Source organism: Mauremys mutica, chromosome 6 (genome assembly GCF_020497125.1).
Source record: "Mauremys mutica isolate MM-2020 ecotype Southern chromosome 6, ASM2049712v1, whole genome shotgun sequence".
Classification (NCBI taxonomy): Eukaryota; Metazoa; Chordata; order Testudines; family Geoemydidae; genus Mauremys; species Mauremys mutica.
This window is the reverse complement of record NC_059077.1, coordinates 5,120,188-5,252,918: the sequence shown is the minus strand read 5'-3', so window position 1 is coordinate 5,252,918 and position 132,731 is coordinate 5,120,188. Positions and strand designations below refer to the sequence as shown.

General features: G+C 49.7%; 1 protein-coding gene and 1 long non-coding RNA gene across 4 annotated transcripts; both read right to left on the bottom strand.

Annotated features, from left to right (window-relative positions):
- Positions 1-17,676: 17,676 nt before the first annotated feature.
- LOC123372121 lies at positions 17,677-26,126 on the bottom strand. The gene is made up of 3 exons (XR_006580110.1): positions 26,028-26,126; positions 18,289-18,524; positions 17,677-17,856 (listed from the first exon to the last, which is right to left on the bottom strand). It is a non-coding gene; the product is annotated as an uncharacterized LOC123372121 (long non-coding RNA).
- A 24,041-nt stretch (positions 26,127-50,167) lies between these two features.
- Positions 50,168-123,040, bottom strand: NOL6 (nucleolar protein 6). 3 transcript variants are annotated; one of them, XM_045021984.1, is made up of 26 exons: positions 122,919-123,040; positions 119,317-119,538; positions 117,595-117,711; positions 116,922-117,101; positions 115,831-115,999; positions 114,650-114,784; positions 113,928-114,091; positions 113,148-113,268; positions 112,616-112,674; positions 108,838-108,939; positions 105,598-105,713; positions 104,882-105,059; positions 104,227-104,349; positions 102,916-103,064; positions 101,905-101,980; positions 99,626-99,766; positions 98,940-99,057; positions 98,554-98,708; positions 92,597-92,760; positions 90,802-90,954; positions 89,136-89,233; positions 82,516-82,640; positions 81,992-82,081; positions 64,414-64,614; positions 52,099-52,200; positions 50,168-50,669 (listed from the first exon to the last, which is right to left on the bottom strand). In XM_045021984.1, the coding sequence occupies exons 1-26, from the start codon at positions 122,922-122,924 to the stop codon at positions 50,517-50,519; spliced, it is 3,417 nt and encodes a 1,138-aa protein (XP_044877919.1). In that variant the 5' UTR covers positions 122,925-123,040; the 3' UTR covers positions 50,168-50,516. The 3 variants fall into 3 exon arrangements, with proteins under 3 accessions (XP_044877919.1, XP_044877918.1, XP_044877917.1); XM_045021983.1 differs by having other exon boundaries at positions 122,883-123,039; XM_045021982.1 differs by lacking the exon at positions 122,919-123,040 and adding an exon at positions 121,397-121,478.
- Between the last annotated feature and the right edge of the window lie 9,691 nt (positions 123,041-132,731).

Here is a 132,731-nt window from a genome sequence, read left to right as displayed (position 1 = left end):
ATATGGGCCCGGCAGGCAGCAGAGCTCCCAGGATAACAGGTCAGGCCAGCAGATGGATGCCTCTGTCTCCCTTAAAAGTGAGCCACCAACCACCGCCACCCTTCTTTTCTTCTTGGACGTGGTGGCTGTGACCGTCCCAGCCTTGGGGGTACATGGCTTCTCCTCCTCCACCACTGGGGGAGATTTCTCAGCCCTCGTTGCCAGGACAGCCATCTTCCTCCCGGCGAAGGAGACATTTCCTCTGCTGCTGCAGTCCCCTCTGGCTGGATTGCTTCCTCAGCCTTGGAGGTCTCCTTGGGCATGTTTTCAAGAACCTTGACCTTGATGTGGCAGAAAATGGGGAACCAGCTGAAGGGTTCACAGAGAGCGGCAATGTGATCAGCTGCCCGGGGCAGGGCAATGTAAGTATGGGGGAGTCCAGAGAGAGAAGAAGGAGGCTGCAGGCATTGAGAGGAGAGGTGATGCTGTTGTGTGGGTGAAAAGCGAAGGCTGGATTGTGGAAATGTTACAGAGGAAGAAGTGCTTCAGCCAATACAGAACCTGGCTAAAAATGAAAGCCGTGTATCTTTTATGCTACCTGAATATCAGAAAAATTCATTGCACTCATAGTCTTATTCCTCCTATACCACGGGGACGATATTAGGGGAATAACATTCATAGAGCCTTGGGATTTATACTCACAATGGTCCCAAGCCACAACGTTTGGGTCCCAATATTCCGAAAGTGCAGAAGCATTTGAATCTGAGGTGTTGGTTCAGAGCTACCATGAGGTTAGACACAGGCTGTAGTTTATTATTCCAGAGGTATTTACCTAGGTCTGAATGATAGGGCAGCTGATAAACCAAATGCCGACCTGATTCCAAGATGGCAGAATGCATAGCTGGTACCAAGCCACCACTCCTCACCATGTGGAGAAGAGCCAAAGGCCTCAAGATCCTCCAGGTTCCTGGTAAGTTGCCTGTGTGGCCCTTGGGCAAAGTTTGGGTCCCTGTGCTTAATCCCACCACGACGTGCCCAGGAGCGTTCTAAGTAGCGTGTGGCTCAGTCTGGTGACCCTACAGTCCTGCCGGCAGAGAAGGGTGTTAGAGATATGCAGGACGCAGAGTTCATTTGTTACAGCCCGAGCAGCTTGCAGCGTCACTGCACCTCTGTTCACTCTAATGGTTCATAAATCATTAGCAATGGTGGAGGACCCCAGCCTCAGCATTAGCGTTTTACACCACTGTCGTGAGGGTGTGTGGCTCCTGACCTGCGTGCCACCCGGGATTGCCTTAGAACTCCCCAAGAGGAGAGGCCCATCTGTTAAGAGCACAGATCCCATTGGGAAACCATGGCTGTTCTCCAGTAGTAATGCAGGGACTCAGGCCTCCTGTTTCAAAGCTTTGGTGGCAGGAGGGAGTTTGGCCTAGGGATTCCTGGGTTTTGCTCCCAGCTCTGACACTGACGTGCTGTCTGGCCTAGGGAAAGCCACTTCACTAATTACTTCCTTGGTTTCCTCTGTATCCCAGGAGGATTGTGAAATCTGATTAAGCCTCAGACCCATGTGTAAGGTGGGAAAGTTTCCTCCTTCCTGTTTTAGAGATGGGGAAATGGAGGTGCAGAAGTTAAATGACTTGCCCGAGGCTAGTCAGTGAGTCAGTGTCAGAATTCAGATGTTCCTTGTCCTGCATTCTGACCAACAGGCGTATATCTTTCCCTTGCACTGTGCACATATTTCTCTTTATAAACTGCTGTTCTGGGAGACAGAATGAGCTTGTGCAGAAGCTGGAATTTAGCACTGATTATGCAGGGCTGCCCGAAAATGCCATGTGCATAGCAGCACTAGTTCCAGGACCGGAATGATTTAGCAACGCTCTCCTCCCGTGTTCAGAGGCTGTTGTACCTCCACCTTTCCAAAAACCAGTCCCACTGAGCTGCACTGAGCCCCAGGTTGTCACCTTGTCATGGCCCGTCAGGGTCGGGCTCCATCATTCCGGGAGAACCAGGACCTCTAAGCAAGGTGAGATTATATCATACTCTCTGGCACGTCTACACCCCTTTTGTTCCGTGCCTCTCAAAGACCAAGGGGGCAGATTTTCCAAAAGATCTCCGGGGGCAGATTTTCAAGTGATCAGCACCCAATGGTTGAGTTCTTCTGAGACTCCCGCCTCTTCTTTCAGTGCCTCATTGGGAACCGAGCTCTTCTGAATATCTGGCCGCAGTTACGTAGTGTAGATGGCCCCGTACCTGGGTCAACTCTTGGGTGCTCAGCACTTATCATCCGGTCCTAACTGTGGAATTCGATTCTCTTCTACCTCTGCCTGAAGTTCCCCGGTGCTGAAGCTTGGAACTGGGGCATTTGCAAACATCCAGAGCCAATAGAAAGGCCCGAGTGTTGCTCTCACTCGAGGCTGCTGAGGGGTCAGTAGGGGAGGAGAGCCACAGATATGCTGATGACAGCCGCCTCAGAAGGTAGCTGTGCACAAACCACTGTTGTCATCTCTGAGACTGGCCAACGGGGAAAAAGCCAATGAGTCGCAGCGTCTTCAGCTGTCGCACTCCGAGGAGCTCACAGACCCTGTAGTGAAGGAGTGGTCTTAGGCCAGCTCTTGCCCAGCATCACAAAAACCACCAGCCAATCAGCAGGCCGAGGGCTGAATGAGCCCTAAAGGTGACACTCCTGTGTGGGCACAGGTTGAAGCACACTGGTGCAGGGTGTAGTGAGGGAAGCTGTCACCACCACTGCCCCTGCTGCGCTTTTCCCAGCCTGGAGCTCATCCTTAGAGATCAGACCTTCGCCAGCAGCCTCTCAGGATGGCAAGGGTGCTTCTGAAACCCTTGTTGCCTTAGGCTTTCTTTAGGGTCTAGGATAATGGACACACCGTGGGCAGCCTGGGCTCTCACTAATGCTCCCACTTCCATTGATCTAGCCAAGGGCCTGTCTTCACTGCAGAGTGCACTCGGGTGCCACCCCTGCCTCCCGTCCACACACAAACCTCTCACCTGAGTTTGGTGGTGGCCTCAACTCAGGCTAGTGCTCAGTTGTGGGTGAGGCTTTCACTGGGGCTGACAACACATCTGATGAGGCTACTGGGTGCACAGCTCCAGTGCTGATAGTCCTCCAGTGCCTTTCCACCTGGCAGAACAGATCAGTTCGCCCACAGTTCACTGGGAAAGGATTGTAGCCGCTCTGCTTGCTGCAAGGGATGTCCTGCCTAGCGACGCACCCAGGTGAGTGCCGCTGCACCAGTGAGGACTCAAGACTGGGGATAGGACTCAGGCAAAGCTAAACCAGGTGCTCAACCTTGCACACCACTCACCCGCGTTAACTCTGCAAGGAATTCATACCCCAGGGTGCTTAGCATCCCCTCTGTCAGCCACTGGGCCAGTGCTTGGAGGAATTAATACCACTGCCTGCTTAGGCCTGTCCAAAATATTGCTGCCAGGGGACATGGATGTTCAACCCCTGCTCGGTTTTCCATGTCTGTTGACTCGAGTTCAATAGCTTAAGGCGAGCAGCATCAGAGGGTCCATATCTAGGGACCTTCATCCAACTTGCAGAACCAAACCCACAGTCTGGGAGAATTCAGGCGAGTGCAGACACAATCCGGGGGTGCTCGGGGCAGGCTGGTGTTTGCAGAGCTCTGGGGAGCCTGCAACTGGAATAGCAGGAGCAGGGGGGCTGCAGGTCAGGACTGGGGTGCATTGGCAGAGCTGTGGGGAGGCAGGCACTGGACAGACACGGGGGGCTGCAGGTCAGGACTGAGGGGCGCTGGCAGGACTGGGTTGGGGGACCTTTGCAGAGCACCTGCCTGTGCACCACACCTGGCTCTGGTGAGTGCTGTTACTAATCCGACTCTTTCCCAAGCACTCCAGCAGGCCCAGAGATTAGCAGCTGCTGCTGTATTGCTGGAAGCCAGCCTTGTGCACTCAGGGGTGTATGCGTGGGAAAGACCTTCCAGCTACTTGGGTGGGTTTAGCGCTGAAGCCATGATCGGGAGCAAGTTCCCTTCTTTTAAACAGGCCCAGCCTGCTGCTTCACCCACAGGGTCTTTTCTCCTGGCGCCTTCCCAACAGTAACCCCCAGGGGCCAGTCCTGAGTCATGGCCCCCAGGGGTTCACTCAGTCCACGCCAGCCAGCCCAGGTTGACGCCAAACTTCCTGCTGGAAGATGCCAGAGCAGATAAACGATGGGCTGCGAGACAGCAGAAGAGGGTGAGGGAAGCAGGATAAAGGGAACCTGGGTCAGTTTCACACCTTGCTCAATTGCCTGACTAATCCCCGTGGTTACAATGCCTCATGCACCCAACAGATGAGTCAGTGGAACAGAAAGGCTCCTGCAAGGAGGGAAGAATGCAGCTCTCTGCTCAAGCTGCTGCGTCTCCAGGCCCCGCACGGCAGCCAGCTCCCACCTCACCTCCTCCCTCCCTCACACTTTGCTGCCATGTTCCAACGCTTCGGCCCGCCCGCCCCGGGTTTGCTGGCGCTCACAGAGTGCCCCCAGGGTACAGAATTGGCCACAGGGCGCTGCATAGGACCACAGAAATGGAGGGCCTTGAAGCAGGACCAGGTAAATCTAGACCATCCCAGACAGGTGTCTGTCCAGCCTGTTCTTAACAACCTCCAATAACGGGGATTCCACAACCTCTCTTGGAAATCCATTCCAGAGCTTAGCTCCACTTAGAGTTAGGGCATGTCTACACTTACAATGCTGCGCCGCTGTAGCGCTCAAGTGGAGATGCTCCTTCACCCAAGGGAGAGCTTCTCCCGTTGGCGTAGTTAATCCACCTCCCGGAGAGGCAGTAGCTATGTTGCAGGAGAAACTCGCCCGTCGACACAGCAGGGATGTGGATTTTTCACACGTCTGAGCGATGCAGTTACACCGATATAGGTCTGCAGAGTAGACCTGCCCTTAGAACGTTTTTCCTAATATCTAACCTACATCTCCCCTGTTGCAAACTGAACTGATTACGTCTTGGCCTCCCCTGGATGGCTGTGGAGAAGACCTGATCACATTAACAATAACAGCGCACAAGACGGGGAGCCAGGAGAGCTGGGATCTCTTCCCACCTCTGACACATTGTGTGAACTTGGGCCAGACCCTTCCCTTCTCCAGGTCGTCAACCGTAGGGTTTTATCCTCCCCGCATCACCGTAGTGTAAATCAACAGCAGCAGGGCCATCCCCAGCAGACGCCACTGAGTCTTTGCTGTTTCTCCCATTTCCGAGTGAAAACTCTGCTTGGGTTTTCGGTATGGGGGTGTTTAAAATGCTACTTTAATTTTACTGGGGGTTTTTTAAGTGGCTTGCATTCAGGGGTTCTGGTAGGTTGGGGTTTGGGGTTTGTGGAGGGTCATTCTTAGGGTGGGACTCATTTTCAAAGAAGAAGCTTTTGCAGCATTCCTAAAGTCTTGGTCTATGTCCTTGCTGCAAAACAGATGTGTTTTTACATGGCGATCGCTGGCTCAGGGTGAATCCTAGTGCAGACAAGGCACAGGTCGATTTTACCTCGACGTAGCTAGTCAGGGTCAGCCCTATCCCTCCCACCTGGGGTGGATCCTAATTAGCTACATCGAGGTGGAAGTTACCAGGCCTGGTCTCCACTGGGATTTCACATTAAGATAGTGATCTCCATGTAAAAACACCCCTTGTTTTTACAGTGATGGAGCCTCAGTTACCCTGTCTGTAAAATGGAGATAATGCCTGAGCCACCTTTTTAAAGCACTTGGAGATCTCCTGATGAAAAGAGCTCTCGAGTCCATCTCCATTTCCCTTAGCCTTCATGCGTGCTCCAGCCTGTCTGTTCTGCTCACTGAGCTCTGACCCCCTGGGGAAGTTAGAGGTGTGGCAGTGACTTTCCTACTAGAACACCCTCCCAGTTCTACTGCAAGGCAAGTTGTAGGACAAGGTGGGGGCCTTGAGCCATTGCTTGTAAAGCTCATGCCTAAAGCCAGCCCTGACCAGGGCCAACGTACCAGCGCTAGCTCTGCTTGAGCTAGCGCACTAAAAACAGAAGTGCAGCCCCAGCGGTGAGGGGAGCTATCCACCTAAGTACGATCCCCTCCGAGACGCTAAGTATGGATTTGGGTGGCCCACGCCATGGCCTCCCTTCTGTTCTTAGCACAGTAGCTCAGCCTGGATTCATGTGACCATGTCTCCTCAGCCTGGAAATTCCACCTCCAGCTCAAAGTGGAGACATCCCCTTAGAATGGGGGCCAAGCAGTGACGCCTTCCACTCCCATTGCCGGAGCGGTGAAACAGCGGCTCCTCCTTCAGCCTCTTAGCCAAAGCAGGGGAAATCAGCTCTTTTAGTGATTTCAGCTCTTAGCGATTTCAGCTCGTAGTAAGGGAGCCCTGGTGCTGGCAAATTGTCTCCCTCTCCACTCCCACTGCTTGTGAGTGAGGGTTGAGGAATGAATCACTGACGCTATCAAAGAGCTGTTGGAAGCCTAGGGTCCAAGCAGTCTCTAGTCTTGCTTGTGTTTTAAAATAACCTCTTTGCCTCCTTCATGATGCATGAGGAAGGCCTGGAAGGTTTGTGTGTTTTGTAAGAAGTGTGGGTGGGTGGGGGAACATCTGCTTGATTAGCTCTCCTCTGCCCTGGAAGCGGGGGAATTAGTGAAATGACGTCACAAGAGAGGGAATGTTTAGCAGTTGAGAAGGGAAAGGAATTTGCTTCTTGAAAACATTGGGTTTTGTTTGCTCTTGTTAACATCTCCTTGATCCAGTGCTTGATGAACACTAGGGAGAAATGACATCTTTGGTAAAGACTCACTACCTGGCGGCATACACACACTTGGGAGAAAGGACAAGGTCTCAAAAATTCACACATACTCATGCCCAGACACACACTGCCTTTTTAGTTAAGTTTCAAGCACATACAATACACATCCCTGAGACCTCCAAGGAGTTCTCCAACAAGGACCAGACTGGATAGTCCTACGGTGAAAAAAAACCAACCAGAAAATCAACCAACTTGTTTTTTTAACCTTTCTGACCTTCTTTATCCATCACAATAAAAAAACTGCACAACCCATTTTTTTTTAAATCCTTGTAGGTCACGTTTGAGGCCACCCCAGCTTCCTTCAGTGAGTTTCAGCACCGGCAGCTCCCTCTCCACCAACTTAGGTCCTTACATGACCCCTGGCATCACCGACACTTTTGTTATTCCATTTCCTCCTTTTCTAGTCTGAATTTTGCAAAAGGGCACTCGCTTCAAGCAAAACCCAACTCTCTGCTCACAGTTCTGCAGGCTGGGAACTTGCTGCATCACATGGCGGGGGGGGGAGGGGATGATTCCAGGAACAAAGGGAGCGAGGGAAGATAGATCCATCCCATAATGCTCTGGGTAACCCAGTTAACCCTATCAGGACCACTTTACCCTGAGCAAAGAATTTCCCAGCCAGCCCAGGACTCTCTGTCTCCTCATATTGCTTGATTCATACACATCTCTCTGTCCAATTAGCTGCTCGTCAGCACTTCATTATCTTTAATGTATTTATCCTTGCAACACCGCTGTGCTATTTATTAGCCCCACTGCACAGAGGGGGAACTAAGGCACAGAGAGTCTGGTGTGAAAAAACCCCACCCCCAATTGACAAAAGTTTTACTGACGAAAAGTGCCGGTGCAGCCAGCGCTTTGTCGGCGGGAGGACACTGTCCTGTGCTGCTGTAAGGTGTGCAATGTAGACATGACCTGAGTGACTTGCCCGGGGTGACACAGGAAGCCTGTGACAAAGCTGGGAATTGCATCTGGATCCTCTGAGCCGTGGTGCAGTGCTTTAACCACCAGACCATCCTGGCCAGCCATAGGGCTGGTGCTGCGGGTATGTGGACCATATGCTGTGTAATAATGTGAAAAGGCTCCATTCTTATTAAACAAAGCTGGATCTTAAAGCAATTACTTATAGAGCCACTCTGACGGCAGCTTCGTGCTTAGCCATCTGACTCAGGCTGGCTTCCCACCTCCTTCTCCCGACTCGTCCCTTCGGGAACCCAAAGTTCCAGGCAGGGTGCTAGACATGTGTACTCCCCCCGCTCCAGCATCACATTCTTGTCCCGTCTTCCCTCGCTGGCAGGCAGCCCTCTCAGCTGGGGACAGTACAACCATTACAGCGCAGAAAAGCAAACCAGCTGGTAAATTAGGTCCTAGCCCAGTGGTTCTCAAACTTGTGTACTGGTGACTCCTTTCACCTAGCAAGCCACTGAATGCGACCCCCCCCCTTAAATATATAAAAAGTGTTTTTAATTTATAACACCATTAAAAATGCTGGAGGCAAAGTGGGGTTTGGGGTGGAGGCTGACAGCTCATGACCTCCCCCCCCCTGTGGGGTCCCGACCCCTAGTTTGAGAGCCCCTGGACTAGTGGCATGACATTTCCCCATGCAGGGAGATGGGGCCATTAACCAGCGAGTGACCTTTGTCTGGATTCTCCCTCTTGATTGAGTCGTATCCTACTTTTCAAAATTATTTTCCTTGAAGGTCTCCATTTTGTGTTAATAGGAAATGTCACCTGAAAGTGTCCTGCCTGAGGCACAGGAGAACACGGTCTCTGCTCCAAAGATCTCACAAGTGCAGGTTCAGAGATGGTCCAGCAAACACAGGTGACTATCCAGCCATTCTCCCTTCCATCCAGGTACTTATACTGCCACCATCCCCACTGTACTTGAGCATCCTACCTCACCCGGGCTACCTTATTATTTATCTCCCTTTTTTTTTAATTAATAAAGAAAGAATGCCTGGTTTCAAAACAATAGTGACTTTATTTCCTTTGCCAGCAGTGATCAAAGGGGGGAGGGTGGTTGGCTTACAGGGAATTAAAATCAACAAAGGGGGCGGGTTTGCATCAAGGAGAAACACACACAACTGTCACACCGTAGCCTGGCCAGTCATGAAACTGGTTTTCAAAGCCTCTCTGATGCACAGCACACCTACGTGTGCTCTTCTAATCACCCTGGTGTCTGGCTGTTCAAAATTGGCAGCCAGGTGATTTGCCTCAACCTCCCACCCTGCCATAAATGCCTCCCCCATACTCTCACAGATATTATGGAGCACACAGAAAGCAGTAATGACAATGGGAATATTGGTTTTGCTGAGGTCTAACCTAGTCAGCAAACAGCGCCAGCGAGCTTTTAAATATCCAAAGGCAAATTCTACCTCCATTCTGCACTTGCTCAGCCTATAGTTGAACTGCTCCTTGCTACTGTCCAGGCTGCCTGTGTACGGCTTCATGAGCCATGGGAGCAAGGGGTGCGTCTCCAAGGATAACTATTGGCATTTCAACATCCCCAACAGTCATTTTCTGGTCTGGGAAGTAAGTCCCTTCCTGCAGCTGCTCAAACAGCCCAGAGTTCCTAAAGATGCAAGCGTCATGCACCTTTCCCAGCCATCCCACGTTGATGTCGGTGAAACATCCCTTGTGATCCACCACCAGTGCTTGCAGCACCATTGAGAAGTACCCCTTGCAGTTTATGTACTGGTTGGGAAGGTGGTCTGGTGCCAAGATAGGGATATGTGTTCCGTCTATCGCTCCACCACAGTTAGGGAACCCCATTGCAGCAAAGCCATCCACTAGGACCTGCACATTTCCCAGAGTCACTACCCTTGATAGCAGAACGTCAGTGATTGCATAGGCTACTTGAATCACAGCAGTCCCCACAATAGATTTGCCCACTCCAAATTGATTTCCGACTGACCGGGAGCAGTCAGGCATTGCAAGCTTCCACAGGGCTATCGCCACTCGCTTCTCAACAGTCAGGGCAGCTCTCACCTTGGTATTCCTGCGCTTCACGGTGGGGGAAGCAACTCACAGAGTTCCAGGAAAGTGGCCTTATGCATGCAAAAGTTTCACAGCCACTGGGAATCATCTCATACCCGCAACACTTTTGGTTTGAGCATTGGCCTGCTAAACCCAGGGTTGTGAGTTCAATCCTTGAGGGGGCCACTTAGGGATCTGGGGCAAAAATTGGTCCTGCTAATGAAGGCAGGGGGCTGGACTCAATGACCTTTCAAGGTCCCTTCCAGTTCTAGGAGATTGGTATATCTCCAATTATTACCTTTATTACCACTATGCGGTCCCACCAATCTGTGCTTGTTTGCCGGGCCAGAATCAGCGTTCCACTGTATCAACCAGCCCCACTGCTGCCAGGATGTCCCAATTACCACATCCCGTGCTTTCAAGAATGTCTGTGTCCATGTCCTCCTCACAGTCGTCCTCGTGCTGCCGTCTCTCAGCCAGGTTCTGCACATACTGCAGTATAATGCGTGAGGTGTTTACAATGCTTGCAACAGCAGCAGTGAGCTGAGCGGGCTCCATGCTTGCCGTGCTGTGGCGTCTGCATGAATAACCCAGAAAAAAAGGCACAAAATGATTGTCTGCAGTTGCTTTCATGGAGAGAGAGAGGGAGGGAGGAAGGGGAGACTGACGACTTGTACCTAAAACCACCCGCAACAATGTTTTTGCCCCATCAGGCATTGGGAGCTTAACCCAGAATTCCAATGGGCAGCGGAGACTGCGGGAACTGTGGGATAGGTTCCCACAGTGCACTGCTCCATGGGTCGATGCTAGGCACGGTAGTGAGGACGCACTCTGCTGACTTCATGCACTTTGTGGGGACATACACAATCAACTGCATAAAATCGATTTCTAAAAATAGACTTCTATAAAATCGACCTAATTTCGTAATGTAGACATACCCTCAGAGGTCAAATGTCCTTCTGAACTGTGTGGAACAGGTCCTGGCCTAGCTAGTTCCAGTTCAGCTCAACTTGAAGATATTTCTCTTTCCAATCTCTCTTTGAATTGCTCCATCAGTACTGGATGTCCCTTCCAGTTCCTTCACCGACTGAAGGCTAGCTTCACAACTGGGTGTCCCCTTCTTTTCCTCTCTTGACAAAGTTCTCTTCTCCTCAACAGAGCAGTCCTTCGTGACAGCTCTCACTTCAACGAGTCCTGTATAAATCTGGTTCTCTGTCAGCTATCTGTGATCCAGAGTGTGGCTAGCAATAATTCTGCCAACAACTTTGTAAAAGAGGATTCAAACAAAAAAATCTGTCTCCACCCCACTGCTTCAGTCCCTTTCTTTGCACTTAAAAATGTAATCAGATGCTGCAATATAAAGTAGATAGGTTATATTAGCACTTACTGAGATGTGTGGGGCAGTTCACACCTCGCAGAGCTATTGTTTCAGGCTCTGCAAAATTAAGCAGATGCACTGCTTCTGTTACACAGTCGTGTTTTTAAGGTTTTCTTTGCAACCATAAAGCACTTTTTTTTTTTCAAATGAAAGCTGAGATTCGGGAGAACAAGCAGGGAGGGTGAGAGAGGTGCTACTTCATCCTAGCCCGGTCGGAGCCCCAATCATCTCCCTCGCTCACCTGGAAGAGGCATGTACCCAGGGGACATGGTAGCACTAGCCGTGTTGATCAGCTTGATGGCTGTGAAGAATGTTCTCTAGAATGTCATTTGCTGTGCCTGAGGGCCCCATGGCTATTTTTGGCAGCCATCGGTATTTGCTGGCTATTTCTAATCCAGTGTTTGTTCTGCTACAATCTGGGCATGTTTGTTTCCACTCCTTGAGCAATGACGAGGTGGGGTTCACACCTGGAATGACTCGTCGGGCAATATGAATAATTAATACGCTTCGTTAGTTTGGATTATGCCCGCTAGATGCACAAACCCTTGAAGATAAATTGGATTTCTGTCCCATTCTGCAGAGGTCACATGTTCAACCCAGGACTGTCGCAGTCACACTCCAGCTCAGAGCCACTTCCACCATGATCCTGTCCACCTCCTTGAAAACATACACATAAAGGACCCAATTTGCCCCTCGCCTTTGCTCCAGTTTCACAACAGCGTAACTCAGCTTAAATGGCATGACTCCTGAGTCACACCAGTGTAAGTGAAGCTGAGAGCAGAATCAGAACGAAAGCCTTTTTCCTTCTTTAACTTGCTGAGGGATTTAGTGAAGGTGGCAGCTGATGGCCCTGGAGACTGAAATCTACTGATCCCCAGAAAAAGGTAGGGCACATTCCATGACTGTGCAAGCTTCCCCCGGCCCTGGAGACCACACCGAATGTGGCGTCCAGTCTCCGAGCCCCTTCACTCCTTGACCTGTCTGAGTCATAGGATTTAAGGCCAGAAGGGACCATTGTGATAAGTCTGATTTCCTGCATATCACAGGCCATGGGACTTCCCTGTATTAATTCCGGCTTCAAGTCTATTAAACTGTGGTTGAATCTGAGCACATGATGAGACTGTGACAGCTGCAATAATGGTTTTCATACCATCGGCCAGCCAGGGACTGAGAACACACCGAGCTCGCCTGGCGCTGCATTGCTTTGGAGGGAGATTCACTCAGGCGGATTTGATGCTGTTCACTGAGAACTTTCGGGGGCAGATCCTCAGCTATTGCAAACCAGGATGACTCCGCTGAAGCCAATGGCAGAATTACACTGAATTACACCAGCCGAGGCTTTGACCGTTTAACTCTACCCCTGCGGCTCTCTGAGCACCCTTGCACAGCAGGTTGCTTTGGCGCGGAGCCACCTGCACGCCTTCACCCCGCCCTCCACCATGCGGAGGAATCAACCTGACATTAAACTGGCTAATGCACTGCAGAGACGTTACATAATAAACCCCGAATTACCTAAAGCGCATTACCCAACAATCTGTTACATAAGGCGCCAGTACCAGCCCATCCGGAGAGCACTCGGACCCGCCACAGAGGGAAAAAAGACAAAACAAGACACAGTGAGGAAGAAAAAAAGGAAAAACAAGTCACTGACTTCAGGGCAGCTTCATGCCCCTGCTCCCAGAACAGTCAGGTAGCCAAGGGGATGCAGCCGCATGAGGACAGCTTGAGGAGGGGGTATGGTGCTCTTTGCACCCATTGGTTACACACTGGTTCATTACACTCAGTTACAGTAAAACCCATCCCTAGCTGCCATTGGAGCTGCTGCCCAGATGGCGTCTGGCCGCTAGAATTTCTTTGGGCATGTTTACCGGGGCAATGGACCTGCATAGCCGCAGTGGAATGGTTATTCTGCTATGGCCATGCTGGTATAGCGCCTCCCGGTGGACTCTGTTCCAGAGGTCACTTGCATAACGAGGCCGGTCAGTTTCCCTACGGAGACAAGCCTTTTCCGTCATGAATCAGTTTGCGGGGTCTTTGCTGTGGAACAAAGGAGTGTTTTAAAAGAGACGAATAGGCCGGCTCGCTAACGGTGTCTCTCTAACACAAATGCTGCACACTACGTAACACACATGCCTGCGTGGCCAGTATGCCAGCACAGGGCTCAAGGAATAAGAGGCTAGTTCAGCCTCCATTCCTAAAGCAATCCTGGGTTTCTCTGAGGCTGCCAGCAAGGTGCCAGTCCCAGGTATGGTTTGTACGCAGGCACGTGTCCACCAGGAGGCAGACCAAGCCCCACAGCTTACAGGCCATTGACCACACCATAATAAGGTTCAGCCACCACTTACCTGGGCTGGATTTAATGTGGTGATGTAGAGGTAAAAGGGGCCGTATTCCATTAACTTGGGCTTAACTTGCAGCAAGGAAGGTTTAGGTTGGACATCAGGAAAAAATTCCTAACTCTCAGGGTGGTTAAGCACTGGACTAAATTGCCTTGGGACGCTATGGCATCTCCATCGTTGGCGATTTTGAAGAGCAGGTTGGACAAACACCTGTCAGGGCTGGTCTAGATAATACTTAGTCCTGCCTTGAGTGCAGGGGACTGGACTAGATGACCTCTCGAGGCCCCTTCCAGTCCTATGATTCTGTGATTTCCAAACCTCTGAGCCATCAAGTCTTCAAGGTTAAAAAAAACTCCACGTGAATAATGTTGTTATCCAAACAAGTTTCCCCAACCCCGATTCCTCGTCCATTTGAAAGTGGCAGGGAATAGCCATAGGGGACATTTTAACACACATTCAAATATCAGACTTCAGGGTGACATCCATACTGTGCGGCTCATGGGGCTGGGACAGACTGTTAACCTCTGTACTGGAGATAGATACAGACATTCAGGTCCAGATCTCAAATCCTCTGCCTCAAAGTTCACAGATTCATACATTTTAAGGCCAAAGGGAACTTTTCAATCAGCTCTGGGAGTTTGACCGATGCCATCACAGAGCTCTCTACTCCTTTGTAGAAACACAGGACCATGTTAGACTTGGGTGAACTAAGGTTTGAAATTGAGTCGGGATATTAACAGAGGCAACAGGCCCTCAGCATGTAACCAAAAAGAATGAGCTCATGAGACAGAAGAGTAGTTCTGTTCAACTTAAAGTGACCCTTGGAAATACCGGTGTTATCCTATTTAAGATTTGGGCCAAAGTAATAAAATAAAACACAGTTAATTGGGGACCAGGTTCAGTAAATAATTGGCTGTATAAGTCTTTTTTGTGTATTATAAAAAAACCTTCTTCATCTGACCTTAGCTAAGGTTTGACATTTGGCAGTGACATCACTTATATGTTAAACGGTATAAAAAAGGTAAACTCTTAAAGGTTTCATTGCTAATATCTGCCTGACCACGTTGGAGCTGACCAGTATGGGTTTAAGCACCCCTGGGGTTATAAGTATTTCTAATCAAATGCTTATAAATGTTTTATTACTGTTTGGATGTAGTAAATTGCTTATTAGTTAGGCTTTTTAGACATGTTTAGAACAATCATAGAAATACCATTTGGCCTCTAGATTTAATAAAGGGATTTCGGGTTAAATTGGTGTCCTGGTAGTATCCTATGTTAATAATAATAACTCCAATATCTTTGAATGTTATATGTCATCACAGTGCCTATGGCTGGTCTTTCTACTGACTTCAGTGGGCGCTGGATTGGACCTGTAGATTGTAAATTCTTCAGGGCAGAAACCATGTGTTTGTAACAGTTTCCACAATGCCGGATGGAAGACTGTGAAAGCATTGACCAAGGAATGCCACTATGCAGCCAGTGATCATGTGGTTGGCAAAAGTTTTGATGGAGCAATAAGAACGCCAGTGGAGGAGACAGACTGAACACCCTGACAGACTATCTTAAGGACCTAATAGAGACTGGTTGAGTGGCGCTCAATCTGCCAGGAGGCTACGACTCTTTGGGATTTGCCTTGATGATGATGAGATTCTAGAGAGGTGCCAGTGTGGCGTACAGATGTGCACCAGCCATTTCTGAGCCTTGAGGCCTGGCCAGTATTAATAACTCCTCCTGCATTAGACAGATAGGACCATTGGTTCCTGCAACACGCTCATTAGCCTTCCATCTAGCAAACAACCTCAGCCCGAAGCATGGGACCTGGGAAGAAAGAGATGTTGCCCAAACAGCAGTGTCTGGCTGTTATAAACCCACAGCTGTTCTCTGCTTCACAACTAGCTGGCAGCAGATCCTGGGGCGGAAAGGCCAGAGAGATCGTTGTGCCCTTTACCAGCATTGTGTCTCAGAGGCTCAGATCCCAGAGAGTAAAACCTCAGAGGACATTTGGAGCTGATTAAGGAGCAGGGGAGGGTGGGGAGAATATGAAAGGAATCCAGAAAATATGGAACTGTTGGTCCCCAAACTGATCCTTTAAAAACAGAATATACTGAGAGTGATGAGGAAAAAATCAGACTGTGATAGAAACAGAACAAAAGTGAGTCATGGGCATAAAGGTAGAGCAGTGAGCTCTGCTGAGACCTCCCTACTTGGCTGGCACCACCCAGCTGCTGAAGTGAGATGGAGGAGAAGCCCAAGGAGGCCCCAAGAAACCCATTTACTGGAAGTGTCTCCGTGGCATATTCGTGCCCTCTGACTAGTGTAGTGTGCCCAGTGCAGTGGACAGAGCCACCAGTGCAAGGGTGAAACTGGCATGGATACTAGGTAAAGATCATACTGTCTCCAACTGTCTGCCCCCCCCCTGCATCGAGCAGCCTCCATTGCAACCCTGGTTTTTAATAGCTATGGCCTGCGTCTTCATCCTTTTCCCCCAAAAGCAGTTTCTGTTGCAGCTGTGGGTGGCTTAGCTTGCGTTGGCTTTTCTGTGTTAAAGTTTATTTTCTGACTTGTTCAGCAAGTAGGATCTGATTGCAAGGGGAGATAATGTGAGGTGGTACGTGTAACACAATAGTGAGAGAACTATTGCACAAGGCTAACGTTAAACTAGATGACTAGCTGCACACCTAGCACCAAAGGTGGCTGTAGGCTTTTGTATTCGAAGTAAAATTTCCTGGGAAGAAGACGGACGCCCAGCTGTAGGTTTTCCCCTGCTAGTCCGGTTTGGAAACTGATTCCAAGGTGCAGGTGGAGAAAGTGTCTCAAGTAATATTAGCATCAGTATCAGTCTGACTCTGTGTGGCATAGACCGAAATTGCCACTTCCATTTACACTTCCCTCCTCTGCCTCTATGCATCACCGGAGTCATCCATTCAGTGGCTCCTCACTAGCTCGAAATGCAAGCAGGCTTGCTATTGGCAGTTACACAAGTGAAGATAATGACAGGGGTAATTTTATGATCATTAATTATGGGCTTGAAGCCCTTCCTCACCCAAAGCTCCCATCAATGTCTCTAGCCAAATGAAAGTCAATAGAAATGAGTAAAAGGGGTTTGGGACTATGGAAGAGGATTAAACTGAATCAGAAAAGGGCACCCACAGAATGAGTGTGTCCACATAGGGAGTTATTGCAGAATAGCTATTGTGGAACAGTTTATTCCACAGTAGCTGTTCCGGTCAATTTCCCTGTGTGGACAGACCCTTAGCTTGCATAACTACAAACGCCAGTAGCAACCCTGAAGCCCTGGTATCCTTCATACTGATTTGACTGCAGAGAGAGAACATGCTCCCTTCCAATGACCGAGTGTAGAGAAGAGCAACACACAAATTATCAGAATGCTCGAGGGACTTGCTTATGGGAAGCAACGACAAGAGCGCATTGTGGATAGCTTGGCTAAGCTGGGGAGCAGAGTAACGGACTCCACGTGGCCGAAGAAAGGCACCTTCAGGTGAGACAAGGAGGTGTAACTAGAAGCCACTGGATGAAACTCAGACAGAAAACGGAGGCCATCGGGGGTAACTTCATGACAGTGAGACCTATCACGTGGTGGAACAGTCTCCTGAAGAAATGCCAGGCAGGTAAACTAGACAGCACACCGAAACCCCATATCATGGTGATCAATGCTGTGCAGGTTCCAGAAGATGGACTAAATCCATCCCTTACGCATGCGATCCATAAAGCTACTACCTTCGCCTTTACGTCCCTCCAGAAGGCTCATTTCTACCATGATACCTACAAGTAATTAAGATAATACATTTTGGGGGGTAGTTTGTTTCCTCTTCTAATACGTGTTGGTACAGCACATAATAGAATGGAGCCCTACCAAGACGGGTGGTTTAATGTTATGGTACTAGCCTGCAACTCATGTAAACTGGGTCCCTGCTCTGCCACAGACACCCTGGGCCCAGACCCACTGAAACCAATAGGAGTTAGGCACCTAAATACCTTTGAGGATCTGGGCCTTTGTCTCTCTGTGCCTCTGTTCCTCATCTGTAGCATGGTGTTTATAGCCCTGCCATACCTCACAGAGATTGTGAGGTGCTCAGATACTACAGGGCTGGGGACCATACAAGTACCCAAGACAGATAGACCTGGCTGAGGCCTCCCCAGGCTGCTGTGATGCAAATCCGTCATAACTAATGACAGCTGACCAAGGGGCATTTCTGGGGAGTTCTTCCTGAAAACAGCAAAAGGCAACGTTAGAGAGTGGGTCTTAGACTGTATACTCTTCGGGGCAGGGATTGGGTCCAGACGTGAGCGTGTGTCTCATCAGAGCCTTGTGCATTGCAGATGCCACCAGGATGCAACCAATAGAGAATACATATCTTCCGTCCCATTTTCAGGAATAACGGCCTGCAAAGGGGATAAGAATGGGAAGAGATGTGGGTTTATGGTGACAATTAACAATTACTTTCACATTAGTTGTTACTTCCCACTAAATTATTTTGACATAAATGTATTTGAAGCTCCCACTTGTTGACATAAAACAGGCCACTGTCTGTATTGCGTGCCAGAAATTAAAAGGCATTTTGCAAGCTCAGAACCACACCAAAGGTCAGCTGTGTAAACAGCTCCCCTTCCAATGGAGCTGCTGATTTACAGCAGCTGAAGATCTGATGCACAGCTCCTACTGGGGCCCCCAGTTTTGTGCCACTCCTTGGCCTGAGAACCGAAGCCTTCCAGGAGATCTGCAGTAGCACAGTGGAAATTCTTAATAAAACTGATTGGCAAGTCTGGTCTTAAATCTTGGCAGGAGCATCAGCACTCTGGTAATTATCTACTCACTGTCTTGCCAGGGCATGTTTAGGACTTGGACAGAGTAAGAAGGGTGTGGAGAAGAGAAGGCTGCCATGCAGGCTGAACAACCGAGCTGATCTCCTTCGTTCACTGGAGAAAGCCTGGATTTTTTTAGGCACTGGTCCTGAGTTTCCCCCCAGGCCTTCACCTTTAATGTCCTCTCTTCATCCCTTTGATCATAGATCCCAGGAACAGAAGGGACCACTCTGATCATCTAGCCTGACCTGCAGAACACAGACCAGAGAAGTTTCTTTGTTTAATTCCTGTTTGAACCAGAGCATAACTTTTAGAAGAAGATCCAACCTTGATTTAAAAATGGCCAATGATAAAGAACCCAGTACAACCCTTGGTAAATTGTTCCTATGGTTAATCACCCTCACCGTTAAAAATGTATGCCTTATTTCCAGTCTGAATTTGTCTAGCTTCAGGTTCCAGCCATTGGATCTCGTTAGACCTTCCTCTGCTAGACTGAGGAGCCCATTATCAAATATTTGTTCCCCATGTAGGTACTTACATTGCACAGCTGGTTAGGCATAAGGAGAAGTGAAGGTAACACCTCCCTGTGAGACATCAGGTAGTGGTAGCCCTGGTCATACTAGACAGACCATTGGTTTGATTGTAGAATGTTACACGTCCAATCCCTTCACAGGGTGAGCCAGCAGGGCCGCTTGGGGTGGGGGAAGTGGAGCAATTTGCCCCAGGCCCTGTGCCCCACAGGGGCCCCGTGAGCCCTGGCCAAGAATCCCTTTCCTCACCCGGCGACGGTCCGGGTCTTCGGCGGCACTGCAGCAGCGGGGGGCCCTTCAGCACTGCCGAAGACGCGGAGCGAGTGAAGGACCCGCCGCCGCAGACTCGGAGCGCCGCCTGGTGAGTACAAGCTCCCCCCTTTGCCCCAGGCCCCCTGAATCCTCTTGGCGGACCTGTGAGCCAGGGGTTCTTCACACCCCTCTCCACCATTTGCACCAGTTTAAGAGCTTGATTCTACTCCCGCAGAAGTCAGAGCCCAAATATATAAAAGATGTGAGAGGCAGATCCAAAGAGCGTGTCCCAAGGAAGTGGGACATGCAAAGCTCAGAATATTGTGCACTAGGGGGGAGTTTTACAAAGGCAGAAATGGGGACTCAGCCAGATTTTGTGCCTTTGAAAAGCTCCCCCTTTATCTTTACCCCAGTAACCAGTCTGGTAAAAAAAAATTGCAAAGAACTTTGTGGAACTGGTCTGACACACTGACAAAGTTTATGTTCTATCTCCTTCTAGAGGCTGGTCCAACAGAGAACAATCACCTACTTCTGTGCCCAGCTAACCAAATTATTCCTATAGCTCAAATGATAGAGGCTGGGGCAGCAGTGTTGAAGGTCTTGGAGTATGAGCTGGCAGGGAATGTCCACTGGGAAAATCTAAATAAAATATTTAATTTCATGTCAGGCCAACACAAATCAAAACATTTAATTTCAGGTCAGTTTTGCATTAATCTGGGGACCCTATGCTGCCACAGTGTCTCATGGTAGTTATAATTTGACTGTCACATACCCTCATTCTCTTCTATTGGCTGGACTCTGACCGGACTATAACTTCCATAATGCACTGCTTCATGAGAGTTCCACAACCACAGTGCATCATGGGAAATGTAGTCCATCCAAAGAGCTTGGCCCATCAAGGAAAACGGGAGCACAAGGCATACAAATTACAACTCCCAGGAGGCACCGCAGCAGCTGAGGCAACAACAATTCACTCTCGAACTAGCTCAGGATGAAATATTTCGACATTTCTGAATCAAAATTTTGGGCAACTTTCCATTCTGCAAAACCACAAAACTATATTTTGGCTTTTCGTCCTGACTTGGAATGAAAACAAATATCAAAATAGCAGAATTTCCCCACAGGACGGGAAGCTTTAGCTATGGCTCATGTAGGGGGTGGTTATGCTGTTGGTTACATGGTTGGTGTGGATCCTTCCCTCCCCAAATAGAATTACAGAGCCCAGATAGATTAACATTTTGCAGAATGACCTGGCTTAGCTGCCAGCTTTCCCATTTTGTACCTTCACAGACCATGTTTCTGGAAATGCAACTGCCTGCCGTCTCCCAGGCTAATATTTGCTGTGCATAAGACAAATCCTGTACCTGGCCTCCCCACCACCCTAAAGGTCAGGCCGCACTGCTCTCCACTTTGCCATTTTATGAGTCACAAAAGGTTTGATTTTAGAATCGCGCCACCATTTAGGTGTAGCCACCTCTGCATTGCCGCCAGCGTTCTGGGAGGAGAGTTGTCATAGCACATAGGTTGCATGTAACTTAGTAGGAGGTGCAGCCACCTGTTGGAGCTCTACCGCAGTGGGTCATAGTAACATATTCAGGTTTTAGGGCAACTTAACAAGTAAACCCCGTAGGGATGCTGATGTAATCCAGCTTGGCTTTCTTCTCGGCCACTGGTTCCTGTCTGTGTAGCAGAGTCAGAAAGAAACACGGTGACGCTTCATGTCCTACAGGATGGGTGGCCTCTCTGAACTTTCTGCAGAGGTTAAACATTTAAGGCACAACTATTATAGAGCTTTGTTATGCCTCCGATTCGGCTCCATTCTCTTGTGGCGCAGGAACGACGGCTGCTGTACATCTTCCCAGGCTGCCCTGTCTTTAGCCTTGGAAGGTTTTAGGTCGTAGGGCCTGAACCTAGGAGGAACTCAGCCTCCTGCAAGACTTGACCTGCTCCTTTGGGGCAAGGCCTGTCTTTTTGTTCTGTGTTCCTGCAGCGCTTAGCACACGTGGGAGGCTGGGACGAGGCTCCCGAGGTACAAATTGTTATTAATAATGTCAATAATGGCCGATTTCACCTTCTGCCCCAGAACTGGTGCTACAGGTTTTTAAAGGGTGTTGCGAATTGTTTGAGTTAAGAAGAGCTCTGTGTGGGAGACGAGCGAGATCGGTGGTGCTAGTAAAGAATACTGAATCCAACTGATAAAGATTTAACCTTCACCGGCTTGGGAACGAAACAGTCAGCCACCCCCAGCTCTGTTTCACCCTTCTACACGCGCTTTTTTAGTCTTCTACCACACGATCACAAGTAATATGGAAAAGTGACGGGCCTGGCCTGGCACTGCAGGGCCCGCTACCCCAGTTGCTCAAGGATCACAGCCTCCCACCCCCACTTTGGTGTCCCACTGCAGGCCCTACCTGCCCTATTACAGCCTTCTGCTTCTGCCCAGGGAAGTATTCAACTCTCCTGCCATACCCTCACCCCTTCATATCTTCCAGAGCCAATCATTAACTGCTGCTTAGCTGGATCAGCTGGTTCTCCTGAGGCCAGGGCTTGCTGCTGCCTGGCTCCACAAGCCCTTAAAGGAGCAGACTGTCCTGCTACTTTTCCATATTTACACATCACAGCAAACTGCTCCCCCACGATTTAAGCTCTGAACCTGTTGGGAACCTTGACTATTTCAGCTGTCAACCTTTGGAATAAATACTGAGTGATTACCCCCCCCCCACACACACACACACACACACACACAATGTTATGTTAGTGCAAAGATTTTAACTCAAGTAAAAAAATGTAGAAAGTAACTTCAACATTTATCAGTCAAAAAGCATTAAAACCCCTGTTCCTTCCAAGCAGCCATGCAGTTCTTTACTACTGAAGAATCGAGAAGTGAGAAATCTTAGGTCTTAAGAGGGATTTTTTTACTCCGACACTCTCACAAGAATCTTGCCCGGGGCTAGTCAGGGTTGCCCGGAGGGATGCCGGATTTCTAAGCGCTCTTAGTTGTAAATAGAGATATATCTACAGCCTAGAAGGGACAGTTGTAAGGGCTGATGGACACTTAGTCTGCAGATTCTCTGGGGTGATAATTCCACTCTCCTTTTAAATAACTGGCTGTGAATTTTGCTTCCTCGTCTTTCCCAGATTCCAGTGGCTGGATCCCTCATATGCTGAAGGGAATTACAATTTTTCTGAAATTAGAGTTAATGGTAAAGCTAAGGATTCTTTTTGGTCTTGTTAGTCCAGTGTAGGGTGACCAGATGTCCCGATTTTATAGGGTCAGTACCGATTTGGGGGGCTTTTTCTTATATAGGTACCTATTACCCCCCACCCTGTGTCCTGATTTTTTACACTTGCTATCTGGTCACCCTAGTCCAGTGTTTCAAGGAGTCATTCACAAAGGGGAGGGGTTGGTCTGATGAGGTTGCCTACAATGGCCAAACCGCAACAGCTAGTAGCAAATATCCCCAATGGCCAGAGATGAGACTAGATGGGGAGGGCTCTGAGTTGATACAGAGGATTCTTTCCCAGCTGTCTGGCTGGTGGGTCTGGCCCACATGCTCAAGGTCCACCTGATCACCATATTTGGGGTTGGGAAGGAATTTTCCCCCAAGTCAGATTGGCAGAGGCCCTGTGGGTTTTTCACCTCTCTCTGCAGCACGGGGCAGGGGTCACTTGCTGGTTTAAACTAGTGTCATTGGTGGAGTCTCTGTAATTGGAAGTCTTTAAGTCATGATTTGAGGACTTCAGTAACTCAGCCAGAGGCTATGGGTCTGTTACAGGAGGGGACGGGTGAGCTTCTGTGGCCTGCAATGTGCAGGAGGTCAGACTAGATGAGCATGATGGTCCCTTCTGGCCGTAAAGTCTATGAGTTGCATTTTTATCTTGTCAAATTATTGCATACTGAAGAGAAAAAGCCTCTGGAAAGCTAAAGCCTTGCTAATTATACAGGACCATTGTCTAGCAGTTAAATTAGAGACAAGGGAACATGCACGAGATCCAAGTTCTGTGACCTTGGGAAAACCTTTTAACCTCCCTGTGCTTCAGTTTTCCCTTCTTTAAACTGAGGATAGTCCTTACATATCCCACATAGGGGTTTGAAGAGTAATTAATATTTTTAAATATCAAGTGGCGGGCCCATATCTGAGATGTTTAAAGGTTTTACAAAGCCCGATATGAATGGAAATATTTTCATTACAATTAAAAAAATGCAATGAAAACAGAGGCTGGAAGGAGTGGGAATTTAAAAAAGACCTCCCAGCCATGACAGAGACCCAAACTCAACAGCATTGACTAAGGCATGAGAACCAGAAAGCGAAACTGACATGTCTAATGTAATCAGCTGATAGGAGCTAGGTGCACGCATTGAATGAGAAGCAGAAATGGTGAGAAGTAAGTGGCATTGTTTTGTTTTTAAAATGCTTGTGTGTGTTTGTTCAGTGCTAGGTTTTGACCACTCTGCAGCCTGAAGTCTTATTGATCCAAAGAACAGATGCTGTAACAATTCAAGCTTCCCCTCTCTCCTGGCAGCACGCCTCCACCCTCACCTGGAAGAAATCACTGGGACAGGTGTGACAGTAGCTCCTATTCCATGTCTGTTCAGTCCTTGACAGCTTTGCCAAGGCTGCCTGTAAAAGGGACAGATATCACCACTCACGGCTGCTGCGATCTGGGCAGTGTTTAGCGGGAGCTAGATGGATACTCACCAACTTGCCTTACCATCAAACAGTTATTACATGGTGGCAGTTTTCAGTCACTAAGTGATCTGGATTCAGACAGGTGACCTAGAGGTAACAGACTTTGTCTGCCTATTAGCAATCCCCTGGGCTAAGCAGACCCATCACATTCTTCTGCTTTGAATAATGAAAGAGGGTCTGACCATCAACAATCCGAGAGGTTTCAGAGTGGTGGCCATGTTAGTCGGTATCAGCAAAAAGAACAGGAGTACTTGTGGCACCTTAGAGACAAACACATTTATTTGGGCATAAGCTTTCGTGGGCTAAAACCCACTTATGCCCAAATAAAGCTGTTAATCCAAGAGGTGACAGTGACTGGACAGTGGGGTTATAGGTCTTTAGATCTGAGTTTGAATTGTACAGCTCACTCGTACAGTCAGATTGCTGGTCTCAGCCTCACGCCTCAGTAACACCACCCACTTTGTCTCACGTGCATTATCATTAAATCGTCTCCTCTGACCTCCCGCATAATAACACAGACCTGAGCCTCTTGCCTGTGGATTGAGGCCGCTAACTTGTGTATGGCTAAAGCATCACTTCCAGAAATGCAGCCAGCTTTGATCTGGAGACATCAAGAAATGGAGACTCCACCACTTCCCCATGGCAGTTTGTGAAATCACCCTCACTGTTAAAATGTTGCCCCTTATCTCTTATTTGGAGTGGTCTGGCTTTATCTTCCAGCTATCGGTTCTTGCGATGCCTTTCTCCCCTAGGTTCAATTGACCCTCGGTACCTGTTGTTTTCTTTCCATGAAGTTACTTATACTTGTTAAATCATCCCTTGCTCTTCTGATAAGAAAGGTAAAGATGGATCATTTCCAAGGTTGGTGGTTTTTTCTTATCAGTTTTCAAAAACAAAAGCGAGATTTGGGATTGAGGACCTGAGCAGAGTGTGAGGTGAAGGATGGTCCACTGTTTACAGCACCAGCCTAAGATTTGGGAGGCAGGGAGCAATCCCCTGCTCTGCCACAGATCTTGTTGTGTGACCTTGGGCAAGTCACCTAGCCTGTCTGTGCCTCAGGTCCTCGTGTGTAACATGGAAGTCACAGCATTGCCCTACCTTACTGGGGTGATGTGCTCAGAGCCTGCAGGAATGGGGGCCATATAAGCACTGTAGATAGATGCTTCAGTGTTGCCATTTATAACTGTGCAAACTGCCTGGAGAACCCTATTGGATGTGGTAGCATCTTAATCCTCCTTAATGCCTGCACAAGGTCCAAAGTCAGCCCTGTAGACTTTGGCTTTTGAGAGCCGGGAAGCGGGAAATCACTTCTGTAGCTGTTCCCGTGATCAGTCTGTAACGTGCAGACTTTTTGCAAATGTGCAGCGAATACAAAAAGCCATTGTAACTGCGTAGGCAGCACTGGCTCCAAACCCCTAACTCCTGAATAGCCCCGGGGCTGAAACGCAGCCACACTGCACGTCAGTTGATAGTGCCTTTCATCCGGCGCTGCCAAAGGGCATTGCAAGCACTAAACGAACTCCAGGCCACAGCACCCTGGTGGGGGAGGCAAGGGATATTAGATAAGGGATCCCTTTAGCCACCACTCAGTTGCAGCCGCCTCCAGGATGGGACACACCAGGTGTTTACCAGCACGCAGCCACGTTAAACAAGAATTTGGAGCGCCTGATATCGGTGCAAAGCTGACCCCCAAGCCTGGCCTGAGACATAACTGGCTTTTCTAGAATGGCACAGAATTGGGAAGCAGTCAGAGTGGCTAGGAAGGCCGCCAAGGTTTGTAAGAGCCACAAGTGCTGTGGACAGGGCCAGAGCTCATGAGTCAAAAGCAAAACAAACAAAAAAACAACCCAGCAACAACAATGAAATGAGCATTGATCTTTGGAAGCGTAATAAATTCCAGGGCAGTGGCTGACAGCCTGGCTGCCGCGATGCAGTGTGTGGCACAGGCTGGGTCGCCTCATCGTTCTTTTGGCAACAACCAGGTCAGATCTTTCCTGAGAGTCAGTTACACAGAGCTCTGCCTCTTGTAGGTCCCGGGCAAATGGGGGGCTTATGGGGGCAACCTTGTCATTGGGCACCCAGAGAACATCTGCACCTGCTCGCGCTTCACTTCCTCGCCCGCGTGTCCCGACCGGACACCGAGTGGCAGGACCTGCTGCCACCTGAGCAGGGCTAGGAGCCCTGGTGGGCCAGTCTGTGCCCCCCCCCCCCGGTCCCACAGCCTGCCAGGGATCTCGGTGGGTGGCTCCTTCACGCAGCTGTGAGCACGGGTGTGTACCTGGCAGGGCTCACTGATTCCACTGACACCCGGCCTGTCTGTGCTGAGAGGGAGACCCTGGCGCACCTCTGTGTCGAGTGCATCAGGTTGCAGCCCCTCTTCCGGCCCCTCCAGAAGCTCTGACTGAGGGTCTGGCTGCACTTTTCCCTGCACCTCCTCATCCACTCCCACCCCATCCATGACCTCACAAAGAACCGGGACTATCTCATCAGCCTCCTCTTGGCGCTGGCCAAGGCGGCCAGCAGGAAGCTGGATGTCGGGTAGTCTGAGACTGTGGGGCGTATCTCCATTCTTTTGTCCGGTCACGCCTCCTTGGGCCATGTCCACTGACTCCCGGGTGGGCTCTGTCAGGGGCTCGCTGCTCTGTGTCTCTTTCTAGCCACCTGATTTTTGGCCTTATGACCTTCACTCCCATCCCTGGTTTGTCATTTGTTGTCTCCAAGAACTGGTGGTAGCCTGGGTCCACCAACCCCTCGCCCTGGGCCATGGAGTTGCAGCGCTGCTCAGGTATTGGTCTGGCCACCCCTCCATCATGGCGATGTGGCGTCCCGGCCAAATTTGAGGTAGTGGTGATGCGACCCCATGCGCCAGGTCGGGATGCCACTCATTCAGATTTTTGCTACTGTAACAGATTGGCCACCCTGGTTACATTTGTGAGCATCCTCAGAGACAGCCGCACCAAATCCAGGGGCATGATGGAAAGCAGAATCTGGCCCGCGGTACCCAAAGCATTCTGGCTTCTCAGACCCCCCCCCCCGCTGAAGTTTTAAATGGACAAGTTAGACACAGCTCCAGAAATGCTGAGCTGAGTCCCTGATCCGGGGGGCTGCGACATTCCACCCCAGAGATGGAGCCATTTTAGCAGTGATTGAGCAGCACCATGGGTGGTGAGTATCACAGGCCAGGGGAGGCTGAGCCTCCCCAAACAGCCAGGCATCGCCCTGCCCATACCCCGCCCCGAGGCCCCCTCCTGCTTCCTCCGGGGCTGGAGGCGCTGGGACCAGGCCGCCCAGTGCTCCAGGGCTGGGGGCGCTGGGGGTGCTGGGACCATGCCGCCCGGTGCTCCGGGGCTGGGGGCGCTGGGACCATGCCGCCCGGTGCTCCGGGGCTGGGGACGCTGGGACCAGGCCGCCCGGTGCTCCGGGGCTGGGGGCGCTGGGACCAGGCCGCCCGGTGCTCCGGGGCTGGGGGCGCTGGGACCAGGCCGCCCGGTGCTCCGGGGCTGGGGGCGCTGGGACCAGGCCGCCCGGTGCTCCGGGGCTGGGGGTGCTGGGACCAGGCCGCCCGGTGCTCCGGGGCTGAGGGCGCTGGGGTTGCTGGGATCATGCCACCCAGTGCTCCGGGGCTGGGGGGGGCTGGGGTTGCTGGGACCAGGCCACCCAGTGCTCCGGGGCCGGGGGCGCTGGGACCAGGCCGCCCGGTGCTCTGGGGCCGGGGGCGCTGGGACCAGGCCGCCCGGTGCTCCGGGGCCGGGGGCGCTGGGACCAGGCCGCCCGGTGCTCCGGGGCTGGGGGCGCTGGGACCATGCCGCCCGGTGCTCCGGGGCTGGGGGCGCTGGGACCAGGCCGCCCGGTGCTCCGGGGCTGGGAGCACTCAGGTGGCCCAGGGCTGGCGGGGGGCAGCAGCCATGGTGGTGGGTTCGGGGCTCCAGCGGAGCGGGGAGTAAAGGCAGAAGGGGCTGGGCTGCGGGCTGGCCTCCCGAAATGGGCAGTTCACGCACCACCCATGAGCAGTACCTGGATATACACTGAAGTTACTGGAACATCACCACTGATCTCCGTGCTTGCAAGGTCACTCTCGCTGTCTGATCTTTGAGATCCTTCAGGATGAAAGGTGACTATAAATAAAAGTGTTTTTTAATTTGTCTCCCTCTCTTAGCTTATGAGTAGATGTGATTGCTTTTCCCTTCTGGTATTTGTGTAATTCGTTGCATCTTCTACTTCTCGGCACTGGGCAGCTTCTTCCCAGAACACATGGTTCAATATTACCACAGGTATCACGCGAAAGCCAGTCAAATATTGATACTGTGAAAAGAGCCAGGATAATGACTTGAGGCAACTCAAGATGTAACATGACACAGCAGAGCACAGAAAGGGGGAGCTGATTTCTCAGACTCTGTTTGCTTTAGGTTAGAGCTGGTCAAAATAACATTTCAAAGGAGAAGGATGTTAGAAACCATTAGGAAAGGGAGAGAGAATGAGACAGTAAATATCATAATGCAACCATACAAGTCCATGGTACACCCACACTTTGAATACTGCAGGCAGTTCTGGTCGCCCTACCTAAAAAAAGATATATTGAAATTGGAAAAGGTACAGAGAAGGGCAACACAAATGATTAGGGGTACGGAACAGCTTCCATATGAGAGAGATTAAAAAGACTGAGACTTTTCAGCTTGGAAGAGAGACGGCTAAGACGGGATATGATAGAGGTCTGTAAAATCTTGACTGGTGTGGAGAAAGTGAGTAAGGAAATGTTATTTACCCCTTCACATAACACAAGAACTAGGGGTCACCCAATGAAGTTAATAGGCAACAGGTTTAAACAACCACAAAGCAGTATTTCTTCACACAACGCACAGTCAACCTGTGGAACTCCTTGCCATGTTGTGAAGGCCAAAACTATAACTGGGTTCCGAAAACAACTAGATAAGTCCATGGCGGATAGGTCCATCAGTGGCTATTAACCAAGATGCTAAGCCTCTGTCTGCCAGAAGCTGGAGTGGATGATGGGATGAATCACTCAATAATTGCCCTGTTCTGTTCATTCCCCCTGAAACATCTGGCATTGGCCCCTGTCAGAGACAGGATACTGGGCAAGATGGACCTTTGGTCTGACCCAGGATGGCCTTTCTTGTGTTTCTTAAGTTCTCGTCAAAAGATTGATTTTTTTTTCCTAAAATTAAAATTGACATGAAAAATCATGTATTACCACAGCATCTCAGCACCCGTGTCAGTCACAGACCGGGACCCCATGGTCCTAGGCTTTATACAAACACAGAACAAAAAGACAGCTGCTGCCCCAAAGAGCTTAATTGTGCCTCTGATTTTTAAATCAAAAATATTATGGAAAGATTTTTGGTAAATAAAAAATATTTGAAGATATTTTCAATTAAAATAGTCCCAATATTTTGCTTAGCGATGGGCCTGGCAGTAGAAGAAAGCACGAAAACAATTGTGGGAGCATCCGAAAATGGGGGTGAGGGGCATCACTGGCAGAGCTGAGGGGGCAGCCAGCAATCCCCTAAAGTCACTGAAAACAGGCACTAACCGCAGATGGGAGGTTACTGCCTCCCTGTCGCTCCCGTGTAATCTGAGACTACACTCTCCTGTTGCATTAATTTCTCCAGCAGCATAGAGTGTGCTGCTGTTCTACACCTGCATTCCCCCACCTACGTCTCTTGGCTTAAGCTGTTTTTACTGGTGGCACGTGCTGCCTGGGATCATGTGTTCTTAGAGAAGTCAGATTCCCTCCCACCGGTGTGTTGCAACACCTTTGTTATCGTGCAGTGAACAGAGCAGGACAGGACATGCTCCAGTGCCAAGCAGAAGATGTTTGTCTGCCTGCCCAAAGAGAACTGGACAGCAGTGGGAAACCCAGCAATCCTGGCTCATGGGGACTCATGCAAAATATTTTGCTATTCTCAGAAGCCACGAAGTGTAGAGCTGGCTCTGAACTTGCCCATCACTGGCTGGGCAGAGAGTTCAGATTTCAGGTTCCATTTCATTCCCTTTAGTTTGTTTCCTTGGAGCGGGGTTCATGCCCCTGTGAGTTTTCCTCTTGATTTTCAGCTTTGAAGGAACCCTTGAGCCTCAAAGTGAATCTCTGCTCGTGTCCCTGGTTTTACCCCAGATCGGGTCGCAACTTCCATGTTCCTCGGGGGTCCCAGATGGAGCTTTAAATCTCAGATTAACTCATCCCAGAATGACTGAAAAAGGTTCAGAAACTTCAGCGTGCATGGCAGAGCCAAGCCTAGAAAACCCAGATCACCCAACTCACGTGCCAGCACTTAAATCACAAGAAAATTTGGTTTCGGGGGTCCTGTGGGCTACCTCATGCACCAGCCCCTGTGGGATGGATTCTGCTGCAACGCTGCTCTTTGCAATCACATCTGCTTCACTTTGCCCCGGGACTTGGTCAGCTGCATAAAGGGAACATATCTTGTCTGGGGACACGTTTGCTTCCCAGGGTGCTGTTAGGGCACCTTCTGTTCTTCTTCATACTCTAGAGAGGTTGACGCTGCTGGGATATTTCAAGCTGCCACTATTAACTGTCTGGGAGCTGCCCCCAGACTCTTTGTAAGATGCTTGCTGATCTGGGGAGGGGTTTCCTTCCTAGCGCAGTTGGGATTGATGAGCAGAGGAGCTGGTGAGGGAGGATCTGACCTATACCCGGAGCTGTCCCCCGGCAGATGTGACCCTACAAAAAGGGCCGTGGGAATTTGTAGGGCACTGGGGAGACAGATCAGGTGAGCTGATCCTGAAGGTGATGGTGCAGCTAAAAGGGGACAGAGGGTGACATCTTCAGAGAGCTTAAGTGACTTAGGAGCCTAAGTCCTATTTTCAAAAGTGACTTAGGCATGTAACAGCTTATGGCTTGTATGATGCCAAAGGAACTTAGGCGACAAAGTAGCTGAGCTGCTTTTGAAAATGGGACTTAGGCACTTTTGAAAATGTTACCAGAAGCTTCCGCTCAAGCCTTGCAAGCCTAGAGCGAATCACAGCTTTGGGCTGTCTGGTGAGCCCCTGTGAGGCTGGTACAGCATGAGGGCTTGAGCATGGTGGCTGGCCCTTCTCTGTACCTGTTATAAGGAGCTGGGCCCACAGCTCAAATCCAAGCACAACCCGATCCAACCACCACTGGTCCAGCAGGACCCAGATGCTCCTGTCACTATACTGCTTGGTGCCCTGCCTGCCAGGCGAGCAGTGTTCCATTAATAGGCCTCAGGGCTTCCGAGGCCCATAGCCACCAAAGGATTTAGGGGAGTTAGGTGCCCTAAGTCACCATCTTCTCTAACAAATATTTTTTCTTCTTCTCTTTTCTCACTTCGTTTGACATCGGTCTGCTCACCGAACTGCTCTCTCCACCCAGGTTCTCAATCAGGATCTCCCCCCTCGGGTCCCTGGTGGGCCTGGTCTCTTGCCGCTGGAACCTGGCACTGGCTGGCTGCATTCAAGTCATGGAGAAACGCCATCACCCTGAAGGTGGTGCCGGCCCACCCTGCTGGTGGGGATACCCTACAATTATCGGCTTTACAGCTCTGAGCTGTTACAGTTTACGGAGTCGGCTCTGCTTCCTGCTGAAGGGCCAGTCCTCTGCTTCTCCTGTGATGTGGAGATCGGCTGCATTAGACACGTTTAAAAACAGAAGCAGCCCAGTCCGGGATGCCAGTCGCATTTGCCCAGTGTATTTACCCTGCCACGCCAGGCCAGCAGCTGCTTTGCCGAGCTTTAGCTCCTATGGTGAAGACACCCTCCAAGCCTTCCTCGGGTTCTCCTCCTCATGCTGAGGTTTTCGTGGTGCTCTCCCTCCCCTCCCTGCTGCTTGGCTCTTTCACAGAACTGCTAATAATTTTCCGCCACCAATGAGCAGTAGGCAAGCCATCTGCCGGTTCCTAGGGAGGCCACACTGCAGGAAGCACCCAGCATCTAATGCCATTCAAGCATGGCACTATTTAGCCGTCAGCGCCTGGGAAAACGGTTAGCTTGGAGCTCATCAATTTCCACCCTGCCCGCGGCAGCTGAACCAGCTGCTGTGCTAACACCTGCTGAAATGCATTAGCCGCTTATTGGAGCTGAAAAAAGATCAAGTACGTTACTGCCTGGTTGTCTGTAATGGATTTTCCCTGAAACTCTGCAGTACATGGAACGGGTCAGTTAGACAGGAAAACACCCACCTGGAATAAACAGAAACAGGCTGCTCGTGCTTATTTTAATTTTATTCTTTGGACAAAAGCACTTGCCCATTAGAATATTCATAAGCAGCCCGGAATAGAATGCAGGCTTGTTAGGAGAATGGTATCGGTTTGAGTCTGTAGTTCCCTCCCCTCCTGCCCCTCTCCCCCCAAAAACCAAGGAAGCATTACCTATTAGTTAGAGCCACCTGGCTTCTAATCCCAGTTCTGCTACTGACTCACTCTATGACCTTGGCCAAGTCACTCGGCCTCTGTGTCTCTGTTTACCCATCTGTAAAATGAGGCCACTGAACTGGCCATAAAGGTTATTTCATGAAGAGAGCTGATATTTGGAGATGACAGTGGTATAGCTGGGAAAGTATTGTCATTATAACACACAGTCATGCAGTAAAATCACAGGGCTTTTTATAGACTTTGATCTGCCTGGCGAGAAGGCAACAAACAGCAGGCACGAAATCCCTTGGGGAGGAGTAACCATGAGCATGTCAGAGCGAAGAGGAGAGAAAATCATTCAGCACGTCCACATTGATTCAATCTGTGACGCCCCAGCAAAACTGGACACGCCCGGCCTGCAGCCAGATAGTGGAGTGCGCTGATACCCTTGCACGGGGTGCTGTATCATGCCCTGGGCACAGGGACCGGTTTAAACGCTGCCCTCTGCAAGAGTGCTCAGTGGACATCCAAGAGGCGGAGCAGCAATGAGCACAGTAGAAAACCAGTACACGGGATCTCTGACGGGGGAGCTGTGCGGGTGCTGACGCCAGCTGAATAGCCTGGCAGTGAGCGCCTTGGGAGGTGCGCTCTAGAGAGAAGAGGGAAGAACAGGCAGGTGGGGAGCGCTGTATTGTGTGACTGCTTGAACGAAGTGCCCAGTGTCATCCTCGTGACTTGCTTACTCCAAATCAAAACACAACAAGCAGCCATAAGAGGAGGCTGCTCCTGTGCCTTCTAGACATCCAGCCCTCACGTGGCTTCACTAGGTACGTGGTGCTCTGGCTGGAAGAGTGTCCCACTTCGAGCTCATCAGTGTCCCTGCCCTACTCTCCTTAAGAGCCCCCTTCTTCCAAGCACCCTCCTGGCCTTGTTTTCATCACCAGCAATCACACCGCGCTTTCTCAGCGGCACCGCCGCACTCTGCCTCAGCTTGTCCGTCTGTCTTCAACCGTGAGCACTTCAGGGCAGGGAAAGTATCTTACTCCGTGTTTGCCAAGTGCTGGGTAAATATGTAGTGCTAGATAAAGGACACTTACTCATGAAAAATAACAGTAGTGACCAGGGCTTACTGAGTGTTACTTACTGGGAACATTATTTTAAGAACATAAGAATGGCCATACTGGGGCAGACCAAAGGTCCATCCAGCCCAGTATCCTGTCTGCCGACACTGGCCAGTGCCAGGTGCCCCAGAGGGAATGAACAGAACAGGGCAATTATTGAATGATCCAGCCCCTGTCATCTTGTCCCAGCATATGGCAATCAGAGGCGTAGGGAAACCTAGAGCATGGGGTTGCATCCCCGGCTATCCTGGCTAATAGCCATGGATGGACCTGTCATCCAGGAACTTTTCTAGTTCTTTTTTGAACCCTGTTATAGTCTTGGCCTTCACAACATCCTCCGGCAAAGAGTTCCACAGGTCGACTGTGTGTTGTGAAGCAAGTGCAGCCTCTTGTCTGTTTTAAACCTGCTGCCTGGTAATTTTCCTTGGGGGACCTCTGGTGCTTGTGTTATGTGAAAGGGTAAATAACACTTCCTTAGTCACTTTCTCCACCCCAGTCATGGTTTTATAGACCTCTATCATATCCCCCCTTAGTCGTCTCTTTTCCAAGCTGAACAGTCCCAGTCTTTTTAATCTCTCCTCATATGGAAGCTGTTCCATACCCCTAAGCCTAATTGTTGCCCTTCTCTGCACCTTTTCCAATTCCAATTGATCTTTTTTGAGATGGGACAACCACAACTGCACACACCGTTCAAGATGTGGATGTACCATGGTTTAATGTAGTGGCATTAGAATATATTCTGTTTTATTATCTATCCCTTTCCTAATGATTCCCAAGAGTCTGTTTGCTTTTATGACTGTGGCTGCACATTGAGCGGATGTTTTCAGAGAATTATTCACAACTCCACGATCTCTTGCTTGAGTGGTAACAGCTAATTTAGACTCCATCACTTTCTATGTATAGCTGGGATTATGTTTTCCAATGTGCATTCCTTTGCAGTTATCCTCATTGTATTTCATCTGCCATTTTGTTGCCCAGTCACCCAGTTTTGTCAGATCCCTTTGTAACTCTTTGCAGTCTGCTTTGGACTTAACTATCTTGAACAATCTAGTATCATCTGCAAACTTGGCCACCTCATTGTGGCAACCCCTTTTCCCACATCATTTATGAATGTGTTGAACAGCACTGGTCCCAGTACATATCCTGGGGAGGCCCAGTTATTTACCTCTCTCCATTCTGAAAACTGACCGTTTATTCCTACCCCTTGTTTCCTGTCTTTTAACCAGTTACTGATCCATGAGAGGACCTTCCCTCTTAACACATGGCTGATTACTTTAAGAGCCTGTGGTGACGGACCTTGTTAAAAGTTTTCTGAAAGTCCAAATACACTATATCCACTGGATCCCCCTTGTGCACATGTTTGTTGACCCCCTCAAAGAATTCTAGCAGATTGGTGAGGCATGATTTCCCCTTACAAAAACCATGTTAACTCTTCCCCACCAAATCATAGAATCATAGAAGATTAGCGCTGGAAGAGACCTCAGGAGGTATCTAGTCCAACCCCCTGCTCAAAGCAGCACCAACGCCAACTAAATCATCCCAGCCAGGGCTTTGTCAAGCCAGGCCTTAAAAACCTCTAAGGAAGGAGATTCCATCACCTCCCTAGGTAACCCATTCCAGTGCTTCACCACCCTCCTGGTGAAATAGATTTTCCTAATATCTAACCTCGACCACCCCCACTGCAACTTGAGACCATTGCTCCTTGTTCTGTCATCTGCCACCACTAAGAACAGCCAAGCTCCATCCTCTTTGGAAACCCCCTTCAGCTAGTTGAAGGCTGCTATCAAATCCTGCCTCACTCTTCTCTTCTGCAAACTAAATAACCCCAGTTCCCTCAGCCTCTCCTCATAAGTCATGTGCCCCAGCCCCCTAATCATTATCATTGCTCTCCGCTGGACTCTCTCCAATTTGTCCACATCCATTCTGTAGTGGGAGGCCCCAAAACTGGACGCAATACTCTAGATGTGGCCTCACCAGTGCTGAATAGAGGGGAATAATCACTTCCCTCAATCTGCTGGCAATGCTCCTACTAATTCAGTCCAATATGCTGTTAGCCTTCTTTGCAAGAAGAGTACACTGCTGACTCAAATCCAGCTTCTCGTCCACTGTAATCCCCAGGTCCTTTTCTGCAGAACTGCCACCATTCATTTAGCTTCTCCACAATGGCCTTGTCTTCCTTGAGTGTTCCATTAGCACCTTGATCATCCTTGATCTAAAGTGGTAGTCCAGTACTTAAGGTGCTAGCCAGAGACCTGGGCTCAGTTCCCTGCTTCCTGTGTGCTATTGAGCAAGTCACTTAGCCAACATGCGCATTGGTTACCTCACTCAGGCTTTAGCCCGTAGCCCCATCAGGCCCAGCTAGCCTGGGTTAAAAGCACCAACACACCCAAGTAAGAGGGGTTTGTGTGTGGACCGGAGAGGGGGGACAGGGGCAACACCCAAGTAAAAGCCCAAGTTAACTTCAGGGAACACAGATCCTTAGAGGAGGTCTCACAAGGTCAGAGGCAGGACTTTGCATGACTTCACCCTGCCCCAGCATAGAGAGACACCACCACAGGACTGCCTTACAGCCAGCGAGGTCACCGCGCTGCTCTCTGAGAGCCGAGATCCCAACGAGACTGCCACCACCGAGCGTGGAGCCCAGCAGAGCCTGCCCCGTTTGGTACTGGATCAGTGCCGCCGGTCTGGATCTCCCAGGGTAAGGTTCAGTGCAGCTCCTCCACAGCAAAAGAGCTTTCTCCAGCCAGCTTGGGAGCGGCTCTGAATTGATCTGATTTCGCAGTGGGTCACAAGTGGACAAAAACAAGGGCCAGCCAGCCAGGCCAGGGCCATGTCCCTTACACAAGACAGCGCTGGGTCTATTCTGAAGGAGTGGGAGGCAGAGACTCATGCTGCTACAGGCTATCAGGCAGTTTTATTTCCCTACAGCGCCGGTACAACATAGAAGCGTCTCCTTTCACATTGCCTTGGTGGGAGCAACTGCGAAGATCAGAGGGTAGTTCAAGCCCAGTGGCTTCATCCTGAGATTGCCAGCAAAGGGCTGACTAGTGCCAGCTCCAGTGCTCTGCGCACCTTTCCGCCAGGAACTGGACCAAGCTCCACCAAGCCCATCTGACAGCAAAGCAATGACCTGGATTTGAACCTGTGACCAGCCTCGCAAGGTATCAACGTATTCCCTTCCCATCTGCCCAGAGTGGGGACCCTAGACATTTCTGGTGCGGTGCCGACTCTTTGTGGGATGTTTTTAGCTACTTCTTGATGGTCAGGGACCGTCCCCAGCACCGTGTTTTGTGCTCACAGCGAAACCAAATGTCTCCATGTATCACCTGCCTCATTCCACACAGCGCAGCGAGCCCATTAGCAACACTGCGCGCGTTCACACAGCACATCGCGTGTTCAGAGCTCTCGAAGGGGACCCAGGGCCCATTCCCAGCTCTGCCCCGGACATGTTGGGGAAACTCAGACAAGTCCTTGCTCCTCTCTGTTTTCCCAAATGTAAAAAGGGGATGATGCTATTTGCCTACTGCACAGGGTTCATGAGTTAATCTTTCTAAGGTGTTTGTAATTTTGACACCCTTTTCAATACGCCGCATCTCCATGCGGGGATGGATGGTCAGTTGGTTTGAACCACACGTATCCCAGCAGGCATTGGAAATGGTTTTCCTGCTGCTGTGAACTGGTGGAGTTAAGCAAAAGTTACAGGCTCTGGCTCCAGGTTGCTCTCACGCCGCCTGTCGTCCTGGCGTGCTCCTGTTTGCAGGAGCAGAGGCCGCACCCATGGAATCATTCTGCAGCGCCATTTCTCATCCCCCATTGTGTTCTTGTGCGCGTGCCCTACAATGTGCTGCCTCCTAACACCCTCACCCTGACTCGGAGAGAGGATCATTCAGGAGCAGGACACCGGGGGAACAGGAGGGACCCTGGTGCTAAATTGCTGATTAGTCCACCTGGGCAAGCCTTTAGACGAGCTCGTTAATCTGTCTCCAAGGCATAACTAAGCGATTTGGATCAGCCTCTAAGCCAGTTTGTTGGACAGCTGTTGTATAAGCCTCACCCTGCTCCTCCTGTTCTGACACTACCCGGGGTGGAGGAGATGCAACGTCATCCACCACTGTCTGAGCAGCTCCACCGGCGCGGGGGGGAATCCACCCCTCTGGTGCAGGGGTTGTAACTTCACTGGGCCCAGCTGATACTGTGTCCCAACATTAATTAATTCACCAGCTGGAGCCACTAGACGTGACTGTAACACAAATAATAACGAGCCGTATCTAGAGAGGAAGGTGAATTCAGCCAGAGGCCGGGAAATCCCCACAATCAGAGCAGCGCTTCAGAGCTGCACGCAAACCACCCTGAACTCAGGGCGCAACCCAGCAGGATGAGAATGGCGAGGCAGAGGGATGAGCCAGAATAGGAGGGCAACCGCCAGCCTCTTCGTGTCCGGAGATTTTAATCCTTTCTGGGGCTTGATACAAGCTTAAGGCACCTTGACTTGCTCCAATCTAAAACACACACACCCCACACTTACCAGCTGACAGAGCACCTCACCTAGGCCAGAAACCTGTCCAGGCAGTTTCAGAGCAGGCAAGGAAAATGTGCCGAAGCTCCAGTCTGGTTTTTAGCAGAGCTGATCAGGAAACAAAATTATGGGGCCACGGAAAATTTTGAATTGTTGGCAAATTTTTCATCCCAATTTGGGAAAAGAGCCAAAAACGACACCCCCCACCACCCTCTCCAAACTGTTATTGCACAATATTGTATTTTGGAACCTTTCATTGTTTCCAACACGAAATACATGCCCAGGCAGTGTGGGATGCCCAGCTCCATGGCAGTCTGCCATGCGGGTTACTGAAGAGCCAGGCTACCAAGGAGCCAGGCAGGCTGCCAAGATGTCATGTCACTGGGCAAGTGTGTCTAGTGGTTAGAGCAGGAGTCAGTAGCCAGGAATTGGAGCCAAGGGTCAGAACTGGGGCAAGGGCAAGGCTGGGCCCAAGCCAGGCTGGGCACAAGCAGGCACAGGAGCTATCATGTCTACAGGCAAATGCTTTGATCAGTCGCTGAACTGCTGCTGGGTTTACGAGCGGGCCTGCTGACTCTTGTCACCAGTCAGGGCACGTAGCCAATTAGGCAGCCGCCTACTACAGGCCAGCCATGCTCGTTAGGTTGCCTGAAGACTGGCTCTGCTACAGGCCCTGATTCCTGACACCCGGAGCCAGGGACCCAGGGCGCTGAGGAACAGGGCAGGAGGACTACCGGGGATCTGGGCAGCTCGCCGGCCAGCCTGCACCTCAGCCTGGCTTCCATTGACACTTTTAACACATTCCCATGGAATGTTGTGGTTTCACCCAATCGGTGTTTCCTGGTGGAACACGGTCCCGTCAGACCATTTTCAACCACGTCTAGTTTTTAGCTCTAGAGCTCAGCAGGGCTGCAGAGTCCTCACTTCTTCCTGATCAGCTCTGAGGGGAAGAGGAGTGAGGGATGGGGCCTGAAACAAACCCCTGGTCCAGACACCCCCCATCTTAGGTAAAGTTTGGATCTGGCGGCTTCATTTGCTCCATTCTTGGCCCGAGTTAGGACCCTATCCTCAGCTGATGTGGATCAGCATTGCTCCACTGGCTTCAACTGGAGCTACACCACTAGATTCAACGTGGGCCCTCCTGAATTTACTTCTGATACCACCTAGCAAAAGCATGACATGCAGAAGTGCTGGTGGGAGGCTGCGATTTATGTCCTAGCCCTCATCACACGGCATCCATCAGGGTTACAGGGGGCCAATACCCATGTCACGTGCTTCTTTGCAGGTACAAGCCCATGAGTAGCCTATGCTACTTCAGAATTGGGACAGCCCAAGATACCTAACTGAAGTCCCTGGCAGCCCTCAGAGGGGCACTAAATAAGGTGGCCCTTGTCCACTGCCTTGTGATATTGCTAGTGTCTCTTAGTAGAACTGCTGGAGTTATTAGCATGAAGCCTGACTACACAGAAGGCAGGAGAACCTGCCTCTGCCCAGCCTGAAATACCCCATCCCAGGCCATAAGAGCTCTGTAGTCTATCTAGTCCAGTAGCTGGTCGGCAGCAGTGGCACATGTTCAGAAGAACATTCAGCAGGCAGTTATTAAATGACTTGCCCATCAGCGAGGTTTCCGATTAACATCCATGAGTCAGGGACTGGCTTATGCCCAGAAGCAGGAGGAACTCTGGGAGCAGGAAGGTTTATTATATCTCTTCCAAACACTACGGTTTGAATCCCAGCTATCGGAATTCGGCCTGTGCTCACAGTCCATGGAACGGATATGCACTTCGCAAGCAACTTAGCCAGCACCGATAGAACCCATGAGTCCCTACTGCTTCCAATCTGTTTTGTCCTCTCTGGCTGAAGACCTCCCTGCTGCCCTTCCTGACAGACGAAGGATCTCTTGGACAAAATAAGTAGTGAATTTAAATGGTCAGTTACTGGCTTATCCGGGAATGGACCAGCCAATATAAGGCACTTTGGATGCAAATGGCCTTAGCTGGACATTTTTATTCAACCTTCTCTCAGGCAAAAACCTTACTAACTTCGCCACAAGGAGCTGGCCACAAATGAAAACCCAAGGGGCTTGGCTCTCCTCTCACTTATACTGATGTAAACACCTCTGAAATCAATAGAATTACACATCAACATTGGTGAGAGGGAGAGGAGAATCAGACCCAAGCCCTGTACGCCCACTGAATGTCAGAGACCCTTGACACAAGGCGAGTAATCACACGGGGACTGTTCAGCTTGGAAAAGAGTCGACTACGGGGGGATATGATAGAGGTCTATAAAATCATGACTGGTGTGGAGAAAATAACTAAGGAAGTGTGATTTACTCCTTCTCAACACAAGAACTAGGGGTCACCAAATGAAATTAATAGGCAGCAGGTTTAAAACACACAAAAGGAAGTATTTCTTCACACAACGCACAGTCAACCTGTGGAACTCCTTGCCAGAGGATGTTGTGAAGGCCAAGACTATAACAGGGTTCAAAAAAGAATTAGATAAGTTCATGGAGGATAGACCCATCAATTGCTATTAGCCAGGAATGGTGTCCCTAGTCTCTGCCAGAAGCTGGGAATGGGTGACAGGGGCTGGATCACTTGATCATTACCTGTTCAGTTATTCCCTCTGGGACACCTGGCATTGGCCACTGTCGGTAGACAGGATACTGGGCTAGATGGACCTTTGGTCTGACCCAGCATGGCCCAGTTATGTTCTGTAAGGGAGCAGCAGCAGTCGCAGAACTGCCAGTGCTCCCTAAAGTGTTACAATCAAACGTGCAAATGAGTGTGGCGTTCAGTTTCACAGGTGCTGAGATAACATTACCAGTGATCTCCCTGTACTGTGACTGACATTTTCTTGGCCTGCTCTTTTCCCTATTAGTTGCATTTCTTTTAGAAAGGCATCCCATTTCGATGTGAAAACTTCAAGGGATGGAGGCTCTACCACGTCCCTGGGTAAATTGTGCCAGTGGTTACTGGCTTTCACTGTTAAAAAATTGCACCTTATTTCCAGTCTGAATTTGTGTGGTTTCAGGTTCCAGCCACTGCCTGATCAATGGAAGAGCCCTCTGCCATCAGAAACCTTCTCCACAGGTGGGCTGCAATAACTGAGCGTTGGAACGACCATCATTAAGCATTTGAACAGGGGAGTGTTAACATTCACTCAGAACAAAAGAACAGCTTTGATCACTACAACGCTAACATCAATTTCAGAGAGTTTAAGGCCACTAGATCGCCTACTCCAACCTTCTATACAACACGGGACATAGAATCTCACCCCTTCCTCCCGCAGTGACTTTAGTTAAACTGAAGCATTTCAGGCCCCAGGAGACTAAGCTGTTGTGAGCCCTAGGCAGAAGACAGGAGAGACCTGAGGCCCCTGCAATGGGAGGGGATCGATGAGATGAGATATGCCCAGATGATCCCAGCAGGTGATCCATGCACCATGCTGAAGAGGAAGGTGACAAACCTCCAAGGTCCCTGCCAATCTGACCGAGGGTGAAAATCTTTCCCAACCTCACATCTGGAGCTCAGCTGGACCCTGAGCATGTGAACAAGACACACCAGCCAGGCATCTAAGAGGGTTCTCAGTACCACTGCAGAGCACAGGTCCACCCCGGCTGGTGTCTTGTGGCCAATCTCTGAAGCTTCAGAGGAAGGTGTTGGAGGAATGGTGGGGGAGGTGGAACAGAATATATCTGGCCAATGGTGCATTGGGACGGGGGGGAGGCAGGAGGCTTCCTGACCCCTGCAGAAGACCAGCTGAAGCCCTGAAGCATGAGCTGTGTCTTACTCCAGAGCTGCAAGTGCTGTGAGCATTTTGAGGGCGATAGTTTCCTGCTGCTCCATGGCCTAGGAAGGAAGTGGAGGAACAGCGGGGTTCACATATTCCAAGGCCAGAAGGGGCCACCATGGCCATCCAGAAGAGGCAGGATGGAAGAGAGAGAAGAGGCCAGAAGGCCTGAATCCCTGTGCACACAGGCTGTAGAATTTCTCCCAGCAACTGGATTAAAGCCGCCCTTTGAGAAAGATATCTGATCTCATTTTAAAGAGTCCAAGCAATGGTGATTGCACCATGCCCCTGGAAAGCCGTCCCCACATTTAACCACCCCCTCTGCTAGGAAACTGTATCTTATTTCAAGGATAAATTTGCCTAACTTCAACTTCCAGCCATTGGATCTGGTTATGCCTTTATCAGCAAGACTGTTTACCAGATATCTTTTCCTTTACGTCTCCCTTCGCAGTAACACCATCCATTACTCTGATTGATCATTCCCCTGCACTGTTTGTTCCTGGTAAATACGGAGCCAATTCTACTCAGTGCAGCCGCCTGTCTTGAACAAACATTCTGAATTGATTAAACAAAAAACGAAGACGTCTCATGTGCTCCTGGAGAAATCATAGGAAAAACTGGGACTGTCAAAGCAGAACCAGAGATACAAGGTGGATGAGGTCTGGACCTGAGGAAGAGCTTTGCATGGCTTGAAAACTTGTCTCGCTCACCAACAGAAGCTGGACCAATAAAACCATATAACTTGTCTCTTTAATATCCTGGGACTGACACAGCTACAACACCACTGTATAAAGTAGAACCAGGACATATGGTCACTTTAATGTTACCTCCCTAATTCTAATGGAGACTCCACAGACACTTGGGTGCAAACAGCGCACTGCAATACGGCTTTGTTTTGTACGGCATTTTTTATACAAACTGTACCCTCTGAAGCCTTTACAAGGAGGTGATCCCAAGAGGTGCTGATCACCTGCAACTCTGCACACTGCTGGTGCACAGAAATAATGACCCAATAGTAGCACGCTCCCATTCAAGCCAGTGGGAGTTGCAGGTGCACAACTTCAGGCCCTATAATGATAAGCAGAGGAGAGCAAAGGGAGAGAAAAGTGAGGCCTAGGCTAGGGGAGAAAGACAGTGTTAGGTGTTGGGTGTAACCCTCTTTCATTCATGATAAAAGGAAGTGTCTGAAACAAGAGCCCTAGCATCCAAAACACAGGCGCACAGAAAAGCTTGAGTAGATGCTGAACCATGTGATCCAAAGGGTCTCAAATGCAGGGACTAGGGCTTTGATTGGGAGAACTGTTTTTGTCTATGTGTGAGAGAGAAGGGGCCAGAAGGCCAAGCAGACAGTAACAGAAGTGGTGATAATGTGACCCTAAGAGAAAGCTTTTTGGGCACAGAGTGCTGGCTGGAAAAGTAGGCTTGAAACAGCAAGCAAAAGAACTGTCACCTGCTGTTTGGTTCCTACTGTTTCAGGGAAACAGGACTTTGGTCCATTTAATTTAATAATTGGAGATACACCAATCTCCTAGAACTGGAAGGGACCTTGAAAGGTCATTGAGTCCAGCCCCCTGCCTTCACTAGGAGGACCAATTTTTGCCTCAGCTCCCTAAGTGGCCTCCTCAAGGATTGAGCTCACAACCCTGGGCTTAGCAAGCCAATGCTCAAACCACTGAGCTATCCTTCCCCCCCATGCACCAGGGTAATACAAATAATAAATAAATAATAATGTACAAATCTTTGTAAATAAACAAGATTGCATCAAAGAAAGTACCTATCAATTTTCTCCTCCTAGTGGAAACAACCCACAGAGCCTCGCACTTGGGCTAGCCACTCGAGTCCAAAGGGGTTACAATAGGAATTGACGATGTAGAGATACGGGATGGCTATTCCAGACGATAGAAACTGCATAGAAGACTCTGGCGCCAACTGTGATCAGAGGAGGGGGCGGTGCAGAGAAATGTGAATGTCAGATAAGCAGTGTTTTATAGTAGAAAGAGACAAGGTCTATTTTAAAAGGAAGGTCATTGTGGAACACTACAATATTTTGTAGGAAACGGTCCTGCATTGGCATTCAGCCTAGTAGGTATTTTCTCTCTCTAATTCCTGTGATCCTACAGTTTTTTATTGGGTCTTAAAACATACAGGCAGGCAGTTGTCTGAAGAGGGAGGTGAGATGGTCTTATTCCTTTGTACCCAGGAGAAGGCAGGCAGCAGCCTTTTGCAGACCCTGGCATCTGAAGAGTTTTTCCAATTTCCGTAATGTCTCAAAAAGATTGAGAATCCACAGCAGTGGCAGCATAACCCGGATTTCCATGAACCTGTGCATTTCAAATGGGAGCACGCTTATCACAAATTGGTATCTCATCACAAGAGCTAGCCCAGCTGATTCCTATCTGCTTTTTGAATGCCACGCAAAAGCCACTGGCTATTGGCTACATCTACATTGGATAAAAATAATGATGCAGCTCGGAATGTTTGCATGTTGTGTCCAGTGGACACCCTCGTCATCTGGACAGTTCATATACAAATAATAACCTGAACAGCGAGAGGCAATCCCACTGTTTTCACCGCCCTCACAGGCCTGCAAAGTAGGTATCCATTTCCCAGAGGCTGTGTTCTCCTGATCTTTCTTGAAGATGAATCATCGGGAGGTTATCTGTAAATTGTAATTAGATAAAGGATTCCCGCACTTTGTCATGCCAGGCAAAGCTTGTCAGCAATGAAATGATCCCGCTGAGTTTGTTTACCAAGAGCTCCAACAATAGAATTGTGACAATCTTCCACCTCATTTCTGACTTTAGGTGATCTCTGAATGCAATCTCCTTTAACAGACTTAACAGAGTTGATTAGACATGAATGACGGGGGATGCTGCTAGGGGAGCTGGAGATAAATAGCTGATCCTGCAATATATAGCATCTACAGAGATCTAGAAAGTGCCACCCAGACTGTTTCTCTGTCAGGGCAGGTTTGCTCCTATTGTATCATTCACCAATGTTCCGACCAGCCTAGCTGGGACGGTGCCAAGCAATGCAGCTTGCATCACCTCTGAAAGACAGTTCCACAAGCTAAGAGCACACACCTGATGCTCACACATGGTTTATGTTTTTGCTACAAGGGGGCTGCCCAAAGCATCCCTGATTTTGATTTTTCAACCAAGTTTTGTTTTGCTTTTATCCGTTTTGATTCCCCCACCCCTTTGTACTTCCCTTTTCAATTGCTAAGAAGTCTGCTGTTGGCAATCGTGCGAGAGGCAGAGCGGCGCACACACAGTTCAGTGAGCTGCCATTTATCAACACTAATGCCTAGCCATCAAAACTTCCCAGCTGAGACACCTGTCACTGTCTGGGAAAATCGCTTCCCTTCCGGGGCATTTCACCAGAATTTTCTTGGGAACGAGGAGATGATGATGCAAACAGAGCTACCAGAATGATTCAGGGTTAACTCCTCTCCAGGAATGGTGAGAGACAGGCCCCTCCATGTGCTAAAAACACATTGTAATGGGACAATCCTCAACCAGCTCAGCATGGGGCCTAGGACCGATTTTCCTGACATGCAAAGAAAGCTGCTCAGACATGGAAATTCATGCCAAGGTTTCCAAGTGACTAGTGATTTTAGGTGTCCTAAAGCAGCCAGATTTTTAAAGTGCGGGTGCTCAGCACTTCTAAAAGTCAGGCCTCTTTAAGGAGTCTCAAACTGGGTAGCCAAAAATACGAGGCATCCAAGAATCTCCTTCAAAAATCTAGGCCTCTAAGCTTAGCTCAATAAAGAGCTACTGCTGGACGATTTAAAGGGATGGAAGACCCTAAAACATTCAAGTAGCCCTGAGTGTGTCTTCATGGCTGTGCCATCTCATAGATGCTTCACTCTTGTTCTGTCTAGTTTGGGTTCCCTTTATCTCAGTGGTTCCCAAACTGGGGTTCGTGAACCCCTGGGGGTTTGCAAAATGTTACAGGGGGTTCCCAGGAAAAAAATTCCCTAATGGCGGACAGAGCTTGTCCCTACAGACTCCGGGCAGCATGGGGCCAGCAGCATGGAGCCCCTGGACTTCCAAGAGCTAAGCAGATCAAAGCAAGCAGATCTAGCACAGTGAGGAGATTTAAACTTCAAAACTGCTTATAAGAAATGGAAAGGGAGGTGGATATTTTTTGCTATTTTAAAAATTGAATAGGCAGATAGTATTGTTTTTAGAATTATTCTGAACAAGTTTAAGCTTTGTTGTAATGTGCATTGTTTGCCTGGACTGCTCAAGACCTGAATGCTTGTGTAGGAGGAACTCTGAGTTGGCTTCTTAAATACCTTCCTGCTGTTTCACATCTGATACTCCTTGATGAAACATAGGAGCCTTGTCTTATAACAGGCTTATTCAAAGTGATACAAGCTACGAAAGTGAGATCTTGGAAGAGTGTTGCCATTTTCATAGTGTAATAAAAATACAGTAATGATTAATAATAAATAGTGTGTAATAAGCATGTCATAAAAACTAATTTTATATTTCCAAGATCACTGCTTTTATCATTTATACTCAGGTAAAGGAGAAAATCCCTGGAAATATTCATTTTGAGGAGGGGGTTCGTGAGACTTGACATTTTAGTGAAAGGGGTTCACAGGTTGTTAAAGTTTGGGAACCACTGACTTACCGTAAATAAAAAGTCAGTCCAGTGAAGGTCTAGGGCTGCTCATTGTGTACAGAAAACAATGGAACAGGCCGGGGGTCCAGATCAAGACCTGAACTTCCCTGCAGTTTGCAGTACAAGATGTATCCATTTGATCTGACTTTGCCAGGATCTGAGTGGCTTCTTATTGTCAATGTGGGGAGGCAGCAGGGGAGAGCTAATGATCTCTTTAGCACTCAACAGACTAGTTATCTTGTGTAAGATAGAGGATAATGATACTTACCCGCCTCCTGGGGCGGTGTGAGAATTCAATGTTGTTGCAGTTATTTGAAAAGCAAAAAGCACTGACACTGTCTCAGGTGGGAGAGCACCCACTGGTGAGTCACCAGCACAGCAAGCTGCACCGTAGGAAGAAGATTGTCAGTCTCCAAGGTCCCTGCAATTATTTGACTTTTTTCTGGGCCTTCAGCTCTGCTAAGCAGCGGTAGCGGCTTTTGGACCTGTCCCAATAGGAACTGGACTGAGATGCACTGGGATCTGGGTGTGCTTAGAGACCACAGTTCTCAGCAGAAGTCTCAGACACCCAGTGGGCGAACTGCCCTCCAAAATTAGTCTCCATTTCCATATTATCAACTCAAAGTGCTTTGAAAAATCAGGTCTCAAAAAACCCAAAAATTGGATTAAACAACAAGATTTTGTTAAAAACAAAAACCACAAAAACAAAAACACCTTTGGGTTTCTTTTCATTAGCCTTCTGGCTTTCAAGCCTCTAGGTTATACTCGAGTCACGCTTCCAAGCTGCTCTCTTGCAATCATAAGGATTAGAAACTTACTTTCTTTTTCAATAGTTGAATTAAGTGTTGTTGTAGCCATGTTGGTCCCAGGGTATCAGAGAGACAAGAGCTTGTATTCAGGTGTAAGATCAAAAGCTTGTCCTCTCACCAACAGAAGTTGGTCCAATAAAAGATATTACCTCACCCACCTTGTCATTCATTTTTAAGTGAAAGCTGAGATTCTGCTCTAATCACATGACTCCAGGAGCTGGGGCTTTAAGAAAAGCACTAAGACCATGAGACTCATGGGAGCTGGCTACCCTACAGTTTGATACCACTGACAAGAACACAAAGATAAGAGAGGAGGAAGCCAGATCCCTGGAGTGAAGGTGCAGTAGAGGGTAAATTAAGTTACATCAGGGGTTCTCAAACTGGGGGTTGGGACCCCTCAGGGGGTCACGAGGCTATTAAATGGGGGATCGCGAGCTGTCAGCCTCCACCCCAAACCCCACTTGTCTCCAGCATTTATAATAGTGTTAAATATATTAAAAAGTGTTTTTAATGTATAAGGGGGGGGGGTCGCACTCAGAGGTCTGCTATGTGAAAGGGGTCACCAGTACAAGAGTCTGAGAACCCCTGCGTGACATAAACCCAAAATATTTCTAGGGAAGGTAACCTGGGGCACCTGTGGAGGCTGACTGTGTCCCTTTAATTAACTGTTTAGTGGCTGGATCCAGCACACCCTTCAGTAGAAGCCTTTGAGCTTTTGTCTTCACTTCCCTTTTTATGGCTGTAAGGGGCTGCTTGAAGCTTTGTGGTGTTGTGATATAACTCTCCCCCCAGGACAGGGAGAGGGGGAAATGCCCAGGGGTGAGCTACGGCTGCATCACAGCACCACAGCTTGTGTCTACCCCACCGTGGTAGACCAGCTCACACAGACTAATTGCAGCAAAATGGATCACTACAAGGCAAGGGCTACATTTAGACGGTTCTGGTAGCACAGCTACACCAGCATGCTACAGCGGCAAAGTACCCTTCATCTTGGCACAGCTTATACAGGCAACACGGCGCGTATTTTAGTTTCGCCCTCCTCAGCAAAATAAACTCTACTCCCACCCCCGTGTCTATACCAGGGTCCTTTGCTGGCCCAACTCGGTTAGGGATCACACCTCCTCCCATCTGACTGACAGCTGCGACAGCAAAAGTTTGCAATGTAGACACAGCCTCCGAATTGCACCACACTTGGGTACTGCACAAGGGCTTGTCTACATTTGGGATAACGGATTGGCAGTTAACTCAAGGGAGTTAACACATTTGCAAAGACCAGCCTGGACGTTCTCCAAACTTTTGTGCCTTACCCTAGGCAGAAGCCAGGAAAGGTAAGGAGGAGGAATGCTGCAGCATCGCTGCAGGGCAGGGCAGGTCTACTCCACCTTACGGCCACAGCTACCACGGAGCTTTGATTTGCCTTTATGTTTCTAAAGGGAATTCAGTACTGGCAACAGGTGCTGGGGTGAAAGCAATGAGCGATGAGCCCACACCCCGAGGGGCCAACATCTGGTCACAGCGAGAATGAAGGATATTTAGGAAGGAAAATAGGGACACAGTTTTTAATGTACTAAAACGCTGAAGTGGGAGAGCCATTGGAAGAACTGGGGTGGGGAATATGGCAACGGCTTGGCTCCAAAACAGGAACTGTCCCCCCTTAAATAATCCAGGGGGCAGGTAGATTACAGGCTGTGGCCAGGTTGAGCTCCCTCCATGCCCATCCTGCAACTGGACCTCAGCCTGCACCTGGACCGGAAAGCGGAGCTCACCTGGACCAGCTCACCTGGACCAGGGTGAGAACTACAGCGGCCTTGCCTGCACTAGGATTTTAACATGTTAGAAAATCCCTGCTTGCCCTAGTGAGGACAAGGCCACAATTAGCAAGATGACGGTCCCTCCCACAATCAAAGTGGGCAACAGGTGGATACAAACAAACCAGGCAGGGAGCTCATGAGACCAGTCTGAAAAGCCAAGGTTTCAGCACACCAGCCCCTAGCCACTGTCCAAGTTTTCCAAGGCATCACGGCACAGGCAAGTTTTAAGGGGGAATCTGGAGCAGCCTATTGTAAAACCCACAGATTTCAGTTTACAGGGAGCTCCTCCCAGGCACAAGTGCGAAGGGGCTTCTGGGTAATTGTGACAATGAACAATTAAGGCCGGGTTGGAGGACTCTAAGAGATGAGTAGCCAGGGCAAAGATATGTTGCGAAGGGCCTTAAAAGTTAAAACTGAAAAGTAAAAGCTTTCAAACCTCTTTTATAGCTGCTCAAGCTGTTTGCTAATGGAACTCAATGTGGGCCTGTCAGCATCGCCCCCTGCTTTCTGAAGTCACAGCAGAGGCATAAATCTGCTCTCAGATTTGACACTGGTTTCACCCACTCATTATTTTTTACATTATAGCTAAATTGCACTAAAACCCCCTGGTGCAAACAGTGCTGGGGCTGGGGGTGGGGGTGGAGAGTACTACAAGAAAGGGTATTTACAGGCAATTTAACCTCTTGGGTGTGGCTTAACTCCTGGCATGTCTAACTCCTCAACAATATTAACGTACCCAACATTTAAAAATCGCGTCTGTGTCTCAGGAGACATGTTGGGACTTCTGAGAGCAATTTCAGTGAGACAGGAACACAGGCACTGCCATGCGGCATCGGACCCAAGGTCCATTTAGCTCTGTATCCTGCCTCTGACAGTGGCCAGCACCAGCTGCTTCAGATGAAGGTGCAAGAACCCTGCAATAGGGATAAACTGCCTCCATATAGTTAGAGGTTGGGTTAAGCCCTGAACCATTAGGTTTAATATCCCCTCCAGAATGCTTGTTAGTGGGAACGAAATGGATATTGAGAATATTCAAAGTTATGTGTCCAATCACTTTTTGAATCTTGCTAAGTTTTTGGCCACAATGACATCCTGTGGCAGTGAGTTCCACAGTCTAATTACACACTGCATGAAACTTCATTGAATGTCCCTTTGTTCTTGCATTGTAAGACAGGGAGAACAGAGGCTCCCAATCTACCTTCTCTAGCCCATTCATTATTTTATATACTTTTATCGTGTCCCCGATTTCTCTCTTTTCAATACTATAACTCTGGATAATCTTACTCCCTATATAAATGCACACTTTGGGGGTGGGGAGGAGACGGAGTATGTGAAGTGATCTTATCAGAGAAATGCTACTGGTGACAAAAATAAAAGCAGTTATTATAAATACCTCTTTATTATACTAGGAAATGCCCTTCCTGTTTTACATCCCAGCAGATATTTGAGACATGGAAATTTTATATAAACATTCACCATGATGAACAAATAGGAACATTTATGAACAATTCATCTCACCTTGAGATGATTTTGGAGAAAGTATAAAGAGGGGGTGTCTTATGTCTATAGAAAATACTATCCCTTTTCTAGGGCTGCAATGCTTTTATGAATGAGATGTGTACCACATTAACAGGATTAGAGATATTGCTGAAGAATTTTCTTCCCCTGAACAGATTTATAAACAGAAAGGGTTACAGATATGGTACAGGAGGCCTAACAAGAGCTCTTGATGGTCTTAGATAGTCCATTTCTCTGCATGTGCCTCCACTGATCTGACCAGACCTTCGCCCAGGATCTCAAAGTCTTCTAGGATGGCTTCCACATTGGGAACGGTGACTAGCTCCTCACAGCTTAGAGATGCCATCATTCTTCCTTTCATGTTGGATGCCTGTAATACACATGCATATGGGTTGGGCTAACTGACATCTGCATTTTGTGCCCAGCAATGCTGTATTCTTCTCCGGAAGTTAAATCTCTAATGCAACCCCTACCCAACTCCTACCCTTCCGCAGTGAGTCCAACGTGACAAGTAAATGCTGCAACTGTCCGGTCTCACCACTTCTCTTCCAATCCTGTCCCCTTTTGCTAGCACCACATTCACTTTTAACAGCTCCTGTTACAGTGTAAACCAGAAGGCTGCAAAAGCATCCCCCTTCAGAGCATACACAACCAAGCACCCCGTCAATATAGCAACAATGCAATTTCCAATCACAATTACCCCTAATATGTGCGCGCTGAACACTGGAAAATTATTCACTGACCATCTTAGGAGGTGGGGACAGACGCAGGCCACCGATGCATAGAGGGTGCCTTAAAGGTCAACGGGTCAAAGACAACCTGTCTGATCTGCCTTTGCTTTGATCTGTTACTGGGAGTTAAGAACCCGATCCAGCAAGATGGAATTATCTCCCTTAAACCAATAGAGCTATTCAGATGCGTAAAGCTAGGCATGGGCTTGGGGGCATCATCTCATTTCATGGCCATCAATGACTAGATTTCAAAGCAGCAGCACTGCAGGGCAGCGAGTGCCCCAGGTGCAGAGAGAGGAGCTACACGGGGCCCTACGAATTAAAGGGACAGCAGAACAGGCAGGGTGGTTGCCAGAAGAACTGTGGGCCATTAATCACAAGTTTCTTTGCGTCTTTGAGGAGTTCCTCATATAAAGCAGCATGAATCACATCCACACCTGTGCATCAGACCCACCTTTACCATCCCCCAGGCACTCTCCAAGCCACGCCCTTGCTCCCAAACAGCTTTGCACGTTAAACTGCGTGGCGCAAACTCAGCATGAGCTTTGGGATCCCAGTGCTGCCATCCTGGACACCTACTGGTCAGTGGGAGCTACAGACACTTGGCACTTCTGAAAAATCAGGCCCGGGGGTGTCAAACTGGGCAGCCAAAAAACACAGGCTTCCTTTGAAAATGGGGTTCTTTGCCTCAGTTTCCCTCTCAATGGAGACAGCTCTCACCTACTCTCCAGGAGGGCTATGGAGGGTGTGTGTGTTAGTGTTGGTCAAAGGATGTGTGTACTGGGGGATATTATTGCCTAGCAGATAGAGCTCTGGACTGGAACTCAGGAGACCTAGGTCCTGTTCCTGATTCGGCCATTGGCTGGATGGCCTTGGGCAAGTCACTTCACCTATCTGTGCCTCAGTTTCCCCGAGTGTGGGATGAGAGGATACTGACCGCCTTTGTAAAGCATTTTGAGACATGCTCGGAGACACTAGGTGACACTATTGTTATTACAATCCCCTCCAAACTTCCCACAGCACTACAACGAACAACAAGAAGCTAAAAGCAGAGGGTCAAAAACTCACCTTGAAAGGCTGGGGCTTGAAACTGGAGGGTTTCCACAAAACTCCAATCACCTCCCCACCGTGCGAGTCATAGAAGAACAAGGCCAGGTCTCCAAAGGCCTCCTGGAAGAGGATTTGAAAGGGAGTCATGTCAGGCATCACAAATTACGTCACAAATCCTGTGTAATGCTCCCCAGGAGGGAGATACACCAAGGACACTGGCTCACAGCCAAGTAGGATCCGGTGAAAGATTCTTGGAAGTGCAGATTCTACAACTGTTCCATGGATCGCCACATCCCAACTTCAAGTAAAATGACCAGCTTTCCAGGGACTGGCCACCATGCTCCCCTGCACCCGTCCCGCCCCAGAACCATACCAACTCCAGTGCACTGGAGCTTGTCATGCAGGAGGGGGGCGAGATCTGCCAGCCACCGACTCTGCCATAATAAACGTCACTACGAGGCAGCACCACCAGGGAAACCACTACAATATGTAACAGCTCCCTGCAGCGTAGGGAAGGAAGACGGGACTGCATCCAGCAAGCAGCCCCCAACGATCAGGGTTTTCCTTTTGCTTCCCACAGCAGCATAAAGGACAATACAAGAGGTGCTTAGAGCCCAGTGAAAGATCAATAAGAGACTTCAACCTGTCCCAGAACTAAGTCCTATCTCCTACTCTCTGGGCTGGACATAAATGGAGCAGACTGCACATTTAATAGAGAGGTGCAGTCCACAGGGAGGACAGTTTCCAGCAGGCCATGCTCCCCTGGACTGGAGGGAGGACCATATTGCAGAACCATATGGTTTGCGATTAGCCTGCCTGCCATGCACGGGCCTTCCTTGCTGCCAAGTTTCTGCTCTAGTGAGGCTAACTTCTTTCTGCTGCAGGTCGCTCTCAAACGCGGGGCGGGGAAGCCAGCTCATAAATGGACACAAATCAGACATCAGGAATTGTAACATTCAAAAACCAGTAGGCGAGCATGTCAATCTCCCTGGACACTCAATACCGAGACTTAAAAGTTGCAATTCTTCAACCAAAAAAAACTTCAAAAACAGACTCCAACGAGAAACTGCAGAGCTGGAATTAATTTGCAAACTGGACACCATCAAATTAGGCCTGAATAAAGACTGGGAGTGGATGGGTCACTACAAAAATTATTTCCCCCCTGCTGATACTCACACCTTCTTGTCAACTGTTGGAAATGGGCCACCTTGATTATATTGGCCTGATTAGCCCTACAAAAAAGTGTTTTTCCTTCCCTCCCTTGGTATTTACCCCTTCTTGTCAACTGTTGAGAATAGCCCACTTCCACCTTAATTGAATTGGCTCGTTAGCACTGACCCCCCCCCACCCCGCACTTGGTAAGGCAACTCCATCTTTTCATGTGCTGTGTATTCATACCTGCCTAGTGTATGTTTCACTCCATGCACCTGATGAAGTGGGTTTTAGCCCACGAAAGCTTATGCCCAAATAAATGTGTTAGTCTCTAAGGTGCCACAAGGACTCCTCGTTGTAATCACTAGATCGGTGCAGTAAAGCTAATGAAGCGCTCTCCTGCAGTTCCTGTCCCCCCACAGCCGAACACCCACACCAATGCTCCAGGTGCGCTGCCAGTACTACGCTGAAACTGCAAAATAATCACAAGGAAAGACTCGTTCCCAGCAACACAGCACCTTGGCTCACGGTAAACTAGACAATTCAGTTTCCTTTTAAAAGTTTGCCACTAGAACTGCCGTAATACTCTGTGGGGCTCTGCGGGGACTTGCTCTCATGGCGTGAATACTACGACAATGTGAATGACCCATCAAGCCCGTCCTCCCCCAAGCCTCCTCAGGCGGCTGCCTGGAACAAGGGTTCAGAAAGAACGCTCGCAAACAACGATAAAAGCCCCAGCTTGATCGCCCTGGGCCCACACAACCCAATTCCCACTGCGGCAGGCGTGAGGGGAGAGGGTCGACAACTGAGCTAAGCAAACAACCTCACGTGTGAGTCTACCTGAACGCGTGCCACCAGACACGTGGGGAACAGGGCTCAGCTCTCAGACACAGGGACAGCAACAGGAGGAGTCATAGAATATACTGAGAAAGCAGGACGATCAGCGAGTTATCTTAAGTGCCTATACACAAATGCAAGAAGCCTGGGAAACAAGCAGGGAGAACTGGAAGTCCTGGCACAGTCAAGGAATTATGATGTGATTGGAATAACAGAGACTTGGTGGGATAACTCACATGACTGGAGCACTGTCATGGATGGATATAAACTGTTCAGGAAGGACAGGCAGGGCAGAAAAGGTGGGGGAATTGTATTGTATGTAAGAGCAGTATGACTGCTCAGAGCAATGGTATGAAACTGCAGGAAAAAACCTCAGAGTCTCTGGCTACATAGACTCTCTCCTCAGGCCCTATTCTACCAGCACTCCTAGAGACACCACGGACTTCCTGAGGAAACTACAATCCATTGGTGATCTTCCAGAAAGCACCATCCTAGCCACTATGGCTGTAGAAGCCCTCTACACCAACATTCCACACAAAGATGGACTGCCCCGATACTGCCATGGCAAACCTGGTGGCTCAACTTTGTGATGTTGTCCTCACCCACAACTATTTCACATTTGTGGACAATGTATACCTTCAAGGCAGCGGCACTGCTATGGGTACCCGCATGGCCCCACAGTATGCCAACATTTTTATGGCTGACTTAGAACAACGGTTCCTTAGCTCTCGTCCCCTAATGCCCCTACTCTACTTGCGCTACATCGATGACATCATCATCTGGACCCATGGAAAAGAAGCCCTTGAGGAATTCCACCATGATTTCAACAATTTCCCTCCCACCATCAACCTCAGTCTGGACCAGTCCACACAAGAGATCAACTTCCTGGACACTACAGTGCAAATAAGCGCCAGTTACATAAACACCACCTACTGACCACTATACTTACCTACATGCCTCCAGCTTTCATCCAGACCACACCACACGATCCATTGTCTACAGCCAAGCTCTAACATACAACTGCATTAGCTCCAATTCCTCAGACAGAGATAAACACCTACAAGATCTCTATCAAGCGTTCTTACAATGACAATACCCACCTGCTGTAGAGAAGAAGCAGATTGACAGAGCCAGAAGAGTACCCTGAAGCCACCTACTACAGGACAGGCCCAACAAAGAAAGTAACAGAACACCACTAGCAATCACCTACAGCCCCCAACTAAAACCTCTCCGGTGCATCATCAAGGATCTACAACCTATCCTGAAGAACGATCCCTCACTCTCACAGATCTTGGAAGACAGGCCAGTCCTCACTTACAGACAGCCCCTCAACCCGAAGCAAATACTCACCAGCCACCACACACCACACAACAAAAACATTGACCCAGGAACCTATCCTTGCAACAAAGCCCGTTGCCAACTCTGTCCACATATCTATTCAAGGACACCATCATAGGACCTAACCACGTCAGCCACGCCATCAGGGGCTCGTTCACCTGCACACCTACCAATGTGATATATGCCATCATGTGCCAGCAATGCCCCTCTGCCATGTACATTGTCTGGTTTGGCCAGTCTCTACGCAAAAGAATAAATGGACACAAATCAGACGTCAAGAATTATAACATTCAAAAACTAGTCGGCAAACACTTCAACCTCCTTGGTCACTCTATTACAGACCTAAAATTCGCAATTATTCAACCAAAAAAACTTCAAAAAACAGACTCCAACCAGAGACTGCAGAACTGGAATTAATTTGCAAAATGGACACCATTAAATTAGGCTTGAATAAAGACTAGGAGTGGATGAGTCATTACACAAACTAAACTATTTCCCCATGCTAATTTTCCCCCTACTGTTACTCACACCTTCTTGTCAATTGTTTGAAATGGGCCATCCTGATTATCACTACAAACATTATTTTTTCTCCTGCTAATAGCCCAATTTATTCGATTAGGCTGATTAGAGTTGGTATGGCAACACCCATTTTTTCATATTCTCTGTGTGTATATATCTATAATCTTCCTACTGTATTTTCCACTGCATGCATCTGATGAAGTGGGCTTTAGCCCATGAAACCTTATGCTCAAATAAATTTATTAGTCTCAAGTACTCCTCGTTCTTTTTGCTGATACAGACTAACACAGGTACCACTCTGAAATCTGGATTAAGTTTAGAAGTGTGAGCAACAAGAGTGATGTCGTGGTGGGAGTCTGCTATAGACCACCAGACCAGGGGATGCGGTGGATGAGGCTTTCTTCCGGCAACTAACAGAAGTTACTAGATTGCAGGCCCTGGTTCTCATGGGAGACTTCTATCACCCTGATATCTGCTGGGAGAGCAATACAGCAGTGCACAGATAATTCAGGAAGTTTTTGGAAAGTGTAGGGGACAATTTCCTGGAGGAACCAACTAGGGGCAGAGCTCTTCTTGACCTGCTTCTCACAAACAGGTTAGAATTAGTAGAGGAACCTGGGAGGCAGTGACCATGAGATGGTCGAGTTCAGGACCCTGACACAAGGAAGAAAGGAGAGCAGCACAATATGGACCCTGGACTTCAGAAAATCAGACTTTGACTCCCTCAGGAAACTGATGGACAGGATCCCCTGGGAGAACAACATGAGGGGGAAAGGAGACCAGAGAGCTGGTTGTATTTTAAAGAATCCTTATTGAGGTTGCAGGAACAAACCATCCTGATGGGTAGAAAGAATAGTAAATATGGCAGGCGACCAACTTGGCTTACCAGTGAAATCCTTGCTGATCTTAAACACAAAAAAGAAGCTTACAAGAAGTGGAAGATTGGACAAATGACCAGGGTTGTAGAGCAGTTTTTAAACTAGGAGATGGGGGAAAGCTGACTGCTGCAGAGGAGCGTGTGGATCGGACACAGACTTCTCTTAGGGGAGAGTCTGATGATAGAGAATCTCCAGGTTATAGTCAGGAGCAGAGGAATGAGAAGTATAATGTAAGGGCCGGATCAGATGATAAACAGTCACATAAAAAAGAATCTGGCACATCAGAAAAAGGCAAGCTAATAAACAGGGACAAGTTTTTAAAGTGCTTGTACACAAATGCCAGAAGTCTAAATAATAAGATGGGTGAACTAGAGTGCCTTGTGATAAAGGAGGATATAGATATAATAGGCATCACAGAAACCTGGTGGACTGAGAGCAACCAATGGGACACAATCATTCCGGGGTACAAAATATATCGGAAGGACAGAACAGGCACTAAACTGGGAGGAGCGATAGATATGCTGGAGGGTAGGGATAGGATAGAGAGACCTGAGCCAAAAGAAACCTGATGAGGTTCAACAAGGACAAGTGCAGAGTCCTGCACTTGGGATGGAAGAATCCCATGCACTGCTACAGACTAGGGACCGAGTGGCTAGGCAGAAGTTCTGCAGAAAAGGACCTAGGGGTTACAGTGGACGAGAAGCTGGATATGAGTCAACAAGGTGCCCTTGTTGCCAAGAAGGCTAACGGCATTTTGGACTGTATAAGTAGGGGCATTGCCAGCAGATCGAGGGACGCGATCATTCCCCTCTATTCGACATTGGTGAGGCCTCATCTGGAGCACTGTATCCAGTTTTGGGCCCCACAAGAAGGAGGTGGAAAAATTGGAAAAAGTCTAGTAGAGGGCAACAAAAATGATTAGGGGGCTGGAGCACATGACTTATGAGGAGAGGCTGAGGGAACTGGGATTGTTTAGTCGGCAGAAGAGAAGAATGAGGGGGGGGATTTGATAGCTGCTTTCAACTACCTGAAGGGGGGTTCCAAAGAGGATGGATCTAGACTGTTCTCAGTGGTACCTGATGACAGAACAAGGAGTAATGGTCTCAAGTTGCAGTGGGGGAGGTTTACGTTGGATATTAGGAAAAACTTTTTCACTCAGACAGTGGTGAAGCACTGGAATGGGTTACCTAGGGAGGTGGTGGAATCTCCTTCCTTAAAGGTTTTTAAGGCCCAGCTTGACAAAGCCCTGGCTGTGATGATTTAGTTGGGGATTGGTCCTGCTTTGAGGAGGGGGTTGGATTAGATGACCTCCTGAGATCCCTTCCAACCCTGATATTCTATGATTCTAGGACCAAACTCATGGGAGCGGCTGCCAGGAATAGATTCATAGATTCCAAGGCCAGAAGGGACTGTTGTCATCCATCTAGTCTGACCTCCTGTAGAACCCGGGCCAGAGAACTGCCCCAAAATGAATCCCTTCAGCAGAAACATCCCATCTTGATTTTAAAATTGTCAGTGACGGAGAATCCGCAATGACCCTTGGGAAATTGTTCCGGTCGTTAATTACGGTCATCGTTATTCAGCTTCCAGACAGGGATCGTGTTGTGTTTTCTCTCCTAGCCCTACAGACTAAAGTCTACCACTTCCCCACAGAACAGCTACCTGCAGGGGTCGGCAACCTTTCAGAAGTGGTGCGCCAAGTCTTCATTTATTCACTCTAATTTATGGTTTCGTGTGCCAGTAATACATTTTAACGCTTTTAGGAGGTCTCTTTCTATAAGTCTACAATATATAAGTAAACTAATATTGTACGTAAAGTAAATTAAGGTTTGTTCGGGCCTTTGAACATGCTAAGTGCTCTCGTTAAAAACCTGCCCATAACTCCTAATGAAAATTAAACTGTAGTTATTCGCTTAAGATATTTCCTAAAAGCACTTGCCATTTGCACTCTGCAGGCCTCGCTGTTGGGATAATCACTATCTTGACTGGCACTCTGAGGCTCAGGAGCACCTCAGGAACTTGTTTTCCCAGGGTCAGGGGGAAGAGTCAGGAAAAAGACCTTGGCGTCATCATGGATAGTTCTCTGAAGATGTCCACGCAGTGTGCAAAGGCGGCCAAAAAAGCAAACAGGATGTTAGGAATCATTAAAAAGGGGATAGAGAATAAGACTGAGAATATATTATTGCCCTTATATAAATCCATGGTACGCCCACATCTCGAATACTGTGTACAGATGTGGTCTCCTCACCTCAAAAAAGATATTCTAGCACTAGAAAAGGTTCAGAAAAGGGCAACTAAAATGATTAGGGGTTTGGAGAGGGTCCCATACGAGGAAAGATTAAAGAGGCTAGGACTCTTCAGCTTGGAAAAGAGAAGACTAAGGGGGGATATGATAGAGGTATATAAAATCATGAGTGATGTGGAGAAAGTGGATAAGGAAAAGTTATTTACTTATTCCCATAATACAAGAACTAGGGGTCACCAAATGAAATTAATAGGCAGCAGGTTTAAAACAAATAAAAGGAAGTTCTTCTTCACGCAGCGCACAGTCAACTTGTGGAACTCCTTACCTGAGGAGGTTGTGAAGGCTAGGACTATAACAATGTTTAAAAGGGGACTGGATAAATTCATGGTGGCTAAGTCCATAAATGGCTATTAGCTAGGATGGGTAAGAATGGTGTCCCTAGCCTCTGTTCATCAGAGGATGGAGATGGACAGCAGGAGAGAGATCACTTGATCATTGCCTGTTAGGTTCACTCCCTCTGGGGCACCTGGCATTGGCCACTGTCGGTAGACAGATACTGGGCTAGATGGACCTTTGGTCTGACCCGGTACGGCCATTCTTATGTTCTTATTATGTTCTTATGACAACGTCTAGGCAGTCAGCCAGAGGACTGTTTCAGTATCCAATGGCATTACAGAAGGAAAATGACACCAGGATTGGAATTTGCCCATAGAGATTGAAAGTCACCAAGAAATTTGAAAAAAGGACAAAACAGAAGAGCTACCACTTTTGTGCAACACACCAGAAACCAATGGCTGGGTTCCCAGAGATTTGCATGGGCCTGCCGACATACTGTTCTGCGTGCGCCAACCACAGAAGGAAAGCAGCCATGTTCTTTGGGCTGCATTAAATAAAAGGTTGCCAAATTGTAGGGGTAGGATTTTACATTTGTATTAAAAGGTCATAATATAGTATATATCAAATGTATGTTTTAAGTTCATCCGGCCAGCCATCCTTTTTAAATAGCAAAAAGAAATGACCCTCTGGGGCACTGGTAGAAACACATCTGACAGACTGCCAGTGTCTGTACTGAATAAGGCAGGGATAGACCAGAACAGTCCTTATGACTGATTATGGTCCCCTTTTGTTTTAGAATAAGTTCTATTATAAAAAAAATGGGGTCTTGTTTCCTATATGCATTACAAACTAGACCTTCTAGTCTTTTTTTTTCTGTTTTAAGATCTAGTAAGTAAAAAAATAGGATTTTAAATTGTGTTTATGTTAATTAAATTTAAAAAATGCTGAAGGCCCAAGCCACAGTGTAAACTATTTTAATCACCAAATTTAGTGAGGTTTGCTTTATAATGCCTTTCTTGCTCAATATACAACACTGCTGTTTCTAAATCAAAAAATAACACCAATTAAAAAGTAACCTGTCAAACTATCAGCAAAATCCATTGACTTCAACCCCAAAAAAAGGACCATTAAAAACAGGGTGCTTTGCCATGGGGCTTTGGGTTCGTCTTACCACAACTCCAAAAGCATCGGCTCACAACCAACAGAGCCCGGCTCCCCATTGCGACCAATCTAGCTGGCCACTAAATTGATGCAGACTCTGGACTGGTAACGATAAACATCGACTGGCAGGACTGTGTGCATAGTATCAGAGGAGTAGCCGTGTTAGTCTGGATCTGTAAAAGCAGCAAAGAATCCTGTGGCACCTTATAGACTAACAGACGTATTGCAGCATGAACTTTCGTGGGTGACATCCGACGAAGTGGGCATTCACCCACAAAAGCTCATGCTGCAATACGTCTGTTAGTCTATAAGGTGCCACAGGATTCTTTGCTGTGTGCATAGTGTGTATGTGTATATGTAACTAAAAAGGATATGCTAACTGCTGTATTCTCAATAAATGCGGCGTGTTGCCTTCTCCCCATAAAAAAAAAAAAATCTAGTGTACTTTGTATGAGCATAACAAAATGAGTCGGCGAATCGCACAAGACAGAGGTGGAAGAGCCCCATTGGACCATCTCCCTGACAAAGGAAGAGCTGTTCCATATAGTATTGCTTACTGGTGCACTGTTTTGTCTTGCGAATGTCTCGCATGACTGAATTTTCACTCCTTTCTTTGGAAGATTGCTCCACAGACTCTGTAGGGAGACAGACCATTGTTCTGCAATTTCTAGGAGGGTGTTGCAAACGGTGGAGAATAAAGAGTATATCAAGTGACTAATGCATATCCTCTTAGCTGAAGTTCACCTCAGAGAGAATGTGGGAGAAATATTGGAACTATATATGGGCGAGTATGTGTACATGCATACACGCACCCATCGGCACATCTGCCTGTATACTACGAGTCATGGACTTGTTTTGCAACGTGACAACAGAGAATTTCGTAAAGCTACTTGCCAGATTCACCAGTCAGAGAGGCCTTTATTCAGAACAAACATTTCCTTTCTTCTAGAGGGAAGGGTCCACAGATTCCATCATATCCAGGACAAAAACCTTCTTCATCCCCAGAAGTCTATTTTTTTCCTCCTCTCATAATGTCTGAGCATATATATTTGCCCACCATTGCTTTAAAGCAGAAATAAAAGTTGCTTTGCAGTAGGACATGTTCAGATTAAAATTTCTGAATTTCACTATATTCAATAACTGTTAGTTAATCCTTAGAGAATTCAGTGCATGGAAGCATCTCAAACCTACCAGGATCTTCAAAGGGCTGGCCACTCCTATCCTTCCCTGAGAGTTCTGGTTCTGCCACTTGGCAAACCATTACAGGAGAAGACGCACTGTCCGGGGTCTGTGGACCTGCCCACCAGATGAAAGGTTTTTCCTTTTTCTTCTGTACACAGAAGATCCACAGACCCCTTACACTGGGCTGTCCAGGAGCAGTCTGCAGTCAGGGAGGGTTTGATATAACAAAACTCTATGCAGTTGAGTAAACAGACTTTTAATCTGTGGAACCACAGCATGCAGAATCCTTTGCTCAAATACTGCTTTTGAGAAGCTTGTAATACTTTGTAAACTTATGCACGCTACAAAGAGAGTCCACAAAATCTTTCAGTCCAGGAGGTAGCCACTGAGGAGCTCTGAGTTTCTGGCCTTGTAAACTTCTGTTTTGCACCATTGTATCCACCTGGACATGAATGAATGGAATAAAACAATGACCTTTCACCAACAGATGGAATAAAAGAAAAGGAGTCAATGATTTTCTGAACTCTTCTGTATCTTTGATGTAGATCTTCAACTCTCTCCTAACATCCAGGGTTTGCCAAAGGTTTTCAGTAGGATGTGGACAGAAAGAGGGGAAGGACTCTTGTGACCTCTGGAATACTGAATTTACCTTGGACATGAAAGCTGCATTGCTTCTTAAAACTTTGTCTTGATGGAAGATGCAGCACTGTGATTCTACTGATGAGATTCCCAGTTCTGAAACTCTTCTTGCAGAAGTGAGAGCTGAGTGCTACGAGGAAAACCACTTTTAAGGAAATAAGGACATTTATCACAGAGGTTCAAAGGGTTCTTAGTAAGCCATTTAGCACCAAGTTTAGGTACCAAGGGGGAATCCTGCAAACTGGAGTAGGGTTGACACGAGACGCTGCTCTAAAAAATCTGGCTGGGACATGATCCTGTGTTTTCCTGTTGGCAGAATTACCTCTGCCCTCTGCTTTGTAGCCTCTGAACTGCGTTGGGGAGCACTGCAAATTGTGGAAAGGCAGACAGCAGCAGCCCTTCCAGCCACGGAAAGTGTGCATCCATGGCGACAGGTCAGTGAACCCTTCACCTGGGGCAGAAAGTGCATTGAATTGGGAAGCAAATGGGTGACCGAGGGCTCTGAGTATTGAGTCAAAGATCTCTGGGTGAAGACTCCACTTCTCTGGCTCTCTCCTCTGTCTGCTCAACCACTCTGCCCTGGTGTTTAACTCTCCTCTTATGCCAAGAGCTCAAAAAGGGACAGAGGGTTCTTCTCTGCCCATGAACATAGCAGGTTGGTTTCTCGTAACATGGCTGTGGATCTGGTGCCTCCTTGTTTGCTGACAAAAGCTACTGTAGCTGTGCTTGGACATAGTTAGAACATCTCTATTGCTCAACTTTGCGGCTAGTGCTTTCAGTGATAGCTAACTGTGCTGAGCTCAAGCCAGTTAATACTACGTCAAAGCTCCTTCTCCATCCATGCCATTGTATGAATCTGTTCTTTGAATGAGCTCCCGACATCGACTGGAGAGAACTGCAGTGACCGCTCCGAAATCTTGGGGACCTAGGAGTCTCTTGACTTCCAGACACCAGGAGAGGGATTTCCCCAAAGAGCCTACTCCCTGGATAAGCAGAAGAGGCTTCAAAGTCCCTCCTTAAGAAGGGGGTCCATCTTCCCATCCATCTGGTCTTTGAGGAGGAAAATCACCCTCAGCTGGGATCACCATGTCTTGTACTAGGGATGGATCTATGAACATTATTGTGCCTCTGGGCCAGTCTACATCGCCAGGAAACTGGTGTCACACCTGCTAGTCGCATTCTGCACCATGATCTTCCATGCAAAGCTGGGAGCCATTCACACGCCCTTCCCAAACCAGAGTGCTTCTCGCACAGCAGCTGACGAGACAGGGTTGCATGCCCACAAAGCATCTGCTGCCCAGACTGAATGCTGCTAAAGCTGCTGCCACATGCCCACTGGGTGGCTGACACAGGTGAGGTGACAAGGGCTTTGCCAGCGTGCACTGGTGAAACATGCTGCACTGTTGTTCTCTGTTTATCCACAGAGCAGGCTTCCCCTCGCTAACGTGCCTGAAACCAACCCTGGAGAGACCATCCTCCACGAGCGAATAAGAACTTCAGTTCCCATGGCTGGTTCAATCCTTAGTTTCCCTGCTGAGACTACTAAGGAGACAATTAGTGCCAGCTGCAGTGGTTTCCACGTTGTGGACACCTGCGGCATCCAGACTCATGTCACATAGGCTGCCCAACAGCCATCATGTGCAGCATCACCTAGATGTGGACACAGCCATTCCCCCGTACTCCTCTTTTCTATCAGGCACTCGAAGAGAGCTCTCTGCAATGATCCCACTGTTCCAGCACTCGCCACGGCCAGGTCAGGGGGCCAGAAACATTAAATTAACTGAGCCACGAAGACATGGTTAGGGCCATCATTTGCACTGGGATTGCGAGGTCCTTACGCAGGGCTCCAGGTGCTATCTGCTATGGCAATTCTTTCACCAGCTGACATCCTCACTCCCGTGGAATAGAGATGCAGTCACTATATGCAGAAGATGGAGAGATTCCAGTATCCAATTCCTGCAGTGAAAACAATCTGCACACAAGATACTCACACAGAGCAGCTGAGCACATGTGCACACCCACCCCGAGGCCCGCAGCCACGCTTACCCTCAGCTCCTGGAGGTAGCACTGTACTGGATCATAACCCACCACTGGGAAAGCGAGGGTCTTGACCATAGCATCACTCTTCAGCATTCCCCGGCTGAACGACTTCGCCGGTCGGTCCACGCCCTCCAGGTGCCTGGGGATCTGCTTGGCATTCAGGTGGATAAGGATGTCATAGAAATCCAGCGGTGGGCGGAAGACCATCTGCAGAAGCGAAGGAGAGTGAGTCAGGGGTAACACTGCTTGCAATATGCAGGATACAGTATAGGAGCTGTGGATCTCATGCCCAGGTATCCCGGAGGAGGGAACGATACCCCACCAAGTTCCCAGCATCATTAACTCTTCAATGTCCCATTCCGGGCCAGTATCTGTTTCAGTATCTTTGCTGAAAGGGCTTTTTAATCAACCCAAGTGGTTACAGTTAGGGATGCAAATAGCGTTTAAAAAAAAGTAACTGTTGAAACTATTAAAATTGTTTAACCATTAAGGAATTCACACCAGAGGTGGGGAACTAGGAGTGCGGTTGGGAGGGGGGTTTGCTGCAGCATCCCCATGTTTGACGTGGGGCTCCCCGCCAGCCCCATGTGTGCCCCGGGTCCTGGCTGCCAGGAGTCCTGGGTGTAGGGCCCGCAGCCGAGTTCAAACATTAACACATTGCCAATGAAACTGAGGCGTATCAGTTACCCGATGAACATTTTACATCCCTAGTTAGAGTAGAGGCCCGGGAGTGGGATCTAGTGACTGGAGCAGGGAGGAGGAGTCAGGACTTCTGGGCCCAACTCGCAGCCCAGCCACTGACTTGCTAAAAGACCACGGACAAGTCAACAAGGGTAAGTCTGTGTCAGCCGACTCGGGCTCAGGCTGCAGGGCTGTTTCACTGCTGTGTAGCCAAGCCGAGCTCTGGGACCTTCTCACCTCGCAGGGTCCTGGAGCCCAAGACCCAGCCCTGAAGCCTACACTGCAATGAAATCGCCCCATGAGCCCGAGTCGGCATGGGCCAGCAGCGAGCGTTTAGTTGTTGTGTAGACACACCCTTAAATCTCTTCTTGCCTTGGCTTCCCCATCTGGGTAGTAGAGTTAAATTGTATCTACCCCATAAAGCATTTTGACAGCCTCAGAATGAAAGATCCTAAGAGCCACAGATTATGGTTACAACACCTGGATCAGCGGCAAGATAGTAACTCTGTGCATGTCACTGCAAACGATGAATCAGAGTCACATTACAGGGGGGAACAGAGCAGCCCTCACTAATGGGTGCAACCGGGGCCGGGAAAACCCTCCAGCAGAGTCAAGCAACATGTGGATACACTGATGGAAGGATTTAAATCCAGTGTCTCAAACAGCATGGGAAGCTAAGTCAGGGTCTCTCTCAGTGTAGGGCAGCCACTGCGCTACTTGCTCAGGACATGTCTGTGGGAGTCATGACAGATTAAAGGGAGAGGGAATAGAAAGGACGTTAGATTATTCGTCAGCAGGCCAGGGAAGAAACCCCAGCATCCTAAATGCATTCATTTCTGGTGGGCTGCGTGCTGCCGCCTCCTCTCTGAAAAGGGAACCAGAGCTTTGTGCCAAGTTCAAACAGAAGGAGCAGTAAACAACTGAAAAACAGGATTCCCGGAGCCATGTTCAGTGTCGCCTCCCTGCTCTCATCAGCCTGGGATTTTCTCCCTGCTGCAAGGTCACTTGAAGCCAGCCACGATGATGGGAATAAAATGCACTGCCTAGCTGCTCTCGTGCAGTCTGAACCCACCCACAGTTTGCGAAGAGCCAGTCGCAATCTGGTCACGCCAGATGATCGGGGCAGGGGAGAGGGCGGCTGCTTTCCACACCAATCTGGGCTCCCAGGCCTGCTGAGAGACCAGGCCACTGTGTTCTGGCCCAGCAGTGGGGAGGGGCCAGCTGCGCTCTGCTTCTCACTCCCCTGCCCACTGAAGCCCCAGACCCTCAGGCAGCCCTGGCCAGAAGACCTGACAGTAGCCTTCTTAGGGACCAAGCATATCGTCTCCCATCCTGGCTAGGAGGCGGGTGGACCCCACGGGGCTTCCTTTGTGTGTGAGAGGAGGGTAAGGCCCAGGAGACAGAAAAGTGATTGGGAGAGGGACAATGTCAGGGACCCTCAGGGGTGCAGTAAGGAGGCACCCAAAGATCACGGAGGTCAAGGGTGACATTGGCTAGGGAGACAGAGAGGATGTAGGGTGGCGTGGACTCCCAGCATCAACAGGCTCCCTGCAGAGGGCATGTGGAGCTGAACTAAATTGAAGGGAATCTCTAGGGCTATGTAACACAATGAGACGTCCCCCACCCTCACAACCCCCTAGCCACTGTGCCTGGGGACGTGGGGATTCCATCTCCGGCCTTCCACCGCCCCAGTGCTGCAGCCGGTCCCTCAGAGGACAGCTGAGTCTTCAACCACGCACAGGCGGAGGAGGAGATGGGTTTATGATTAACAGAGCAGAGCGATGGCTGGACAGATAAATATTTGGACAGAGAGGAGATGTGGGGATTTGGCCGCCGCTGCGTTAAAATGGAAAAAGCAACTCATCTGTGGAATAAATGATGTCGCCAGCCACTGCCCCATCAGCACAGGAACACACGGGTTGGGGAACGCCGCTCAGGAAGGCGTGGAGGCTGGTCAGCAGCCAGGCTTTGGGGAGGGTAACAATCAGACAGCCCAGAATTCTTAGTGTGTCTGTGGCCTAGCTGGCAGGGCCAGGCTAAAGAGTTATTCAGATTGAGCCTCCCTCCGGCCCTGCGAGAAGCTGCCGCAGAGCATCTGCCAAGGTCCCTTTGCAGGTGGAGGGCCTCCGGGCCTTTGGCTTGCTCCATTTGGCCTGCTCTGCCCTTAGGGAGAAGGAAGGTAAGAGAGAAAGAGCTTGGCGGGTGGTCCTGTCTCGAGAACAGGGCCCTGGGAAGATTTCGGATTCTGCAGGAGAAGAGATTTGATGGGCAGGAGATTTTGTTCAGTGCTACCTCCCAAAGGAGCCCGAACAGCTAGGATGCTAATGGAGAAAAGCAGGGGTCCCGCTGCCCTGGCACAGTCCAAGGCAGAGTTCTGCTCAGCCTCACGGACCAGTCTGAACCGCAGCCCCAAGTGTCTCAAAAACATGAGAACGGTCAGGGTGCAGCACGGCCTGGTTACGGCAGCCACTCCCTGCTCCGCATTCCATCCTTTCTGATTCAACTGAGGAGGGTGCAGCTCGCAGCTGCATTTTACAAGGCGTTTTTCCTCCACGGCCCTGGAAACCGTGTCCGCTGATCTCCCCAGAGAACGTTACAGCTCCGAGGGTAGACGAGCAAGCGTCCCCCATGCTGCCCTGCTAAGGTGCCTCAGGGCTGGAGGAACCACCTCTAAGACAGAGAGGCGAGTTCCATTTTCATAGCCCATTAGATCCTCAACTTTCCTGTTGAAACTGTCAATGAAGGACCCAACTAATGCCAAGCCCCCTGGCTGGGGCATGGTGATGTTAACGCCCAGCCACAGGGAACTCAGTCCCACCAGCTCCTTTCACTAGCCACAGCTTCGGTTACCTCTCTGCTCTGTCCTCAAACACGCAGCTGAAGTTTTGGTCTGAGAGTCATATCAACCACACAGAGCTAATTTTCAGGTACTGACAGACCCCTCCAAGCCACTGTCCAAAGTAAAGGAAGCTAATTTAGGCCAGTCTACACACAAAGTTGCACCGGTTTAACACTGTACAACATCACACTTTTAGTTGAAACAGCTTCAACTCTGGTTGGAAGCCAAGCCATTAGCCTGATGAAACGGATTAGCTGCACTCTGGCTCTGCCTTTTGGTATGGCTGCCCTGTTCAGTAATGGAGAAGCCAAGCAACAGGAAGTTTGCAACTATAGTAGCCAGTTCTGCTAATCTCTTTGTGGATGAATAGTCCTTTTGATCCACCCAGAAGACCACATCATCCATCCACGATCTTCTCTTTTTCTGCCTCATGTTCCTCTGCCATTAACTTTCCTTCCAGTGCCGATAAATATGCATCACCCACTGAACCTCTTAAAAATGTGCCCTGCAAATCAAATCTCTCTTTCCATAAGATCTCTAACTAGCATTTCCTGATTTCCAACCATCTCCAATACTTTTTCCTTGGTTGTACAGTCTATCCATGATATTTTCAGAATTTTTCTATAACACCATAATTCAAAGGATTGTATCTTCTTTATTCTTGATTGTTTGAATGTCCATGTTTCACAGTCATAATTTAACACAGACCAAAAGTAAATTTAAGAGTCAGACTTCAGATTTCTCTTTCATCAGATGTTTATTCTTCCAGGATGTCTCTTTTTCTCTTGTTATGCTTGTGCTAACTGCAGTATCCAATCTTCCATCTTCTGTAATAATGGTTCCTAAGTAGTAATAGTTTCTCACTTGCTGTACGGTTGTGTCATTCACTGGAACATTGCATGTTTTCCCAGGATCCTTGCATATCCCCATAGTTTGTCTTGTTTAGAATTCTTTGAGGGGGTCAATAAGCATGTGGACAAGGTGGAATCCAGTGGATAGAGTGTATTTAGATTTTCAGAATGCCTTCGACAAGGTCCCTCTCAAAAGCTAGTAAGCAAAGTAAGCTGTCATGGGATAAGAGGAAAGCTGTCATGGGATAAAAGGAAAGGTCCTTTCATGGATTGAGAACTGGTTAAAGGACAGGGAACAAAGGGTAGGAATTAATGGTAAATTCTCAGAATGGAGAGGGGTAACTAGTGGTGTTCCCCAAGGGTCAGTCCTAGGACCAATCCTATTCAATTTATTCATAAATGATCTGGAGAAAGGGGTAATCAGTGAGGTGGCAAAGTTTGCAGATGATACTAAACTGCTCAAGATAGTTAAGACCAAAGCAGATTGTGAAGAACTTCAAAAAGATCTCACAAAACTAAGTGATTGGGCAACAAAATGGCAAATGAAATTTAATGTGGATAAATGTAAAGTAATGCACATTGGAAAAAATAACCCCAACTATACATACAACATGATGGGGGCTAATTTAGCTACAACGAGTCAGGAAAAAGATCTTGGAGTTATCGTGGATAGTTCTCTGAAGATGTCCACGCAGTGTGCAGAGGCGGTCAAAAAAGCAAACAGGATGTTAGGAATCATTAAAAAGGGGATAGAGAATAAGACTGAGAATATATTATTGCCCTTATATAAATCCATGGTACGCCCACATCTCGAATACTGTGTACAGATGTGGTCTCCTCACCTCAAAAAAGATATTCTAGCACTAGAAAAGGTTCAGAAAAGAGCAACTAAAATGATTAGGGGTTTAGAGAAGGTCCCATATGAGGAAAGATTAAAGAGGCTAGGACTCTTCAGTTTGGAAAAGAGAAGACTAAGGGGGGACATGATAGAGGTATATAAAATCATGAGTGATGTTGAGAAAGTGGATAAGGAAAAGTTATTTACTTATTCACATAATATAAGAACTAGGGGTCACCAAATGAAATTAATAGGCAGCAGGTTTAAAACAAATAAAAGGAAGTTCTTCTTCACGCAGCGCACAGTCAACTTGTGGAACTCCTTACCTGAGGAGGTTGTGAAGGCTAGGACTATAACAATGTTTAAAAGGGGACTGGATAAATTCATGGTGGCTAAGTCCATAAATGGCTATTAGCCAGGATGGGTAAGGAATGGTGTCCCTAGCCTCTGTTCGTCAGAGGATGGAGATGGATGGCAGGAGAGAGATCACTTGATCGTTGCCTGTTAGGTCCACTCTCTCTGGGGCACCTGGCATTGGCCACTGTCGGTAGACAGATACTGGGCTAGATGGACCTTTGGTCTGACCCGGTATGGCCTTTCTTATGTTCTTATGTTCTTATGATCATGGATTAGTAACTGGTTAAAAGATAGGAAACAAAGGGTAGGAATAAATGGTCAGTTTTCAGAATGGAGAGAGGTAAATAGTGGTGTCTCCCAGGGGTCTGTACTTGGCCCACTCCTATTCAACTTATTCATAAATGATCTGGAAAAAGGGATAAACAGGGAGGTGGCAAAATTTGCAGATGATACAAAACTACTCAAGATCGTTAAGTCCCAGGCAGACTGCAAAGCGCTACAAAAGGATCTCACAAAACTGGGTGAGTGGGCAACAAAATAGAAGATGAAATTCAATGTTGATAAATGCAAAGTATTTGGAAAACATAATCCCAACTATACATATAAAATGGTGTCTAAATTAGCTGTTACCACTCAAGAAAGAGATCTTGGAGTTGTTGTGGATAGTTCTCTGAAAACATCCACTCAATGCACAGTGGCAGTCAAAAAAGCGAACAAAATGTTGGGAATCATTAAGAAAGGGATAGATAATAAGACAGAAAATATCATATTGCCTCTATATAAATCCATGGTACTGCCACATCTTGAATACTGCATGCAAATGTGGTCACTCCATCTCAAAAAAAGATATATTGGAATTGGAAAAGGTTCAGAAAAGGGCAACAAAAATTATTCAGGGTATGGAGCATCTGCCATATGAGGGGAGATTAATAAGACTGGGAATTTTCATCTTGGAAGAAAGACGACTAAGGGGGGATATGATAGAGGTCTATAAAATCATGACCGTTGTAGAGAAAGTAAATAAGGAAGTGTTATTTACTCCTCATAACACAAGAACTAAAGGGTCACCCGATTAAATTAATAGGCATCAGGTTTTAGAGAAACAAAAGGAAGTATTTATTCACACAATGCACAGTCAATCTGTGGAACTCCTTGACAGAGGATGTTGTGAAGGCCAAGACTTTAACAGGGGTCAAAAAAGAACTAGATAAATTCATGGAGATTAGGTCCATCAGTGGATATTAGCCGGGATGGGCAGGGATGGTGTCCCTAGCCTCAGTTTGACAGAAGCTGGGAATGGGCGACAGGGGATGGATCACTTGATGATTCCCTGTTTTATTCATTCCCTCTGGGGCACCTGGCATTGGCCACTGTCAGTAGACAGGATACTGGGCTGGATGGACCTTTGGTCTGACCCAGTATGGCCCTTCTTCTGTTGTCCATACTCAACTCTAGACCAGTGGTTCTCAACCAGGGGTCCAAGGCCCCCTGGGGGGCCGTGAGCAGGTTTCAGGGGGGCCACCAAGCAGGGCCAGCATTAGATCTCTGGGGCCCAGGGCAGAGAGCCGAAGCCCTGCAGCATGGGGCTGACGCCCGGGCCCTGAGATCTGCCACCCGAGGCTGAAGCCGAAGCCTGAACAATATAGCTCTGCAGGGGCCACTGTGGCATGAGGCACCAGGCAACTGCCCTGCTTGCTACCCTTAACGCCAGCCCTGGCTTTTACATGCAGAAAACCAGTTACTGTGACACAGGTGGCCCATGGAGTTTTTATAGCATGTTGGAGAGGGCCTCAGAAAGAAAAAAGATTGAGAACCCCTGCTCTAGACTATACTCCCCTGCTATATTCATTTATGATCTCCACTAACTTCATTGGATGTTCTGAATCCCCAACAGCACTGTGTCAATCTGCATAGAAAATGTTAACAACCCATTTTCCATTCATCTTAATGCCCTTTCCTGTTTCTCAATTAATTTAATAAAACAGTCACTATAAATGTTGACTAAAGTTGGTGACATTATACAGCCTTCTCTCAATCTCCATTAGACCTTCTGACTCCAGTATCACTGTTTTATCACTCAGCATTCATTTCCATCAATCCCTACAGCTCTTAATAGCCTGAGCTATTTGTAGGGACAGATTCTGTCAAATGCTTTTTGGAACTCAATGGAACACAAGTAAACTGGCTTCCCCATTTCAGCTGATCTTGCTAAGATGAGCTTCAAGTTCATAATGGTGTTTATCGTGTCCTTTCCATGTTTGAAGCTGTGTTGTTCACTGACGATCACTCTTTCTTTGTATTCAGTCTTGAACAATTCACAGGAGTATCTTCGAGGCCTGTGATACCATGCTGATTGTTCTGTAGTCTTTACAGTCCATAGCATTGTTCTTTTGGGGGATGTGGATACACAATGAGGTTGTAAAATCTTCTGGAAGTTTTCCCCATCTCAAACATCTTTCATAACCTCTGGCAGGGCTTTCAAACTTTCATCGCTTATGGTTTTTAATAATTCAGCCAATATTACATCACATACTAGTGTTTTTCCATTCTGAAGTATTTTACTGCTTCCATGATTTCTTTACCCATTACTGGTGGACTTGGTTGATTATACTTTCAGGCCTATCACCACCACATAATACCCTGATATATTCTCACCATCTATCGATCTTATCTTTAGGGTCTGTCAAACATTGTCCGTTTATGTCCTTAAGGATCATATTGATCACCTTTCTTTTGTAATTAAAGGCTCTTATCTTCTGATGCATCTTACTTTATCTTCATCCAATTGTTCAATTTCTTTGCATTTCTCATTCAGCCATTCAAACTTTGCTAATCTGCATTTATCCTTTATCATTGTATTAAATCTTTGGTATTCTTTTTCTGTTGTCGATCCTTGTGCTTCTACCTTCCCTCTTTCGACCATCAGAGCAATAATTTAATCTGTTATCCATGTTTTTTTTATTAGCCAGTAACTTCTTCCCAACATGTTTATTTGCACCTTCTTTTATAGCACCTTCCAGATATCCCCCGTCATTTGGTGCTTGGCTCTGCTGAGCCGCAAACATTGCTTAATGGGGGTCATTTTGCTCAAGTCTTTGCACCACGGATATACTTATTCCCAGCATCAGAAAGAATTTAACAACATAAGGAAGGCTGTACTGGGTCAGACCAAAGGTCCATCTAGCCCAGTATCCTCTCTACCGACAGTGGCCAATGCCAGGTGCCCCTGAGGGAGTGAACCTAACAGGTAATGATCAAGTGATCTCTCTCCTGCCATCCATTTCCACCCTCTGACAAACAGAGGCTAGGGACACCATTCCTTACCCATCCTGGCTAACAGCCATTAATGGACTTAACCTCCATGAATTTATCCAGTTCTCTTTTAAACACTGTTATAGCCCTGGCCTTCACAACCTCCTCAGGTAAGGAGTTCCACAAGTTGACTGTGCGCTGCATGAAGAAGAACTTCCTTTTATTTGTTTTAAACCTGCTGCCCATTAATTTCATTTGGTGGCCCCTAGTTCTTGTATTATGGGAATAAGTAAATAACTTTTCCTTATCTACTTTCTCCACATCACTCATGATTTTATATACCTCTATCATATCCCCCCTTAGTCTCCTCTTTTCCAAGCTGAAAAGTCCTGGCCTCTTTAATCTCTCCTCATATGGAACCCATTCCGAACCCCTAATCATTTTAGTTGCCCTTCTCTGAACCTTTTCTATGCCACTGATATAGTGAAAAGAAAGCTGAACTGGCAGCTAGATAAAGATTGACTAAATAAGACTATATATTAGAAGGAAGCTGCCACTTCCAACCGGCCCCAAAAGAGTCCTTATTAAAATGAGTTTTCACAATGCCAAAGACCAACAGAAACGTTTCTTTTCTTTTCTTTTTTTTTGTTTAGTTTAACAACTAAAGCGTCAGGGAATGGATCACTTGATAATTACCTGCTCTGTTCATTCCCTCTGGGGCACGTGGCACTGGCCACTGTCGGAAGACAGGGTATTGGGCTAGATGGGCCCTTGGTCTGACCCAGTAGGGCCATTCTTATGTTCTTAACAAACAGAGTATTTTAAAAAATAATATATATATTCCTCTTGCAGTGTTTTCAACCCAAACATAACAGCACTGAACGAGACCCCAAAAGGAAAGTTAACTAGAAACTTATTAAACACAAAAGTGAAACGAACTAGTCTATTTTCATTGCCCAAGCTGAGAGAAATGGAAAACGTAAGCTACTAATGTCAAAAATACATTTGACTCAGCGTTAATATCCTAAGATGTTACTTCTAACATTGGCAGAAGATATCATTTTCCTGGGTTTTTATTTTCCTTTAATACACAGATTGAGATTTTCAAAGCCGTCTCAGGGCTTCAGACATTTCTTCAACTGATATTTATGGTGAGTTTCTCTACATTCCCTAACTTACTTTTGAAAAATCTCAGCTGTGAGTTTTAATCTGGCTGAGGCCTGTTAAGCAAAAACAGGGGGGTTCAAAATATATGCCCCCATTCCTACTCTCTCTGTACCCATGAACGGTGCAGGCATTTCCCGCAATGGAAGTTAACATTTTATTGATCATTCATCACACTGAAACTGCTGGGAAATGAATGGCGGTACCAGCATTGCAGAGTCTGGGAAAGACACAGACTTTCAGAGTTGCTGTTAGCTCCGTTCTAATGGCAGCTGCTCAATTTCTTCATTTTAAAACTAATACACTTCCCAGCACCTCTGGAAGTCCGGATTTCATATCCCGGCTTGATTTGCTAGGCACTGCCAACCCACCCAAGAATATAAACCAGGTCAGCGCAGGTGTATCATGACAGATTTGTGGGGTCGGGAATTTGTTTTTTCTCTAGCTACTATGAAAAATTTCTCTGCTCTCAAGTCTTTGTAGTTCCTGCCTGTTGACCTTCACAGGTCGATATGGCCCATTGGTTAGAGCCGAGAATTGAAGGGTTCAGCTCTGCCAATGACCCACTGGGCGGGTGAGTGCATCTTTCTGTGCCTCTGTTTAACTACCTGTAAAAGGGGACAAAAACCTCTTTCAGGTTTTGAAAAAAGACTTCATTCCTGTTTGCACGTTGCTCTGTTATTATTCATTACAATCTACGTAAGCAAGACAGACAAAGAGCAGGAGGGGAAACAGCGTCACACAGAGGGGAAGTGTCTTGCTCAGCGTCACACAGAAGGGAAGTGACAGAGCTGGTGTCACGAACATCTCCCCAGTGCCCAGAATGAACGAGTGACATGCCAAAAGCATCACTTAACTGTTCAAGAGTTGCTGAATAAGACACGGTGATGACATCTCTGTGGTGACGGCAGCACAGCCTCCCCCTCTCTATCCTTATCCCCCCCCTTCCAACCACTTTTATGGTCTTAATACAAATGGTTTGCCCTGCCTCCTCGCTAGCCCACGTGTGGGGCTTGTCCTGACTCCTGTCAGTACAAGGCGCCATCACAAGCCTCTCTCAGGGAACCAGCCGCAGAAGCAGGGGCTGGAGCAGATCTGGCCTGGAGCTAGGGGCAGCCAAGGAGAGTCAGGATGGCAGGGAGCCTACACGGAGGAAACAGGCTAGAGGGGGGAGCGGTTACATGAGAGAAAAGCAGGTGAGGAAGCAGAGAGGGGGCAAGGCAATGGCTGTTGCTTTGTCTCAGCTGGAGTCCCTCTTGGTAGGGCCCTAGGTCCACGCCTATATAGCCCAGCATGTCAGAGCTGGGTGCGTCCCTTGGGCAGCCATTCTGGAAACCACACCACTTTCAGACACAGATTTATGAGTTCTGAAAAAGCTCGGCCCTCGTGCCAGGCCTGAGGAGCTCAGGATCCACACATCCCTACCCCGCACGCTGCTCTCGGCAGTGCCAGAGTCCCACCCTGGAAAGACAAGGCAAGCTTCACGCGCAGTGCCCGTGCCCATGCCCACCTCCTTTCCCACGATGCCTTTTCTTTCCAGCTGAGTAATTTAAAATAAAAGCCAGCCCAAGCCAGAGGCAACCTCCTCATGAAAACAAAACAGCAGCCAACAAAGGTGGCTCCTGAGAGTTATTCTAGGCAGCTTTCCACCACGCTCGACAAGGAGAGACGTGAAGACACACGAAGAACCAAACTTCCCCGTGAGAGGGGCCCAGGCTGCACAAATACCCAACAGCGGCTGTCAATCCCTGACCCGGTGGAATGCAAGGCCTCGCCCAAGCTGCCGGGAGCCCTGCCAAGGGCTGGCTCCATGGAACACCTCCACCTGCCTCTGCAGCAACACGGGCCGATGGAGTAACACAACCAGCCGTTGGAGGGAGGGGGGAATAAGGGGTGTGTGCACAAGGGGATTACAGATGGAGCACTAGTGATAGCTGGACAGCAGCTGCCCGAGCTTTCCCACATAAACATCAGTGCGAGTCGCTCATGATTTTCTGAAGTTTCCACTGCTCAGGGTGGAGCATCCCAGGCTTGGCTTCTGCCCCACGGAAAATCTTGTGTGTGTGTGTGTGTGGATGCAACAATTTCAACAAGCATTCTCGAGCCATTCCTCGTGGGCAAAGAGGATTACAAATTCCCCAGCGTTAAAAAAAAAAAAAAAAAAAAAGAGAGTGGTTTTTATTCCCTTTTAATTCTCACCCCCACCAGCTCTAACATTGAAGTAGATGAGGAGCACAAAGACAAACCGTGGGAGGGAGACGGACAGCCCTCACGCAGAAGGCCCTTCCGTGATCCAGCAAAGGCTGGCTCCGACCTGGCAGTCCAGTAAGTGTCTCCGCACCTTCAGCCATTTTCCCCCCCTACACTCCCTCTCCTCTCCCCTCCCCACCCCCGCCCAAACCGACAAGGAAGTTAAGTGTAAACCTAAAAAAAAAAAAAATTTAAAAGCAGCCTCTAAGTTTGGGCATCTCCACAGGCCCAATTTCAGAGGTTCTGAGCATTACACCTTCAACAAGAGCCATCGGTGCTCAGAACCTCGGAAATACCTGGCCTTGTACGTCTCAAGTTGGGCACCCAAAATGAAAGTGCCCCAAATTAGCAGACCCCTTGAAAAATGCACAGTGTCCACAAAACACCAGGGACTGAGGTAGGAAACATATAAGAGTCGGAAATTCACAGACATTGATGCCACAAGTTAACATAACCCCATACAAAGTCCATGGGATCACAGATGCCCCCTTGCGCGCACACAAACCTGGCAGTCCTTACGAGCAGTGAAGTCAGAAATAACTGGGATACACTTATGTACAGCTTGAGAGCACAGACAATAAGAAATCAACACACATGCTCCAGGCTGCTGTTGTCACAAGAACTAATTCCCATGCTTTACATCTCCATTCTGCTGTGTTATTAGCATTATTATATTGCACTTAAAGTCTCTTTCCCTCGCGGTTTCCTATTCACTGCAGAAGTAGGCTGCCAGCTCCCACGCTGCCATTTAGATGAGTAAGAGGAGCAGGCAGGAACAAACAAAAGCCACCGTTTGCGAGAGAATCCTTGAAACGGCACGCTGTCCCTGACCTGGTTCAAAAAACAAAATTTAAATTAAAGCTTTACCACAGCTTATTAAAACCCAAGATCAACTTGCACGCAGGAAGAGGATTCCCCAAGCCTCACATGGCGGCTACAATAACGCAGTCTAGAAAAACAAGCGACATGTGTTATTCTTATGTAAAATGAAGCCCCAATCCCGCAATCAGATCCACGCAGACACCTGTGGCTATGTAATGCTTTTTGCCTCCCAGTGAGGCTCAGTTCACAGACTCTGGCCCGAAGTCCCTGACCACCATGGGCATCCTCAGCCACAGAAGAATCATTTATTTTTGCTTTCAGATTTAAAAAGCTTGGTGTCTATGGTCTACCAATGCAAGTTTGCCCAAACAGACCCGTAGAGCCCAACCCTACAAGGTGTTCAGGGCCATTAATTACTCCTTGTTTGGACTGCAGTAGTGCACAGAGGTTCCATCTCGGATCAAGCTAGGAGCTGTATAAACACTTAGTAGCAGATAGACACTCCCTGGGCTGAAAAGCTGACAATGCAAAGTGACAGGACGGGCGAAGTGCTGGAGGGAGAAAGAAAGTGCTGCCGTCCTCATTTTACTGAGCCCAGCTAGAGATTAAGGCCCAGGTTTTTAAAGCTGTTCAGGCGCTGCGGCACTTAATGCGATGCTGATTTTAACGACACCTAAGTAACTGTACAAAGCTGGGCCCAAGGCCACCCAGGATGTCTGTGGCAGAGCTGGAAATTGAACCCAGATTTCCAGAACGCCAATCTACTGTCTTAACCACAAGGCCAGTCTTCCTCTTAAGCCCTGCTAGCTTCAATGAGAGCTGGGGGTGCTCAGCATCTCCTAGCACCAGGCCCTGGAAGCTTGTGCTCCAGCAGGCACACAACATTAAAGAGGAAAAAAACAGAAAATGTTTGGGGCCAGATCTTGCTCACAGGCACAGGCTCAGATTTTCAGAGGTCCTCCGGGATTGCTCCACTCGGGGCTGCAACACCAACAAACCGAAGTCCCACTGAATCCCCGTGACAATGCCAATTTTGAAAAGGAGACTTGGGGCTTGCAAGAATTAAGAATCTGGGCCTATTCTTAGCGCTGTGACCAGTCTCGTCAGAAGTCATTAAAGGCTGCTCATGATCAGACGCCCAATATCTTCCTCCTCAATAAACAACTTGCAGGCTCAATTAACATTCTCCCTTTACGCCACGGTATCCAAAATGCAGGTAATTCTACAGGGTAAAGCTCTAGATAAAGCACTGGCAACCAACAAATTAACTTCCTTTGAAAACAAGAATTCAAGGAATAAGCAGCAACTAATGGGGCTTCCCCACAAGGGGCTGCTCCGAGACGGGAGGTTTAAAAACAGACCTGCTCTGGAAATGGAAAGTAGGGAGAGGGGACCAAACGAGAACTCACGGCGTCAGTAAAGGACTGCAGGATAAAGGGAAGGGCAGCCAAGGGAGCATCATGTGTTTAATGCTAATCCAAGCAGGCTCTGATGTGGAATAAACCAGAGGGTTTAGACGTACCTCAGCGGAAAGAGGTGCTGGGGAGAAAACAAGTGCGGATAAATGATGGAGAGAATGGAATTAACAATTCAAGTTGGTGAAGACACTGAACCACATTTTCGATCTATGCCAAGGAACAAAAGGACGTCGCTAACACAAGCGGGGAGTCCTTATAAAAATAGCGCCTGTTCTCCAGGACATTCCAGATGGGTGCACCCATGTGCCTGCACAGACCCCACTGACTTCAACAGGGATCTCGCCACACAGGGAAACCAGCAGGATTGGGGCCACAGTTCTTCACAGTGAGTAGATAAGAGGATCTGAGCCAATCAGTGACGTGCACTCTAAGAGAACGAGCGAACAAACGTATTGCACCACGGACGGTGATATTTGAGGAGACAAGGAACTATGGGACGGTAGCAGCATAAAAACAGAAAAAAAAAAAGAGAGACAGAACAGATCTTCAGGAGAGAGAAAGTGCGACTGGCTATTACTATCACCTAGGTCTAATCTGCTCTCAGCAACTGTTCAATTTCTTAGCACAGACAAGACTTTAATATCACTGTTAACTAATTTTGCTGTTGATCGTTTTGGCAGAAACAGACAGCTCCTCTGGGCTTGTAGGAGGAGTTCAGGACTGTGGGCCGAGCTTAGGGCAGAGTCTCGCGGCTTCCAACACGTACATGGGTACAACCCAACGCTCAGATCTCCCTTCAGCTGTACTGATCTCAATCTGTACCTACAGCATGGTGCGTTGTACTCCAGTCTTACAGGCTAAGCAGGGTCCAGCGAGACAGGAACCTGTTTAGGTAGGGTAACCATGCGTCCCGTTTTGGCTGGGACAGTCCCTATTTTAAGCCCTGCCCTGGCCGTCCTGACTTTTTTGACAAAAGTAGGCACTTTACTCTTGGCAAGAGTAAACGGGACAAATGCCCACTTTGTCAAAGAAGTGGTTTGCAGAGGAACATGGGAGGGGGTGGTGACGGTGGTGCCAGCTCCGCGCAGAGCTCAGGTGTGGGGTAGGCAGGGCTCCAGCGAGCAGCAACACCAGCCTCCTGCAGGGAGGGGGGCTCAGGCGAGTGCCTCAAGCCAGCCCTTTGTGGGAGTAGGGGGAGAGGAGGACTCGGACCCATGGGGGGCAGGGGAGGCTCAGGGTAACCCCACGCAGTGGCCTGTTTTCCCTTTGGGAAATATGGTTAGTCTATGTTTAGGAACATTTGATTTCTGCAGGAAGCGACACTGGCCATTGAGCGAGGGGTGCTCCTCTTGCCAAGTCATTCCCAGACAAATGCCCAAGCCTGGTTTTAGGGGGTGCTATTTTTCTGCTGACAGGTTAAACCGGAGATCCTTTTGCAAGAGTCCGCGCATGAGCCCCAAAGTCCGGGCCACATTGTCACTCCGGTCATTACATTCTGCCTCCCAGAATTCCACTTGCTCTTTCAGTTAGAGGCACCGTCCTTCCCTTCCCGTTCTGAACAGCAGCGTAACGTTGCTGTGCCTGAACGTTAAACTGCTGCCACGATGCACCCAAGAGGTGGTTTTATTTCAGTGGTGGAGGAAGCAATTCTGTACTTCCCCTGCCTACCACACAGGAATGCTGGTGGCTTAATCCTCACCTGAGGCACTTCAGACTCCTCCGAGCAATATTAAGCACCTCAAACACATCAGGGAACAGCTACAGAAGATCATTACTGACCCCACATGGCTCTGGCCTAACATGAAGAGTTTTTCATTTACGGAACAGCTGTACGGTACATGTAATCGTCCTCACTTTCCCAAATGCTTGTCTCGGAAGAGGATCAGCCGCCTGAAGCAAGCGCACCCTCTTCTGGGCTCTTTGGAGAAAAGCCACTTCCACAGCTGTTAGTTTTCAAAATGCAGACCCCCGCTCCATGATGCTAAGTAACTCAGACTGCAGCATAATGAGGAGGAGGAAGGCGGGGGAGAGTGAGCTAAGAGGCTACCATTTGGCACTGATTGCACTGAAAAGAGGCCCAGCACCTCTACGGTGAAACCTCTACAGAGCTCCACAGGGATCAGACTTGGCTCTCTTTTCTCTCAACAATATCTACCCTTGTCTTGGGTTTAACAGCAGGTGGAAATTTTTCAACCCAGACAGATTTTCATACAAAAATGGACTTTTTCCCAATTTTTTGGCTAAACGTTGACGACAACCTTTTTAGGGGTTTTCCTCCCTTCTGCCCACAAAACATCACATCACTCGATGAAATGAGCAGGAAACAAAAGTTTAAAACTAACAGAAGGAAGTACTCCTTCACACAAAAAGCACAGTCAACCTGTGGAACTTGTTGCCAGGGGTGTTCATGGTCCATTACGGGCTATTAGCCAAGATGGTTGGGGTGCAACCCCAGGCTCTGAGTCTCCCTAAACTGCTGACTGCCAGAAGCTGGGATGACAGTGGATGGATCACTCGATAAATTGCCCTGTTCTGTTCATTCCCTCTGGGGCACCTGGCATTGGCCACTGTCAGAAGACAGGAGATTGGGCTAGATGGACCATTGGTCTGATGCAGTATGGCCGTTCCTATAAAGCACAGGGCGGGGGTTCTCGAACTGTGGATCACAACCCTGTTTTAATGGAGTCGCCATGGCTGGTGTTAGACTTGCTGGGGCCAGGGCCAAAGCCCGAGCTCCACCGCCCAGCGTCAAAGCTGAAGCCCGAGGGCTAAATCCCTGAGCAGCAAGGCTCAGGCTTCGGCTTCAGCCCTGGGCAGCGGGGCTCAGGTTACAGGCCCCCTGCCTGGGGCTGAAGCCCTTGGGATTCAGCCCCTCTGCCTGGGGTGGGAGGGCTCGGGTGGCTCAGGCTTTGGTCCCGTCCCCCCGCCACTCTGGGGTCGTGCAGAAATTTTAGTTGTCAGCAGGGAGTCGTGGTGCAATGAAGTTTGAGAACTGCTGGCAGAGGGAAAGGATCTGGGCAGTAACCCAGCTGCAGAAACAGCCAGCGGCCGCTGACCCCTGCGCAGCCCCTCCAGGGCACGGGGAAGGCTCAGGCGTTCGCTATGGAATTACCTTCACATCCTGGCTCCCAAGCGGGTCCGTGAGCTGCGCCTCCAACGCCCGCAGCGATTCCAGCGCCAGCACGAGAAGGCGCTGCAGGATCTGAGGAGGGGCAGAGAGTTGGAAGGTAGAACCAAGGAGGACCCAGACATCACACAGCCCCTGCACTGCGATAGGGACACCTCGCTAGCTGCGGGGGCCGGTGCCCGGCTCCAATGGGGGCAGGGAAGACACTGTCCTCAGCCGTACAACAGTGCTACAGCGAGGGGCACGAGGAAGGGAGGGACAAGGGCACAGGTTCTGGGGACACTGCTCAGGTGCAGGGAGTAAACAGAGCCTGCACAATACCTGCCTCCTGGGGAGCGGCACCTCTGCAGCAGGCCCAGCAAAGAGGCACATCTGGAATAACCCTGACAGAGAAGGGGGATGGGAACCTGAGCACTCCAGTGCAGGGAGAGCAGAAGTTACCCCTGTCTGGTTGCAGGCAGGCACCCCAGTGTAGCAGGAACGGCTGGGCAGGATGATGCCTGGCTCACCTGCGCAGAAGGCCGTTCTTTGGTCCACACTGAGCTCCGCTTGTCTCTGGGGGTGGCGATGAACATGACGGGGAGGTGAGGCCGGGCAGCCACAAACTCGTTCCTGATCTCGGTGTAATCTGCATCTGGGGAACAAACCCAAAAGCAACATCCAAAACCCTGTCCATCAGCCCTGCCTGGGCGCCCGCCACGTCCCCCTTCGCCCCAGCAGCCCTGCCCAGCACACGCAGCATGGGAAGCCACCGCTCTGTGCTCTCACCATAGGAACACAGGACTGGCGGGGACCTCCAAGGTCACAGAATCCAGTCTAGTGCTATCACGGGCAACCCAGTTCCATAATCCCCTGGACAAATTTACCAAGCTTCATTTTAAAGCTAGGTTCCAGAACCTCCCTCCTCTGTTGGGTAGGAACCTTCTTCTCATTTCCAGTCTAAATTTACTCAAAGGCAGTTTATCCCCCTTTGCGACTTGGCCAACATTGTCCTTTAGCTGACACAGCTCATCTCCTACCCTGGAGTTTTCCCTCCCTGATGTATTTACAGAGGCCCCATGGCCTTAGTTTTGCTGAGCTAAATAAGCCAAGCTCCTTCAACCTCCTCTTGTAAGACCAGGCCCTTCATCTTTCTTGAACGTGGGTCTTCAGAACGGGTCACCAAACACAAGGCTGAGCAGGGAACAGTCTGGGATGCGGAGCTGGGAACAGTCTGGGACGCGGGCAGCAGCCTAATCTGCATTTTCTGATGCTCTTAAGCTGGTCAAAGCCAACAGCTGAAGTGGGGAAGCAGAGTGAGGAGATTGTGGTGGTATACAGAGCAGCACCAATTAAATATAAAGTCCACAAGCCAGGCCAAGATGCTTCCACTGACATGACCCCAGGATCACTCGCAGCCTGTCTGAGGTCAGGGATATGTACAGCATTAACACACACTAGCGCTGAAATCTCCAGTACCCCTGACCCCACAGTCAGTGTCTGATGCCAGCTGAAATAGTTTAAGAAATATAACAGCCTCAGCCAGCACTCTGTGCCGATGACTGGGGGTGCCACTGGCTCCCCCCTCTCTGCATCCAATGACTCTGCTCAGCAAAAGGACCTGGTTACAAACCTGCCCCTCCCAGGCTCAGACTTTGCATAAGAGGTTTCAACCCAACACACATTAAAACAACCTAGTAACAAGCTCCAAAGCAGACACTAAACTCTGAAATATCGAGAGTCTTTCAACTACTGCAGAATTGCTAACTAGGCACAGAGGCTTGGGAGTAGGGGAGATCCCCTGTGCTCCCATCAAGTGCGTCTACACTGAAAGGGAAGTCTGCGATTGTAGCACGAGTAGGAATGTCTGCACCCGCTCAAAGTTAGCCAGTTCACATAATAGTAGTGTAGATGTGATGGCAGGGATTCAGCACAGGCTAGCAACCAGAGTACACACTTAGGGTCCCGGGCAGGCTTGTACTCTGGCAGCTGGTCCACAAAGCCATGTCTACACTACTACTGTTACCCAGGCTAGCTAAACTAAAGCTTGCACAGGTATGGCTATTTGCGCTACAGTCGCACCTGCCATGTGGATATATGCTCAGGGCTCCAGCGACCAGGCACAGTCCTACTTCGGGGGTGCACAAGATCTTCAGAAAGTGTCCCTGGTTTCTTCTTTATAAGCCCAGCCCACAGGTCCCTCTCTTGGGCAGGCACAATAGAGAGCCTAAGAATGGCCAAACGGGTCAGACCAATGGTCCACCTAGCCCAGTATCCTGACAGAGGCCAATGCCAGACGCTTCAGAGGGAATGAACGGAATCAAGCAATTTCAAGAGATCCGTCCCCTGTTGTCCAGTCCCAGCTTCTGGCATTTGGAGGTTTAGGGACACCCAGAGCATGGGGCTGCGTCCCTGACCATCTTGGCTAATAGCCATTGATGGGCCTGTCCTCATGAACTTATCTAATTCTCTTTCAAACCGAGTTTTACTTTAGGCCTTCACAACCTCCCCTGCAATGAGTCCCAAAGGTTGACTGTGTGTTGTGTGAAGTTTTTTTTGTTTTTGTTTTTTTAATTTAAATCAGATTTTTCTGATAAAATGCTTTGAGGAAAAAAAACTATCTAAAGATAGTTTTAATTAAGATACATTATAGCTCAAAGATCTCTCACCATGAATAGGGATTATAAATTCTAATTCTATAGTATGAGACAATATATTCATGGAATGTTTAAGAAAAAAGTTTTGTAAATGAGTTCCAATAGTTCATGGATTAGGGACCCAATCTTATGGGGTTCCACAGGCTTCTGTACTGATTTCCATGCTGTATTTTGCGGAGGTTTCATCCACTCATTTCACGAGGTTGGCAAGTTCATCTTTGCTGCCTGCCAGGCCGTAAATGTCACCAGCAAACTGAAGATTTGAGATTGTTCGCCCCCAATGCTGACTGTGCATCTGTGATCTTCTAGGGTATCAGTCACTCTGCGCTCCAAGTAGATGTTGAACAGTGTGGGCGAAAGAAGGCAGCCTTGCCAGGCTCCAATAATTGTTCAAAACCATTGTCCCATTGTGCCATTGACTAGAACTGCACTGCTGACCTTGGCATACGGTTGTTTAATGGTAAGAATAAGCTTACAACCAACATTTTACTCCTTCATGGTTGCCCAGAAAGCTTCGTGCCATACTCTGTCAAACTCCTCCTTGAAGTCAACAAAGACATGGTAGATGTCCTGCTGAAGTAAGTACTTCTCACACAGAACATGAAGATTGAAAATCTGTTCTGTGGTATTTCTTCCAGCACGAAAGCCAGCCTGTTCTTCAGCAATGATATTCTCCGTTTGCAGCTTCAATCTGTTCAATAGGATCTTCAACATCACTTTGCTGGGATCAAAGAATCTTAGGGTTGGAAGAGACCTCAGGAGGTCATCTAGGTCCAAACCCCTGCTCAAAGCAGGACCAAAACCAACTAAATCATCCCAGCTAGGGCTTTGTCAAGCCAGACCTTAAAAACCTCTACAGGATAGAGATTCCACCACCTCCCTAGGTAACTCATTCCAAAAAAAAGGATTTTTGGCTAATCAAGCTTATGGTCCGGTAATTTTGACACAACTGCAGGTTGCCTTTCTTTGGCAGAGTGATGATTAGTGACTGTGTCCACATGGAGGGCCACTCAACGGTCTGCCAAATCTTGTTGAGTATATCTATTACTATTTCTCCTCCGAATTTCATCAGTTCAGCTGGGATGTCGTCAATATCTGTAGCCTTCCATTCTTGAGTGATTTCACAGCTGTCTCCACTTCTTTATGGAGTATTGGAAAGTCATCCTCCTCTGTTGAATCTGGGCTGTCTAGGACAGTAGGATGTCCATTTGTCTGGTGGTTGTATAGATCAGAGCAGTAATTTGTCCATCTACTGATGTCCTTTTCTTCTGTAAGATTGTTCCCTTCTTTGTCTTGAATTGCGTTAGCTTTGGTCCATCTTTCTTTCGTCAGATCTTTTACAATCTGGAAGGCTCGTTTGCTATTTTTATTATTGATACACTCTTCAATTTTAGAGCACTCTTTTTCAATCCGTATCTCCTTGGCCACCTTCATTCCTTTCTTGATCTTTCTGCCAATTGCTCTGTACTGATCAGCTCCCTCAGTGCTGCTCTTGTCTCTCTTGAGTTCTCTTCTAATGTCTCACATTTGTAGTATTTCATTTGTGACACAAGGTTTTGTTTTCTTACGGAATTTCCCAAGAATGTCCATTGCTGCCTCATTCATTACAGCGTTGAAATTGTTGGTCATTGTTTCTACGTCTTCCTCTAGAGCAAGCAGCGGAGCAAATTTTCCACTGATCATTGCTTGGAATGACTCTGCAATACTTCAGTCTCTAAATCCTTCTGATTCAAACTTGATTCTGGTGAACTTTGGCCTCACGATTTTCCTTAGCCGCAGCCAAAAGTTTAGCATCACAAGGTCATGATCACTTCCAATATCAGCACTAATACAAGTACTGTAGCGCAATCTCTTATCATGAAAGTTGAACTTACACATGTAGGATTAAGTACAAAAAAAAAACCTGCATTCAAAAATAAAACAATGTAAAACTTTAGACCCTACAAGTCCCCTCAGTCCTACTTCTTGTTCAGCCGATTGCTCAGACAAACAAGTTTGTTTACATTTGCAGGAGATAATGCTGCCGGCTTCTTGTTTACAATATCACCTGAAAGTGAGAACAGCATGGCACTGTTGTAGCTGGCATCACAAGACATTTTATGTGCCAGATGCACTCAAAATTCATATGTCCCTTCATGCTTCAAACACCATTCCAGAGGACATGCGTTGATGCTGATAACGGCTTCCGCTCAATAACCACCCAAAGCAGTGCACCGACTCATGTTCATTTTCATCATCTGAGTCAGATGCCACCAGCAGAAGGCTGATTTTCTTTTTTGGTGGTTTGGATTCTGTAGTTTCCACATCGGAGTGTTGCTCTTTTAAGACTTCTGAAAGCATGCTCCCACACCTCATCCCTCTCAGATTTTGGAAGGCACTTCAGATTCTTAAACCTTGGGTCAAGTGCTGTAGCTATCTTTGGAAATCTCACATTGGGACTTTCTTTGCATTTTGTCAAATCTGCAGTGAAAGTCTTCTTAAAATGAACAACATCTGTTGGGTCATCATCCGAGACTGCTATAACATGAAATATATGGCAGAATGCAGGTAAACCAGAGTAGGAGACATACAATTCTCCCCCAAGGAATCCAGCCACAAATTTAATTAATGCATTTTTTTTTAAAACGAGCATCATCAGCATGGAAGCATGTCCTCTGGAATGGTGGCCAAAGCATGAAGGGACATATGAATCTTTAGTGCATCTGGCACGTAAATATCTTGCAATGCCAGGTACAAAAGTGCCGTGCGAATGCCTGTTCTCACTTTCAGGTGACACTAAGTGCTGCCCGCTTCTTATTATCTCCCGTAAATGTAAACAAACTTGTTTGTCTTAGCAATTGGCTGAACAAGAAGTAGAACTGAATGGACTTGTAGGTTCTGAAGTTTTACACTGTTTTGGTTTTGACTGCAGTTATGCAACAAAACAAAAAAAAAACCATTTGTAAGTTGCACTTTCACCATAAAGACATTGCACTACAGTACTTGTATAAGGTGAATTGACAAATACTACTTCTTTTGTTTGCCATTTTCACAGTGCAAATACTTGTAATAAAAAATAATGTAAAGTGAGCACTGTCTACTTTGTATTCTGTGTTGTAACTGAAATCAATATATTTGAAAATGTAGAAAATCATCCAAAAATATTTAATAAATGTCAATTGGTATTCTATTGTTTAACAGTGTGATTACAACTGCAATTAATTTTTTTCCATCGTGATTAACTCAAAAAATTGAATCGTGATTAATTGACAGCCCTAAAAATAATACCAACACCTAGCTCCTATGTAGCACTTTCCATCCACAGATCTCAAAGGAGGTCAGTATCCTCATTCCCATTTTACAGATGGGAAAACTGAGGCACAAGGAGTGGTGATGACCAGCCCAGTCACCCAGCAGGCCAGTGGCAATTGAATCCAGGTCTCCCAATTCCCAGCTCAATGCCCTATGTCCACATAGCATCCTAGGTAGCAGTGCTAGCAAACATGTCTCACAACGAATAGACTAGAGCACGGGTATTGCCTGGAGGCAAACTACGTCCACAAGGAAATGAGGTAAACTCCTTGGAAATCAGGGACAGCTACACCAAGAGATCTAAGCACTAAAACACAAAGAACCTACCTTCCCCCACCCTCAAACATCAGGGGGATTAAGACATTAAAACCTACAAGGGAAAAATAGAACAAGAATCCCAGGCGCTTTGAGTCCCAGATAATCTGCTGCTTGGGTTCCCAGCTAACCACTCCAACGAGGAAGGCATTCTCAGCCAGAGGGAGCTTTGGTGACTGGTCACAGGATACGGAGGCTTTCAGCTTCTGCCTCCAAACTGGCCCAGATCAGCGGCAGCTAAAAAGCAGCTTCTCCCAACAGCTGCTGGGTGGCTGCAGTGAAACGAGGGCAGATGGTCTCGATTTGGTTCCTAGCAAGGTAGCTGCTCTCACCCCCAAAATGGCAACCCAACCAGCCTCTGAATAGGCCGAGACCCTGGCCTTTCCCCTCTTCCTGAACACATACATAGGGATCATCCAAAGACCCTTCCAAGAGGGTTTAACTGAGGTAAACAGGACAGTACAAAGGCTTTCCTCACATGGCCCAGTCAATGCATCTGTCTCCTGCCATGGAGAGATCTCCCAATGGAGAAGTCTCCATAGCAGCCACAGTGCTATTAGGGCCAAGAGGGACAGTGATTTTTCTCTAACCTGTCCACAAGGAAGCGATGCCCATTGATCTTATTCCACAGAGCCTGCCCACCAGCCACAACAGGTCCTTGGGTCACAGCGAGCCCCACAACCTTGTGGTGGAAAGTTCCGTATACGCCATTACCAACCCCAAGCCGCCCAGTCCCCACACAGCACCATCTGCAGGGCTCTCACTGAGAACAAGGCAGGCCAGGATCCACTGGCATCACTCATCTCCTCGCGGCCACACCTGAGCGAAGGGCAGCCAGAAGACGGGCTGCACAGCGCCGTGGGCTGCGCGGGGTCCCATCGACTCACCTTTGAGGTCGGCGTTCAGGTTAACGATGAGGGGGCTGTTCTTCCAGTCGAAGGCCGTGAGCAGGTGAAGGAAGCGAAGGAAGCCCACCTGAGGGGAGCTGCGGGCAAGACAGAAACCACTGTAATGGGGTGAGAGAGAATGCGCCACCTGCACACAGAGGAGCTCCAAGCCAGGCAGTGTTACATCAACGAGCCAGGCATCGCCTGTGTCTGCCTCTTCCAGAGAGAGGCAGTTTTGTCTAGTGGTTACAGCAGGGGGGCTGGAGTGAGCCACTCTCAGAGTGGGCAAGTCGCTTCACCTCTGTGCCTGTTTCCCTCCCCATAAAACGGGGGAGGATACTTGCCAGCACCACAAGGCAACAGACAGGCTTAATTAATGCTCGTGAGGTATTTTGTCAGAGGCTCTCAAAGCACTCCCTAGCAGCGTGCGGCCTTATAAACAGCACAACTTATGGGGAGAGATCGGATCCTGAGTGCAGCTACAGAGCAACCAGGGGGTCTCACGGTTCCACACAGGGATAAAACTGACCGTTATTTTAAAGCCCTGCTGGGTTCTGTTGAATCCACTTGCCCAGGGCCAGTGCAGGATCGGTCTCTATGGTAGATTTACTAGTATTTTGTTCCATCTAGTTTTAAACATGCCAAGTTTCCCTGGCTAACTAGCCAGACTTCCGCTGCCAGCATGAAGCTCCCAACGTATGTGTGGAAGCCATCTCATCAACACCATGAACCCAGGAGTCCTGACACCCAGGCCCGTCTAGAAGCAGGACAGGAACAGCAGATGGGAGTAACTGGGGTTCACGCTGACCCAGACTCATGTTCAGCTGCGGGAAAGCAAGAGTGTGACTCTAACCGAGGATGGTTAAACCCCAGAGGAATGATTAGTACCAGGGGAACTGCACAGATGTTTATTCCCATAGCCCCTTGGTGTGGCTGCATCTCCAGAGACTCCCATCCCCGACCTGGGGCACACAAACCCCTTTATCTCACAGCCCTTCTGCAGCCAGGCCCCCGTCTGCTGATACACCCTCACTTCCGCGCTGCAGCAGCCTGGAAGCTGGGCCCTGGGCTTCCATCCCCCCAGCCTTGGCTCCTGCCATGGCACCAAGCTCAGGGATTTCTCCTTGGGCTTCCCCTCCTGGCAGCTCCGGGTAGCCCAGGCTCGGGGCTTCTGCCCCCTGCCAGGGCAGCCAGGGCTCGGGGCTTTCACCCACAGCTGCAGCCAGGGGCTGGGGTCTCTGCTTCTGCGCCCTCCCACCACCCCACAGCTCAGGGCTTCCTCCTCCAGTGGCTCCTGAAATCGTGAAATTGACCAAATTTGAAAACCCTCTGGCCTTGAAGTTGATCAGAATGGACCGTGAATTTGGTAGGTCCCTACTCATTGCTCATGGTGGCTCAGGGCTTTGGACCAGTCACCCATTCAGCTTCTCAGGACTGAGCTGGTCCCCAACTGCACTTCATTAATAAGCCATTAAAATCCCAGTGAGTGTGCTGGGGTGGACTCCCAGTCCCATCCCCGTCCTCTCCCAGCGGCCCAGGCAGACTCCCAGCCCCACCCCCCTCCTCTCCCAGCCGCCTGGGCAGACTCACCCAAAGCACCCCGAGAAAACAGGAGGGAGTTAATCCAACACAAAAAGCAGTGAGGCCAGGGCTCCCTGGTTCTCACCTCGGCGGGGTGAAAGGTGCTGGGTGCAGGAACAGAGACGCTGCCAGCAGATCCATGCACTCATCCGAGAGGCTGTCACTCAGTAGCTGGGCGCGGACCCAGCGCTTGGCTAGCCGGGAGGTGCCGCTGAAGGTGGGGTGTTGCTGCTGGAGCCTGCAGGGAGAAGGAAGAGAAGCAACAGCATCACCTCGTTATCCCAGTCACCCAAGCCACCCCAATGGCCTCTGACTGCAGAGCTGTGAACGGATGGATGGTTTGCTGTGAGTGCACTGCAGGCACTGGGTTTGCTGGGGTTTTCTGGCGAGGGAAGGGGGAATGGGTCAGTCTCATTCGCTCCGTAGCCTCGCTGCTACAACTGCTATTACTTTGCTACTGAGCGACTGCCCAGACCTACCAGTCACCATAACTGGAGGGGAAGGTCTCTCAGATCTAGCAGAAAGCTGCCAATCAGTTTCCTACCCACAATGCATTCCTCTCTCCCTCTGCCCCCCACAATGCTCTGCCCGTTCCTTATAGATGTCGAGAGCTGGAGGACCAGTTCCCTATTGTGACACTGAGCCAAAAAGGGTTACACAACTAGCAGGCTAAATGACCCAAATGCAACCTTTAAAGACATATTAGAAACGTATGTAAATGGTAATTGGGGCCATTCCTTATAAATAGCTTACATAGCCATGTCCAATAGACTAGAGCAAACCTACATTGTTAGAGAATTAGAGGTAAATACTAAAGGGTATTTGTATGTGTTTACTTATATCTTGTTAGAGATTAACAATGTAACCAGATGGTTCCTGTCTGTTACTATAGCCTTGATTCAGAGATTAGAAGGGAATATTAACATTTAGATGGAACCTGGGTGTAATAATACCATTACTATAAACTTCAAAGAGAAATATAGACAAACTATCTATGAACTCTTATTGGGTAATTATCTTATGCTGATGAATACAACTAAGTACCTGTGTGCATATAGGAAATAGAAGGTTTTACCTCAAAGCTGCAATGCTTCACCCAAGGAATACCTGCTGTCAAGAGGCTACCAGCCTGCCAGAGATCTATAAAAGAACTCTAGGGCCCTGATCCTGTATCTCAGATCTGCTTAAGCTTGGTCAGGGGAAACTTGAGTCAGGAGACAGAGGTCTCCAGCTCCAGTCTGGATTGCCCTGCTATTTCCCATGGAAGAATTTGAACAAACTCTTTATATGGACTGTCTATTCGGACTATAACCTGATGAACTGGTTCTGGAAAGAACTTTTTGCAACTCAGCAGCTCACTGTCTCTACTATGAAACTGACCTAAGAACTTTATTCATATCTGTATGTACAATGATCTTTTAACCACAATACTCTCACTCTCTCTCTCTTAAAATAAAATAAATCTTAGTTTAGTTAATAAGAATTGGCTGTAAGCATGTATTTGGGTAAGATCTGAAATTTTCATTGACCTAGTGGGTAATGTGTCTGATCACTTGGGATTGGTAGGACTTTTTATATGATGAACAAGATATTTCATAATCCTCATCATATTTGACTTGGCTGTCTGGGTGGGAGCCCAAGGCTGGGTTACTTTAAGGGAGTTGTGGTTTTGGCTTCTAGGTAGCCAGGAAGGTATTGTAGAAGCTGTTTTGTTGCTGGCTTGGTGATCCTAATTATAACAACCACTAGTCTGGGGGATCGTCTGTCCCATTCTTTGCAGTTTGCCCTGATTAAGCAATCTCAGTGTGGCCCCTCCGGGCACCAACGGTCACACCTACAATGCACTCCTCTCTCCCCGCAGGGCATACCCTCTTCCTTACCCGTGCAGAGAGCTGGTCAGGTAGGGCAGGTGGAGTGTCTCCAGCTCCAGCCGCTGAGACTCCTCTGTGTCCTGGTATTTCAGCATCCCCTCCGGAGTGACCACCTCCTTCAAGATCTGGGGCTCCCTGTGGTAGGCCACTTGGAGACGGAAAACATAGCCATCCTGAGAGAGAGCGGGCAGAAGAGTGAGCTATGGCGGGTGGGGGCAGGAGCCCAGAGCAACATACACAGGCTGTGCCTTGAACTTGTATCCCCAAGGCAAGGATGCAGAAAAGAAAAAAAGTTACTTATAGTATCTGGAGGTTCTTGGAGATAGGTCATCCCTCTCAGTTATCCACTGTGGGTATGCACGCGTTCCATGTGCCCGGAGCTGGAGAATTCTGAAAGCAGTGACTACTGGTCTGCATACACACCCTGGCTCACCTGGTGCCTCCAACCACGGAGATAAAAGGCAGGGTGACCACCTCTCCAGTTCCTTCTCCACCATGAATCACAAAAGATCCAAAGCAGAGGGGAAGGAGGGAGGGTAGTGGAACACAGAGAGGGACCACAGATCTTGAAAAACCTCCAGTTATTACAAGGTAGAATAACTTTCTTTTCTTTTCTGAGTGCTGGTCCCTCTGTGTATTCCACTGTGGGTGACGGACAAGCAGGACTACGAAAGGAGGAGAGTGTGAGATAGTGAACAGCAGAGCCAAACCAAGGACCGCCATTCCAGAAGATGCACCAAACGGAGGAATCCGCTACCAAGACATAGCATCTCACAAAAGCGTGAAAGCCGCTCGAGCTACCCGCCTTGCGGATATCAACTAAAGGCGCTTACTGAAGCGATGCCATGGCCATTGCTTGCACTCTTGTAGAATGAGCTCTTACCCCATGAGGAGGGGGGAAGACTAGACAGCCGGTGGGCTGTATTTTGCTCTGCTGAGATCCATTTGGAGATTCTTTAAGAGGAGATGGCCTGATCCCTGACCCTTTTTGTCTAGGAGAGTTTCGGATTGGTTTTGTTCTCTGCGGCTAAAAGGCTCAGGCTTGCTGAACATTGAGGGATTGGAGCCTCCTTTCTTCTGAGGGCGTAAGAGGTTTTGGGAAGAACCCAAGTAAGCGAACTGACTGGTTCAGGTGAAACGCAAACTGCTTAAGGGTTAATTCAGGGTGTAAATGTAATGAAACTGGAATACAATGCCCCAAGCTCACCAGCCCTCCTGGCTGAGGGGATGGCAACCAGGAATGCAACCTTCATGGACAGGAGAGACAAGGCACAAGAAGCTAATGGTTCCTGACTGTTTAGAGATGAACAGGTCCCTGGTGGCGTTCCAACACGGAGTCAAAATATCATTCACCACAGAGTCGTGTAGCTCCCACTCACGATCAACAGCACAATGTCTGCTGAGAGACTCCACTAGCACATTCCAGTTTCCAGGGAGGCAGACTGCCAACGCAACTGCTCTGCGGATTGACCACTTCTGTGCACAGGGGAATAGATCTCGCTCCTCCCCGTTGGTTGATATAAAGGATGGTTGTGATGTTGTCCAACATCACAATGGCACAGTGACCTTGAATGAGCGGGAGAAAAGGTAATAGGTAATAATTGGAGATATACCAATCTCCTAGAACTGGAAGGGACCTTGAAAGGTCATCAAGTCCAGCCCCCTGCCTTCACTAGCAGGACCAATTTTTGCCCCAGATCCCTAAGTAGCCTCCTCAAGGATTGAACTCACAACCCTGGGTTTAGCAGGCCAATGCTCAAACCACTGAGCTATCCCTCCCCCCCAAAAAGCTTCACAAGCCCTTCAAACGGCCCGCAACTCCAGAACACTGATGTGCACCCTGGACTCTCTAGATGTCCAATGTCACAACCCAATGGCCCCCTCCCCTAGGAAGGCAGATCAGCACTGTATATTGCTAATGCTGTTGCAAGCATCGCAAAGCATTTTGGGGAGGGTTAAAGGTGTGAATGGCGAATGGAAGATTTCTTTGCAGGTTTACGAGAGGCCAAGAGAGGGGGAGAAGAAAGCAGAGAACGGGTTAACTCAACGCTGCAACTAGCAAGCTCAGTCCGAAGATAAGAAGCTGACTCCAGCCCAAGGCCAGCTGCTACCTGCCAAGACAGAAAGGGAGACGTCCAACCCCCCTGCCCAGCTGTGAGAAAGGAAAGTTGTTGAACAAAATGCAGGGGCCGGGAAAAGGAGCGAGACGGCGAAGGCCAGACAGGAACAAACAGAACTGTCTCACGGCCCTGAAACCAGTGTGTTTTGGGGAAAGTTGAAGAGACCACAGAAAGCCAGTTTGGATTGGCACAAAGAGCACCAGGAGCCGAGTTCCCTGAACGAAAACCCACCCAAGGAGCCCAGGACATAAAACCCTCTTGAGAGCTGAAGCAACTCGGAGAGCACAGCGGATCCTTGGAAGGCCTGGGCCCACGACAGCACTCCCCATCCCCCCCCACCTCCCTTCTTCTGACGTTACACTCAGACTTGGCCAGTCTGGGTGGTGCGTGTGCAAGTATGAAAGTGGGTTAGGGATTGGGGCATTAACGCTTTCTTTCTTCCCCGGAGTGACATGGGAGCATTCCCAGCACTCTCTACTGTGATTTTATTATCAGTAAAGCTTTTAAATTTAGACACTTGGTGTGCCTCATCCTCTCCTCCCCAAAAAAGATCCTGTGGCCCCAGCCTGATCAACTGTGGCCCAGGCAGATTGGTAACGAAAATCTGTCACACCAGCGCTAGACAGTTGTTCTTCTGGGCTTCCCAACCCAACGGGGTGTGTTGGTAATGAGCGAACTGTTGCCGGCACAGAGTGCCCAAGGGGGGGCAACAGCGGGGTTTGTTGCCCGGTGTGCGTTGCGCCAATAAACACACCAGGGTGGAGAAGCTAAACACAAGTTTATTTGAGCTTAAAATAAGGTGCAAGGAAGAAATAGCAGTTTTAAATTCTGCACACCAGCATGCAGGCGGGGTTTTAGTATTTATATTTTGGGGGGTGGGGGGATGTTTGTTTTTTTACTGTGCGGGCTACTTTTTTATGCATATAATTTTGATTACAGCATTTGCTTTTTGCCTATTTTATTTAGTATTGGCTGCATTTAGTGCTAACCGGCCTTGCAGCTGCTAGCAGTTAGCACATAGCACAGGAGGTTATAAAAGTTTAGTAAGACTAACAGAAGCGCTTAACATGGAGGTACTTTGGTTTACATAGCCTTAGAGCAAGAAGACTTTATTGACACTTGTGGTTTTTTATTTTTTTGAGTTACTTAGATTTATGCCTAGTGACATTAACACTTCTGTCCAGAGCGGAGGCAAAGAAAGGAACATCAACACATACCTGGCGGGGATTCTTCCACCATGATAGGGATGGCATCACTTGAACAGAAACAGTCACTATGGTGTTCACGGACTGCCAGTTTGGCGAGTACACTGTTTGAAACCACACTGGTAGGCAACAGAGATGGCATCTTGAAAATGGCATGACATAATCGCATGAAGCCATATGACCTAGGAGAGAGAAAAATCTTGACAGGTACTCGGGGGCTGCTTATGACCGGGTCAATAAGATTGGTCATAACCTGAAAGCTATCCCTCGGCAGGAAAGTCCTTGCTGTGACTGAATTTAAGGATGCCCCAATGAAGTCGGCATGGGGAGAGGACAAGTTTTTTGGTGTTTACACTGATCCCAAAGAGGAAAAAAAAGAGTTCCAGGATTGTCGAATGGATGCGAAAACCTCTTGGCATGACCTGGTGACAAGGAGCCAATCATCGAGGTAGAGGAAGACAGTGACACCATGGTGTCTGATACTGGCTGCTACTATAGAGAACACCTCGGTAAAAACCCTGGGGGTGGTAGCAATGCCGAAAGGGAATACTCTGTATTGAAAGTGATCAGAGCCCACCACGAGTCTGAGAAAGCGTCTGTGAGTGGGGTTGATGTCCATGCGAAAATAGGCATCCTTCATGTCAAGGGTTGTAAACCCCATGTCCTTTTCCCAAGGATGGAATTCCAGAGGACACTGTGACCGTGCAAAACTTGAGTTTGTGAATAAAGCGGTTGAGACGGCAGGTTGAGAATGGGTCTCCAACTGCCTAGGAAATACATCGAGCAAAAACCCCTCCCTTGGTACTGAAGAACCCACTCTATCACTCCGCACTGTAAGAGGGACTCCACTTCTCATCTGAGAACATTCTTGCAAGGGTGGAGGTGGGGAAGGGGTCAGGGACGTACACTCCATCATATAGCCAGAATGGATGACATTCGCATGCACTTGTCCACTGTTATTGCACTCCAGGTATTGAAAAAAAAGAGAGCTAGACAACGACCTCGAAAGCATGCGTATGGGTCAGGAAGCGTAGGACTTAAGTAGTTTGCAGCCCCCATTGGATTGGGATGAGGAAGCAGAGGCCAAGCAGGGCTTTTGAACCCCTGCTTCTTACAGGTTGGGTCAAAAGGCCTCTGGTGATAAAACTGCTGAGCCATCGGTCTAGGCTTGTATGGTTGCCGGGGGCAGTTCTGGTTGCCCTCTCAAAGGGGAGGGAAGAGGAGACCAGACCAGACCGGCTCTGTGGAATGGTACTGGTCCCATAGCCCCCAGTATAACCAATAGGCTGGATCAAATGAGGGTTGCGGAGGTTCCCATGCCATGGGGTACCAACAGTTCCAAGCAGGTGATGAAGTGGAGGTTTGGGACCAAACTGGTCCAGACTTTGTGACTAGGAAGGTGTGTCTTGGAGGAGGGAGTGATGGTTCATTGGGCGGTTCAGAATCTCCTGATGAGAAGAAAGCTGATTCTGGGTCCAACAGAGGTACCACCAGCGCCACTGGATGGAAGTCATAGCCAGAAGATGGAATGGAAGACCGACTCCTCCCAAAGGTCAGCTCTCCTGGAGGAATCGAGGGAGGGACCCGAAGGAGGGAGAGACTTGGCCTGGGAGAAAGAATTTGTTCTCTGGAGGAGCGTAGGTCTCGGCTCGTCCTGTAGCAAGAGGGCTCCCATCTGCCTGAACCACCGGAGTCGCAGTAGAGACCATCGTCTTCCATGGCAGTGGCACAAAGGATGGTACTGCAGGTAACTGATGCTCTCAGGGATCTGTCTTCCATTGGTGGCTTGTGTTTGCGAGGTAACGGTGCTGCCAGATCACCATCTGGTGCCGATGGGAGCCCTAGACTTGTAAACTTTCTTGTCACGCTGAATCAGACTGCCTTCTTCAAAGAGGATTTGGAGGAAGACTTAGTCTCATGCTTATGAGAATGCTCCCTGCTCTCCTGAGAAGACCCCAACAAGAGATCTTCAGGGCAGAAGGCACCCCCTTGCTGAGTCAGGTCTATGTATAGGGGGGCTGCCCCAGCCTGGGTCTGATCAGCCCAGAGTCCTGCACGTAGCCCATTACCAGAAACAGGGAGGGGAGTGGAAGGAGAGCTCCCCAAGCCTGGAGAGAGACTAACTAAAAAACAGATAAAACTTTTAAGCTCAAACCTCTAAAAGCTACTTACAGCTATCTCGATCTGCGCTCACCGATAAAGGAATAAAGCTGAAGCTTCAGACACTGGACGTTATGACCACGACCATGCGGCGACGAGAAGGAACTGGGGAGGCAGTCGGTCCACCCCACCCTTTATCTCCTTGGTCAGAGGCACAAGGTGAGCCAGGGCACGTGTGCGGACCAACAGATGCTGCTTTCTATGTTCTCCAGCTCCGGGCGCACGCGTACCCAGAGTGGAATACACACAGGGACCAGCCTTCCCAGAAAAGGAGCTGCACGCCAGCCTCATGCCTGGTGGTCCCTGCAACCTGCCAGCCAGAATCCCAGCTCTGCGGCTGGCGGCGTCAGCCACTGTACACACCCCACAGCCCCTCTGGCTCCCTCGCAGGAAGCCACACACAAAAGATCCTTGACTCCTGAGACCAGCCCATCAGAGAAGGATCCCTGCCTGCCCCCGCCCCAGATCCCCTTGTCTGTACCTTGTATACGTCTGTGTGGGTAGCCGCAGGCCGGCAGAGGAGTTGGTGCTGCTGGTTGAGGAGCTCGGCCAGGCGGACGTGGAAAGCGGCTTTGACACGTTTGATGGCTTCTTTGTCCTGCGGCCACTGGCCGCTCCCTTCCATGTGGCACACGACTGAGGGGTTAAAGCAGCAACAGGAACATGGTGAGCCCGGGGCAGCAGTGAGAGACAGGTCACAATGCAGAGGGCTGGGCTGCTTAGTGGCTAGAGCAAGGCACTGGGAAAGCCAGGACTCCTGGGTTTGGTTCCCAGCTCCAGCACAAATGCAGGACTTCACATGTAACCTTGGGCAAGTTATACCCCCCAAACCCCCCATGCCTCAGTTTCCCCTCCGTGCTACCCTACCTTTCATTGGGGCTATATACGCCGGGCAGGGCTTCTCAGCCAACGGAAGCAGCAACTGCTTATCCTTGATCCTCACATGGTGCAAATAATCCGGTTTCATGGGGGTTGGAGGGAAGACCTAGGACACAGCCAGACTGGAGTTTGATGGGGTGATATTGGAGAACCAGGAGGAGACAATTCCCTGTCACGGTACAGTCAGGGCACCATTCCCATAGCTCCCAAGGTGCTGGATCGCCCACCCCTGCGGTGCCACCATCCAAACTCCAGCTACCCAGGGCTGGCTTGGGGCCTAGTGCTCCCTATGGCCACAGGCAAGACCCAGGTTGGCCTCCTGAACCGGCTCTTCCGCTCCCCAGCAGGGACTGGGAGTGCTGTGAAGGCCGGGGGCTCATCCCCGGGAGGGGAGGAGGGGACCAAGCGCTGCTCCCTAGCAAGGCTGGCTCCTCCACCCAGGCTGGGTCTGAAGCAACAGCCGCAGCCTCCAGCCCTTCCAGTACCTCACAGCAGCCATTCCCTGTCCCCAGCCTTCCACTCCCAGCTCCTGTCTCCAACCCACGTGGCTCCTCACCATGGGTAGGATGTTACCCAGCCCCCCACCCCATGCTGAGCCTGCTGGGGGGTGAAGGGGGCACAGTCATTCCCATCGCTCATGCTCCCCCCCCCCCCCACACACACACACGACTCACGTCCGTGTATCTGAGGGCCGGGTGGGTCCCCTGCACGGCCGTCACCGTCAGCGGCAGCCCCTCCAGATTCCAGAGCTTGCGGCTCAAGTCGTCACAGGAGCGGACGATGCTGACCATGGCCTCCTCCCCAGTCCCTGCAGGCTGAGAACGCCCCCCCCGATGGTCAGATGGTGGTGCTCAGCCCTCCCCCCACCCCTTTGTAAGTGCAGGTGCAACGGAACCAACCAGGGACCCCTGCCCTCCACCAGGCTGGCATCCTCAACCACGGCAGCAGGGAGCTGCAACCCTCCTGCTGCTTCTCCCACTGCACAGCTCTGCCAACTGACCAGTTCCCCCACCAACTTCTCTGCATCCTGCCAAGCGCAATCACCAGGCCAACACCACCAGGGACACGGAGCAGTCTGCATACCGGCAGCTGCTCTCTGCCACCACAGGGAGGGAAAGGAGTACAAGGAGCCAAGCACAGCGCTGCTGTGGGCTGTTCTACAGTTGCCATGTCCCACCCCAGAAGTGGCTGCTTTTCAGTGGCAGGGGAAGAGATCCCTATAAAAGGGACTAAAGGAAGCACAAAGAATTATACTGTACATGCTAAGGGAGAAGCTGAGGAAGTAGCAAGGCTGAAACACACACACACACACACACACAAAATGTCCAGGGCAATGCAACATGGGTGCAAATAAGAGAAAAGCTGCCAAGGGGAGGCACTGTATCATGGAGAAGGGAGGCACCAGTCCCTCCCGCTGCACAGCTCGGCTGTTACATTCCATACCACACCACACCACTACCGGGACAGGCATCTGCAGAGTATACCACCGAGGAGGGAGAGGAAATGTCGAGGGTGCCTAGCTAGCCCAGTGATGGGCACATAGGCAGCAAAGAGGAGAGAGGCATTTCCATCCATCACCCTCAGGAGAGGGCCTGGACCAAACAAAAGAACAGGAACAGAGACAGATTTCAAAGACGCAGCTCAGAGGGGCCGTGCTAAGGCAGATGGATCGACAGCTGTAGGATGCCTGATTTTATGGGACAGCAGCAGTGCCCTCTGCAGGACCAGTTAGTAATTGCAGATTGAGGTTTTTAAAAGGCTGCCCCAACAAAGGGTAGGGAGGTTTGTTCACCCTTTCTCCGCTGTCTCCCTCTCACCGCCCCATGTTCCCTGGCCTGGCTAGCAGGGGACATGCACACAGGAAATACAGAATCTGTGACCTCCATGACACAATCTTAGCCTTAATGATAAAACAAACAGCTCTGTGCAAATCTGCTTTGGCTTATGGAAGTCAGAGATGGGTCCCATCAAATCCATCCCCCAGAGTCATGGCAGGACCGCTTCCGAAGGTGCTTTTATAGCTTTTAAGGCAAGCAGCAGGGCTGGGTGAAAGTTTTCCATCTAAACTGTTTTTCAACAGAAAATCTGATTTTTGATTAAAACATGTTTTTTTTCACAAAAAGCATCTGCTTTCTGTGGAAAATTTCAAATTCTGATAACAAAAATCAAACACCCCAAAATCAAGTTATTCTGTCTAAAACCTGAAATATTTCTATTTAGATATCCTGCATCAAGAGAGTTTGGTGCCTCATGGGAGTTGTAGTTTGGTTTCCTCGCCTCGTGTGCCCATTCTCCTCTAGGGGCTGGGCTCCATCTCCCAAGGACTCCCATGATGAGAGATGCACAAGGAGCAAAAAGGAGTAGGGACATAGGCAGAGTGAGATTACATAGCTCCTGAAACGGTGACGATGAGGCACTTGGCTTGGATGGGGGCACAGACAGGGAGCCAGCAGGAGGTTGGAGGATGGGAGAGAGGGGACTGAACAGCTGGAGAGGACGTTAGCAGCAGAATCCTGGAGAGAGTGGAGGGGAAGGAAAGGAGGTTACAGGAACCAGAGCAAGGCAAGCTAATGGCAGACCTGGAGAGAACAGAGGAAAGGGGAAGAGGTGATTGTGAGCCCCACGGCTGGAAAAGCAGGAAGGTTCTGGGTCAGGATCGAGGGCGTCAGGAGGCGGTGTTTGTGCGGGGAGCCTCAGGGCTGGAATAGCAGAGGAACTGCCGGAAAGGATTATGAAACAGCCACAGAGCCAGTGAATTTGCTGCACCGGCTCAGGGCCTCACTGAGCGTTCAGACAGGTACATTTCCTGTCCTTTTGTTAACCTCAGCATCTCACAAGTAGCAAGCCAAGAGTCACTAGGCCCCAGAGCTACACCCCTCACACCCTGGCTCCTTCCACAAACCCCCGAGAGAAACCTCCTGCGCCAACCCTGGGATTTTAGACAAGGCCTCACCTCTCGCCCAGCTCTGATCACAGACTCCAGCATGGCTCCTGAGTAGCCGATGGAGGATTCAGGAATATCTACATGGCTACAAAGACAAACCAAAGCAAGAGGAGCTGTGAGATGTGTGAGGCTCCACCTTTGGAGGTCCAACCTCCTGCAGAAATACCCCCCATCACTGGCAAGCGCCTGCTGGAGCCCTGGGAATTCATCCCCCACGGAAGGTCAGGGTTATGAGATGAAAGAGATCTAACAGGTCACCTCGTTCCGCCCTCGCCCAAGCCAAGAAGTTATCAGGAACACCCCCGAAGGAGCCTGGGTTCAGAACTGCTGGAAGAGCTCAGAGAATTACAGGCTTGCTGGGTTCACAGCCAAACCTCCCAACCTGTCGGGGGCGCTGCAGCTGCTGTTCTCGGATCTCTGCGGGGCAGGGCTGGAAGGGATCAGTAGAGCCAAGGGAAGCTTTTAGTTCAGGGTGAGGGTCTCGTTTTCGGACACTAAGCCTAAACTGCCAATTGCAGATGTGCAGAGCACTGGGTGGATGAACACCCTGCATGGATGCAGCACCTGCCATCTTAAGGTCTCAGAGAACTTTACAAGGGGGTAAAATCCCCCTTTTAGAAATAAGGAAACTGAGGCACAGAAGGATGAGGCCACTTGCCCCATCCCCCACCCCCAAGGTCCCACAGAGCCAGTGGCAGAGCTAGGAATAGCATCCAGGCGTCCCCACTCCCAACAGCCTTGGTTGTATCGACAGGGTAATGGCAGCTAATTGCCGGCATCCTCCTCGAGCCTCAAACCTCACCCAGTTACCCCTGTCCTGAGCCCAGCAACTTGTGTCTGAGAACAGCACAAGTCCTGATGTGACATGGGGTGACCCCCATCCACACCAGAGCTGGTACAGCCACGCAGAGCGAACCCGGTTCCAGCCAGCGGCTAACCCACCAGCTGATCCCCCTGCCCGCTCCACAGCGCCCCTGACCAGGCAGCACAGCGGTAGACCAGCCGCCATTCCCTACTCACAGCCACAGCAGGTGCTTGACAATCTGCTCAGGGATGAGGCGCTTCTGGCACATGGTTTCTGCGCCCCACACCACGGCCTCGCAGATAGCACCGTCCTGGAACCGCCTCAGCTCGGACTTCTCCCCCCAGAACTTCCGGAACTCGGCCGCCTGCGGAGAGAGCGGTCAGAGCACAGCTCAGGGGAGCAGGCCGCGGGTTCGAATGCCGCCCATAGCGATTGCAACCACCAGCTGTTACCACCCCATGTCTGGTGGGGTGTGTGGGGCGGTGGGGCATGTGGGTGTGTGTCAGGCCAGTTCCCACTAGACAGGCGTCCAAAAGCCACCCCTCTAACTGGCTGCAAACCTTGTTAGCAAGGCCCTGGAGATGGAACTCCCCCCATGCATGGAGGTGGGGCCCGTCCAGGTCAGGGAGAGACACGCTGGCAGGGGGGGACGTGGATGCTCAGACTGTGCCCTGGAGCACAGCAGCCACTAAAACGGACTGAGCAGAGTCAGACTCACGGGGTGCTTGGTAGGCGGAAAGAGCCTGCCAGGGAGCGACCACAGCCCCCAGCTCTATTCCAGTGATGCTCCAGGCCCCCGTATGCCCAGGATCTGGCTAAAGCGGATGCAGCAGAGACCCCCCAGCCCGTGGAACTGCTCCAAGGCCTAAGGATTTTTCCTGTTATTATGTCAGAGTTGGATCCACTCCTGATCCGCCAGGGGGTGGAGGAAGAGATCAGGTGCAGGGTCTCGGTTCAGCTCCATCGCTCCTCTTCCGGACTCATCCCTTTGAGCGCATTGCCCCCTCCCCTGGCGTCCCCTCCTCCAGCACAAACACACATTGCGTATTGCTCCCCGCGCCTTAGGCCTGCCTGGCCTATCACCACCCACAAACCGATAGCGAGGGCTCGGCTCCCCTCTCTGCCAGGCATGGTGTCCGATTTCCCTTCCGGCACCGTGGTGCTTCCTCCCAGCCTGCCCGTAGGCCGGGACGGCGCTCCCTGTAAACACCCTCAGAGCCGCCACACCGTCCTCCTTCCGGCCCGTCTTTAACCTGCCCCTGCTGCAACGCCGACAGAACGCTCAGCAGCCCGTGTGCTGGGGCCGCTGCTTAGCGCGAGGATCGCCTGCCATCACCTGCCCCTGCACCCGCGTCGCCCTGCTGTCTCTGGGACTTGCCTCATAAGCTGCTTGTGCCAGGGGACCGGCTTTGTTAGCCCTTTGTACAGAACTTAGCATGAGAGGACCTTGAGCGAGGCTTCCAGGGGCTACTGCAACGTGAGCACCACCCCACCCCGACCCCGGGTAGCAGCAGCCTCGTCCTCACCTCTGGCCGATCTGCCTCTGGTCCCTTCTCCAAAATGCTAGCGGCAAACTCAGGGGCGAGTAAGAGCCCGAACGACAGGTGTCCGGCGTCCTTGTGCTTCGGGGGCTCTGCGCTGAGAGGCCACTGGGGAGAAACGGGGAACACCGTATGAACGGAGCCACCTTTGCTACAGCAGCGCCTGCCCGGGCACCACCGCCCCTCTGCTGGGTACATCCACCTTCCCCGACCTGCTCCCCGGTATCCCTGCCCTCTGGGGAGCTGAACTCTGGAGCCAGGCAGACAGGGTGGCGACGTACTCAAGAGCCCTACCCCGGCCCCCACCAGCCTCTGCTGTAGCGCTGCCGGGCCGGGGCCTGGTTATCCAGAGCAGCTACAGCCCAGCAATGCAAGTTCTCTCACTACCCCCATCACCAATGGGTCGCGATCCCTGTCTGCGAGGGACCCCACCGAGAGAGGGGAAGTGGGGGGAGGGGTGCAATCCCCAGGCCCTCTCTGCTGAGACCACCAAGCCAGGACAGCAGGGAACTGGACGGAGCGCCGCCCATCTCAGTCAGCAAACAGCTACAGCTTTTTACAAGTCTGGTTCAGTCTGGACGATAGAGAAGCAGCTGCTGCGTTACACAGGAGGCTCTGTGAAGGGGGCGGGGGGGCTTACCTGCGGTGCCTGGGGCAGGGAGTGCGTCAGCAGCAGCACCCTCTCAGACAGCCCTCGCGCCAGCAGGGAGGTAACGAAGGGCAGGGCCGCAGCTACGTAGTTCCCGCCTCGATCCATCAGCTCATTCAGCAGCTGCATCTTCTTGCAGGCTCCCTGCAGCTTGGAGACGTGCTTCAGGCTGCGGCAAGGGAGGAGAGAGCCTCAGTCCCCTTGGGAAATGCCCCTGGGCTTCCCCCCGCCAAGCCACTTCAAGGCAGCGGCACCTGCAGGATGCTCCCAAGGTCGGAGGGATGCTGGGAGGGGGGCACGGGCCAGGAACTGGGCTACACTCACAGGATCGAGTGCACACAGCATCATCCAGCTGGCAGGGTAAAGCCTGATACAGCGTGGACCAGCTAAGCTGGGATTCCCAGCTCTCCCCCTGCGTGTCCTAGGAGTTCCCAGCCCTCGTGGCTCAGGGGAGATCAGACCTCGAAATGGCCACCGAGGCCAGCCAACCCCAACAGCTGGGATGTGTGCACAGCACGCCCTGTCTGAGGCAGGGGAGCAGGGGGCTGCCACCCTGACCTGCAGGGGGACGAGGAGGCAGCTGGGAGGGCAGATGATGACCACAGAGTTACCCAGGCTGCATCTGCGCTGTTGCCAGGATCCCGCGCTGAGCCTGGGACAGCCAGCTGCTCTCTGACCCACCCCCAAGCCACGGTGAACACACTCACTGGAAGACATGGTCGAAGGTTCTGATCAGGGGCTTGGGGGTCATGAGCAGCAGCTGGAATCCATCCACTGTTCTGTCGTCCAGAACTTCCATCGAGCGCTTGGCTTCGAACTGGACCTGAGGGAGGGGCAGTCGTGAACTGAGGGTAGGGGAGAGTTCATGCCACTGGCGGGCTGAGCATAGGTCCTTCAGTGCCTGAGAGCACCCTGGCTCCCCGGTCATCTGCAGCCCAGCTGCAACCCACACCCCATTCCGAGCTGGGGGGAGTCCAGACTCTGAGCCCAGCCAACCCTTGGCCCCAGATCTCACTGCTGGGCAAGAGGCACCCTAAATAAAAGGACTCCAGGTTGGAGCCAATTCAGCTTAGTAAGGAGACGGCACAAGGCTCCAGTGCTGAGCTCGCAGATCCACCCCTAAAGCATCAGACTCAGTTCCGGGGCTAGAGCCAGGAACAGCCGTGCCTGGGGAGCGGGACCCGGATCCCTCATCACCTCCAACGGTGTCTCTGCGTGGCCAGCTCAAAGCAGCAGTGCCCCCTCCCGTGGCTGGTCATTTTGGGCCCCCGACATTAACCTCTCATTGCCCTGGAGGGTGGCAGTATGTTCTGTGCCTCGAGGAGTTCAGGGCTGTTAATCTAAAGACGTTCAGCAGCCCTATATACACTTTAAAAACCTACAGAGAGAATTTTAAATAACGCCCCTTTGCCCTGGCGGCCCAAAGCAGCTTACACAAAACACTAGTAACAGACAGGGATCAATTCACCCACCCCACTGAAATGCAGCCACCTCTGAGGTGGAGCAAAGCAGCTGTTTAACTGGACTACAGCAACGCAATATACCTGGGCACAAAACCTTCAGCACTTTGGTAATTCCAACTAGGATAAAATGCTACCAGATGTCACCTCAGCAACACAGGCGAGGGTGAGCACATCACCCCCATCCTCTGCTCTCTACGCCGGCTTCCCCTAGAATTGCTAATCAAGTTTAAGGTCTCAGTCCTTGCCACACAGTGCTCCATGGCCTGGACCCAGAGTACCTAAAAGAACATTTACAGCTCCAGGACGAAGACCGTGGCTGACAACTTCGCTCCTCCCGCACAATGGAACTCTCACCAGTAAGGGTAAAGCTCGTCTGTGCGGGAGACAGAACCGTCTCTCGGGATGATCGGAGACAGCCGAATGAACTGCCCCAGGAGCTAAGGACTATCACAAACCTCACCACTTTCCACTCCAAGTACAAGGAGCAAGTCTTTGATCTGCCTTCTCCAACATGAACACAAGAACGGCCATAGTGGGTCAGACCAATGGTTCATCTAGCCCAGGATCCTGTCTTCCGACAGTGGCCAATGCCAGATGCAATGAACAGTGATCCATCCCCTGTCATCCAGTCCCAGCTTCTGGCAGTTGGAGGTTTAGGGACACGCGGGGCATTGGGTTGCATCCCTGACCATCTTGACTAAAGGCCACGGATGGGCCTATCCTCCCTGAACTTGTATAGCTTTTTTTTTTAAATCTAGTTATGCTTTTGGCCTTTACAACATCCCCTGGCAACGAGTTCCACAGGTTGACGGTGTTGGGGGAAGAAATATTTTCTTGTGTTGGTTTTAAACCTGCTGCCTGTTAATTTCATTGGGTGACCCCTGGTCTTGTATTAACACGAAGTGGTAAGTAACACTGCCCTATTCATTATCTCCACGCCATTTATGATTTTTCACCTCCGCGCCTCTCTGTCTCCCGTAGCCTCTCCAGTTCAGCCAGCCTGGCCTCAGGCACAGGTGCTGGAACTAGTGGGGCTGCCGCACCTCCTGGCTTGAAGTGGTTTCCATTACGCACAGGCTTTACAGTTTGATTCAATGACTCTCAGCACTCCCACTATGCAAATTGTTCCAGCGCCCCGGACTCAAGAGACAGTCCTGTGTCTCTGGGGCCCATGAGCTGCTTGCCGCGTATGCACACGCAAGCAGGTAACTGTACTTGCCGCATTCGGCGCAACAGACTGGATCACATCCACTCTACAGCTCGACTTCTGCCTACATTATTGTGACAGGCCGCTAGGCTCAGCGTACAGCCCACGCTATCATTGTTAATCAAGCACACACGCACGCACGCACACACACCAAACTACCAGACAAACTCACCCCAAGGGTCACAAAGTCACTCCTCTTTCACCTGGAGAACTCCCTCACAAAACCCCTGCCCGCTAGCTCCTCCGGTCGCTTTGGAGCCAGCTTCTGAACCCCCTGTTCTCCCTGAGTTAGCCCCACTCCTTCATCAAGGGGTTAAGGATCAAAGGACAGCAGACTAGAGCCCCGTAAGCGAGCGCGCAGCTGCCTGGCTCGGCACACACAGCAAAAAGGTGCATTTAGCGGCAGCAACAATCAAAACAAGACACTCGAACACACACATTCCTCCCTCTTGGAAGAGGGAGACCAGAAAACACATAACGTGCTAAGTATCAGAGGGGTAGCCGTGTTAGTCTGGATCTGTAAAAGCAACAAAGAATCCTGTGGCACCTTATAGACTAACAGACGTTTTGCAGCATGAGCTTTCGTGGGTGAATACCCACTTCTTCAGATGCTAGTCGCATTGCTTAGTGCGCTACTGGAAGGCTCTCAGTTGCTACGGTGAAGAATGTGATATGAAAACCGATGTGGAATAGGAGCAAACACAGTGGTTTAGGAGGAAGAATCCTGCAATCCTGGAGGGATAAGAAGGTAGATGTTCATACTCGGATCCCAGCTCCTGTGAAAAGTACCCAGAGACTCCAATGACCACAAGCAGGCAGAGAGCCTGGTTCCACACGGTCTCTGAAGACAGCACTTTAAGCTGCATAGCTAACACTAGAGCATGCTGGGACATGAGCTCAGCTCTCCCTTGATAGGAAGAGCCCCACCTCCAGAATCCTGTTCTTCTGAGGTCTCCCATCCCAGCACACACAGGGCCTTACCCTGCTTAGCTTTCTGGGCAGGACACAGCACAAGCTGCAAATGCACAAGCTGCATCCTTCCTACACTTGCTTGTCTGTAATACACTATGGCTGGGATAGAAAAGCCTCCGACTATGAAAGGGGAAGGGGCGTCCCAGGCAAGGGGACATTGGCTCCTGGTACCAGACAACAGGCCCGTGCCAGGACAAAGCCACTTGGCAAGACCACCCTGGAAACAGCAGGCAGCGGGCGCCTTGGGGAGAAGAGAAAGAGAGGCGGGACTCTGTGTGGATGCCCATCAGTAACACTGCCGGTACCTGCTTGTACTTGCTAGCAGTCATGTCGGCGCAGAGATTCACCAACCCCGAGGGGTCCACAAAGACCACGTCGAATGCCTGGTGGAAGTCGGCCAGGGTGGGCTGGAAGAGAGAGCATGCGGCTTAGCACCCACCGAGATAGGTGCAGCAACAGACTCTGCGCTGTCCCGCCCCTTAGAGTACATAAGAACATAAGAACGGCCGTACCGGGTCAGACCAAAGGTCCATCTAGCCCAGTATCTGTCTACCGACAGTGGCCAATGCCAGGTGCCCCAGAGGGAGTGAACCCAACAGGCAATGATCAAGTGATCTCTCTCCTGCCATCCATCTCCATCCTCTGACGAACAGAGGCTAGGGACACCATTCTTACCCATTCTGGCTAATAGCCATTTATGGACTTAGCCACCATGAATTTATCCAGTCCCCTTTTAAACATTGTTATAGTCCTAGCATTCACAACCTCCTCAGGTAAGGAGTTCCACAAGTTGACTGTGCGCTGCGTGAAGAAGAACTTCCTTTTATTTGTTTTAAACCTGCTGCCTATTAATTTCATTTGGTGACCCCTAGTTCTTGTATTATGGGAATAAGTAAATAACTTTTCCTTATCCACTTTCTCAACATCACTCATGATTTTATAGACCTCTATCATGTCCCCCCTTAGTCTTCTCTTTTCCAAACTGAAGAGTCCTAGCCTCTTTAATCTTTCCTCGTATGGGACCCTCTCTAAACCCCTAATCATTTTAGTTGCTCTTTTCTGAACCTTTTCTAGTGCTAGAATATCTTTTTTGAGGTGAGGAGACCACATCTGTACACAGTATTCGAGATGTGGGCGTACCATGGATTTATATAAGGGCAATAATATATTCTCAGTCTTATTCTCTATCCCCTTTTTAATGATTCCTAACATCCTGTTTGCTTTTTTGACCGCCTCTGCACACTGCGTGGACATCTTCAGAGAACTATCCACGATAACTCCAAGATCTTTTTCCTGACTCGTTGTAGCTAAATTAGCCCCCATCATGTTGTATGTATAGTTGGGGTTATTTTTTCCAATGTGCATTACTTTACATTTATCCACATTAAATTTCATTTGCCATTTTGTTGCCCAATCACTTAGTTTTGTGAGATCTTTTTGAAGTTCTTCACAATCTGCTTTGGTCTTAACTATCTTGAGTAGTTTAGTATCATCTGCAAACTTTGCCACCTCACTGTTTACCCCTTTCTCCAGATCATTTATGAATAAATTGAATAGGACTGGTCCTAGGACTGACCCTTGGGGAACACCACTAGTTATCCCTCTCCATTCTGAGAATTTACCATTAATTCCTACCCTTTGTTCCCTGTCCTTTAACCAGTTCTCAATCCATGAAAGGACCTTTCCTTTTATCCCATGACAGCTTAATTTACGTAAGAGCCTTTGGTGAGGGACCTTGTCAAAGGCTTTCTGGAAATCTAAGTACACTATGTCCACCGGATCCCCCTTGTCCACATGTTTGTTGACCCCTTCAAAGAACTCTAATAGATTAGTAAGACACGATTTCCCTTTACAGAAACCATGTTGACTATTGCTCAAGAGTTTATGTTTTTCTATGTGTCTGACAATTTTATTCTTTACTATTGTTTCAACTAATTTGCCCGGTACCGACGTTAGACTTACCGGTCTGTAATTGCCGGGATCACCCCTAGAGCCCTTTTAAAATATTGGCATTACATTAGCTAACTTCCAGTCATTGGGTACCGAAGCCGATTTAAAGGACAGGTTACAAACCTTAGTTAATAGTTCTGCAACTTCACATTTGAATTCTTTCAGAACTCTTGGGTGAATGCCATCTGGTCCCGGTGACTTGTTAATGTTGAGTTTATCAATTAATTCCAAAACCTCCTCTAGTGATACTTCAATCTGTGACAGTTCCTCAGATTTGTCACCTACAAAAGCCAGCTCAGGTCTGGGAATCTCCCTAACATCCTCAGCCGTGAAGACTGAAGCAAAGAATCCATTTAGATGACTTTATCATCTTTAAGCGCTCCTTTTGTATTTTCATCATCAAGGGGCCCCACTGGGTTGTTTAGCAGGCTTCCTGCTTCTGATGCTTAAAAAAGATTTTGTTATTACCTTTGGAGTTTTTGGCTAGCCGTTCTTCAAACTCCTCTTTGGCTTTTCTTATTACACTCTTGCACTTAAGTTGGCAGTGTTTGTGCTCCTTTCTATTTGCCTCACTAGGATTTGACTTCCACTTTTTAAAGGAAGTCTTTTTATCTCTCACTGCTTCTTTTACATGGTTGTTAAGCCACGGTGGCTCTTTTTTAGTTCTTTTACTGTGTTTCTTAATTTGGGGTATACATTGAAGTTGGGCCTCTATTATGGTGTCTTTAAAAAGGGCCCACGCAACTTGCAGGGATTTCACTTTAGTCACTGTACCTTTTAACTTTTGTCTAACTAACCCCCTCCTTTTTGTATAGTTCCCCCTTTTGAAATTAAAGGCCACAGTGTTGGGCAGTTGAGATGTTCTTCCCACCACAGGGATGTTGAATGCTATTGTATTATGGTCACTATTTCCAAGCGGTCCTGCTATAGTTACCTCTTGGACCAGCTCCTGCGCTCCACTCAGGATTAAATCTAGAGTCGCCTCTCCCCTTGTGGGTTCCCGTACCAGCTGCTCCATGAAGCAGTCATTTAAAGTATCGAGAAATTTTATCTCTGCATTTCGTCCTGAAGTGAAATGTTCCCAGTCAATATGGGGATAATTGAAATCCCCCACTATTATTGGGTTCTTAATTCTGATAGCCTCTCTAATTTCCCTTAGCATTTCATCATCACTATTACTGTCCTGGTCAGGTGGTCGATAATAGATCCCTACTGTTATATTTTTACTAGAGCATGAAATTTCTATCCATAGAGACTCTATGGAACCTGTGGATTCGCTTAAGATTTTTACTTCATTTGAATCTACACTTTCTTTAACATATAGTGCCACTCCTCCCCCTGCACAGCCTGTTCTGTCCTTCCGATATATTTTGTACCCCGGAATGATTGTGTCCCATTGATTGCTCTCAGTCCACCAGGTTTCTGTGATGCCTATTATATCTATATCCTCCTTTATCACAAGGCACTCTAGTTCACCCATCTTATTATTTAGACTTCTGGCATTTGTGTATAAGCACTTTAAAAACTTGTTCCTGTTTATTAGCCTGCCTTTTTCTGATGTGCCAGATTCTTTTTTATGTGACTGTTTATCATCTGATCCGGCCCTTACATTATACGTCTCATTCCTCTGCTCCTGGCTATAACCTGGAGATTCTCTATCATCAGACTCTCCCCTAAGAGAAGTCTGTGTCCGATCCACATGCTCCTCTGCAGCAGTCGGCTTTCCCCCATCTCCTAGTTTAAAAACTGCTCTACAACCTTTTTAATGTTTAGTGCCAGCAGTCTGGTTCCACTTTGGTTTAGGTGGAGCCCATCTCTCCTGTATAGGCTCCTCCCATCCCAGAAGTTTCCCCAGTTCCTAATGAACGTGAACCCCTCCTCTCTACACCATCGTCTCATCCACGCATTGAGACTCTGAAGCGACTCGCAAACGCGGAGCACAGCCCGTGTGCCGTGCAGGCCATCCACCCGCGCAGCACAGTGGGCAGGGGGTATTTGCATCACTGGACAGAGAAGACGAAGGGGTGGCAGTTAAGTGGCTGAGTCAACAGCGGAGCCAACAACAAAACCCAGGAGTCCCTACCCCGCCCCAGCCACCAGACCATGCTGCCAGGGGCCACACTTGCTCCTTACCAGCGAGCTATCTGTGTCCTTCGACAGGCTGATCCCAGCTGCACTCAGGTCTGTGGTAGCTGCGAACAAAGAAAGGGTCAGTGCTCTGTGCTGGGGGAGTCTATCCTACCGCACCCCGGGACTGGGCTGTAAAATACTCTCCCTGCACAGCCATTTAACTCTGAGGGTGAGGCTGCATGTTTCTGCAAGTTTCCACACCATCAAAATCAACAGGACTGTTGTGGTTTCTCACTCTCTCTCTAGAGATCAAATCACAGGGCATCATCCTGCGTTCACCCCAGGGTGGGGGCTACAGGGGATCTGGCTTGTCTTGCTCAGGATTTACCTGTCTGCCATAGAACATTTAACTGGGGATCCTACAGGGACAGAGTCATGTCTGTCCTCCGGGCCCCTCCAGCCCAGCCAGGGCTGCATGGTGCACAGAGGTTTATGCACCAGCCTTACACCGTTGAGTTCTAGGCTCAGTTGCGATCCAGGCCAAAGGTGCTGCCAACGCCACCTTCCCTGCCCCAAGAGCCACCGGGGAGCTCACCCAGGAACTGCAGAACGCTCCTCAGCACCTGGTAGCCGCTCATCCCCTGGCTGATCTTGTGCTTGGCCAGCAGGTAGGCAACCAGCATGGAGGCCATGAAGCCGTTGAGACACCCCAAGCCCTGTTGGGAGACAAGACACAGAGCTAGGGCAAGCTCCAGGCCTGCCCTGGAGTCACAGGCAACTCCCCAGAGCCCGAGAGCACGCAGCCTGGTTCCCTGCAGTGCCAGGCTCAGCTGAGTCACGACGCCAGCTTCTGCTGCCCTTCATCCAGCAGTGCCGGCCCGGGTGCCCTTGTCTCTTGGACCGCTCCGGTCATCTCCCGGGGCTCCAAAACCCCTTCCCCAGGGAGCCAGCAGGGGAACGTGGCAGGGCCGGGCGCTGACGCCAGAGACTGCCACTGGAGCCTGACTGCAGACAGAGGGCGGGCTGAGGCCCGGCCTGCCCCAGGGCAACACCCTGCGGTTCACACTTCCCCAGCCAGGGGAGCAAACCAATCACTTGGACTAGTCTGAATCGAGCATCGTGGGGATCTTGAAGGACCAGGGACCAGACAGCTCAACCTCAATGGAGCAGTGACCCTGCCCACCCTCCATTCCTAGCTACAGAGCAAGGACCCGGGGGCAGGAGGGAGATCAGCAGGGAGCATACCAGGCTGGTGCGCCTCACACACAATGCGTCCCCGTACCTTCCCCACGCCTCATGCGGGAACAGAAGAGGCCAGGCCCCACACACGCCCTGGGGTCGAAGGGGTGGGCCGGCCCACCCCCAATGAGGCTACCTTGTCGAGCTCCCGCTGGTGCAGCCAGACTTTGAGGAGGGCGACTCCATCCCTCATGCCGGGGAAGTCAGCGGCAGCGCCGGCAAGGAAGTGCAGGTTGGACTCCAGCCCCGTGTCGCAGAGGATGGAGTTGTTGTAGTGAGGAGTGGGGGGCTCGGCGGCTCCTGGGGAGGGAACAAGGCAGCCCGACCCAATCAGACGAGTTACCGGCACTTTTAACCCAATCCAACCCTCCGCATCCTTCTCAGTTAGAGGCTCCCAGCGCCACGAGGGGCTGGCTGCAAGCTCCAGCTGGTGCTGCCTTGTACCCTCCCCTACCTGCCTTCCCAGCTTTGTGGGGTGGGAGCAGCAAATTGCTATTTCCCCATCGGGGTGGGGAAGGTCTTAACCAGACTGCAGCAAGCAGGGAAAGGGAACGGTGCAATGCAAGGGCAGACCCTCCGGTGACTTGATGCCGCTATCTGGGGCATACCGAGCAGGATCCAGACAGGATCCAGCAGGGAATGCTGATGGGTGCAGAGACTCTGCAGGGAGCGAGAAACCCACATACAGACTCCCTCTCTCTGCTGCAGGCTCCACCAACCCCACCCTGCAGGAAATTCTGCTCCCTTCCCCCGACGGCCTCTATCCCAGGATCAGCCACGCACCCACCTCCCGCTGAGCTGTCTGGGCGTCCCAGCAGACCCCAAGCCACAACGCAGCTCCGCATGTCCCAGCCCTACCTTCTCCGGGGGAGCCCTGCTCCAGGAACCAGGCCGTCCGGATGTTGTTCTTGCTGGGGTGCAAGCGACTGGGCTTAAAGAAGCCGGGGGCAGGACAGGCGTAGAGCCGGACCGTCACCAGCTTCTCGTCTTTACCTGCAAGCACCATGGGGAAGTGAGGTCGGAGAGAGTGACGCGGGGGGGGCGAGGGATCAACCCAGGAAGGGGCCACCACCCCCTTCTCCTTGGAGGGACGAGGGCACTGGCCTTTCCCTTTCACTCCATAGAGCTCCCAGCAGGAGAAGGAGACATTATCGGTAACGGGGACGATGAATCAACAGAGCTGATAACCCCACCTAGTCGCCCCTGCCCATGTCTCCAGCCACCCCGAACTCTCAGCCCCGGGAGGAGTCGAGGGAAGCCGCAGAACAACGCGTCTCATTCCCCTTTCCTAGCACCCTCTCCCCCCAACCCCCAATGCTCCGTCCATCGCCCCGGCTCTCCCTTTGCCTGACTCTTGCGACCCACGGTCGACGCGAGGCCGGACAGCGAGCGCCACATCCAGCAACGACGGCCCACCCCTAGGATTAACCTGGGCCTTTTCCAGCTGGCCTGGAAAGCCCTCTGGGCACAGAGGGTGCTGCACAAACACTGAGATATGGAGGACCAGACGGGGTGCACCAGTGCTGCATGCAGTGGCATTTCACTGGGGTCCCTACTGTTCTCCAGCCCTTTGTTAATGCAGCCAACCAGACTCCTATCTCCGAGAGGACCCAGGATGACGCTGGAAGGCCCACTCCCCACCCCCAAGTGCTTTGCCCAGGTGCCTGGGTTACTGCCAAAGCCTTTAGCCCCCAGAGCAATCTGCACCCGATAGCGTCTCTGCACTGCCAGTTCCTGTTGATTGCCCTAGTCTGCGAGGCCAGGAGTCCAAGTCCACCTCCCAGAGTGATGGGAGGCCAGTTTTCTCCCCAGCCCTGTGTCCTGTGCACACAGGTACCAGTGTCAGACCCTTGGGCACAGCCCTGCCAGTGATGGGGGGCGGGGGTTTGCAGCATGCACACAGACCTGGTCTTGCTTGATGTGATGGCGCCACCCGCTGGTCAAGCTATGCAACTTCACTGACAAGGTGAGAAGAGCCCCAAGGGATCAGGAGACCCTATGGGAGTGAGGGAGGGGTGGGGAGTTCACAGACATGGTACCTTGAGGCTGCAGGAGCAGGATCGGCTTGAGATGGTTGCCGTTCATGTACGTGAATCTCACGCTGCCAAAGAGCTTTTCCTTGGAGAGGTGCTGAGCAATGTGGGCCAGGTACAGAGCTCTCTTCCGGTGGTATCTCTGGTTCAGGTTGTCTTTGTCCTGGAGGATTGCCTGAGCAAGAAGGCGACAGAGGAATCATCTCTGATGCTTCCAGAGCCCAGTTCAGCCCAACACACATGACCCTCCCTCCACTGCAGACATGCAGCCACCTCTGGGGTAAGGAGGTGACAGCCAGAGAAACAGCACTGCAGAACGCAGAGCCACTCGCTCCAGCTCTAACAGTGCCAGCAAACTGCAACCAGCCTGCCAAGCATTAGCAGACCGCATGCCTCCTGCAGGGAAGTGCAGAGCTATTCTGCTGACTCACCCTGACAGCCAGCCCAGGTGGGTCACTTTAGCTGAAAGCCAGGAACATAAAAGGCAGAGTAGTTCTGAGGAGTGAGTTGAAAAGAGGGACAAGAAGTCCTGACACGGAAAGCGCTCTTATGCGAGTTCTTGGCATATAACCTACTACAAGTGCAGGTGAATGGTGCAAAGGCTTCACCCGCTCTTCGACACAGGCTCAGGAGCAGGCCAAGGGCAGGCCGCATGCTGGCTAAGGAAGCCAGACTGCATCTAAACTCATTGACATTAAAGAAAAGGCCCAGTCCCTACCCAGGCAGAGGGAGCAGACAGGAGAAGGGGACACGTTGTTTCTTCAGTTGTGCTGGAAATCAAGCAGCAGGAAGCTTTGATCTGGTTAGATTGAGAGAAGTGGGGACAGTGGAGTCCCCATGGCACGAGGTCCAACTCCCTTAACAACTTCTGGCACCAAGCAAGGCCTGAGACGATACATCACCTGATCTAAGCCCTGAACGGTAAGCCTGGCACATTAGAGAATCCGGGGGCTGCATGCACTGGGCATCCGTACCCTGTGATAACACTCAGCGTTAAGCTTCTACAGGAGAAGACACAGGCCATGGAGCACGGGAGGTTGCAGGCTCAGCCGTGGCACCACACCAACCCCACGCCTGCCAGGCACTCTTGGACTCACCCGGGGCATCGTCACTGCCATGTCCACGTTGATCTCCGGCTTGATGCACGTGCCCAGCAGGTAGCTCCCCACCACCGTCACCGCGGCTGGTGGCAGGAAGCGGAATTTCCCCTTCACGCTGAAAGGCACCTGGAGGAACGGAACCTTCACGTCCTTTGGGAGCCAGGACTGGTCGGCGAGCTGTGAAAGGCACGGAAGGGTGACGGACAGCCCATGCTCCAGTTGCCAGCAGCTGCCGAGCTCACCCAGGTACTGGCAGGGCTCTGCCACGTGAACTGGGGCTCTGCCACCCACCAAAATACTGCTCAGAGCATCAAAGGGGGAGCGTAGGACCCTGAACCAAAGGCTGGAAACTCAGTGGCTGGCAACGGGTCCTGCAGGGTCCACAGTCCTCTCTCCTGTATTCTCTGTCTACACATCCCAGCCACGATATCCATGTACCTTACTAGCTACAAGGTGGGCATGGCAGGATCTGTGCACCCCAGAACCATGCTCCGGAGGGGGACCGGCAATACATCCAGCAGGGGTTGGGACGGCTGCACCACTCGGCTGAGTCGTAAACATGAGGCGTGAAACGCAAAGGGCAAAGCCGGCTGGAAGTGGTTCGTTGCCGGGGCTGTCTGCTTACAAACGAGCTGTGCTATCACCTCCCCCCGGCCGCCCCAGGACATACATCGGTTTCCGGGGTCTCCGGGACAGCACTCAACAGGGTGTTGATTTCATGGAGGAAGGCATCGATCTTCTGCTTCTTCTTCTCCTTTAGCTTCACCTCCTTCAGCAGCTCCTCGATCTGCAGAGAGAAGGGGAGACCATGAAGGGCAGCCTCAGCAACGGAAATCACTGCAGACTTTTATCCTGCCCCGATGGGGATTCCCAGCCTGGGCCAGAGGGCAATGCTCTCCGTAGGGCGAGACAGGGGAACCCCCAGTCCCTCTCAATGACTCCTCTATGCCAGGGAGGTTTCTCCAGCACCTGGACATACGGGGAATATGGTAGCATGATACCAAATACCAAGTGTTACTCTCCAAGCGGGATCCTCCACTGGCCAGTGGTGGTTCACGTCGGTCCCTCTGCTGCTGCTAATTCCTCAGCAGCACTGAAACTTCGACGTGTCAGTCCCGTTCGTGTCTGATGCCTAGCCAGAACAAACGGGTGCAGCTGACATCGGTTTCACTGTGGCTGGGAAGGGAAAGAATCCCTGCTACAGCAAAAGACACTGCAGCATCCAGGAGCTAGGGGTAGGTGTGGGCTTGCCCCCACCAGCCATCAAGCCGGGGCAGAACGTGGCTCAGAACTGCTCCTCTTCGACAGAGCGTTTGAGGTCAGAAGAGATGCTCAGATCATCCATCCTGACCTCCAGTCTATCGCAGACCATTACATTTCACTCACTCACTCCTATCCTGAGCCCAATAACTTGCGTGTATACGTTTCAGTTTTCCAGCCACGGTTCATGTGGGGTTTGAACCCCAGGCCTCCAAGACGGTAAACACAAGGCAAACCGCTGGGCCGTTTTATCTGGCTCTGTGACCCCCTACAATTCTACAGCAAACGCACATTCCCACACTTCCAAATAAAACGTCCAATGCCTCCCCACCCCCAACAGGCAAACGTGACCCACCCACACCCGAGGCATCCCAGGGCGCTATCCACAGTTCCAGGCACACGCACAGCACTCACTCATAAAGTCAAGCCAACGTCCAAACAGCAGCCAAAATCAAGGGCCTCCCCAACCACCTTCTTCCCCCAAATGGAGGCCCAGATCCTGCAATTAGATCCCCTAGCACTGACCCATGTGACACTGCAGAACCCCAAAAGGAGAAGCAAAATCCAAAGTTCGGGACCTTGCACTTGACTCGATGCTAGAAACAGGCAGATAGAGAGAGTTCAGCAGCAGTGCTTCTAGCAGGAACAGTCTTGTGATATCACCGTGAAAACTACCATCTCAGGCACAAAATCTATTTCAAAAATTCTCATCCCCCCCTCTCCCCAAATTAAGGCTTTTTGGGCCAAAATTTTCACACATTTTTCAGCCAGTGCCACTGTCCACCCATCACGCTGTGGGTGAAGAATCAGAGAATCATTGGTTCACCCGCTGAAAATGAAATCGCCCCAGATGAACAAACCCATCATATTTCCTCCCAGTGCCCCTGCCAGGGGCTCAATGTGATCATCCCCATTATACAAACTGGAGAGAGGTCAAGGGACTCGCTCAAGGTCACAGAACGAGTCGAGGCCGAACTGGGACTGGAGCTTGGCAGTTCCCAGTGCCGTAATCCATCTGCTGCTTCCCAAGCCGTCCCAGTCCCCAACACACACTCCCGACTGGAAAGAATCAGGCTACCAGGTTGAATGCAGCATAAAGTGGGTCCTATTTGACCCCCTGGCTTCTTCTGACCTGCAGACGGAGAAGGCTGGAATGGAAGAGGTTCTCGGTCTCCTTCAGTTGGTTCAGCTCCTCATTGGTGGGCGGCTTGTACAGATCAGCCCGGCTGAGTTTCACCGGTTTCACAACGCCATCCGGGACTGAAGCCCTTTTCCTTCCCTGGGGTTTGCCTTTCTTGGGGAGATCCTGATTCTCCTCCTCTGCCTCCATGTCTCCCTCCGCACTGACAAATGCCTGCGATAATATAAACAAGCTGATTAGAAGCCATGCAGATCTGATCACAAACGCCACTGGGAGAAAGCCTGAGTCACCAAAGCAGAGCCAGTAAGAAACCTCAAGGTTGGGTGCGTCTCGGCCCCGTTCCTAATGGGTAAGTGACCTTAATACCCAAGCCACCTCCAGGACTGCCACAAACAGACCCCCTATATAGTAGTCTCAACAGAAAAGACGGGGACTAAATGGGCCATGGAGACTGAATGAAATTCTCTGCCTTACACAAGAGCTAGCATGAGATGGGGAAGCTGGCACTGCCCCGGGAAGGTAAGTTACATACCCAATCAGACTATCAAATGTCTTTTACTTCTTACCCACACCCTTGCCATTTGAAAAGTGCCTTACAAACAAAAACACCCTTGAAAGGTCAATAAAGGCCATCCCCATTTAAAGAGGGGGAAACTGAGGCACTGAATTTAAAAGAACAGTCGCTTCAGACAATCTTCCCTATTACTGCTACAATAGAACCTCAGAGTTACGAACACCCTGGGAATGGAGGCTGTTTGGAACTCCGAACTGTTTGTAACTCTGAACAAAATGTTATGGTGGTTCTTTCAAGTTTACAACTGAACACTGACTTAACACGGCTTTGAAACTTTGCTACACAGAAGAAAAATGCTGCTTTAAACCATCTTAATTTAAATGAAACACGTACAGAAACAGTTGCTTTACCTTGTCAAATCATTTTTTTTATTTAAACTTTCCTTTTATATTTTTAATAGTTTACGTTTAACACTGTACTGTATTTTCTCTCTTTCTTTTTTGGTCTCTGCTGCTGCCTGACTGTGCACTTCCAGTTCCAAATCAGGTGTATGGTTGACCGGTCAGTTCATAACTCTGGTGTTTGAAATGCTGAGGCGCTATTGTACATGTAGCAACTATGATCACTGTTACTCGCATTAGAGAAAAACAGCAAGGAGAGATTTTAGCTGGTTTTCTTTCTGCACTGGCCAGCTGTGCATGTTGTGTGTCTGTGTTTGGATACCACAGTGCTTGAGCACCTCACACATTTTTAGTGTCTTTATCCACACAACCCCTGATGAGGTAGAACAGAGTTGTCATCCCCACAGTACAGATGGGGAACTCCGGCACAGAGAGACTAAGTCACTCACCCAAAGGTCACACAGGAAGCCTGGGGCAGAGCAGGGAATTGATTCCTGGTCTGGGGCTAGCACCCTAATGGTTGTCTCATCCTTCTTCTGTAAAGTACTTTGGGATCTTTCAGAATGAGAGGTAATTTCGCATGGACTAGATGACCTCCCAAGATCCCTTCCAGCCCCAACTCTTTGTAATATGCGGGCCCACATCTAGAGAGGCAACGTGAGTTACTACCAATTGCACTCACTTACCAGGATGTTTAACACAGAGCAGAAATGGAGAGTCAAGAAATCCAGTGCTGGGAAGAATTTTGCCTGCCAGGCCAATGAGTCACTAGCTTCCTTTGTCTAACAACTAATATACACACAGTATCAATTCATACCAAGGAGGCACTGCAGCCTCCCCACACAGCTTGATGTGGGGCTTTTCACGGCAAGCTCCTCTGGGCAAGGATTCGCTTCCTTTGCCCTGGCACAGCTACCGTGACAGCTGCATGTGCTGGGAGTGCTAAGTAAACTCCCTGCGTTGTATTTAAACACACTGACCCCACCTGAGCTCCAACCCCAGGATCCCAGAGTGTCCCGCAGAACAACTCGCAACTTCCTTAAGGGTTACTAAGCACAGCAGTCCAATAGCGGGGTGCGGGGAGAGAGGGGGTTACTCTGTTCAGGGGCTGGGGGATTGCTCTGTCCCGTGCCAGGACTCATTCACTCCCAGTTACCTCTAACCCACACCTGGCCGAGGCCTCTCGCACCCATTCGCGCGGCTGAAGAATGAACATTTCTCGTTTAAGGTCCAGGCTGCAAGAAGTGGCAGCCGATCCTCCTCGAGGCCCAGTGACGGGGGCTCCGAACCCCCCCCCGGCCCGGGCCCAGTGACGGGGGCTCCGAACCCCCCCCCGGCCCGGGCCCAGTGACGGGGGCTCCGAACCACCGCCCCCCCAGACCCAGGGGCTCCGAACCACCGCCCCCCCCGGCCCAGGCACGGGGGCTCCGAACCACCGCCCCCCCCGGCCCAGGGACGGGGGCTCCGAACCACCGCCCCCCCCGGCCCAGGGGCTCCGAACCACCGCCCCCCCAGACCCAGGGGCTCCGAACCACCGCCCCCCCCGGCCCAGGCACGGGGGCTCCGAACCACCGCCCCCCCCGGCCCAGGGACGGGGGCTCCGAACCACCGCCCCCCCCGGCCCAGGCCCAGTGACGGGAGCTCCGAACCACCCCCCCCCCGGCCCAGGCCCAGTGGCGGGGGCTCCGAACCGCCCCCCCGGCCCAGGCCCAGGCCCAGTGACGGGGGCTCCGAACCACCCACCCCCCCACGGCCCAGGCCCAGTGACGGGGGCTCCGAACCACCCACCCCCCCCCGGCCCAGGCACAGTGACGGGGGCTCCGAACCACCCACCCCCCCCCCGGCCCAGGCACAGTGACGGGGGCTCCGAACCACCCACCCACCCCCGGCCCAGGCACAGTGACGGGGGCTCCGAACCACCCCCCCCCCCCCCGGCCCAGGCCCAGTGACGGGGGCTCCGAACCACCCCCGCCCCCGGGCCCAGGCCCAGTGACGGGGGCTCCGAACCACCCACCCCCCCGGGCCCAGGCCCAGTGACGGGGGCTCCGAACCACCCCCCCCCGGCCCAGGCCCAGGCCCAGTGACGGGGGCTCCGAACCACCTCCCCTCCCGGCCCAGGCCCAGTGACGGGGGCTCCGAACCACCCACCCCCCCCCGGCCCAGGCCCAGTGACGGGGGCTCCGAACCACCCACCCCCCCCCGGCCCAGGCCCAGTGACGGGGGCTCCGAACCACCCACCCCCCCCCGGCCCAGGCCCAGTGACGGGGGCTCCGAACCACCCACCCCTCCCGGCCCAGGCCCAGTGACGGGGGCTCCGAACCACCCCCCGCCCGGCCCAGGCCCAGGCCCAGGCCCAGTGACGGGGGCTCCGAACCACCCCCTCCTCCCGGCCAGGCGGGGACGTTAATCTGCCGCCCCACGGGCCGTGTCTCGCCCGGGTTGGGACGAGACCCCGCTCTACCGAGCCCCAGCCGGAAACGTCTCCCCACGGTGGGGGCTGTGTGAGGCCCGGGGGGGGGCGGGGGGAACGGGCCCCAAGGCGGGCTGGGAAGATGGGGGGGCGGATCCCCGGCCGGAGGGGGGCTGGACCCTTCCTCCCCGGGCAGGGTAGAACGTGGAACCCCGGTCCCCTCCCGCCTTACCCGGTCACCGCCGCCCGCGGCCGCGCTCGGCTTCACCTTCATCCCCGGCGCCCGCCCTCACGTGGACAGCCCGTCTAGCACCACGTGGAACTCAACCACTCCTGCTGCCGCCGACTCCCGCCCCCTTAGCCGCTCCCGATTGGCTCACGGGCTGACTCATCTCCTCTGATTGGCTAATTTGGCTACCCGGGCTTTGTTTTCCTCTTAGCCCCGCCCACGGGTGCCAGCAGTCATCAGCACGTTTGCCTGAGAGAAGACAGACCCCTCCCCCCGGTTTACGGCAATTTTGCGACTTTGGGGAAAGTTTTTCAGCAGCGTTGGCCTTCGTGGCGCTTTACGGCAGTAGGGTGGCCTGGCTGGGGCCATGCTCGTGGGCTGCTCTGGGTCCCCTCCAAGGGCTCACCCCAGATCCCTGTAGCCCCTTCTGCCCCCCAGCCAGGCCCCTGGCCCATCTGTGGGCCGGGCCTCCCTGACACAAAACAGGGCCTGGGGTAGGGTGGGGGAGCCCTAGTGAAGAGCACCTGGCCCCCGTTGGCATGACCAGGCCAGGTTACACCAAGAGGGTGGGGGCAGGGTGGTCTGCTCTTCAAAATGGTGCCCCCCCCCCATGCGCCATGACCTGGCGTGTGCCCAGGGAGCGAGGTCTCGCCGTTCCCGGAAGTGCCAGAGTGTCAGTGTTCTGGGAATGCCTATACCTCTGCCTCACCTCTTGCAAGTGCCCACCCTGGCGTTGTAGGGCCAGAGAGTCGCCGCCCATCCCACTGGGCTGGAAGCTGCCCAGCTGGAAATGCCAGCGGCTCTGCTAGAATCCTTTATCTGATCCCTCACCTCCTGCTAGAAGAACTATAGTCCTGGGCACCACTGGCAGTGTTGCCAACTCTCATGATGAATGATTTTATCATTCACCTCACCATATCTGCAGTTTTTCTGGAAGCCCTTGTTCCTGGAGGCAAGTGATTACATGGGACTCTCAGCTTTCCTTTAAGAAAAGCAAGCAAGCAGGTTCCTAGCCTTCACAGTTGCACAAAAAAAGCCTGAAAATGTGAACCAAGTCACCCTAATAAAGGTTCAAAAGGCAAAGAAAAAGAACCTCATGATTTTTAAATCAATCTGTTAATGCTTGGAGTTGGCGATCCTGCATATAGCCCCACCTGTTTGCTTCATGCTAAAATTTAGTTGTTATTTGGGACCAGAAAGAGTATGTCTATACTGCAAAAGAACACTCGTGGCAGCAAGTGTCAGAGCCCTGGTCAACTGAGTTGGGCTCATGGGTCTCACACTACAGGGCTGAAAATAGCAATGTAGATGTTCCGCTTGGGTTCTGAGACCCACCTGCCTCGCCAAGTTTAACATCTACACTGCTACTTTTAGCCCCATAACATGAGCCAAAGTAAGTTGACCTGGGCTCTGAGAATTGCTGCTGTGGGTTTTTTTTTTTTGTTTGTTTTGTTTTTTGCTGTGTAGACATCCAGAGAGACACCTGGAATTTCCCACAGGGTCCCCTAATTTAATGCACATGAGATCCTGCAAACCAGATTTATGACACATACTAGGCCTCAATCATTTTCATCAGATTTTCAAGAGAAAAGAATGTTTACTACATGGGCTAACAAATGTATTGGACTCAGATTTTCAATTCAATATTATCTGTTATGTGATATGGGAGGCATTTGTATCCAGAGGTTAGGTAAGGTTCAGGTTTGGTGCTAAAAAAAGGCATCAGGTTGGGTTCATAGTGGATGGTGCCAAATTCTCACCAGAAAGTCTTATGAGATCTTGGCCATATACTGTATAGGAATCTTGCAAGATCAGCTGCAATTTGCAAGATTTTCACCATTCTGGGCAATATCCAAACTGGATCCAGGAAACAGGACTTTTCTGGTTTTGCATCTAAACTGGACTAGAAGCTATATGTGACCCCATAGCAGTGGGTTTGATTTTGGCATCTCAGATCCAAAATGCCTCCCAGAATTCCAAGCACAGAGAGGAAGGATGGCTCAGTTGTTAGGTCCTAGCCTAGGAGACCTGGCTTTAATTCTTTGCTCTACCAGAAACTTCCTGTGTGATTCTGGGTAAGTTCCTTAGCCTTTCTGGGTATGTCTATACTGCACTCAAAGACTCCTGGCTGTGGCTGACCCAGGTCAGCTGGCTCAGGCTCGCAGGGTTCAGGCTGCTGGGCTAGAAATTGCCGTGTAAACATTCAGGCTTGGGCCGGAGCCCAGGATCTGAAACCCTGCGAGGTGAGTGGATCTCAGAGTCCAGGCTCCAGCTGGAGCCCAAACAACTATGCTGCGATTCTTATCTCAGCAGCCCAAGCTTTGCGAGCCCAAGTCAATTGGCCCAGCCTCTGAGACCTGGTGCCACAGTTTTTTTATTGCAGTGTAGACATATCCTGTATGTTAACCTCTGCGTCTTAGTTCCCCATCTGTGACATAGGGATACACTGCCTTTCCTCAGAGGAGTGTTGTGAAAATAGATGTGGTAACGATTGGGAAGTGTTCAGCTACTACAGTATTGCGAGTCAGGTACGATTTCTGAGTTGAGGGGATTGAGCCTGGGCCATCTCGAATTACGATAGAAACACACAAAAAGTTTAAAATTAGGGGGGGAAAGAATTGTTTCTAATGCATACAAAGTTTGAGTCACAAAAATACAGTTGTTACACTGTGCCCATCACTGCATATTTGGTACCGTGTAGCTGGAACTCAGGAGCAGAGCCCACTCAGCAGAATGAAAGTCTGGCATTATATGATTAATGTGGGTAGACATCCCATATCTAACCTGCAGAGAGCACAAAGGAAAGACTGCAGCAGCAGCAGCCTGACTTGAGGTGGCAAACTCCCAGTAGGGCTGGAGCACACCGTGCAATCTGGTCCAGTTTGCCCACAATGGGTTTTTAGTGGGGGAAAATACACCGTTAAAATGAATTCATTCTGGGTTAGAGAAAAGACTGAAATAAAAGTCCAGATCTAACCACCCCTGGACATAAGAGCCCAACCAAGCCCTGTGCTCCAGCGAATAGAGCATAGAACTAGGAGTCAGAGACTCTGGGTTCTAGTAGCAGCGCTTCAGCTGGCTTTTTGGGTGACCTTGGATATCTCACTTAACTTCTCCATGGCTTGGATCTGTAAACTGGAGCTGTGACACTAACAGCACTACCAGATATGAAGGACCAGTTCCAGGGGCAGGCAAGCAGCATGTTTGCCCTGGGTGCCAACTTCTAAAGTGCTGATGAATAGGAGCCAGGACTGGGAGTCAGAAAACTTGGTTCGAGGCCCATCTCTACTATCAACTGCAGCGTAAGCTTGGCCTAGTCACTTTGTTGTTTTCTGTCCCACCCATTGGTTATTTAGATTATAACCTTTGGGGGGGCAGGACTGTCGTGTGTACAGAACACTGGACAGGGAACCTGGGTTCTATTCCCGTCTCTGCCACTTCCCTGCTAGGTGACCTTGGGCAAGTCACTTCAGCTTTCTGTGCCTCAGTTTCCCCATCTGTAAAATAATGAGACTGACCTCCTTTGTAAAGTGCTTTGAGACCTACTGATGAAAAGCATTAGGTGAGAGCAAGGCATTATTATTACTAGGTGTTTGTACAATCCCTAACACAATGGGGCCTCAACCTAGGCTCCAGGCACTAATAATCAATAATACCATAAGAACAGCCATACTGCGTCAGGCCAATGGTCTGTCTAGCCCTGCATCCTGACTTCTGACAGTGGCTAGTGCCAGATGCTTCAGAGTCAGGGGAAATGAATAGAACAGGACAATTTCTGTCGTCCAGTCCCAGCTTCTGGCAGTTGGAGGTTTAGGGACACCTGGAGCATCAGGTTGCATCCCAGCCTGTTTTGGCTAAGAGCCGTTGATGGCCCTATCCTCCATGAACTCATCTAGTTCTTTTTTTAACCCAATTATACGTTGGGCCTTCACAACATCCCATGGCAACAAATTCCACAGGCTGACTGTAGAATTAGGTTGTTAATAACATAAGCATTGGCCAGGTATTTTGAGGTGACAAAAATTCCATACAGGCTAATCAGATATGATTTTTTTCAGACGGCCTCCTCTCTGTATAGTGAACCAAAACAGGTCCTTAGAGCCAAACACCACCCAAACTCCAGGGAGTTTATAATCCAGGTCTTCAAACCAGATCCACATTTTGGAGCATGAGTCCTTCTATACTGCACTTAGATTTTGCTAAAATCAATTTGTGGAAATATTAGAGGAAGTGTCTCCAATCAGAAAAATATTCAGGCCTATTCACAACCTATGATAAGGCACCATGAGACAAGAACCTAGTTTTCCACATAAAAAATTATTATTTATTTGTATTACAGTAACACCCACAGGCCCCAAATGAGATATTGCTAAGTCAGGCTTGTCCAACGTATGGCCCATAGGCCAGACTTAGCCTGTATGATATATCTACGTGGCCTGCATGACACATTCAGATTTTTTTTTAAAGTAAGTTACTAGTTCTCATTCCTGCAGAGGGAACCTCCTAAATACGAAACGAGAACAAAATGAGTCTGCAGACAGACTGAAACAGGTTTTCAGGGTGGCTCTTGGGCCTACCCTGTTTATCGTTTTTATCAATGACCTGGAAGAAAATATAAAATCACCACCGAGAAAGTTTGAAGATGACACAAAAATCAGGGGAGGGGTAAATAATGAAGAGGCCAGGTCACAGATACAGAGCGACCTGGTTCACTTGGTAAGCTGGGTACAAAGCAAACAGTGTGTGTTTTAATACAGCTAAATGTAAATGTATCCATTACAAGATGGAGTCGGCAACCTTTCAGAAGTGCTGTGCCGAGTCTTCATTTAGTCACTCTAATTTAAGGTTTTGCGTGCCAGTAATACATTTTAATGTTTTTAGAAGGGCTCTTTCTATAAGTCTATAATATATTACTAAACTATTGTTGTATGTAAAGTAAATAAGGTTTTTAAAATGTTTAAGAAACTTCATTTAAAATTAAATTAAAATGCAGAGCCCCCCGGACCGTTGGCCAGGACCCGGGCAGTGTGAGTGCCACTGAAAATCAGCTCGCATGCCGCCTTCAGCACCTGTGCCATGGGTTGCCTACCCCTGCATTACAGGATGGGGGAACTCAGTCCTGGGAAGCAATTACTGCACAAGATGAAATTGTATTAGCAGATCTATGTTACAAAAATTACCAGGTCAGGGGTTTGGCTCAATCAGAGCCAGCCTCCAGGCCTCATCAGTCCACATGAGGGGATGTCATGGAAAATCTCAGTCTTTAGTCCTTGTCTTTGTAAAGAATGTTGAAAATGCAAAGCAATATAACCTGATGTAAACTGAGCACTAGGAGTTGGAAGTTTATCAATGATTTTCCCTAAAGATCTCCGTTCACTCACATTCCCGACTGCAGCCACATAGTGCTGCCTTTTAAGGATAGAGAAACCCTGGTCACAGAACCTTCTGGGTTTTGTGGGGACATCAGCTCAGTGTGTGGCAGGGGGAGGCTACTGACATCACCGTGGTCTACAATCTAGCTCAGCAGAGTCTTCAGGTCAATGGCAACTGTTTGAGTAAGGCGGGAGCAGGTCTGCAGTAATTAACAAATTAACACAAGGAAACTTGCTTCAATGATTGGGAAGAATGCATCTGTTTGGTCCATACCAGTGTTTATACTCTGTACATGCACTGACCTTGACAAAGAAGCTAATATTACAGCTCTGATTCAGAATATTTTGACCTGCATTTTTTTTTACCACTCCTTGATGCTAGTCTTACGTAGGTCAGTTTCCGACTCTATTTTCTCTAACCTTAAAAAGAGATCCTGGTAGTTTTAAATCTCATGCCAAGTGTTCATTGCTTCCTAGCCAGATCGTTTGTGTACTATTGCTGTGCACTGTTTAAAAGCTGCTGTGTTTCACCCTAGTCTTGCCTTGGGCAGTGTCACTGGTCTGTGCCTCAGTTTACTCATCTATAAAATGGAGATAATAATGCCTACCTCACATGTGGTGCAAGCATTAACCATGACCACCGGACACAGTGCTGGACACCATATATCCCTGTCTATACTGATTGCAAAGTTGTGGTCAGCATCGTGTTAGTTAACACAGCTCCTTGAGTCCACGTTCTAACTTGATGTCATGTTCTAGTGAGGGCAAAGCCTTGGAGTTATCCTTGTTCTCCTCTTTCAGCCTCGTCAAAGAAGCACTAGTGTAAAAGGAGGAGCTGGATTCAAAGAGCCAAGAGTTATGCTGTGTCTACACTGGCACTTTTGTCACTCGGGGTGTGCGAAAACACACCACTGTAAGGTGCCCTGTGTAGGCATAGCCCCACTGCTTCCAGGAGAAGAGGTAAAGGATTTGAAAGGCTGGACTTTGCTCTATATATCCTTTGTCTTTCACTGTTCTTTAGATGGCGCCATAGCACTGATTATATGGAATGGCAGAAGTGGGTGATGAATGATGATATTTATGTATACTATAATAATACTTAGTATTTATGTTTGCGATAGGGTGTGAACCCCACACAGAGGCGGATTATGGTTCTGTGGAGCCCTGGGCCAGAGCAAATGGGGGCCCCTCCCCCTGCAGTCCTCGCTCTGCCCCTCCCTGGCGCTCCTGCTGGGGAAATGGGGTCAGGGTGCAGGGGCTAGCCCTGCTCCACTCCACTCTGCACTCCTGCTTGGGTGTGGGATCAGGGTGTGCCAGGCAGGGTGCGACGAGCCCCTATGTCCTGACCCCACTTCCCAGCAGGAGTGCCGGGTGAGCAGGTCAGGGTGCGGGGAGCACCTATTTTTCCAGGGCCCCTGTGCACAGGCCCCATTGGCCTAGTGGCTAATCCACCACTGACCCCTGAAGGTATTCATGTGGGCCTGAGAGGCCAATTATGGTACCTGGCTGCACCGGGAGGGAGAACCAGGTTTAACTAATCATGAAGCCCAGCAGGGTCAGAGTGGGCTGGTTAGTATAAAGTCAGGAAACTGAAGGTGGAAGAGAGCTTGAGAGGCTGGGCCTGGGGTGGCTTTTGGCTGAGGGCTCGGGCTCGGCACTCTGGGGTGGCTGAACAGAGCTGGAAATACACAGACTGAGAGGGAAAAGGCTGGTAGTTATGCTGGAAAGTGAAGGAAAAGAAGCAAAGTCTGAGGAATGGCGTCAGAGTAGGAAGTGCGGGTGGGGGAATAGAAGGATCTGCACCTGAAGAAGAGGAAGCAGACAGATTGCGGGGGGAGGGAAAGGAAGAAAAGGAACTGACATCTTCTTTATCTAATTCATAGCTGAAGATATGAGATGTGACTCCTGCTGTTTTCACAGGATAGATTAGGTGAAGTATCAGCTCTATTAAGAGCTAAAAGCATGCAGGGTGGAGATTTATTAGTAGAATGTGCACTTAAAGGGCAGGCTGAGAAACTTCTTAAACCTAGGATTTTAGGGAAAATTAAAGTAATTTTCTAGCTACCTAAATGTATGATAGAAGCCAGAGGGATAAGGTATGGGGTTCCCTGGACTGCAGATGGTCCTTCCTATTTTCATTCCAAGTGCTATTTGAGTGATTAATTAGCAGGAGCCAGGAAGAATACAAAAACCATCCACAGTCATCTCAGTAACGTTTAGAGATGCAATGCTATGCGATAAGGCTAATAGAGATCAACTCCTCTAGGTTAAACAATATATCCTGGCCTCTGGGAGATGTTATAAAGGTCTCAGGCTTAGGCAGGTGGCAGCTGTCTGTAAGGGGAAAAGGAGATGTGGTAAATGTGGAGGGGGATGAGCCCTGTGTGGATGGACCAAAACTAAAATGCAGCAATCGTGGAAATAAGTACAGTGCCGCATATCAAGTGTGTGTGGCAGCAGAATGAGCTAGAGAGAGACCATTAAAACTACCCACAAAATATCCTATGCAGAAGCTACCAAAACATATTCACAGCGGAATGGGGAGATGGAAGAGCATGCCAATGAGGGGAAAGAGCTACTGGTACAATGACATGAAGATCAACAGTCCCGGATTGAGGTGTCCATAGAAGAGGTTTTAGAACTAATTGATAAATTAAACAGAAGTTACCAGGACTAGATGGGATTCACCTAGGAGTTCTGAAGGAATTCAAATATGAAATTGCAGAACTATTAACTGTGGTATGTAACCTACCATTTAAATTTGCCTTTGTATCACATGACTGAAAGATAGCTAATGTGACATTAATTTTCTAAAAAGGCTCCAGAGGTGATCCTGGTAATTATAGGCCAGCAAGCCTGACTTCAGTACCAGGCAAATTGGTTGAAACTATAGTAAAGAACCAGAGGGGTAGCCGTGTTAGTCTGGATCTGTAAAAGCAGCAAAGAATCCTGTGGCACCTTATAGACTAACAGACGTTTTGGAGCATGAGCTTTCGTGGGTGAATACCCACTTCATCAGATGCATGTAGTGGAAATTTCAGATCAGATTGAACTAACCTCGTTATCTCTAGCCTGCTTCTTGGTTGCATATATATACCTGCCCCTGGAAATTTCCACTACATGCATCCGACGAAGTGGGTAGTCACCCACGAAAGCTCATGCTCCAAAACGTCTGTTAGTCTATAAGGTGCCACAGGACTCTTTGCTGCTTTTATAGTAAAGAATAGAATTATCAGACACAAAAATTGCCACAATGTATTGGGCAAGTGTCAACATGGCTTTTGTAAGGGAAATCATGCCTCACCAGTCTATTAGAATGCTTTGAGGGGGGTCAACAAGCATGTGGATAAGGGTGATATAGTGCACTTGGACTTTCAGAAAGCATTTGACAAGGTCCTCTTAAGCAAAGTAAGCAGCCATGGAATAAGAGGAAAGGTCCTCTCATGGATCAGTAACTGGCTAAAAGATGGGAAACAAGCGGTAGGAATAAATGGTCAGTTTTCACGGTGGAGAGAGATAAATAGCTGAGTCCCCCATGGGTCTGTACTGGGACCAGTGTGGTTCGACATATTCATAAATGATGTGGAAAAAGGGGTAAACAGTGAGGTAGCAAAGCCTGCAGATAATACAAAACTACTCAAGATAGTTAAGTCCAAAGCTAACTGCAAAGAATTTCAAAGGGATCTGACAAGACTGGGTGACAAAATGGCAGATGAAATACAATGTTAATAAATGCAAAGTAATGCACATTGGAAAACATAATCCCAACTATACATACAAAACGATGGGATCTAACTTAGCTGTTATCACTCAGGAAATAGATCTTGGAGCCATTGTGGATAATTCTCTGAAAACATCCATTCAATGTGCAGCAGCAGCAGTCCAAAAAGCTAGCGATGTTAAGAACCATTAGGAAAGGGATAGATAATAAGACAGAAAATATCACAAGCCGAGTACATAAATCCATGGTACATCCACACCTTGAATACTGGGTGCAGTCTGGGTCACCCCATCTCAGAAAAGATATATATTAAATTGGAAAAGGTCAAGAGAAGAGCAACATAAATGGTTACGGGTATGGGACAGCCTTCATATGAGGACAAATTAAAAAGATGAACTTTTCAGCTTGGAAAAAAGTCGACTAAGAGGAGATATGATAGAGGCCTATAAAATCATGACTGGTGTGGATAAATGAGTAGGGAAGCGTTATTTACTCCTTCACATAACTCAGGAACCAGGGGTCACCCAATGAAATTAATAGGCAGCAGGTTTAAAACAAACATAAGGAAGTATTTCTTCGTACAGCGCACAGTCAGCGTGGAACTCATTGTCATGGGATGTTGAGAAGGCCAAAAGTATAACTAGGTTAAAAAAGAACTAGATACGTTAATGGAGGCTATTGGCCAAGATGGGCATTGATGCAAAACCATGCTCTGAAGTGTCTCTGGCCTCTGTTTGCCAGAAGCTGGAAATGGGTGAC

Bases quoted from the DNA above. Each gene is read 5' to 3' on its own strand.
- NOL6 (XM_045021982.1), bottom strand. From the start codon at position 121,456: ATGTTCATTCTTCAGCCGCGCGAATGGGTGCGAGAGGCCTCGGCCAGG. The intron at 117,102-117,594 runs GTATGTCCTGGG...TGCCTTTCACAG, and splicing joins CGGAGACCCCGGAAACCGAT to CTCGCCGACCAGTCCTGGCT. The intron at 105,714-108,837 runs GTACCGGCAGTG...CCCCTCCCTCAG, and splicing joins CTGCTAGCAAGTACAAGCAG to GTCCAGTTCGAAGCCAAGCG.